The sequence below is a fragment of the Lontra canadensis genome, unplaced genomic scaffold, assembly GCF_010015895.1.
Source record: "Lontra canadensis isolate GAN:19392208 unplaced genomic scaffold, GSC_riverotter_1.0 scaffold51, whole genome shotgun sequence".
NCBI lineage: Eukaryota > Metazoa > Chordata > Mammalia > Carnivora > Mustelidae > Lontra > Lontra canadensis.
In genome coordinates this window covers 8543033-8687211 of record NW_022631045.1, presented here as the reverse complement: position 1 = coordinate 8687211, position 144179 = coordinate 8543033, and the positions used below count along the sequence as shown (strand labels likewise).

The 144179-nt window shown below is 45.7% G+C and overlaps 1 protein-coding gene across 1 annotated transcript; it reads left to right on the top strand.

Annotated features, from left to right (window-relative positions):
• Nucleotides 1–68615: 68615 nt before the first annotated feature.
• SIAH3 (siah E3 ubiquitin protein ligase family member 3) lies at nt 68616–136912 on the top strand. Its single transcript, XM_032874001.1, has 2 exons — nt 68616–68904; nt 133412–136912. The coding sequence occupies exons 1-2, from the start codon at nt 68770–68772 to the stop codon at nt 134078–134080; spliced, it is 804 nt and encodes a 267-aa protein (XP_032729892.1). The 5' UTR covers nt 68616–68769; the 3' UTR covers nt 134081–136912.
• The last annotated feature ends 7267 nt before the right edge of the window (nt 136913–144179 follow it).

Genomic DNA, 144179 nt, shown 5'->3' with positions numbered 1-144179 from the left:
ACTCAGCATCGCCTTGAGCAAAGGAGGACGAGAGAGCTTCACGATGCTTCCCCTCATGGCCTGCCCTCGTTCATCCGAGATCACCACCCCTTCCACATGGAGGAGAGCCCTCTCGTGGACACATGTCCACTCCTCAGACACATGCATACTGAGAAGGGGACAAAGACATCTCAAAAAATAATTAAGGACCACATACTATATAGAGAGTGTCTAATTTAATTAACCTCAATAGCCATAAATATTATTCTTCACATTTGACAGCTTCAGAGAAGGGACTTGGATTTTGGCGAAGTAACTGGTAAACCTCTGTATGGTGACAGTGGGACTCAAATCCGGTTCTGCCTGGTGTCATGGCTCCTGCTCTTCTGTGACCACAGGAGTGCATGGCAAAGCCTGGGGACAGCTTCCCCAGGGAGTCGGCAACATGTCGGCAGGTACAGGAGGCTCCTCTTCCCCCAGCAGAGGGCCTGAGCCAAGCTCCCCACAAGGTCCCCAGATGTGGGCAGCAGACTTCCCCAACCACAGCTATAAACAGCTGGTGCCAAAGCTCAGATCATTCAATGGCCAGATACAGACTTGCTTTCTGCCCTGAGCTTCAAGTCCACTGTCCTACATATTCCACAGGAAAGGAGAGCGCTCTCCCTGGGAGGAGGTTGTTCTGCGGCCCAGCGGGCCCTGCTCACGTGCGCCTGAGCATACCTGTCCAGGGCTGTCCGGGAGCCACAGCTGCACAGTCGCGGGCTCTCTTGTCAAAGGTTCCACTCTGTACCACCGATGTCTACTGGGGTTCACCCAAGCCTGGTGTGTGGCCTCTTATCCCCCCTTACTTTGACATGGCACTTTACAGTCTACTTTCCCACAGATTTCTTATTTCATCTGCTAAATCAGGAGCTGGCAAACGATTGCCAGGGGGCCAAATCCCGCTTACTGCTAGTTTTTCCTATTGGAACATACCCAACCCCATCCTTTCATGGTGTGTCTAGGACCGCTTTTCCTCACAGTGGCGGTAGAGACCATTACGGTCCACAAAGCTTAGAATATTTACTATCTGTCTCTTAAAAAATTTTGCTAGCCTGCTCTAAACAACCCCAGGAGGTAAATGCAATTACTATCATTCCCTAATTATAGGTTAAAAAAAATTAGATAAAACCAAGTTGCTTAGAAAACCTAAATGGTTTCTTAAGGATACAGAACCCATTGGCAAAGTCAAACTGAAAGCCAAAGTCATATTTAAGAGATGGGCGTACAGCAAAGGTTTGCACTAGGAAGGGATTCTCTTAAGATGCTTTCTGGGTCCAGTGAACTTGTCTTGGTGAAAAGAAAAGGAGAGGCAAGTTTCTGTTCTTTAAAATATGGTAGACAGTCAATACCTTCTTAGCCCACGGATCAAGAAAGCCAGCCTTGAGCTTGAGGCTGCAGAGTCTGAAATGCCAGCTGAAAGGGCCTGGAATATTCAAAGTTGATATTTTGTTTACTTTTAGTATCCTATTTCAAACAGCAAACAAAACCCATACAACCCCTAGGTGCACAAGAAATAAATGTGAGAAAGGTGCGTGAGGGGAAGGACAGCATGAGTTCTTCTGATGTGGCCAGGGAAGCAAATTTCTGGGGGTGGCTTTTCTCACACATGATTCTCTCCTTCCTCTGGCCCAGCCCCTCAGCACACACAGAATTTAAATAGCATCCCTGCTCAAAGTCCGCATTTCCCCACACTGTCTAGAACGGAGATGTGTCTCAAGGGCTGTTTTCGTGTTGATTCGTGTTTATCACACAGAGACTTGGAACCTTTTGTCTCTGAAAAGAATTTCTTTTCTAATGACATTTAATAACAGCCACACACCGTCTCCTTATAGCTCCAACCAGGACGGTCTCCTTGTCGCCAGTCATCCTGGTGAGTTTAGAATGGTCTGGGAATGGATGGCAAAGAGCCCACGGGAGACTTTGTTCTCAGTCTTGGACACCAGGGGCCTGCGGAGCTTTAAGCAAGTGGGCCCAACTTGTATAGACAGAGGGGCCCTTGCTGGAGAGCAAGTCCTAGTCTTGCAGCAAACAGATGAAGGAGGAGTGCCTTGGAAGAGAGACCAAAACAAAAACAAAAACAAAACAAACAAACAAACAAAAACAGAAAGCAAGGCCTGGGCTAATGAGCAAAGCTGACCAGGAAGGGAGAAGGGAAGAGGCTGCCCACAGGAGTCAACCCTCCTGGGCTAGGTGAGTGGTTGAATCTGCAAAAGACTCCTTCTGAATGGTGCAGTGTGCAGACTGTGCAACCATACATAGCAACCCTGAGAAGTACCACCTTGGTTCAAAAACTTCCAGAAATAGATTTTGGAAAGATAAGATTGAATCAAGCTTAATCCACATAAATATACATGTCTTTGTGTATAAGAAAGAAGCAGAATAAAAATAAAAGAAGCACCTCTGGGCTCTTTGTGCTTAGCTGCATTATTAAGGATCATGGCCTTGCCTGGGAGACAGCCATCTAATAGGGGTTTTAAGGAGTCATTTTGCACAAGCAGGTCAAAGGTGAAGCGCAGCAGAGGGGATGAATGGAGAGGCAGGTTTCTCCCCGGCGCCGGTGGTTGCTCTCCTCTCAACCAGAACCTGGAAATAGGCCTGTGTTTTCCCAGCCAGCCCCATTCTTTACGTCCACGTCAATATTTTCCAAAAATTTCTTTCTAAGGCCCTTAAAAACCAGCTGTTATTTGCTATAGCCAATTTCTTACAGAATTTAAGGAATTATACATAGGGCTTGCTGGGAGGCAGGAGGGCAATGGTTCTTTTTTTTTTTTTTTTTTTAAAAGATTTTGTTTATTTATCTGACAGAGAGAGAGAGATCACAAGTAGGCAGAGAGAGAGAGGCAGAGAGAGAGGAAGGGAAGCAGGCTCCCCGCCTAGCAGAGAGCCCGATGTAGGGCTCGATCCCAGGACCCTGGGATCATGACCTGAGCCAAAGGCAGAGGCTTTAACCCACTGAGCCACCCAGAAGAGGAGGGCAATTGTTCTTAAGCTTGCTTGTGCTCAGAGTGCCCCAGAGGGCTGGGGAACTCCCAGATGACTGGACCCCAACCCGAGTTTCAGATTCAGTAGTTCTGTGCATGGGGCCAAAAGAATTTGCATTTCTAATACATTCCCAGCTCTTGTTGATGCTGCCAGTCCCAGGAACCACACCCTGAGAAGGAACTGAATGATAAACCAGGAAACTTAAAAGTGAGGGCTTTGGAGGCAGAGTGCCTGGGAATGGGTCCTGGCCCTGTCCTTTATCACCTTTACCTCTGTGACCATGAGCAGATGACTTGAACTCTCTGGGCCTATTTCAGCAGTTATAAAATGGTGTCCTGACAGGGATTAAACTAATCAGTCATACACACGGAGCCCCATCCACAGACTGCAGGAGAAGCCATTGCCTACCTAGCCTCATTCGAAAAGAGAAAAAGTTAAGGAGGCAGCAGCACAATCAAAGGAGGGAAGGGGAAGGGAGGGGAGACAGGCAGACAGGCAGGGCCAGCGACGCCTCTGCCCTGCCTCTTAGGACAGGCACAACCCTCTCACAAAATGCCCACTGAGGGTCATGTTGCTGCCTTCCCCCCACCAAAGGGAACAGGAAGTAGAGGGAGGCGACCGTTAACGTGACTTCCTACCTGCAAGGCACTGCCCCATCTGCTGTCTCCTTTGGTCTTCCCCACACCCCTGTGAGTTAGGTCTTACAGATGCAGAGCCCCAGGGCCCAGAAAGGTCAAGTGACTCCCCTGCCAGCACGGTCAGGAAGCCAAGGCACCCACTGGGTCCAGACCAGACGCACCATCAGGCACCTTATTTGCACAACTGGCCAACAGCTCAGCTAGCTCCTTTTCCCCTTTCTTCTTCTAGAGTTAAGAGTCAGATCCATGTTTGCGGGCGCTTTCTGGGAAAGTGGCCCTAGCAGAAGGTGGCTGAGGGTGACCCCTCTCCATTGAAGAGGTCTAGGGACATTCCAACCCAGAAACTTCTCCAGCATCCTGAAAAGGCCTAAGGGAACCACAGAGCGTGGGCTCCCGTCCATGCACTTGGCCTCGAGTGGCAGGGCTCTGCTCATTGAGAGTTCGTGGAAAAGGGTAGCAGGGCGAGCCCGAAAGCTCTCAGGCACACCCACAGGCCGCTGCGCAGAGGATCAGGGTTGGGTCAGGAGGGATGGGGGTGGAGGGGAGAGATGTGGAGCTGGGGAGGCTGGAGAGACCGTCTCAGGTTCACCTTGTGTTATCCCCTGGCCACCACACATTATGGAAACCTGCCTCTAGAAAGGGGTACTTGCATGTGAGGGACAAGGTGGCAGCATCCAGAACCTTCTCACTCCAGGCCACCCTCACCAGTCTCCTTTCTTCCTGTCTTGCCAGTGCTTGGACTGATGACTACCCTCCACTTGACCGCCCTCCTGTGAACTGCTCCAAGACCTACTGCACAGTGGGCTAGAGGTCTGATAGGCTGGGCCCCTTCCTCCCGGGGACAATCTCCTACCCTCCTCAATTTTGTTTGGTGCATCCAGTGTGGGTAAGACCATCAGAACACTGGGGAAGCCCTGTGGATGTGCCCACATCCATGGGGGCATCCTGCCTGTTCAGGCAAAGTGTCTTCTTGTTCCTGTTTTCCTTCTGATCAGATTTTAAACCAAGTAACATCATCAGAGGGACTTGCAATGCCCGCAGCCCAAAGGCTGTCATCGTGAATTGCTTTCTGCCCCACTCAACACGAAGTGTGATTCCAAGGAACATTGTAAATTGCAGCTGGTGACTAAATACCACACAAACATGTCACAAACCTCATAAACTGTTAGAGTGATGGAAACAAGACTGAAAAATTAATATGTCATATACACATTTCTGGATGGTCTGTTTTTCTGGTTTAACCACATTTATGCTTTTTTATCAGCACGAGATAATCTCCAACCACCACATGGTCCTTCTGGGACTGTAAAGGTCTTTGAAATGAGCGTTTACCCTGCACAAATCCCCCACGTATCAGAAGAGCTGGAAGGTAATTCGTGATGGGATTTGAAAGGTGCTAAAAGGCACTCCCTGTTCCCAAACTTCTTCCTTGCCTGCAATTCCCATCATCATCAGAGAAAGACCATTATCATAGGATCTCATGGACACGCAAAATTTAAGAAACAAAACATAGGGTCCTAGGGGAAGAGAGGAATAACTAAAACAAGACAAAACCAGAGAGGGAGACAAACCATAAGAGACCTAATCATAGGAAACAAACTGATGACTGCTGGAGGGGAGGGAGGTGGGGGGATGGGGTAACTGGGGGATGAGCATCAGGGAGGGCGTGTGAGGCCATGAGCACTGGGTGTTATAGAAGACTGATGAATCACAAACCTGTACCTCTGAAACCAATAATATATGCTAATTAATTGAATTTAAATTAAAAAACTGTTTAAAAATAAAGGCACTTATTTGGGATAGGATATTGAATTTAAAAGGCATCTTCTAAAATAAATTCAATGACACCACTCAAAATAGGGAGCAAGCTGACCGACTAGCACACAGCCCTCCCTGTATCTCCCTTCCCATTCTTCCTTCTTAAATATTGAGTGACCGCCATGGATTACCTTGGACATTCTTAAATGAGGGGCCCAGATATGGGCTTCAGGGGTTCCATGACCTGGGCTGCCAGTTTAGTGCATGTATTACGTGCACACAGATCTCTAGAGAGAAGCCTCTCACTCTCGTTGTTTTCAAGGAGGTCTAGGACTCGCCAAAGGCTGAGTCTCATTAAATTTACTGTATTAATGTGACCAATTTAGAAGGTGAACCCAGGTCCTCCAAAAAGAGACAAGGACCAGGTGACTTGGGAGGAAGAGGCTCTACACGGTTGCCTGGACAAAGGGGCCAAGGTCACATTTGAACTTCTTTGATTACACCTCAGATGACCGCGTCTCACCCCTCATCCTCGTCTTCCCCGCCCCCCAACAACTATTTATACTTTGCAGAGCAATATATAATTATTAAACATTTATTAAACAACCATGCTTGGTACTACATACATTCTCTTATTTAATCCACACAGCGTTCTGAGATCCATTCTATTGTTGCTTCATTTTACAGACAGTAAAACTGAGGCTTGAGTAGTTGGGTAACTTGCCAAGGTTATCAGCAAACAAGCAAACTGCAAAACCAGGCTCAGGCTGCCTTATTCTGGAATCTATGCTTTTAACCATGATGTCAGTGGTTCTTAAATTTAAGTAGGCATCAAAATCACCTGGAGGGCTTGTGAGAACTCTGATTTCTGGACTCCACTGAACAGGTCTGGAGTAAGGCCCAAGAATTGGCATTTCCAACAAACCCCTCCACCCCTGCCATCATACGGCAAAGCCCCTTCCTTGCACAGGTTCTTTGCACAGACTCCTCCCAAGGCCCCTGGAGGGATCCTAAAAATGTATCCATAAGATCGTATAATTTTGAAAAATTTACTTGTATTTTCTTAAGGCAGATCCTTAAAACTGTATTTGCTTTGGGCCCTACCCCCAACTGAAGCCTGGATTTGCCCCAGACCCTGGGGTCTTCCTTCAGTTATATTTCTCTTATTTTTATCTCAGAACCTGGATCAAGTTACAGGCCACAATAAGAGCCACAGTTACCCCAACAGGCTAGGGTTTCATGAAGTTCCTCAGTCCGTAGGGGTATGTCCACAGACACCATCTGAGGGTTTTAGATAGAGACAGATCTAACAAAACTTCATGCATTGAAGGGACGATCTCAGACTTCCACCAGGGTGTCTTGATGGCCACGTTGGGATCTAAGGGATGTCACACACACCCCTGCGGGAAGGGAAGAAAGACAGGGAGGCCCCTTCTGATGCCTGGGCCAGCGGTAGTGAGGGTGCCCCTCTCTTTAGTACAGGATAAGGCCAGAGAGAATGAATGTCCCTCACATCTGTTGCTTCAAATCTTATACCTGGAGAGAACCCAACACCACCTTGAAGGCCTGTGAGCATAGTGTTTGGGAAACAGGAAACAGACAAAGAGATAAAGGCTTGACCAGACCTTTCTATGGGGACTAGAAGATCCTGTAGGAGCTTGGGTTACTCCCTCCCCATTCCCGCCACTTTGAGGCAGGCCAGTGCTATCCAATATAGAAACACACCTGGAACCACAGATGTAAAGGTTTCATTTTCTAGCGGCCACATTAAAAGGGCCAGAGACAGGTAAAATGTTAACATAGTTAATCGAATATAGTCAACATTTTATCACAACACATAATCAATATAAAAACTATTAATGAGATCTTTTATGTTCTTCTCTCCTCCATAGTAAGTTCTAGAAACCTGGTGCATCTTCATACTTTGCATCTCAGTTCAGATGCTGAATTTTCAATGGGGTTCTAACAATACCTTTGTGTTTAATGGAAAAATATTTTCTATTACTTCCATTTTTTAATTTATATGAAATTAAAACTTCAGATCCTCAGTTGATATAACTATTCCAGGGGCTTGGCTGGTGTTGGAAGCACAGCTCAAGGATAAAACAAACTGATTTCCTGGGCCTCCTGGAATGAGAATATCTATGTCGCTAAGACAGTGATAGTCATAGTAGTTGTCTGGAGACATCCCAGGGAAGAGGAGGAGGGATTTAGAATTTGGAGAAAATCAAACTGGTGAGGATTCCTAGAATAATTGCATCTCTCTACAAGAACTCATTTGTTAGTAATTACCATGTTGATATGTTGTATGATTGGTTGTTTAGAATGGGACTCCTCCAGTAAACTGTAAGCTCTGTGAGGACAGGAAACGGGTCTCATATTCAGTATTACAGCTCTTGAGCCCAGCACAGTGCCTGCTGTTATAGCGCTCAACATGTTGAAAGAGTGATTAAATGACACTAAATCTTTGAAAGACACATGGTGTATATAGGGTTGCCTGTGTATAAACAAATCGGCCCCCAAAGAGTTATCATAGCAAGACTGGCAAAACCTGCACACAGCATACAGTTCAGCTAGAAACAGGGAACTACCAAGTTGGGCTGAATATCTCCCTTTTGTAGATTAAGTAATTTGAGTTATTGGTACTAATGGTGACTTTATAAGTCCTAAATACCCACAGAACCTGATGGGTTTCCATTACCTACAACCGTGAGGCCACTTTCCTTCCCTCTCAGGCCCTGTTTTTGGGGTCTTTCTTCTCTTATTTCCTTCAGCTACAGGGAAATCATGGCCAAGCAGGTCAGATTTTTAGTGAACACTGGGAAAGGGCCACTTATCAATGGTAGTTTTTGTCCGCAATTTGGGGGGCAAAGGACAGAAACTGAACCTGACATCGAGGGGGATTCACTTCAAAAGGCAGGCCAGGGAACCCTGGACAAGAATAGAACGAGGGTCATACACAGCCAGAACCCGGTCGGCCATCTTGCCTTGTCTTTCTATCCACACAGACTGGCTTCCTCTCCATTCTGAGCAATGCATTAGTGAATTCCCTGCACCACCATAACTGAGCTTTCGGGCTTCAGTTTTCAACCATCAAAGATCCCTCCCAGAGGCTGGCACAACTTTCCCAGGTCCAAAAATTCCAGAATCCCTCAGTGGGGCCTCTTTGGTCCAGCTTGCCCAGGGGCCTTGCCCCGGATAAATCAATGTGGCCAGGCCTGGAAAAGGATACGATAGTACAAAGGATGTTGAGGAGACTCTCCTCTTGCCCTAGATTTGTTGAGTCCAGCTCTAGGAAAAATACGAGGTATTCATACGCCCACTTGGTCATTTCTAGGGCATATCCAAGGGACTGTGAAGCTGGCCAGCCATCACTCCAGGAGGGCCCTTACCGGCCCATTTAACAAGGGAGAGAGAGAAGAGCAGTCATCTGAGTTTTAGACCTTGAGTAGAGTGAGAGGATTCGGGGGATAAGAGGGGGGCGCTTTCTTACCCTTAAGCCAAGAGAGGAGGAGAAGCACTCTGTAGTAGTACACTGGTTAGGAGGGGAGCTTGGCAGGCAGGACCAGCTTCGTGGGGCTGAGGGCCATGCAGTCATTCAGGAAGATTCCACACTTGGAGACAGGACAAGCTGGGCTATGAAAATGCCTGTGAGACTGGAAGTTTCAAAGGGGGCTGGAATAATCTTTAAGATCTAAAGTGACCTGAAAGTTGTAAGATCTGGCCTAGATGCTCTGAAGACATCTTTGATGCCACTGGGGTGCAGTGAGCATCCCATAGGCCAGCTGGAGCAGGGCTTTCCATATACAGAGGGCTGAGTTGAGGTCATTACTTTGACATTGCAGCACCATGGCATCCACGATGGGGGGGGGGTCCTGGCAGACCCGCCAGACATGCCCACACCAGGAGAGGGTGTACTTCATCCCCATGTCCCACACTTGGGTTCGGGGGCACTCAGGCCAAATTCCAGTCCCCTGCTGCCCTGGGGTCCTAGTGCCACAGGGGAACTGTTCTGAGACCCATCTACCCTCCCCCTAATCACTATTTAGCCTTATATTCTGCACATTGCAGTCTAAAAATATCTTTCTCATTTCTCTGTTTATTCTCTGTCTCCTCCAAACAAATGTGAGGGCAGGTTCAGGTATCCCTGCTTTTTTGAAAGTTTGCACAATATTATGCTTTTACAGAGGATCTATATTACTCCCTGTCTCCACTAACTGATATCCAGAAGATTTTCACTTTTGGGAAAAAAGGCACAAAGTAAAAATAACATTCAGCATTCATTTTGCAGCAAGCCATTATAGAGGCAGCACACACCCTGAGCAGCAAGAGTGGCCCCACCAAACTCCTTCTCCAGGAACTACACTCGAGGAACTACATCTCAGCAGCCAGCCGCCACAGTTTTGAACTGTGTTTGTGAGTACATGTGCTTTATCCCAATTTATTGTGTACGTTCATTGGCAAGACCTGTCCGAAGATTTCAGAAAAGCCTAGGAGAGGTTATTTTTTGGGTCTGGGAATACTCAAAATTTTTTCCATATAAATTAATGACAATTGTTTCTTTATGCCATTGGTTTACAAAAGATTTCATAGGAACACTATGCTTTTGGACAGCAGGGGAATACTGTACCTTTTCTGTCTTAATCACGGCAAACCCACAGTATCTACAACTGTGCCTGGCATGTTGTAAGCACTCAAGTATTTCCACTGAATGAATGAAACATAAATATCTTAATAAAATATATGTATAACTGATATTTGCAAGAGAAATATTCTGAGACATTCACATTTCTCTCAAGTATATACTCTCAAAAAAGACATCCAGTTCAAAAAAAAAAAAAAAAAAGGCAAAACCACACTGAGTTACTCCTCCTAAGTGACTGACTCCAGCTCATCAGTTCTTACAAGGATTCTAGAGCTCAAATGTTAATTCCATAGATGTGAGGTCTCTACTCTTTCCACAGACCTGAGATGGAAGGAAAGGACTAATATTCCATTAGGGAGTCATGGTCTTTGTGATCACACTGATAATTTTCTTTCCATTAAGATGTTGAAGCATCGTGGCTGTTCGAAGGAGGACAGTAACACTTTCCTAAGTAATGGTCTTTCCTAGTATAAAAATGCTTTAGGTAATAAGACTGGGGGGAGGGGGTTGGGGGGTGGGAAAAGGAGAGGGGCTTGGCCTCTCACTCCATCTGTGTATGCAATTATTGTTGCCGTCCCTGGTTCTGAAGTTTTCATAGGACTACCCCATGGATCACAGAATTTCCAGGAATGCAAGATGTTGTTTTATTATTTTTAGATCTACTGACTAGAAACTGAACAGAGTAAGGTGATAACTTGTCCTGAGCCTGAATCAGAGCCAGTTAGGGTGGCCAGGGAGGTGAGACCATGAGCCATAGAACACAGACCACTAGGTTCAAGACAAAATTTCTTATTGTGGTTTGGTGCTTCCCTCCCCTTCCCTGTAGTTCCCATAGTCTATACATGACATGCACTGCCTGGCCTTTCTCTGAGCTGCTTTTCTTCTACCAGACTCCGCTCTCTGCCTTTCCTGTGGTGGCAGTGAGATTAAATGGGAAGAGGAAGGGGCAAGGGACCCAGCCCAGAGGAAGTCAGTAGACAGGACCCAGGTATGGCCTTATAGGAGTCCTACTTAGTGCCACTAGGTCCCACCTATCATACCTCCTTCCTCACTCAGGTCTATCCTCTCAACTCTTCTTCACCAAGCTGAATTCCCCCCTCCTTCTCCTCCTAATGAATCTCTCTACCTGACCTATATCATTATCTTCCCTCTGAGATTTACTGACTTCTGTCAGGGCTCTACAAACTGACATATCCATCTAAGATGGGCCTAACTTCTTTGAGAACATCTTCTGCCTCTAATAAGCCTAAAGCCCTTCCTGTATTTTAATAAAGACAATGGGTGAAGACTAGGGGATGGGGGCCCACGAAGAACAGCATCAGAGGAGCTTAAGGAGGAGAGAAACAACCAGAGAAGTTGGGTGATCAGAGCAATGGGGAGCTAAGGATGTTGGATGGAGAAGGGAAGATGAAACTATGCAGAGACAGGGAAAGAGAGAAGGAGAAGTCACCAAAAGGGAACTTTTGGATTCAAGAATTAAGAGATCACCAGAGAACTTGGAGAAAAGCAATTTCAGCATAGTTGCAAGGAAAGCTAGATTAAAGACACTAAGAAGTAAATGAAGGGTCGTACTCAATGTTGATAAGATGCCCTTTCAAGCACTGCTCAAATATAAATTGATGTGATGGCGTGGTGAGGGCTTTAAAAGTTATTCTAGGCATGGCATATAGACAAATTTTATTTCTAGGCATAGCATATAGACAATATGTAAGCATAAGAATTTTAACAGAACACTACTTATAATCATAAAGTAAAAGAAGAAATTATATGACATTTACAAAGTATAATCAGCTAGGATTACAATATCAGGTTTAATCAAACTTCAGAATATAAAGTGCTATATTCAGTAGGAGTTAAATTTTATAAAATAAAGAATTGGGTTAGATCTATCCATCCATCCATCCATCCATCCACCTACTATTTTTGTATCTAGCCCCAAAAGACTAAAAAGGAAACCTGCTAGAACATTGGTAGTCAGTGGATATATCTGCACTGTGGGCTTATGGCCAATTTTCCTTTTCTTTTTTAATATTTTATGTATTTTCCAAATTTCTGTAGTAAGTATGAGTCATGCTTATAATCAGGGAAACAGAAAAGGTTGCTTTTAAAATAGAATGAGCCTGTGGTGAGGAAGTAGAACCAAGGATTAAAGATGGTCTTTTAAGAAGTTCAGAAGATGCGAGAGGGTTTTGGTTCAAGATAGGAACATAGGAAGCTTCTGAATTCACCTCCTCCCAAGGACACACTGAATCTACAGCTACATATGGGACAATTTCCTCTGAAAGAAATCTAGAAACTAGATGAGAGACTCCTACACATCAGGCAAATGAGGAAAATCCCTTGTCTCAAGGAAACGGGTAGGAGAGGCTGAGAAACAATCTCACTGTAAAGCCCATGTCCAACATGGTAACCAGCAACCAGGAAAGAACTCACAATTCCCAGCTTCTTCCTGAGGAGTAAAGAGTCTAGACACTGGGGTGCCTGGGTGGCTCAGTGGGTTAAAGTCTCTGCCTTCGGCTCAGGTCACGATCCCGGGGTCCTGGGATCGAGCCCCGCATTGTGCTCTCTGCTCAGTGGGGAGCCTGCTTCCCCCTCTCTCTCTGCCTGTCTCTCTGCCTACTTCCGATCTCTCTCTGTCAAACAAATAAATAAAATCTTAAAAAAAAAAAAAAGTCTGGACACCACATCTAGTGTGCAAACTTTTAAGACTCCCACCTGAGAGATGGGTTCCCAAAACTTCTAGCTTTGAAAGTTAATGGGGCTTATCCAGAAGACCCACTAGGCTATCGGGAACTAAGAGACAGCTCTTAAAGGGGTCACATGGGCTCCCACACATTCATCATTGCTAACCCCTCAGGGCCTAGTGGAAAGGCAAGAGACGGAAACAAATCCAGTCTTTCCATGAAAGAGATCTATTGGCTTATCTTAAAAGCTCTGGACTGAGAATAAGGCTACTACTTTAACACATAATTAAGGGATGACTACTACACTTTCCAGAGACCAGGGATGCTAGAAGGCACTATCTTTGGGTTCTCTCTCTGCCTGGCTCTGTGTTATTTTCTTCAAGAAAGGAGTTTATGCACATGTCTAGCATTCTGGGTTTTGCAGCTACTACCCAAGGGACACTGATTGCCTGGCTCTGGTGGCTAATGAGGCTTATGTTCATGGGTCCCATAGGGTTAGAACAGAGAAACAGTACTTAACTAGTGATTCTCCCAGGACACAGCTCAGAGGCAGCAAACAAAAATACCCACCTCACACTCTTCCCTTGAAAGAGGTATATTAGTATACTTTACAAGTTGCTGCCTGAGGATCTAGCTTATAGTCAGCCTGCATCGCTGTGCTGAGTGAGATTCTTCCCTGTAGGAAACTACCAGATCTTGGCATACCCTCAACTACTGGGTCCACTAAGAACAAAGAAGGTTGTTTAGTTAATCACAAAGATTTGAGAGACTACCAGGAGGTTGCCACACTTATGGCTCGAGGAGAGGGGGACTCAAAATCACAAATGAAAGAGGACAAATAACAACCAACAACACAGAGTCATCACCCAGTAATTGCTCTACTGGGTACATAATTCCAAGATGCAAAAATGCTAATTCAAAAGAATACACACACCCCTATGTTTATAGCAGCATTATTTACAATAGCCAAACATGGAAGCAGCCCAAATGTCTATCCATAGATGAATAAAGATGTCACACACACACACACACACTCACACACACACACACACACACACACAGGAATATTATTCAGCCATAAAAAGGAAGGAAATCTTGCCATTTGCAGTGATGTGGGTGGAACTAGAGAGTATTATGCTAAGTGAAATAAGTCAGAGAAAAAGAAATACCATATTTCACTCATGTGGAATTTAAGAAATGAAATGAATCAAAACAAAAAGAGCAAAGGGAGAGAGAAAAAAAAAAAAGAGACAAACCAAGAAATATACCCTTAACTATAGAGAACAAACTGATGGTTACCAGAGGGAGGTGGGTGGCAGAGTGAGTAAAATAGGACATGCGGATGAAGGAGTGCACTTGTTGTGATGAGCACTGGATGATATATGGAATTTTTTAATCACTATATTGTACATCTGAAACTAATATAACCTAAAGAACAGGGGTAATGGAACAGCTATTGAACAACCAAAGACTGAGAGAACAGCAAAAGAACAGGAAGAAACAGACATGGTAACAAAGGGAACCCCCACCCCTGACTCTGAATGGCTGTGGCGAGGAAAAGAAACTAGGAACAGATTCCTTTGTCCCTTTGCACAGGAAAAAATCCAGGTTTAAAAGAGTGACTAACATGTAAAAGAGAATGCTAGAACTCTGCCAAGTGGTGGAGGAGCCATGAGAAAGTGCTCCAGTTCCAAGTGACCAGAGAATGCCATGCTTTATGTTCCTACTCCACCTTAAAAGTTTAAACTGGAGCAGAGCCTAGACACCATAACAAGTGTGTCTGGTTGCTGTTGTTGAGCTTGTGACCCAGGATTAGCAAATCAGACCAGTGCCAGTCATGCTGGAAGACAGAAAAAGCCAGGATTTAAACAGGCTGAGGAATTGTGGTAATGCTCTCCCCCCTTCTACCCTAAAAGCTTAGACTAGTACAAGGTCCTGCTCACAGTGAGTTTGTGACGTCAGTGAGCCCATAGCCCTTAAGTCCATACCAGCCTTTGTAGTGCTAGATCTCAGAAAACAAGCCATGGGTTTTTTAGGTTTGTTTGTTTAACTAAATTTTTAAATTATTTTTATTTCAATCCTTTTTATTTTTCTAATTTGTCTTTTCTTGTTTTGCTTTAATGTTTGCTGTTTTGGGTTTTGATTTTTTAGTTTTATTATTTTTTTTTCCTGTAAAAAGCCATGGTTTAAAAGAGTAACTAGCATGTATAGCCACAGCTTCAGCCAACCAGCAAAAGTCACCAAACACACATAGTCAACACAAAGGACACTAGACACAGATCACTCCTTCAAGTGTAGAAGTAGCCATTCTACCTAATCCATAGAAATAAGCACAGAAAAATCAAGCAAAATGGGGAGACAGAGAAATATGTTCCAAAAGAAAGCATAAGGGGAAAAAACTCAAAAAAAAAAAAAAACTAAACTAAGTGAAATAGAGATAAGTAATATACCTGATAAAGAAATTAAGTAATGATTGTAAAGATGCTCACTGGACTAGAGAGAAGGGTGGAAGATCTAGTGAGACCTTCAATAAGGAGGCAGAAAATATTAAGAGCCAATCAGAATTAAAGAATGCAGTAACAAATAAACACTAGAGGGAATAAACAGTAGATTAGAGGATGCAGAAAAGTTGTATCAATGATTTAGAAGACAGGGAAATGAAAACCCACAAGCTGAACAGCAAAAAGAGAAAAAAAATTAAAAACCTGAGGATACAGTAAGAGTTCTCTTAGACAACATCAAGTGACCAAACATTCTCATTCTAGGGGTTCCAAGAAGAAGAGAGAGAATGGTATAGAAAACTTATTTGCAGAAATAATAACTGAAAACTTCCCTAACCTAGGGAAGGAAATAGACATCCAGATCCAAGAATCACAGAGTTCCAAACAATAAAAATTGCAAGGAGAGCCACACCATGGCATATAATAATTAAAATGTCAAAGGTTTAAGATAAAGAGAATCTTCAAGGCAGCAAGAGAGAAATAAAAAGTTACATACAATGGAAGACCTATAGGCCATCAGCTTATTTTCAACAGAAATATTGCAGACCAGGAGGGAGTGGCATGATATATTCAAAGTGCTGAAAGGAAAAAAAAAATCTATAACCAAGAATACTCTACCCAGCAAGGTAGATTTAAAGTAATATCAAGAGTTTCCTAGACAAACAAAAGAAAAGCAGTTTATCACTATTAAACCAGCCTTACAAGAACTATTAAAGGTACTTACTTAAGTAGAAGAGAAATGGCCATAAATAGCATACAAAAATAATGAATAAAAAGATGGACAACGTACACACAAACATGGACAATATACACACAAACATGGAGAAGGGAATAAAAAGGGAAGAAAAGAGGGAAGTTTCTTTTCCTTTCTTCTTCTTTTTATAAGAGTAGTTTTTACTGTGAGGGTTGTGGGAGAGTGGGCAAAATAGGTGGACAGGAGAGGGGGATATAGGCTTCCAGTTATGGAATGAGTAAGTCCCTGCTCACCAAGGAATGAAAGTCACGGCGTAGGGAAGACAGTCAATGATACTGTAATAACAGTGTAACAGGAGAGAGGAGTGAGGCAATTGTAGTGAGGCAAAGCATAATGTATGAACTTGTCAAATCAGTAAGTTTTACACCTGAAACTAATGTAACATTGTGTGTCAATTATACTATAAGAAAAGCAGTGATAGCTTGAGAGACTTACGGGACAACATAAAGAGATAAATGGTCCCAGAAGGGGAAGTGAGCTTATTTGAAGAAATAATGGCTGAAAACTTTCTTTACAGGGAGAGGAAAACAGACATCCTGATCCAGGAATCCCAGAGAGTTCCAAACAAGATAAATTCAACAAACTCTTATGAAGACACATTATAATTAAGTTGCCAAAATTTAAAGAGGAGAGAATCTTAAAAACAACAAGAGAAAAACTATTTGTTGGATATAAAGAAACTACCATAAGATTATCAGATTTTTTCAACGGAAACTTTGCAGACCAGAAATGAGTGGCATGATGTATTCAAAGTTCTGAAAATACAAGCATAGTCTACCCAGCAAAACTGTCCTTTCAGAATTGGAGACCAAAATTTTCCAAAGAAGCAAAAGGTAAAGGAGCTAACACTGGACCAGCCTTACACAAAACGTTGAAAGGACTTAAAGGGACTTCTTTAAGCTCAAATGAATAGGTGCTAATTAGCAACCAGAAAACATATAAAAGTATATTGGTTTTAAAGGATAGTTAAAATTCTGAATTCTTAAATTCAGAATAACCTAGGTAGAAAAGTCACTTACAAATTTAGTATGAAGGTTAAGACAAAAATAGTAAAAATGACTACAGTAATTTATTAATGGGTACCCATGATAAAATGATGTAAATTGTGACATCAAAGATAAAGGGGGGGGGGAGAGAATAAAAATGTTGAGCTTTGGAATGCATTCAAACTTAAGTTATTATTAAGTTTAAATAGACTGTTATACTTCTAAGATGTTTTATATAAGCCTCATGGTAACCCCAAAACAAAAATCTGTAGCAGATATATGAAAGAGAAAGAAATCTAAGCATACCACTACAGAAAATCAAATTACAAAGGAAGAGAATAGAAGAAAACAAAAGAATTACAAACAAGACAGAAAACAACAAAATGATGATAGTTAAGTCCTTACCTATCAATAATTACTTTAAATGTAAATAGACACAATTCTCCAATTGAAAGACAGCAAGTTGCTTAATGGATAAGAGAATCTTACTATGTGCCATCTATAGGAGACTCATCTCAGCTTTAAAGTACGTGCTGTCTACAAGAGACACACACAGACAGAAAGTGAAGGGATGGAAAAAGCTATTTCAAGCAAATAGAAACCAAAAGAAAGTGAAGACAGCCCTACTTCCATCTGATAAAAGAGACATTTAGACAAAGAAGGTCATTATGTTAGGGTAAGGTGGTTAATCCAACAAGAGAATATAACATTTCTAAATATTTCTGCAACCAACATACAAGCACCTAAATAATAATAGACTTAAAGGAAGAAATGGACAGCAATATAATAATAGAAGGGGACTTTAACACCCCACTTTCATCAATGGATAAATCATCCAGATAGAAAAAAATCAATGAGCAAGCTCTAGAATTAAACAACATGTTAGATGGATTTAATAGACATTTACAGATCTTTCTGTCCAAAGAGAGCAGAACACACATTCTTCTCAAGTACCTATGGAACATTCCTCAGGACAGATCATATATTAGGCCACAAAACAAGTCAATAAATTTAAGAAGACTAGAATCACATCAAGCATCTTCTCCAGACACAATGGTATGAGTCTAGTAATCAATTACAAGAAAAGACTGGAATATTTGCAAATATATAGAGATTAAATAACATTACCAAACAACTAAAGGGTCAAAGAAAAAAAGAAAAAATATCTTGAGACAAATGAAAATAGAAATACAATATTCCGAATCCTACGGGATTCAGAAAAAGCAGTTCTTAAAGGGAAATAAACAACGATAAAAGACTACATTAAGAAACAAGAAGGGGAGCACCTGTGTGACTCAGTAGGTTAAGCATCCAAGTCTTTCAGCTCAGGTCATGATCTTAGGGTCCTGGGCTCCCTGCTCACCAAGGAGTCTGCTGGTCTCCCCTTCCCTTTGTCCCTCCTCCTGCTTGTACTTTTTCTGTCTCAAATAAATGAATCTTTAAAAAAAAAAGAAAGAAACAGGAATGATGTCAAATAAAAAAAAAAAATAACTTTACACCTCTAGGAACTAGAAAAAGGAGAATAAGTCCCAGTTTAGAAGTAGTAGGCAAATAAAGATTAGAGTGGAAATAAATGATATAGAGAGTAAAAAGGCAATAAAAAAGATCAGCAAGACTAAGGGCTGTCTTAAAAGATAAACAAATTAGTCAAAATCTTACCTCAGCTCAAAAAGAACAGAAGATGGAGGACTCAAAATTAGAGATGTTATATCTGATACTACAGAAGTATCATAAGAGACTACTATGAACAGTTATGCCAACAAACTGATAATCTAGAAGAAATGGGTAAATTCCTAGAAACATGTAACCTACCAGGACTGAATCATGAATAGAAAATCTGAACAGAGGGGCGCCTGGGTGGCTCAGTGGGTTAAAGCCTCTGCCTTCGGTTCAGGTCATGGTCCCAGGGTCCTGGGATCGAGCCCCGCCTTGGGCTCTCTGCTCAGCAGGGAGCCTGCTTCCCTTCCTCTCTCTGCCTACTTGTGATCTCTGTCTGTCAAATAAATAAATAAAATCTTTAAAAAAAAAAAAAAAAGGAAAGAAAATCTGAACAGAGCAATAATAGTAAGGAAATTGAAACAGAAAAACAAAAACAAAACAAAACACCCAACGCACACAAGTCCAGGAGCAGATGGTTTCACTGGTGAATTCTACGACACATATAAAGAAGAATTAATACAAACTCAAGTTCTCCCAAAAAAAGAGGATGAAACACTCAAACTCATTTATGAGGCCATCATTAACCTGATACCAAAACCAGACAAAGACACTAACAAAACAAACAAACAAAAACAAAAACTCAAACTTCCCCCCCAAACCAAAAATCATTACAGGTAAATATCCATGATGAACACAGATGCAAAAATTCTCAAAGTATTAGCAAACTGAACCCAATATATTAAAAAGATCATATACTATGATTAATTGGGATTTATTTCAGGGTATAAGGACCATTCAACATCTGTAAATCAATGTGATATATTAACAAAGCAAAGGATAAAAAGCATGTCTTGATAGATGCAGAAAAAGTATTTGGCAAATTTAACACCCATTCAGGATAAAAATCTTTCAAGAAACTGTATAGAGCGGAGGTACTTCAACATAATAAACCCATATATAAGCCAGAGACAACATCGTACTCTACGATAAAAAATTGAAAGCTTTTCCACCATGATCAGGAGTGAGATAATGATGCCCATTTGTGCCATGTTTATTCAACATAGTTTTGGAAGTCCAAACCAGAGCAATTAGGTGAGAAAAAATTTAAATACATCCAACTTTAAACAGAAGTGAAATTATCTCTATTGTAAAGGACATGACATTATACATAGAAAACCTTAAAGATGCCACCAAAAAAACTGTTAGAACAAATAAAGTTGCAGGGTACAAAATCAATATACAAAAATCTGTTGTACTTCTTTACATGGATAATGAATTCTCAGAGATATTAAGAAAATAATTCAATTTATAACTGCATCAAAAAAAGAATGAAATATATAATAAATTTAACAAAGGAGGTGAAAATTTGTACCCTGAAAACTTTAAGACACCAATAAAAAAATTGAAGAGAACACACAAAAATTAAAAGATATTCTGTGCTCATGAATTCAAAAAACATTGTTATAATGTCACTGCTCTCCAAGACTATCTACAGACTCAATGCAATCCTTGTCAAAGCTCCAATGGCATTTTTTCACATAGAGTCAACAATCCTAAAATTTCTTTGGAACAACAAATGACTCAATAGCTAAAGTAATCTTGAGGAAAAAAAGAACAAAGTTGGAGGTGTTGTATTTCCTGATTTCAAAGTATATTACAACACTATGGTAGTTAAAACAGTACGGTATTGGCATAAAAACAGACATAACCATCAATGGAAGAGAACAGAGAACCCAGAAATAAATTCATATATATATATATTTTTTTCAATTAACTTATTACAAAGGAGCCAAGATTATACAATAAGGAAAGGATTTTTTTTTCAATAAATGGTTTTGGGGAAAATAAACAGCCACATAACAAAAACAAAAACAAAAATTGGACCACTATCATATACCATACATAAAAATCAACTCAAAATGAATTACAGACAAACAAACATAAACCCTGAAATCATAAAACTCCTACAATGAAAAATGGAGGTAAGCTCCTTGACATAAGACTTGGTGGTAATTTTTCAGATTTCATACCAAAAGCAAAGGCAACAAAAACGACAACAAATGAGTAGGACTGTATCAAATTAACAAGCTTCTGTATAGCGAAGAAAACTATGAATAAAATGAAAAGCAGCCTACCAATGGAAGGAACTATTTGCAAATCCTCTATCTGATAAAGGGTTAATGTCAAAATATATAAGGAATTCCTAGAACTCAATAGCAAAACAAACAAAAAACCCTGATTTTAAAATGGAGAGAGAACTGAATAGACATTTCTCCAAAGACATCCAAATGGCAAACAGGTACATGAATATGCGCTCAACATCACTCATCATCAGGGAAATGCAAATCAAAGCCACGATGAAATATCACTTCACATCTGTTAGTAAGAAAGAGTATTATCAAAAGCACAAGTGTTAGTAAGAATGTGGAGAAAAGGAATCCTTGCACCCTTTTGGTGGGAATGTAAATTGGTGTAGCCAATATGGAAAACAGTTAGGAAATTCCTCCAAAAATTTATAAGATAGGACTACCAGATTACTCAGCAATTCCACTTCTGGGTATTTATCTGAAGGAAGCGAAATCACTACCTCAAAAAGATAACCCACACTCTCACGTTCATATCAACATTATTCACAACAGCCAAGACATGGAAACAACTTAAGTGTCCACCGATGGGTTGAATGGATTAAGAAAATGTGGTACATTTAGAGAATGAAAGATTATTGGCCATAAAAAGGAAGAAAATACTGCCATTTGTGACTATGTAGATTGCCCTTGAGGGCTAAGTGAAATAAGTCAGACAAAGACAAATAGTGTATGATATTACTTATATGTGGAATCTTAAAACAGCCTGACCCATAAATGCAGGGAACAGATTGGTAGTTACCAGAGGCAGAGGGTGGGTGGTTGAAATGGGTAAAGGTGGTCAAAATGTACAAAGTTTCAGTTAAAAGATGAGTAAGTCCTGGGGATAAAATGTACGGCATGGTGACTTTTGGAAAAAAAAAAAAAATATATATATATATATATAAAATCTTTTAAGATTTTATTTGGGGGCAGTGGGAGGGGGAAAGAAGGAGAAGCAGACTCCCTGATGAGCAGAGAGCCCATCTCGGGACTTGATCCCAGGACTCTGAGATCATGACCTGAGCTGAAGAAGACACCTAAACAAATGAGTCACCCAGGCACCCCTATATTTTTTTCAATTAAAAAAAAAAAAAGTTCACTGGGTGTGGTGCATAAATAATGAATTTTGGAACGTAATTCAAAGGGTAGCAAGGTTTGGGAAGGATTGATTAAATTTTTTCTTAAGGCAAGGTACAACAGAGCATCCTTTTAGGCAAAGAAGAATACAATAGGGACAGTGAAACCAAAGACTCAAAGGGCAAGAGTAGTTAATGAGAATGACCATGGCCACAGGAGCAGATCAGTAGCCGGAGAAGAGACAATCTTAGAAGGATGAGGGACCCTCCACTCCTGAAATGTTCCAAAATCAAGAGGAGGGGAGGGGAGAGGAGCCCAGAGTAGCCTCAGTAAGGACTGTGTTTTTGTTTTTATTTATTTTTTTAAAGATTTTATTCATTTGAGAGTGAGAGAGAGAGAGAAAAAACAAAAACATAAGCAGTGGGAGGGGCAGAGGGAGAAGTCCCAATGTGGGACTCGATCCCAGGACTCTGGGGCCATGACCTGAGCTGAAGACAGCCACTTAACCAACTGAGCCACCCAGGAGCCTCAGGACCTGTTCTCCGGTGCAGAGCATGGCGGCCATGACTGATGTTAGGCTTGGCTTTAGTAGAACAAGAAGCACCTCACTTTGTCCTTGAGTCACACCTGAGATCAGGGTCCTTCTTACCTTATTAAAATACATTCCAGGCACCCAGAGCTGTGTTCCTGCTTTTCTCCCTTCCACAAAATTTTGCATAAGCCACCAACATATGGATGTATTAGGTTACTGCCTGTAGGCATATTGCGTGTGGCAATATGCATCTTGGGGGAACACAGAGGAACGGCATTTCCTCCCGGAAGACACTGCAAACTCAGCTGATCTAAAGCTGAGGCCATCACCACCTGTCCAAGCCACCTCCCCTCACAAATTGCTATTCTTCTGTTAAAAGGCATTGATGACTGGACATGGGGCTGAAAACCAGAGCCATCTTTGACACCTTCCTCCTTAAGGGTCCTTTCAACTCTTCCTTCTGGTGTTTTCTGTGCCAATCTCAGTGATATTCTCACTTCCACTGTTGGCCTCAAGTCCTGATCACCTCTCAAAGGGATGATAAAATTACCTATCACTTGGTCTATCTGCCTCTAACCTAATGCCTTGCTCTCCTTGGCTTGGGGACCTTGGACAATGCTGTTGTCTCCCAGTGAAATGCCCTTGGCCAACTCCTAGTCATCTTCCAGATTCAGCTCTGACCCTCCCACCTTGGGCCCAGCCTCTTCCTGACCCCAAGTGGACTGTTGTTACCATTGACTTCTCTATGTAACCTTCAAAGCGGTGTGAGGACAGGAATGCCGTTCCACTTGTAATCCCTGCATCTAACCTGGTATCTGGCACTTAGCAAGCACTTGGTAACTGTCTGTTGAAGAGTGAGCTAAAGAAACGGGTACTGGTCACAGCTTCATCTACTCAAATGACCAAGGGATGGCAAACAGCATGGCGCTAGGTCTACTCCGGGCATTACACCAAATACAGTATCCTAAGTGCTTTGGATATACAATTTCAGTAAGTCTCAAATTAACACAGGGAAGTAGAGGGTATTATTTCTCCACTGCAGAGGAGGAAGCAGGCTGAGAGGGAAGGAGTTTATTCAAAGGCACCCAGTTTGTCCTACTGGCTCCAGAGTCCCTATGGTCATGGTCTGTGTATCATTACATTCCGTCTCCCTCCTCAATTAGATACTCTCATAATTACAAAGCTTGAGGAACTAGAAAGCTACTCCTTTGCATTGCTTAGGGCTTCTAACAAATAACTTACATCATTTGCATCTTTAGGTATCTATTTCTTAACTTTACATCAAGCTGAGAGGTCCCCACAGGCAGGAACTATGTCTTATTCATCTTTGTACAACCTAGGGTTCTTGGCAACTTGTAGGTATTTTGTAAATATTTACGGACTTGACTATCAATCAAATTATTTGTTGATTTATTAAGTGAAACTATGATGCTGAATTTTCTGGAGTCAGGGCAGGAAGTGGTTTTGAGCAGATGGCCCATTCCAGCACACATCAAATTATACTAGATGGGTCATTTTTGAAACATGGGGCCAGCCCTGGGGATACAGCTAAAACAAATTTAAATTCATGATGAATTCATTAAAATTCCCAGGGCAAGGTATCTTTCAGGAGCACTAATGACATCCACATTCAAGACTACATTAATTCTGTATGGTTTAAATGTTATTAAAATGAAGTGCAAACAAACATAATTGTGACAAGGCCTTGCTTCTGAAAAGGAATCCATCAAGAGACTAAATCACAGTGCTTAGCTATTCTTTACTACTACTTAATGGCTTCTATGTTGCATCATTTTTCTCCATTGAGTTATCCAACGTTCCATTTATGGAACACTTGTTCAAACAACACAGGGGACATGGGGAATGCAACACAAACAAAAGTTGTAGTCCTTCTGCTGTAGGTCTTGGCTATGCCAAGGGTGGTCTGAGAACCAGCATGTGGAGAGTTCAGCCCAACTACTCCAGGATTTACCAGCCTCAGCATCCATCTTGTGTGGCCAAGCAGTCTGCTGGTACCAGGAACAGCCATTAGCTCCTCAGGTGGGCGCATGCCCAGGATAACAGCCCAGAGAGGTAAATTTAAGTACCTGATCGGACTTCTCCAACAGCCCTTGTGATAAAAGTTCTCCCCTGCCTCCCGGGTCTTCCTCTTGGCTACCCTGAAGACAAAATTCCCAAGAAGCTTATCAAAATTCCACTCTTCATTTGAATGGACTCATCTCCTCTTACCCCGGGAAGCCTAAAGCACTCCACCACCAATCCTAAAGTCATGCGCCCAAGCTCCTGCGACTCTCTCTGCCTGCACCCCGCCTTGACCTCCCCAGGTGTCCCCTCAAAGCATGCTGTGTACCTCCTCCAGGACCTGTGAATAATAAACCTAGGTCAGTTTCCTTTGTGGTCTTCTGTTGAACTTCTGTTCACCATCCCACACCCCAGTGTTGTACTAAACAAATATTTACCCGACAAGGGCACAACACAGCAATAGCAGCAATACCTGGGAGCTTATGGGTTCTCTTACTGGCCCCCAGACCTCTGGAAACGGAAACCCTGTGTTAATGAGACCCTTAGGTGATTGGAAGGGGCAAGAAGTTTGAGAAGCAGGGTGGAAATCTCTAGGATTCAGCTAGTCATGTAGGACTGTCAAAAGATATAATTTCTTAATAATGTAAAACTTTCTCAATAAGGTTTACATATATATAATATGTATATTTTATATATGCCATTTTGTTGGACACCTTAAAGTAACTGACATATAATTGACATAATATTGTATAAAGCTGGAAGAAAAAAGGCCTAACCCAACTCTATTTACTTCTACAACTGAAATCCCCAAACCTATCACACTCAGAATCTCCTTATCCTGACCTCTTTTTCCTGCAGGACATTTATCACCTTCTAGTAGGTTCTATGATACATTGATCATATATACAGTTCACTCTGCCTCCTGCTAGAAATGAAATTCATAAGGGAAAGGAACTTGGTCTGCTTTGCTCACTGATCTGCCCCCAAGCATTACAGATTTGAACTCTGCAAGAACAAGGATAGTTTTGATGCTCTTCTAGCCCCCAGCTCAGCCAGAGGCTAAGTACAGAACTGATGTTTCTTAGTAATTAGAGGAAGAAATGGCTGATGCTTCCAGGGCTCAAAGACCCTTTCTTTAGTGTAGGACTTCCAGCCTTTTTGTTCTAAGTCTGGGAAGAGCAACCTAGGGTCTACACACCTCATGTGCAGTGGGACCAGCTCATTCAAACTGGATCGCCTTTGAGATTAACGACAGGATGGGTGGGAGACTTAATTCTGCAGATACAACAGGTGTGCCTGAGGATAGTCTCAAGGAGCTAGGACCTTATTTTGGGGCCCACTTTGTTCCTCTACAGTCCAGTTCCAGGAAGATAGACTAGAAAATTGTCTCCATATGAGTTCTCAAATACACTCAGATATTAATAATTCGGGGCAAAATAGTGCCACATTTCCCACTGACATTCCCCTATGAGATAAAGTAGGTCAGCGAGGTTGTAAACCTCTATTTTTTGTCTATGGAATGCAATAATGCTGGGTTTTTTTATTTGAAAGAGGGAAAATGTAAACACAAGTAATTTTTCCAAAACTGGCTTTTATGCAGAGAGCTCTGTGTATCCCAATTCTAAGAGAATACAGCAAGCACAAAAATGCAAAGGGGTTTGCGGTGGGAGGTGGGACCCCAATTTTCCCTTTTGCTTCTTGCCCAAACACAGCTGGGGCCTCAGTCTCAAAACAAAATCAAAACAAACAATTCTCCCCCCATCACCTTCCTTTCCTCACAACTCCCAAATATATAAATATAGCTTTTCTTTTGAGGGAAGCATATTTTGTCATGAATATTTAACAAACTGCTGTGAAGAAGATACCTGTATTATGTTATGTTCCCTTCAGTAAAACAAAAGGCGCACCAAGAATCCCATCACTGGAATACACCATCTGCCTCAATAAAGGTATTACATAATGCTTTGTGTTGTTAAGGTACTGGGTCCTGGCTCTTTACAGAGTTCTAAGCTCTTGAGGAAGGGAATCAGGTCATAGATTTCTACATCAGTGTGGAATCATTTGGTTCAAAAAAAAAAATCTAATTGAAATGAGGTCAAGTTAAAAAGTGTTTTATTAAGAGTTTATGGGACCATCTCACAGAATCACATATAGGAATTCTAGCCAGGCCTGAGTGCAATGGGAAAGATACAAGGCATGAAGCCATCTTGCCCTCCCTCAGGGCCAGTGGTCCCCTTCATTACTGGGTTTCTGTCTCCTTTCACAACACTGGCTTGCTGTCCATGCCTGTGCCCCCAATACCCTAACCAATTCTTTCTTAGAGATCATGTTTTTCCAGAGGGAACACCACTGGCAGCTCAGGTGGGGCGATTCTTCACTGAGCTAATGGTACAGTGCATAGCTAGAGTTTTAGCATGCCCTGCCCCTGCCCAGTGAATGCTAGTGATGTCTCCTTACAAATTCATTGTAACAACCAAAAATACCTTCATGCCTTTCCCAGCACCCCAAACTCTGTAATAGAGGTAAGCTTTCAACACAGGGTCTTAGCTCCTGTTGCCAGAAGAGAGATTGATTGATCATTCGGAGCCATTAAATCGGACCCAAGTCCACTCTAGCCATGACTGCAAGTATGAATTTGAGTCAAGCACAATCACAGGATACACCCAAGCCTGCCAAGACCTGCCTCTTCCATGGGAGCTAAGGGCAGGGAAGGTCCCAGAGAGGGGACGATGCCTAAGGGACTAAGAGTCTGAACAGACTAAAGCACAGGACTAGTGGGAGGAATGCTCGGGGATCATTTTCATTTGCTCAGCGAGTCCCACCGCAATGTTCAGTATCTCACCATACTTTCAGAATCGATGCCCACAGGTCATCTAATTTCCCTTTCCTTCTCCTTTGAATGCCAACTTTACTCCAACTTTCTATTCTATTTCCACTAGCTCTCATCTTATAATAGCCTAGGTCTCCCCCCAACCTTTAGGTCCATAAACATGGGATCCTAGTGGTCCTGGCTTCCCTTGCATACCAGACAACGTAGCATTCATTTACTGAGACTCGAATGAACTATTCTGTTGTCCTAAGAACATAGGATAATGCCCTAATTTAGCCCCCAAATTAACATAGTTTTTGCTTATGCATTTGCCTTGCACAGCTGTTCACCATTTGAAGAGGCCATCACAGTGCTCAAAAGATAATCAAAGAAGCTACTTAAGAATAACAGGCTGCCTTTCTAAAAAACCAATGCCCATGCTGAACTCGGAATGCTAATGAGCTCAGGCAGGAACCCAACTGAGACCTCCTCGGCCAACCCACCCAGCTGGGATATTTGCATTTTATACAAACCATTTTATGATGCTATAAATTTCCCAATTTTACAGTTACAGGTCTTAATCATCACAAATACCATTTCTGCACGTATCTGTGGTAGATGGAATTAAAATTTCCTCATGATCTGAAAATGCTAAATGGTTAATAGCTTCTCTAGGGCTTTCTGACTTGTTCTGACCTCTTTGATGGTTTCATCATTGTTTATGCATATAAAAAAATCACAATTTAGGATCATGAGCCTAATATAAATCTCCAGGCATTTTTCAGTCCATTTTTGCTGCTTTTTTTATATTCTTCAAGACCGAGAACGGAGGTTTGAAGGGCAGGGAGCGTATTGGTTGAGATTTAGAAATCCCTTTCTCATACCAAGTTATGTTATAAGCAATCAGAGTACAAAATAATGGAGACACCAGTTTTTAACCCCAGCATATATTATGAACACTATCACCTAATGCCACACTTTAAAGCATTTGTTTGTAACATGCATTCACAGGGGTTAATCCTTTTTTGGTCTTCTCGTTCAGTATTTGGCTCTTAAGTAAATCTGCTTTTCCACTTAGAACCTCTTTCCTAGAGACTGCTTTAACTGCACTCATTTGTGATTTTCAAACTGTTCTATCTACATTTGCCTACTTTTTAAGGTCACAAAGCTTTTTGGAACAGACTCAAATTTAACTCTAGATAAGCACTGGATTTAAAGATTATCTTTGAGCTGCTTAATTATTTGTGTGCATTACAGGCTATTTGATGGGAATTCTTCTGAGTTTTTCATTCTCTTGAGTTTTCTTCATCAATTCTGTGTGTTTGGGGAACACGGAGAATATATTCACAAGACAATAAATTTAATAAGCGGTTTTCTATTTAACCATGAAATGAAAGCTTGTGCTTCCTTGAAAAACATCTTTTGCATGAAGTCAATTCTTTGTGTCATTATCACCTGCCAGGGTTGATCAATGAATACTTGGTAAATTCAAAGCGGACTGGCTCAGGAGCCAGACCTTCAGCTATCACGTGATTTTGAGGAGGTGGGGCTTGAAAAGCCATCAGTGTGTTAACTGATGCTTATAAACCCGTTTTCACACAGGTGGGTGTGGATGGTGGAACAATGGGGCAGGGAAGAGTACGACATAGACTCCCATGGGAATAAATGGGAACTGAAGAATCTGGACACATTTGTAAAGGGTCTGAAGAGTCTTGCCTATGCGTCCGACAAAGCCATCTTGTCCTTACAGTACTGGGCCTTTAGAGATGCGGAGTTGGTCTTCTTTTAAGTTAATGGAAGAAGAAGTGAAGAAACCCTAGCTCATCTCGCTGGCTGCAGCCTCCCAACCATGCCCCTAGTTTATGCTTCTCAAATGGAAATGAAATTTTATTACATCCCCTCTGAAACTCTGAAGTTTCCCTATGGCTTTCAGGGAAAACCTGCAAAGGAGTTGGCAAGACCTCTCAAGCTAGGCTACGGCCACCCCATTGGCCACATGTCAAAGCACTTCCCATTGGTCCACTCCACTCCAGCCACGCGGAACCGTGTGGAGCTCCTGCAATGAGCCGTTTTTCCCTTCCAGGGTACATATCCATCCTACCTCCTCCAGCCTTGACTGGTCCCAGTAGCCTCCTAGCAGACTCCTTTTCTACCATTTGAGACCCAGTCCAAAAAAAAATTTTAATTATTTATTTGATACAGAGAGAGAGAGAGAGAGAGAGAGAGAGAGAGAGAACAAGCAGGGGGAGGGGCAGAGGCAGAAGGAGAAGCCAGCTCCCCACTGAGCAGGAAGCCCCATGTGGGGCTTGATCTCAGGACCCCAGGATCATGACCTGAGCCGAAGGCAGCCTCTTAACCGACTAAACCACCCTGGCACCCCGCTTTGAGCCCCAGTTCCAGCATTACCTCGGTTAGGTTTCCCCGACCACCAACCCCCTCCCAGCAACTGAATTCTGAGACCCTTCCCTGCTGACACAGCTCTGTGTTTGGGCCTCTATTCCAGCCCTTACCATGTAGTGTGGCAACTATTTTTTTTTCCCCCCCCAACAGGCCAGTAGTTCTCTCCTTGATTATGTAAACATCAACTGGAAAGATTTCTCCCCACCCCACACCACCTATCGTTAAGCTGTATCCTTGAAGATTCTAATTTAGTAGCTGGAGAAGGCCCAGGAAATTTTTTTAAGGGTTCCAAGTGATTCTGATGTGCACTCCGGTTTGAGAATCACCATACTGAACTAGGCGCTCTGAGCAGGTCAGGACTGGGAACTGGGTCTTTTTTTTTTTTTTTTTTTTTTTTTTTAAAATTTGAGAGAGTGAGAACATGAGTGCCAGCAGGGGGAGAGGCAGAGGAGAGAATCTCAAGCAGATGCCCCATTGAGCATGGAGCCCCCCACAGGGCTCTATCCCAGGACCCGGAGACCATGACCTGAACTGGAACCAAGAGTCAGACAGTCAGCCAACTCACCACCCCCATGTCTTGTTCGTTTTTGACCTGTGGCGAAATGGCACTTAGACTTCCAGTCACTATGCAGTGACAAAAAGAAAAAAGAAGGGGGAGGAGGGGAAAGGCAGGGAGTGTTCTAGGATTATTAGAAGAATGCTACCCTCCGGGGGAAAGTATTGCAAGCTAATACAGGAGATTTGTGAAAAGAAAACTTCCCGGTTTAGTTGTAAGGAGCAGATCTACTCCTCAAGAATTTAGGAGCCAGAAGATAGATCCACTGAGAAAGGCATGCTGGGGTCTGGTGCGTGGGCACAGCCAAACCATGGAAGCTATTCTTGGTCTTCTAAGCACCGATCTAAACCAACCACAGAACACACCTCAACCAGCCTCCAGAACTCGGCGCGCGGTCCCTCACTTCTCCCGTAGTCTGGCATCTCGCTTAAGCATCTTCTACCTCTGTGACACACAAATTATTTCCAGGCCTTGAAGGTGTTCCTAAACTCAAGCCACTATCTTTGGCGACTGGGTCGCCCCCACACCATTCTGCAGAACGCAGGGATCAGCCTCTGGGTTCCACGGACCGCCCCTGCCCTGTCCCCGTCCTAGTCCCCGTCCCCAGGCCCCCAGCCAGGGTGATTTGCTCTGCTGTCAAAGATCTGTACTTGGAGTGAATTGTGTAGGATTAGACAGGCAAGAGGAGACTCTGGAGTGGAATGGGAGAGAAAGCTTCCCCCCTCTTGAGGAGTTTTCCAGCTGCAAGGAATGCCGTCATTATTGCCTCACACCAGGACTGGAGCTAAGGGCCAGGCAAAACCAGCTCCCCCGGGGCTGCCAGACTCGGGCAAAAGCAGAGCTTTCTCAACTTCCAGGACCACTCTGTCTCCTGGTTTTCACAATCATTGGAAAACAGAACCGAGGACTTCAGCAGCCAAGAGGCCCAGCATAGCAAGTCTGGTCAGAGCTGACTAATTGCTAATGACCGCGGGTTTTTTGTTTTTAAATACTCGCCCTGGTTAGGGAAGGAAAGCTCACTGTGCGGGGTGCAGCATTCCAAGCACAGGACGTGATAGGAGGAAGAGTTATGACTGCAGCAAACGCAGTGCAACTCCACTTTGGGGCTCTGCCAGCGTTCCCATAAAACCCTCCTTCTTCTTGAGTCTACACCACGCGCTCTTATGTGATCAATTTAAGAGGCTTTTATGAGATGCCAGAGCACGTTACTTAAAGCAGTCCCATTTATTTTGCTTCACTTTATGTTTTTATTACATAGAATTTGAATTAAATCCATTTGGCAATGTTTTCCCACAGAGGGAAGTGGGGTCCTTCTGGAGAGGAAAAGAAGTGTGTTGTTGAGGGGAGAGCTCCCTTGGACCTCAGTGGAGGGAACAGAGGGAAGGGGCCTCTGGATGGAAGGCACACCCTCCCCAACATAGTGAGATTTGGGGAGTTCCTGATGGGTCACCAGGGCTTCCCTCCCTCCTACGATCTGTGGTCATTTTTCTAAAGTTCCGCCCATGATTGTTCTGTTCAAAAACGTCCAAAGATGTCAAAGATTGTCACCAGAATAAAGCCCAGATTCCATAGGGAAGACAGACCTTCCATGAGGGAAATTACAATCTGCCTCCACAATTTGATTCAGGATTTTCCCTCTCCTCCCTCTTGCTCTCCAGCTAAACATGAGCTACTTCCTGTTGATGCCTCCTACTCAGTCTTCAAATCCTACCGGATGATCAGGGCCCGGACAAAATGTCATCTCAGCCTCCACATTTCATCTAATCCTTCTGGAAGGAAGTAGCTGCTTCCTGCTTGGAATGCCTATGGCATTTCATTTGTACTTCTGCAGGACAATGATCACTTTTTACCTGAGTTCCTATGGTGCTTCATTTTATTTTCCAAAATTGTAAATCTAGAGCAAGAGTTGCCTGAACGTTTTCTCTTTGAAGCATGCTCAGCCCCTAAAACGACTTGAGCATCAGAGGGACCCAGTAAATATTTGTTCAATAGTTATGTAGATGCTGACTCCAAAAAGCAATTTCAGAATTAGGAGGCATTTGCCACTTACCTATAAATGGACTGCAAGTGCTTGTTTTAGAGGCTTCTACCAAGGTCACAGCTACCCACCTACCACCCCAAGGGCAGGCCTGGCAATGACAGAGATTGAGCCCGGCGTTCCACTGACCAGCCCAGAGCCACAGTCAGGCTGACTCGGTTCAACATCGGAGGGCCGCCCTTGGAGGGCATCTTATACAAGAGGACTGATGAGCGGGATTGGGATCATTTGGTTGCAATAAAGAGAATCTTGCTTGGCCAGCATTATTGAAACAGGGCTCACCTTGAGGAGTCACACAGAGCTGTAATTAGGCCAAGCTTTGGAAGACCCTCCTGGAGTCCGGATCTGGGGAAACTTCCCTTTGGCCTTCCACTCTGGTCAGGCCTGGCCACACCCCTCACATCTGCTTCTTCTGGCAGGACCACCAGCAGCCCCTCCATGCAGGCGAGGTCTCCCTGTGTCTGCCTCCACTCCATGACTATCCAGCGGTAGCTCTTAAAACCAGTGGGTGGGGATGCCTGGGTGGCTCAGACGGTTAAGCCTCTGCCTTGGTCCTGGGTTATGATCCCAGGGTCCTGGGATGGAGCCCGTGTCATCAGTCTCCTTGCTAAGCAGGGAGCCTGCTTCTCCCTCTCCCTCTGCTTCCCGCTCTCCCTGCTTGTGTGCTCTGTGTCTGTCAAATAAATAAATAAAATCTTAAAAAAAAAATGGGTAAATGAATGTGCTATCTCTATTTTTCTTTAGTTTGAATTTCTGAACGAAGGAATTTGATTGGTTCAGCCATCCTGAAAGCCAGAGGACTATAGTCCTTAGGTCAGGCACCTCCTTTGGGTATAGGCAGAGGCCAGGGTGCAGGGGACACACGTGCACACACAGGTGTGTGCACTATACACTGATGGGCAGCAACCACTACACCCCTGTGGAGTATTGCTGCCTGCTTTGCACGAGGACCCTTCAGCCAGGGAGACCAGGAGGTGGGCTCTGCTCCCCACGGCAGGAGCAAGAGAAACAGAGTCATCAGAAGGTGGGGTGGCTAGTTCACCCAGGTGTCCAGGCTCTGATGCCCTGCATGAGGGCTGAGGGCAGAAATGAAATGACTGTAGGTGACCCCAGATTTGCTTGAAGCTCAACACTGAAAACACACACAAAGGAGAAAGAAGGGAGAAAACAAAGTACTTTAAGCCCCCTAATTAGCAGCTGAAGTCCGAGGACAGTCTTCTGAACTGAGCGATACACTCAACAGCTTATTAAAATCTTCGAGTTCATTTGGTCCTGGGTATTTTCAACTCATAATCTGCCCTGGGTCCTCATTTTTTAAGACATTTGAGATCTGTTGAGATTTAGCTTTGGCTATTTTAAAAGAAAAAAAAATCATCATAAGCCTTGCCTGATTAATGTCTGAGACAACAGCAGTTCCTGATGTTCATTGCAAGTTTTGCTTCTAGAAGTGGCTAATGCTGGTTCCGTTCTTAACAAGCTCCCTGTGCTCACGTCTCTTGCGACTTCGCGACTTTATAATCACAGATGGAGAGCCATGATTAGCTGCTCAATCTGGTGACCACAAGCACAAGTTATTTCCCTTGGCAGGTTCAGGCAATCGCCCTCCTGTATCTCTGAGGAAAAAAAAAAGAGTCTGCTAAGATCTGATTGCGGGGCACTAACAATCTTGGGGGGTGGGGCGGGCACGGCCCCTCCCCTGTGCTCCAGGAGCTTCCTTCTCTTTCTCCCTTCAGGAATACTCCGGCTGAGAGGACAAATCCAATCATGATCATAAGAGCCCACGTCCACTGAATGCTTAATATGTCCCAGGCACCCTTGTAAGCACTCTCATAATTACCCCGTTGAATCCTCATGACAGCGCTTCAAGGAGGGCACCGTGCGTATCTCTAATTTAGAGGTCTGTTCTATTTTCAGAGGGGGCTTCTGAAGCAGAAAGCAGGTGAGCAGCCTGTTCAAAGTCCCAGCCCTGGCAGGAGGATGCCACCCACGCAGGCCAACTCCAGAGCAACTCCAGGTCCCCAGGAGCTCCTCCACTTAACGTCTGTGCCCCTCTCTGTCTGGGGGCTGGGAATGGAGTCGGGAGAGGGGGGTGGCGGGTACAGAAAAGTAAAGGCAGGGCATGCACCACACACAGCAGACTTGGCAAAACTGACAAGATTCGTGACATGAAGCAAGTTACTTACCCTCTCTGTGCCTCATTTTCCTTGTGTGCAAAAGGAGAAGAGAAACAGGACCTACTTACTTCCTAAGGCTGTTTTGCAGGATTAACTCACACCTGGAACAGACGTTGCCATTTACGGAAGTTTCAAACATTGCCGTGACGTTACCTTGTTCTCGTTCCTCACCCGGGGGCCATCCGTGGCCCATTCCGGGAGGGCCGTGCGTCCTGGGGCAGTGACACCAGCAGGAAGCAATCTACACCGTTGAGTTCCAAAGGGATGCCCGGAAGGGAAGCTTTCTATGGGCGCAACTTCTGGATCTACAACCAAGTGATGGGACAGGATGTGGCAGGGAATATTACTTTATTTAATTTGCGCCACACCTGCCGAGATAACCAATGCTCTTAACTGCCTATAACAGGTGGGGAAAGTGAGACACGGTGAGATTAATCAACTCGTCCAAACTGAGTAAGTGGAAGAGCCGGCATTCCAACCCGGGCGCTGAACCAGTCGCCCCCCCCATCTCAGCTCCCTGGATGTCAGGGACAGAGTGGGGAGCATGGGAATATATCTTAAGGGATCTGCATTTAATCAAAGGGCCCTCTGTCTTTTTGGTTTTGTTTTGGTTTGGTTTGGTTTGGTTTTCCAACAAGCAAATCTGCTGCCTCCTGCTCCTGAAACTGGCCCGTCCTCAGGGTCCTCGGTCAACCATGGTGAAGACCAGCCCAGCTGTGGACACACCTCCTGCTTGGGGGAGGGGGTCCTTTTCTCCTTTCTCCTCCCCCATCATCACCCCCACACCACACACAGGACACAAAATGATAGGGAAAGAAAAATACCCTTTGTGTGGCCTGGAAGATTAGATTCAGGCATTAATCCCACTTTGGCACCAAGAAAACAGAAATACGGGATGATTACAGGATATTTTTGTCAATGGATTTTAACTTCACCTTACTTGTCATTTACGATCTCAGGAAGACTTTTACAATCTCCTCCTCTGTCCCGCGGGTGGATATCTTGAGATATCTCTCCTGTCCCTCCTATTATTTTTACTTTCATCCTCCTTGAAAAAAACATCTTTTCCACTCTGTCATTTCTTGGGGCTTGCACGAAACCCATAGCCCCAGTTAGAACCGCAGCGGCATTAAAATCGACACCTGCGTTGCAAGTCTCACCTGCCACCTGCCAGGCGTTTCTCATCTCCTCACAGCCCAGGCTGGGAACACCTCCCCGTCCTTTTCTTTTCCCAAATCTGCTGACCGAACTCTGCTTCCTTTTGAGGTCCAGCCATAATCTGAGCGCAGAGCGGCGGCTCAGCTGAGATGAGTTCCAACATTTGCTGCCTTTTTGTCAGATAGCTGAGGTGATTTTTGAGCAAAAATTTGACCAGTTATTTCCATCTCCTGAAAAAGAATTAAACTCCGTCAAATTCACAGTTTTTGTTCTTCCAGGAGAATGATCCCTAGGGATATTGTTCCGGGTATTTCAAACTGAGGTGAATTCCATTTCATAAGTAACTCTCTCAAAGATAGGAGAGCCTCAGCCAAATTTGGGGGCTTCACCCACGGCCTGAGACCGTGGGTGTCCTTTGCACTTTTCCTGTCTTGAGGGAGGAAAAGCAGAGGCCTCCTAGCCCAGAATCTTTGGGGAATTCATTGTTTAACATGGAGAGCACCTCCTCTGTCCCAGGCAGTGTGCTAGACACAGGGAGGGAAAACAGACACTCCTATGGCTCTAGGAAAGAAAGAAATTCTACTTCCTTTTCCATCTTCGAAGTCCAGAACCCATGGAGAGACACATTCACACGTGAGACAGATGGAGATGAAAATATTCGCTTTATTATTGGTAAAAGCAGATGGAGGATGCGGTGTGGATCTGCAGCCTTCTATTATCTTCCACACCTGTCCAACCCCCTGCCACAGAGCCAGACTCTTGCAGGCTTCCAAAAGGGGTGGAGCGTGCCCCAGGAGCTCGCTGCTGGGCCCCGAGCAGGCTCCTCCCCAGGGCCGAGACACAGAAGAGAAAGGAAGGGGACAGCCCAGCAGACCAGACACTTTGCGAAGCACCCTGGGTTCCACACACTGCAAAGAAAGAATGAGGATGGCAGTGGGTCAGGAAGGTACAACGTCCGCCTGGAAGCATGGGACAGGGGACTAGAGATGTCCCTTAACACACACACTGCCTCCCCTCATGGTGAGGACACCCCTGCGACAGGGAGACCACAAAGGAACTCTAGAACAATCAGATAATTGCTTTATGGAGCAGGTGGTGCCTGGGCTCAGGCCAGGATGAGCAGGGCCCTTACCAGCTGGACAAGGTTGCACAAGGACGAGGATGGGCCAGAGCTTGGGGCCCGACATAAAGAGGGTGAGCGCAAGGCCAGGGGACATGCAGGAAGCCACCAACGTGGACTTTGTCCCTCTGGCCCTCTGAGGACCAGCTTCTTCCACGTCCATCTCGTTTTCAGTCAAGGAATAAGGAAGTGAGCATAGGAGCCTGGAGGCAGATGCTCCGGGGGCAAAGACTGGTGCCTGTCACACGTGGGCGCACAGCAAATATTTGTTCTTCAGACTTATGTCTTATCCCTCTGCACGCCTGGAATAGACCAAGCTGCCTTTATGCCTCTTGCTCAAACTGCAGAGACACCACTCCAAGTCACCTTCTCACTTCCCTGAGCCTCTGCAATGATCCTTCCAGAAGTTATGTTTGCACAAGCCTGATGCTCTCGGAAGCACGGTTCTCTGTAAATACAGAGTCTTATTATTAGAAGATGATGAATTTTTAAAATGCCAGTTCTGGCCTTTTCACCATGACAGAGTGTAACTCAAGTCTGCATACAATTCGCTCCTTCTTTGAAGAAACCTCACAGGTCTCCACTCCAGGCTAAGGACATGACTTTGTGTACCAGTCCAGGCTACAACGCCCAGGGGAATCAGGGACATCTTGTGAGTGATGGAGCCCATCCAGCCACCCAGCTCCTGGGAATACCTGGGAATATTTGTTTTCCTTTTTTAAGGAAAAACAGAAAACTCTATAGTGTATGTAACATTTCCTGAATGTTAGTGACCTCAAGTCAAAAATTTAAAAAGAACACTGTGAGGCCCTAACACAACACATCTGAGGGCCGGGTTTCCTCCCCTCCTCAACCCCTTACCCCCATCCCACCCCACATCCCATACCTCCCATCCTCCTTGCCAGCTGGCTTCTGATCTACACAACCTTGTCCTAATGTACAGTTCAGTCGTTGGAACCCGTGGCTGGAAGGTCTTGAGGTAGTGAGCCTTGGTCACCAGAGGAGGGCAAGGTCTGTGCCATGCATATTTTAAACAACTAGTTCTTAATATTTACAGCTTTCTGCTAATGTTCCCTTTAATGTTTTCAGTTGGAGGGCTTGTCCTAATTCAGCTTTAGGCTCTGTAGCACTGATTCTTAGCCAGACAGGAAGGGTGTGGGATGAAGCCCACACAAAGAGCCTGTGCAGGGCCCCAGGTCTTGGGTCGAATCCTGACTCCATCACTTCTTGACTTTGTGATTTAGGCAAATCTCTTCATCTTTCTGGGCCTCGTCGGCAAAAGAGGGATGGTTACGATGCCCATTTCAAAGGACAACTCTGAGGAATACCTACAGGGAAAGCACCAAGCCCCCTCTTGGGCAGAGTGAAACCCCAGCTGGAGGATCTCCTTCTCCTCAACACCTCATGCCCCTAACCGACCACCCCAGGGCCTGTGGAAAGCCAGGCAGGCAACTTCTAGAGAGAAAAAAGTAAGAAACCAGAATCAGCCCGCAGTTGGAGCACATCCCTCATTCTCAGCAGGTTGCTGATCTAACCTGGACACAACATGCCAGGTGCCTAACTGGCCTCTTCTACTCATGGAATCAAATACAAAGACAAAGTTTGAGGCATGGTGTCCTCATAACCATGGGGCCCTGCGTGGGTATAAAATGAGTCCTTCTCCTGGATGGAGATTCTATCCTTTCCACCTCCTGGGCTTGCACCAGAGAGTTCAGCGGGACCCTCTCCCAGGGCACACACTGTTCTAGCTCATTCTACAGTTGTCCGCGGGCATTAGAATGTAAGCTGGCTGGATGGTGGGCAGAGTCCTCATCTCATTCATCCTTGTACCTCCTTCCTCCTCAGCTTGCCTGGCTGCCAAGTGGTTGTGCTAAAAAAACAAAACAAAACAAAACAAAAACCCAAACAATTCTATTAAGGATGGGGCCATGGAGCATTAACACCAAAGGAACTAAATTCTCTACAGGTCCACTCTAGTTCTTGTCCATTGATGGTTTCCTCCTCCTTCTCCACTTTAAAGCTCTCGTTGATATAAATTATTGCTTCTACCATAAGATTATTGCCTGTCTCCCTCATTACATGATAGATTCTTTGGATGCCCATAAAACTGTTTTTAAAAATTTCAGTTATTTATTTAGAGAGAGAGAGAATGGCAGGGAGAGGCAGTGGAAGGGGGAGAGAGAAAGAATCTCAAGTAGACTCCCCACTGAATGTGGAGCCCAACGCAGGAGTCCATCGCAGGACCCTGAGATCGTGACCTGAGTCAAAACAAAGAGTCAGCCACTTAACTGAAGGAGCCACCCAGGCATCCCATGGGTGCCGATAAAGCTTGAAACATGAAACTCTGGAAATAATGGACTGTGAGGAATAGGAACTGGTTCTTTAAAAAAAAAAAAAAACAACTCCTTTACTGAAGCAAAATTCACATAAAATTAACCATTTTAAAGTACACATTTCAGGGCCGTTAGTACATTCACATTGTTATGCAACCTAACCTGCCTCTAGTTCCAAAGCATTTTCATCATCCCAGAGTAAATCCTGTACCCATTCAGTGGTCACTTCCTGCAGCCCTCCCCCAGCCCCTGGCAACCACCCAACTGGGTTTGGTCTTCTTAGATTTTCCTGAATATTTCATGTAAATGGTATCATATTATATATGGCCCTTTGCATCCGGCTTCTCTCATTTAGCATCAATGTTTTTAAGGTTCAACCATGTCGTTGTATGCATCACTACTTCATTCCTTTTTATGGCCGAGTAATATTCTATCTTCTATGTCATCTCTTAGTTATCCATTTCCTGTTGAAGGGCATTTTAGATGTTTCCACCTTTGGGGATGATGAATAACGTTGCTCTAAACATTTTTGAGGAACTAGGTCTTTTCCACCACCGTACTCTCAGTGCAGTAAGCTTGCCATAAATATTTGTGGATGTTCAAAAACTGGTTGTGAAAAAAAAACTGGTTGTGAAAAAACTGGTTGTGAAAAAAAAAAAAATATGCCAGTGTCATAGACGTACGTTTCCTTATAAGCTTAAAGGGTCCTGCTACCTCATCTCCAGCTCCAAAGAAAACTGCTCCCAGTGTTCGGGGCTTGGCAGGTGTTATGGATACTGACCATGGGGACAATCATTGCAATCATAACGAAGAAGAATGACATAGCACTGGGCTTCACACAATCATAGATGATGGCAAGATTGGGTCACTTCTTTTATTTGCTGTCTTTTTAAAAAAAGATTTATTTATTTATGGAGGGGGAGGGGCAGAGGGAGAGAATCCCAAGCAGACTCCGCACTGAGCAGGGAGCCCGAGGAAGTCTCCATCTCAGGACCCTGAGAACATGACGTGAGCTGAAACCAAGAGTCAGCTGCTTAACCGACTGTGTAACCCAAGATTGGGTCATTTAAAGATAGGCTCCCTGTGTTGTAGATGTTCCTCGGCTCCTGCAGAAGTCCAGAAAAAGAAAACAAAAGGCCTGAGATAGGAAAGGACCTTCCTGTTTGCCCCACAGCTGCACCAAGAGCCCAGAGAGAGGAGCTGGAACATGGTGGGATGTGAGCCCGGTGGAGTCAGGCCTCTGGAAGTGACAGGTGGTGGGCACTGGGCTATCTGGGGGCTGACAACAAGCTGACCTTCAAAGAAAAGAAGCTGTGGACAGAACCCCAACAGGCCCTAGGACAAGAGCAGCGTAGCTGTGAACCAAAGAACAGTCACCGCAGGGAGAAAAGCGTGGCATGCGTTGGTCTTTTTGGTGGAACCTGAACAAATGGTCAGTAACTATTTTCAAGGTATCTGTGGGAATATAAAGTGTGTCCTGGTTTATGTCATATTTCGAAGTGCAACGAATTGCACAGTTCTGTTGTTAGCCTGCCCTTTTCCAGTGGGGAGAGCTTGAAACAACCAATGATCCCACGTTCATGTATTCACTCATCAAACATTTATGGGACAACAATGATGTGTGAGGCACTGTGCTCCATAGTATGGGATGACTAAGAGGATCTCCAAGCCTAGGGAGGCAGAAAGTTTATTCTCAAAGACTGAATCAGAATTTACCAGATGGACGTGAGTTGAGGAGAGGCAGGTGCAGAACTGAAAGTCAAACCTTGAAGAGGTGGGAAGATAGGACATATGCACAAGGTTTTTTGAAGTTTAGATAATACAGTGATTAATTTTAAAACCTTTGAGATCATCTGTAATTGGACAATATTTGAAGAAAGTGGTTTTGGAGTAAAATATCTTTCTTACTTGTAATTTATTATATACTAGTTATCTGCCAATGTTCAAAAAATAACTGAAGTGATTTATAGTAAGAATTCTCTGTTCTCAGTGTAAGAGAAGACTCCATGACCTGAAGTTATAGCAAAGGCTGCTGACAGTCAACCTATGGCCCTCACCATCCCTGCACTCAGCTGTTTCCAACTGCCACGACTATGGCTCTGCCAGAGGGCTCTCAGCCCGTGAAAGAAGACAGGGGAGAAATCCTCCAACTTCCCCAGGTGTGACAACTCTGAGATGCATTTGACACTGTCTTCTGGAGAACCCCCAAAGAGGACTGAGCCCCAACTGCACACAAAAGCATCTTGCTCATTAATGCACTCCATATTGGCTTTCTTCCCTTCTCTTTCTCACTTCTCCACTGACTCACCAGTACTTCCTGGGGTCCCCTCAAAAATACACCATTTGGGGGCACCTGGGTGGCTCAGTGGGTTAAGGCCTCTGCCTTCAGCTCAGGTCATGATCCCAGCGTCCTGGGATCGAGCCCCGCATCGGGCTCTCCCCTCAGCGGGGAGCCTGCTTCCCTTCCTTTCTCTCTGCCTGCCTCTGCCTACTTGTGATCTCTGTCTGTCAAGTAAATAAATAAAATCTTAAAAAAAAAAAATACACCATTTGCATCCAAATCTTTGTCTCAGGGTCTGTTTCAGGAGGGACTCAGCTGTTGTGGATTGAAAAGTGTCTCCCAAAAAGATAGGTTGAAGTTCCAATCTCTGCTCCCCCATCTGTGCACGAGATCTTATTTGGAAATAGGATCTTTGCAAACAAAACCAAATTAGGATGAAGTCACCCTGGATGAGGGTAGGCCCTAATGACTGGCATAAGAAGAGGAGAAGGGACATAGACACACACAGGGAGAAGGTCATGGGAAGATGGAAAAAGGGACGGGAGTAAGGCATCTGTGTGCCCAGGAAGGCCAAAGATTGCCAGCAGCCATCTGAAGCTACAAGAGCACATGCAAAGGATTCTGAGAATTTCCCCAAGGAACCAATTCTGCCAATACCCAGAGTTTGGGCTTCTGGCCTCAACAACTATGAGAAAATCAATTCCTATTCCTTTAATACATCCAGTTTGGGGTCTTTTGTTATCATTTCCCTAGGAAACTAATACACTGATCTATGATAAAAGTGAATGCTTCATTCTTCTGGATTTTCTGAATCTGGGGCTCTTTGGTTATTCGCTTCACAGTCCCCTTTTAGCAAGAGTCCCCCCTTGTTCCTGCATGGGGGGTCAGACTGTGATATCAAGAGGGATCAGGCAGATAGAAATGGGAGAAAGTGGTGAATGGACACTTCTGGGGTCTTCCTGGGTGATTACAGCCATGAAAATAACAATGTGACCATACTTTACAAACAGATAGGACTGGAAGTGGCTGATGTTTTTATAATATTTGTAGATCTCTTCTATGCACTCACATGCCTCAACTTCATAAAATCCATCTATGAAAAGCCCACAGCAAATATCATTCTCAATGAGGAAAAGCTGAGAGCCTTTCCCTTGAGATCAAGAACACGACAAGGATGCCCACTCTTGCCACTCTTATTCAACACAGTAATCCAAGTCCTACCAACAGCAATCAGACAACAAAAAGAAATAAAAGGTATTCAAATTGGCAAAAAAGAAGTCAAACTCTCTCTCTTCACAGATGACATGATACTCTATGTGGAAAACCCAAAAGTCTCCACGCCTAAATTACTAGAGCTCATACAGCAATTCAATAATGTGGCAGGATACAAAATCAATGCATGAATTACATATTTCAAATATTTTGGCTATGTGTATTTCTATTTCATCTCAAGAAGGAAGGAAGGAAGGGAGGAAGGAAGGGAGGGAAGGAGGGAGGGAGGGAGGGAAGAGAGAGAGAGAGAGAAAGAAAGAAAGGAAGAAAGAGTCATTGAGCTCTGTTGAAAATTATCTTAATCTTTTATCAAAACCCAATTCCAGTTTTCAAACCTTCAAATGTTTCTGTCTTCTTTTTTCTCCCTTTATTGAGCCGGCTACCTCTTCCCTAACTTGCATGTCAGTGTTTTTCTATAAGAAATACATCTACTTTTAAGTGTTTGACCTTGAGTCTGGAAGATGAAGGAAGGACAGAGGAAAAGAAGCACAGCCCGACAGAGACATTGCAGGAGGAGGGCAGTGCGTGGGGAGAAGTAGGGGAAGTGCGCATCCTATGTTGTGGTAGCACTGACTTTTCCTCCCGGACTCTCCTCCTCCCCTAGACCAGAGTCATCAGCTAGGGACCCAAAGCAAAATGCTGCGTGGGCCTGTGGCTGAAAGTGGCCACACCAATTTGGAAGTCTCTTTTTAAAGATCTGATCCTGTCGTCCTGGAGGCAAGGGTTGCCATGGTAACTCTCCAGGGGCATTTTCAACTAGACAGAGACATTCCAACAGGCAGAGATGGGTGGTTAAGACAATCCATCTTGACATAGAGTTGGCGTTTTAATTTGAGGCCAAGTCAGAAACTCTACCTGCAGCTTTGAATGACCCTTGGAGCAGGAGAACGCAAGTGATCAAAGTCATCCATAACGTTGATAACGAGACTCCAAAGCGGGGAGAGCACGGTCCCCGATCCGTTTTGGGGGGCCTCTCCCTAAGAAAGCAGCTCGGCGGGCTACACAATCTGTAAGTGCTGGGCAGAGCAGGTGTTGCTTCCACCTGGACCGGGAGATGGGCACCGCCTGTCTTTTACTCTCCGACTCACTCACCCTTGCCATCTCCCTCCCAGAATCTTCCTGCCTTTGCAGGTTCTCTCTCTCTGCAGTGATATGCCATATCGGACTTTGGATTCATTTGACAGCGGGGTTCAGTCCTAGCCGTGTGACCCTGTTCCTTCACCTCTTTGGGGCCACAATTTCCTCACCAGTGACATGAAACTAGCCCAGTGGAGGAGGCTTGTAAATAGTAAAGGAAAGGCCATCTATAAATGTCACGCAAAAGGGGCACAGAGCTACCCAGCAAACGTTGGTTCCTTCTCCTCTTATAACTTTTCTTTTCCTTTGTAGTCTTTGTGTAAAGAAGAGTGACTATAAATTAGAGAAGAAATCTGTCCCTCTACTTCTGTGGGCGCTCCACTAAAGTAGATGAACTTGCTGGTAATGACTATCCAGTTGGAGGGCAAACTCTCACAGGAGAAAGGCACGACATCCCAAGAGAGTTGGAAAGGGACAAGCAGAGATACCACTGAACAAAATCTTGCTCTGACCACTTCTAGTGAGTTGGGACCACGAAGTGTGCAGGTAGGAGGAAGCACAAGTGTCCCCAGCAGCATGACAAAGTGAAATGTCCCAGATGCCACTGGATAGCTCACTTAAAAATGCACAAGATTGGGGCACCTAGGTGGCTCAGTGGGTTAAAGCCTCTGCCTTTGGCTCAGGTCATGATCCCAGGGTCCTGGGATCAAGCCCCGTATCGGACTCTCTCCTCAGGAGAGAACTTGGTTCCCCACTCCTCTCTCTCTGCCTGACTCTCTGCCTACTTGTGATCTCTGTCTGTCAAATAAATTTTAAAAAATTAAAAAATAAGAAAAAATGCGGAAGATGGGGAATTTCATGTCATGCATGTCTTACCACAATTTAAAAAAAGATGTGTCACAAGTGATTGCCTGGGGGTTTCATTCCAGATTTTTCTTAGAGTCATGCAATTAACTCATTAAGTTAAGGGGAAAAAAATCCCTTTAGATTTCTTCATTAATGACAACAGTGGCATCCTTAATACAGGTGAACTCACAAAGGAAAAAAGGCACCGCAAATTTGGAAAAGCCGGTGAGAGACTGAAAAGTTGTTAAATCCCCCAAATCACGAACCTCTTCTCAGATCTCTTTGAACTAGGATCTTAGGCACACACAACCCCGGTTCATCTTCAGGCTACCTTTAAAACGTGGTTTTTGGTTTTCTTTCTGAATGTGTCCTTAGTTCACCCCCGAAGGTAAATTAACCTTCACGAAATCGCAAAGTTATTCAGCAACTGCTTCTCTGATGTCGGGGCTGGAAAACATCAGAGGGCTTCTGGGTTCTCTTGCTACCCAGGCACCCAGACCCGGGGAACACAGCCTCCTTCCCAAAGAAGGCGGCTTCTCACCTGCCTGAGGGGCTCTGGTGAGGCACTGGTAAAATTTCTGTAATAAAGGTGGCTCAAAGGCTGGTTTATTCAATTACTGCTTAAAATGGCAGGTGCAGTAAATTATTTAATGAATCTTCTGCTACAGCATGTGGGCCTTTGTTTTCTTCAAATTAAAAATGAAGGGGAAAAAAAGCAATTTCAGTGACTCTGCTCAACGCTTTTCAAGCCTGTGGAGTTTCATTACCACCTCTATTCCCAGAAAAAAAGCACGTCACTCACAGATCCAGGAGCTGAAAGGGGGACGAGCTTTCCAGAGTTCTGGCTCAAGCATGGGGACAGGCTCCGGCAGTCGCGAAAAGGTTTTTGCTGGTGCTGGGAGTAAATGAGGCCAGACATTTGAGGCCACTCATCGGCACAGAAAGGGACAGTAAGAACTGCCCAGGAAGAACCTGTTCCTGCCACTGGCTCACAGGCCCCCTGGAAGGGGGAAGGGAAGAGCATTTCTGGAGATCCTGAACATGACGAGCTCTCTGCACCTTTCTCTGAGACTTCACATTCACTTTGCACAGTAGGTACAACTCAGCCTCTGGTGCAGGTGGAAAATGGCTCAGAGTGAGCATACAACTTACCGAAGTGAATCCAGATGGTAACATTTGGGACTGGAGGACTCGAGAGCTCTCCCTCCTTCCATCAAACTACCAGCCCCATTCTGTAACCTGGGGAGGAGGTAGTTTTCAGTTCAGGGGGACTGCATGAGGTAGAAAGCAGCAATGCAGTGCAATGCTGCTAAAACAAAATAAAACAAAACAGCAAGAACCCCCTCAAGGCCAAGTGCTTACTGCTTGAGTAATTAATGGAGAGCCATTGAGGGTGTATGAGGAAGGGTGTGCCCATGCCAGATCTTGAGTCTGGAGGGGCAGACTCAAATGGAAGGATTTCAGAAGAATGCCAATGGTGTGGCAGTGAGTTGGCTGCCGGGTTTAGACTTTCTGTTTTCTGAGCAGTTAGAACTTCTTCTTTCTGCACATATCCCTTCGTAGGAAGAGGCAGCATGGACAGCTGGTCACTAGCTCTGCCAAGCTCTGCCTCCCTGTAGCTGTGTGATTTGGGGCAAATTACTTACCTTCTCTGAGTTTACTTTCCTCTTCTATAAAATGGGGAAAATAATATGCACCTCCTAGGGTTATTGTGAAAGATACGGGAGGAAAAATCCATGTAACACTTGGCAGAGTGCTGCATATTTCTAAGTGACAGGAGCTATTATCACTGTTAGGAATGGACAGTAGTCTTTGCTCTTTCAGTACACCTTGGTGAGCAGGTCTGACCAGAATCGAAACTGCAAAGTAAGTGAAATTAACCTCTGGTCTCCCTCTATCGCTCCCCTCTATATCCCCAAGCTCCAAAAACTCACTTGGCTGCAAAATGTGACCTGAAGTCAAGGGAGCATAGCAACAGACTTCATGTTAGTGTGAAATGCATTCATTCTGCTGCTGGGACTTCGTGTGTTTGATGACGGGGCCTAGGCTATGGTGCTCAGGTGTTCGGTCAGCCACTAGTCTAGAAGTTGCTGTAAAGGTATTTTGAGGATGAAATTAATCCCTGTAATCAGCTGCCCTTTATTTTTATTGATTTGAATTTTTCCTTTTAAGTAAACTCCACACCACACGTGGGGCTCGAACTCACAACCAGAGATCAAGAGTCACATGCTCTACCGACTGAGCTAGCCAGGTGCTCCTCAGCTGACTTGAAATGAAGATTACTCTCAATAATGTGGGTGGGCTGACATTTAAAAAAAAAAAAAAATAGCCCGGGGGGCCTAAACGACAGAAATTTATTTCTCACGGTTCTGGAGGCTGGAAACCCAAGATCAAGGTGCCCATAGCTTTGATCCCCCCTGAAGCCCCTCTCCTTGATTCGTAGATGCCTCCCGCTTCCTGGGGCCGCGTGAGACCACGTGTATTCCCACCCCCCAACCCACCATGTTACTTCCTTTTCCTATAAGGTCACCAGTCCTGTTGGATTAGGGCTCCAACTTTGTGATTAACAAATCTCGTTTAACCTGAATGATGTCTTTAGAGACCCTATTTCCAAATACAGTTAGGCCTTAAACATATGTATTTGGGGAGGACACAAATCAGTCTAGATCAGCCCCACCCAATCCACCAAAAGTCTTAAGAGCAAATATTGAGGATTCTTGAAGAAGATGGAATTGTTGCCTCAAAACTATAACATAGAAATTCTGCCTGCGTTTCCAGCCTCCTGTTGCCAATTTTTGACTCACCAGCCCCCGACAATCACATAAACCAATTCCTTAAATCACATCCCTACCTATCTCATATGTATGTGGTATAGAACATAAAATATATACTAAGGGGCAGGGCTGTGCACACCTCCCTTCTGGCCCCCTCAGGCTCTCCAGACTGTGCTGTCGAGCAGCTGAAGGCCCAGCACCTAAGGACTCGGGGTGGAGTGCTCTGGGACCAGAAAGAATGTGAGGGAATGTTGGTTCTCCAGAGAAGCTCACTGAATAGAAGTCCTTAATCAGTAGGGACGGGTCCTTTGAAAGTGAGTTCCATTTGAGTCCATGGAAACTCTGTCATGTTATTTCCCTAGATAACACATTTTCTCAGTCTTCGATGATCAGTCCTTCCCGCCACCTTCTCTTGCCCACTGGACTTACAAATGATCTCAGTTGTAACTCTGAGCTACTAATTAAGTCCGTGGAACACAGTGAGTTTCCTGCTTCCAGCAGTGCTATAGAAATCGAGGCTTTTGCTGGTGACTAATCTGTCTGAATATATTTATTATTGCGTGAAATGTTAAAGCTTTGAGAACATTCTAAAAACATCCTAAGAATACCTTGATAATGAAACATCTCCCCCGTGATGGGCCTTTTCATGGTCAGGAGAATGTCTCATACCAAAAGAAAGCTTCCGTCTGTGTTAGGCACATCAAAACAAGCCCTCAAAACCAGAATGCACGAATGTGCTTCCATATTTGCATCTGTGGGGACTGGCTGGGTTGTGCCGTAGCAGCAATCTCCCGCATTTCCTGAGGGTGCCCAGTAAATGTCTGGTGAATGAACAAAGATCGTCCTCTCGCCCCTCTCCCTTCCATGCTGGATTTTGTTTGAATGAAGGGGAATCATTCCTTGCCTACAGGGAGCCCCCTTAGGTCTTGTGAGAAAAGTGTGGCGACCTGTTTAGGATAGCGTCCAAAAGAACTCTCACTGGGATGACCACTCAGGCACTGAATTTGCCAATGGAAGAGCCAGCCCTGCTCTACTCTGGCAATCTGTGGCCAAGGTGGGAAAAGATTTCTTCTGTGCAAACATCTCTCTCTGCCAGCAGTTCAAGAGGCTGAAATTTCACCATTAGGAGCAATATGGGGTGGGGGACTGACACTCACCTCTCCGTGCGTGGGAGTGGACACGTGAAAACGTTCAGAGGGGATGGCTGATCCAGTCCTCGCGGGAGAGGGCACTGCATAAAGAGCAGAGATGGTGAGCAACTCGAGGAGCTGGGGAATGGGAGGAGAGTTCTAAGCACAGGGCGGGAGAGGCGGGGTGTGAGGGTCCGAGCGTCCGGAGGACAGGTGTGAGCTTGTGCCTGGGAGAGAGATAATGGGCACTCTCCGGAAGACATGAGGTTTCCTGATTAATAGTGCATCTCCCCCATGAAGCCAGTGCAGCCCTTGGCCAAGCCCATGGGCCAGTGAGGCAAGGAAGCGCAGCCTGGAGAGGCAGAGGCCTTGGGAAGAGCGCCTAAGGTGGGAAAAGTAGTCAGGCTTTGGAGACTGACCGGCCTAGGTTCAAATTCCAGCTCCAGCATAGCCCTTGCTACACACGTGTTCTCTGCTGTCTTTGAACCTCAGTCCTTCTCTAAGTGGGATTTACCACATCTCACAAGGCTGATGTGATGACAAGAGAAAGAGGGGCAGCTGGGTGGCTCTGCCGGTCAAGCATCTGCCTTCGACTTAGGTCATGGTCTCAGGGTCCTGGGGTTGAGTCCCGCATTGGGCTCCCAGCTCAGTGGGGAGCCTGCTTCTCCCTCTGCCTGTGTTCCTCCCCCTGCCTGTGCTCTCTTGCTTTCTCTCTCTCTCTATCAAATAAATAAATAAAATCTTTTTTAAAAAAGGATTTAGGAGAGAGTACTTCTAACGTGGTAAAGTGCTGCGCTCTAGGCATGGCAGGTGACAAGTGCTCAGTGATTTGAGCATCCTTTTATCCCTTTTCCTGCCCCAATTTCCTCCAGGCTCACCTACACACACACACACACACACACACACAGAGAGAGAGAGAGAGCGTGCACAATAGAAAATTCTTAGTCTTATAAAAGGACCATTCTTACCTTAGGGTCTTCAGACATGTTTTCCAATTTTGTGGGTCATGGTCCACAGTTAGAGATAGATCTGAACAGAAACACATGTGGGCTGGTGGGGGAGGGGAGGACGGGTGGAAACACGGACATCCGCCCCATCACGTAGATCACGCAGGAATCACAAACCCAACAGCCCTCTCCCATGTGCCAAGCGAGACTCCTCCACGAAATGTGCCAACGAAATGAAGGAGAAGGTTCATAGCGGCACTGTTTGTAAACACCCAATCTGGAACCATCCCCTGGTCCACCAGCCCCAGGCTGGTGCACACATTGTGACGCAATCACAGGAAGAAATGCACACACCAGCAGGACAAAATCTCAGGAACACAGCCTTGAGGGGAAGAAGCAAATCCCCAGAGAACTGTTAGGAAGAGCTCAGAGGCAGACTACGCTACACTTTATTTTTCCTGATGGGTACATAGAGGGTAAAATTCTAACCAAAGTCAGGGGATGATTATCATACAAGTCAGGATAGCCTATGCATCTAGGGAGAGGGGAGGATGAAGTGAGGAGGGTCAGACAGCAGGTTTCTAAGGTCTCAGCTCTGTCCTAGCTCCCAACCATAGTATTGGAAATTCAGGGTTTTTTTTTGTTTTGTTTTGTTTTGTTTTTTTAAGATTTTATTTATTTATTTGACAGAGAGATCACAAGTAGGCAGGCAGAGAGAGAGGAGGAAGCAGGCTTCCCGCTGAGCAGAGAGCCCGATGCGGGGCTCGATCCCAGGACCCTGGGATCATGACCTGAGCTGAAGGCAGAGGATTAACCCACTGAGCCACCCAGGCGCCCCGAAAATTCAGGGGTTTTCTTAGTCTTTAAAATAGAAATGGTATACATGTTGCTAGGAGTTTAACAGTATTTACAATTAAAATAAAGGTTAAAAAATAAACAGAAATACATTAACGCCACACACCAGTACACACATTTACATATCTGTGTGTGTCTGTGTGTGTTTATACTAAAATGAAAATTTCACAAAGAAACCAACCTTTATTACATGAGCTGTACCCCTGTATGTCTCTTGCAGTCTATTTGGTTCAATTCCATTTTTTAATGCAGTTGTAACCTACTAAACTGATTTCAGAAGCCCCTAGCGGATCACGACCCATAATTTAAGAACACTGCCTCAGACCGATGATAAATACCAACATTCCCCCTTGCCTAGATGAGCAAAGCTATTTGAAATATTTGGCAAAGCCTAATGTGGCAAAGACAGAGCTTGTTCTCAGAAGGGATTTACTGCTTTTGATCAGCCATTTGCATGTCAATGGCAGAGCTCTTCCTCTGGGAAGCCTGTCTGGTAAGTGATTGCGGGTTATGGTAGAGGAATGGGGCACCCTTGTCATCTGATTCAAACAGCCCAGGAAGAGGACCACTGAATGCAACAGTTTGGGGGCTGCGTCTCTGGAGTGCAATAACAGTGTTTCCAGGAGACAAACCGAAGTGTATCATCAGGAAATATACAAGGGAAGCTACTTACTGATGCAGCCGGGAGTGAGAATTGCTGCAGGCGCACCTAAAGGACAGGAACGCTGAGATGAAAATGGAGCATAACAGGGCATCCCATGGAAGACCATTTTGTCCTGTCGCGGTTGGCAAATGATGTGGAGGGAGCAGCTTGTGGATGAGAGAGCTGCTCGCTGGCCAGATCACAGAGCAGCAGTAGGAACAATCAACAGACAACCAGTGAACACTCCTTTAGTGTCCAAATTACTCAGAATGTTCCTCTCCAGTGCTACAGTGTTAGCGCTGCTTTTAAGATTCAGCATGACCCTGGGCAGAGCCAACTCTCATAACTCAGGTCCCTGTGAATCATACATTTGCTCTGAGAGACCACACACCTGCTTGGATGGCCTCACGCTCTTCAGGACCCCTGAAAGGGATCTGGCCTCTGGCTTTCTTGCAGTCTCCTAAGTTCAGCAGATGGTGACTCTCTCACAGGCTCTAGAACCCAAACTGGAGTGGGAGCCAATGGGATGCTGCCTCCAAGGCTCCCAGCCCCGTCTAGCAAAACCTCATATGGCTATTTCCGATATCTCTACCATGAGCTAGTCTCAGGTCCTTCTCCAGGGAGTGACCAGAGTTGGGTAGACTCTGGGTGCTCATAAGTTCTCTGGGACATTCTGTTCCAGCCTTGAAAAGGCAAATGGATGGAACATCCAGGTGCCACCATGGGAGAAGTCAGTGTTAACTGATGCCCTGTCCCTGCCCTGAATCAAAGAAAGCCGAGCAGGCAGGCTGGGAGACAGGCTCAGAATTTTCGACGTCAGCTGCCAAGAGGCAAGGGAACCATCTGGGCTGTAGAAGGTCTCTGTCATGGTGATGTCAGGGTGGTCGGAGTCCTGCCTAATCACAGGGGCAGTTTGCAGTAAGACAAGGCAGGAATGAGAGAAAATGAGAAAGGAGAAATGACCGAACTCTAATGCTCCTCTCTTTTCTTGACAATCACTGAAAATTTAGAGCCAGAACAATAAATCTTAAGTTCCTAGACCCTTTTCATCCCAGTGCTTCTCTTCCTAGGTAGGAGGGAGAGATGTTCTGCAACATTATCGGCACTCTGTGAACCTCATATTCTCTTATGTGCGGAGGAGACCATCCCCGGGTGCAGCTGGCCCATAGGCACTCAGAGCCTTCCTTTGGCATCAGGGTATATGGCAAGGCAAGGAATTCTTTCAAATTCTGTCATTTGAAAGAATCCATGAGGGAGGTCTGCTGAGATGACTTGAAAGGTGTCTCCTTCATCCCCAGAAAACTTTTTTTTCATCCCCGGAAATCTATTAATGCTTCTTGGTTTGCATTGTGGATAGAAGGTTGCAATGTTGCAGGTGTGTGTGTGTGTGTGTGTGTGTGTGTGTCTACATACATTTGTGTGCACATGTGTCCACAAACTGGAGACAGAATAAGCTTCTGCGAAAGACCAGAAAGGAATGGAAACACAGTCCGTTAAGCAAATATTGACACAATCAGGAGCCAGGTACCACCATGGATTTTAGATCACGGGGCTCTCTCTCCCTAACAGCAGGGGCTCTTGGTTCTTAGCCCAGTTTCTTGGTCAGTAATGCCTGCTTCTAACCTACTTTCTATAAAAGACTTATATATACATTTTAGGTAGCTCCTCAAAGGAAAATCAAGGTTTGAGAAGCTTTCTGAAACAAAGACAATGATTCACAGGAATTTCACTGTACTTGATGATACCAGAAATTAAGCTGCGGTAGATTTTTCGTATCCTACTTGTAAATGCGTCCAGAGGGTAATTAGCCATGAGCACATCCAATAACTCTAATAATTGAATAATAAATAAGCATCGAGTCAGCACAGACTGTGTGTGAGGGAGCGAGGCCAACAGGCTGAGCAGCACCTCGCCGAGTGGCACTGAAGCAGGCTGATCCCGATCGAAGAGGAAATATTAGCACAACCCTCTGTAGATTTCCTGACCTTGGCACTGGTCCAGGACAATGCAGCTGCACACAAACTCCTAAAGGAGCACCTAGCACATGCCACTGACCTCCTTGACACTCTAAAGGAGCCTGCTGAGCATGTGGCGGTTTTAGCGGGGGCTGAGGACAGCCGCTGGCAGGTGCGGGCCAGTTGCCTGGAGTACTTAGACCATCACAAAATTGGATGGATTCTGACTTCAGCATCAATCAGCCTCTTCCTTGGGTTTAAAAAAAAAGTGCATGTGTGAGTCTGTGTGTGTGTGTGTGTGTGTGTGTGTGGCAGGGGAGTGGAATTAGGGTACTGAGTTAGAAGAATTAACATAATGGAAGGAAATGAGGAGCTATATGGAGTGCACGAATTCATTGCCATATATAACTCATTCCTGGAAAATTGTTTTTTCCTTTATGATTCCTGGCAGTGATTTGGGGCATGTCTGAGGCTCCATTTAAACCCGAAGTAAGTAAGGGAGAGGAGAGTGGAGCTCCTTCAGTAAAGAGAGATCTACAGGCAGCCCCAGAGTTGGGAAGGCAGGGCTGGTACGTGCGTGTGCTGGAACGCGTCATTCACACGTGTCAGGGGAGCTCAAGGAGGCGACACTACCTAATTACAGTGCCAGCCTCCCTCTCCCAGGAGCTTCCATCAGGGACACCATGGCCCCTTTAATAGAAACACCTGGAGCTTGCCTGTGCCCACACTCCTTTGGAGCCTACGAGAGGGAAAGAGGCACAGGGTCAGCAAATTGTTGTACATTCTATTAATGTTGTTATCATGTCCTTCAAAGTAGTGACAAAGCACCAGGCGATCATTAGAAATGGAAGATGTCATCTCTGTTTCAGTCCACAATGTAAAACTAAACCAGGAAAACGGTTCTTTGGACAGGCATATATTGACCTAACACTTTCCTGTATTCATTTTATACACTTAGCATAGTACTCTGTACACAGGGCTTTTGGTAAAGGTTGTGGCTGATGATTGGAGGAGGAAGGAGAGAAGGGGGAAGGGAAGAAGGAGATAACGATGATGATGTCTTGGAATGGCTTGATGCAATCTTCTGTAAAAGGGATGGATTACATTATCTATGTTGTGTCTTGTCATCTATGAAAAAACACCTTACTGGTCAGTCCCAAAATTCCGTGAGTATTGTGCCTCTCAGTGTTGTGCAAGTAAAACTGGGCTGGTTTTATGAACCCATATAATAGGTTTTAGATTAGACTAAGCCTGTTTCACCATTAGACAGCTTGTTAACAGTGGAGGGAGCATGGTGGGCAGAGAAAAACTGACTAGGCAGAGCCTCTGGTGGAGAACAGGTCCTTGAATAACAAGTCCACTGGCTTCATTGCTAAATTCACCTTTTCTACTGAGAGGCGAAGAGTAAGAAAGCATCAAAACAGTGACATCAGAGATAGAAGAATCCACTCCTTCCTTGAGAAGGGAGAATCACACACCCTTAAACCATCAGGAGATTGGAAATCAGCTTTCTCCCTCCCCCCTCGCAAGAGGTACAACTTCTTGTTCTCTCTGCCAGTGGAAATGAGCAAGTTTTGAGTGTCTATGGTTTATTCATCTCTTCATTTATTTGTTCATTCAACCAACTTTCTTTCTTTTTTTTTTTACTGAATCTGCTAGGTACTGTACATGATTGATGCCAAGCCAACGAGAAACCATCAGGGCCTTCAAGGAGCCTGCAACCTAGAAGAGTCTAAGAAGTATCCATATGTTACTATAGCACAAGGCTGGGTGAGGGGAATGTCTTGAGAGAGATGCAATGAGGGCTAGTAGGTGGTCTGAGGTGGTAGAGATATGGCAAGAGGATAGTCTACCATCTCCATCGTTGCAGGAGAGTGGAGACAGGAGAGGGGCCCATCAGAAGAGGTTAGGCACATTTAGGGTGGTATGGCCATAGACGAGAGTGGCCCATCAGTAAGCAGAATCCTGTCTGCCATGGCAGGTATAAGGGCAGTATGTTGGCCTTCCCTACCTACAACCCCCTTGTCCCCTCATCTGGACTCACTATTTGTACCCTCTTAAAGAAACAAGAGTGACTTTGGGCCTTCGGCTTTGTGTTTCAGGATCTAGAAGCGTGAGACTACTCCAAGTGGTCTTAACATTTGTGTAGTCAGAAGACAAAAATCTCTGATGACAGGCCAAAGGCCCAAAGGAAGGACAGGGTAACCCGACTCCATGCTGACATTTCTGCATTGTCCAACCTGAAAAGTGTTTTCTAGGTTACCTACACTATGGCATTCAGGGCTAAATGTCCCAGTGTTATCAAGAAATAGCAGCATTTCAAGCCCTGTCATTACAAACACTAAAAATATCGGATCTCATGATCTGCCAAAAGGAAGAAAAATATCAACCTTCCTTACAGGAATACACACCCACCTGTTAAGGTTTCTCAGTGTTACCTTTGTTTATCTTCCTCACTTCAGGTTTTTACATTAACCCCAGAATCTTCTTGATGAATTCATGTCAGCAAACCTCAAAGAATCACAGTCTTTATAATAATATGAGGACCAGGGTCTCTTTATGGGCACCAGATACATGGCTCTTCACCTTGGAATGGCTCATGATCTGGACTCTTCAGAAAGAGCTGTCTGGGGGTGCTTGGGTGGCTCAGTGGGTTAAGCCTCTGCCTTCAGCTCAGGTCATGATCCCAAGGTCCTTGGATCGAGTCCCGCATCAGGCTCTCTGCTCAGCAGGGAGCCCACTTCCCCCTCTCTCTGCCTGCCTCTCTGCCTACTTGTGATCTCCGTTTGTCAAATAAAAAAATAAAATCTTAAAAAAAAAAAAGAAAGAAAGAAAGAAAGAAAGAAAGAAAGAGCTGTCCGGTGTTAGTGTCTGCTAAGAGTTTCTATTTTACGGAAGAAAGGAAATCAATCTGTGGGGTTACCATCAACGCTGATGTCAAAATGCCAATTGGAAGTTGAGAAATAACAGAAAAAATGCCAAGAACAATTTTCCTTCCCAGATGTCCTGATGGTTCTCAAGAATACACAGAACTCCCCTTTCCAATTAAAAGCATGGGCCGGCCGCAGAGAGGTAAATAATCTGAGGAAGGCATTTTCCCCTTTATTTTTTCAGGTATACAAGTAATCACATGTTCAGTGTAGAAAAAAATAGAAAACACAGATTCATAGAAAGAAAAACAGTCAACCAAATTCCTACTGCCCAGTGAAAATCACTGTAAATATTCTGGTGTATATTTATCACTATAGATTGAATGTTTGTGTCCCTCTGACCCCTACCCAAACTCATTTGTTGAAATCCTGACCTCCAGTGTGATGAGGAGGTAGGGCCTTTGGGAAATGATAAGGCCATGAGACTGGAACCCTTATGAATGGGATGAGTGCCCTTGGAAGAGAGACCCCAGAGAGCTCTCTCCTCCCTTCCTCCCTATGAGGACAGAGGGGAAAGACTGCCATCCAGAAGTCGGAGAGTGGATCCTTACTAGATACTGAATGTACTCTTGCCTTGATCTTGGACTTCCCAGGTTTCAGAACCAGGAGAAATATATATATGTTGTTTATACATCACTTTTTCTATGGAATTCTATATAGCAACCGAAACTATTAAGACAGCCACCAAAACTTGTTCATTTCAAAACTTTGTGTGTGTGTGTTTATTTTTTAACACAACTAATCCTATATTTAATATTAGTGACCTACTTGTCTCTTAATAGGTCATGAATATCTTCAGATGGTTATGTGTGCGTGCACACACATCGTTTTATTATCTTTAACGGTTCAGTAACTCTATTCTCAAGATGAACTGTAATTCAGTCCTGTATACTACTGGACATTTAAGTTACTGGCAACTTTTTGCTCTCAAAAGACCATGATGCGTATGTCTGTATGTACATTTTGCATACTTATCTGTTACTTTCTTAGAATAAACTCATTAGAGTAGAATTGCTAGGTACCCTTACTGAAAACACGTTACTACGTATTTTCAAACGGTCCTCCAGGATACTGTACTGACTTACACTTCTAGCCACAGTGTCTAAGAGAGCCTCTTCCCCTAGACCCATGAAAGGCACCTCTGAAAATCCTGTGTGCCCTCTTTGCCCTTGGACTCCCACCCCGGATACACTCCTTTCCCAATAGCAGCTGATAGAAAGGGCTCTGTACCATGCGTGTGCGCCAGACAAAGAAAGACGGGCAGGAAGCCATGAACTGGAAGGATAATGGAGAGGCGCTGTCAAGACATAGTGAAACTTTGCTCTGGAGAAAGCAAGAAAGAAAGCAAGAAAGCAAGAAGGAAGGAAGGAAGGGAGGGAGGGAGGGAGGGAGAGAGGGAGGAAGGGGAGAAAGAAAGAAAGAAAGAAAGAAAGAAAGAAAGAAAGAAAGAAAGAAAGAAAGAAAGAAAGAAAGAAAAGAAAAGAGCAAGATGTCAGCCTTAGAGTTATGTGGTTCGGTTCTTTCCTTCCTTTCTATTTTAAAAGAAGCAATGCTTTCTGTTTAGATGGCACGGCTCTTCTGAAAAAGTTAGATTACCCCAGCAAGGTTCTAGCTTCCAACACTTTTCCCAGATTTGAGGACAGTTAACATCTGTGTGCTTTTTCATAGATGATCATAGCAAATCCTCCCCGCTACTGCATGATTTAGGGCAGGTACCATCATCCCCTTCACTGTGGTTTAGGACTGTTGAACCTCTGGTCCCTCAGGATCCCCTGGCTCCCTAAATATTCTCTTTCACTTAACATGTAAGACACTGGAATAAATACATATGAGCCCCAGGATGTGCAGTAAAAATTGCCTTTTTTTACAGGATTCCTGCTATCAACTTTTGTCACACTTTGACCTTCTCCTAATGAAGGGGACAGCCCAAATAAACACTGAGATCTGGTCCCAGCTCTCCGGCAGATGCCATGACATTGACTGCGTTAATGGGACCCTATTCATTGTATGAGTGACTCTCTGGGTCATGGTTACTCATTTCTGAGGAGATACCAAAGTTTGGACAGTGCTCTAAGGGCCCTGTGGTGGCTGATTTTTCTGTTAACTTGACTAGACCATGATACTCAGCTATTTTGAAAGTGGTTTTGTTTTTTGTTTTTTGTTTTTTCCAAGGAGTTAACATTTAGTATCAGCAGAGCTGGAGGGAAGAAAATTACTCTCCGTAAGGGAGGCAGGCATCATCCAGTCATTTGAAGGGCTTCATTAGAAAAAACTGACCTCCCCGAAGATGAGGAAATTCTGCCTCCAGACTGCCTTTGGACTTGAACTGCAGCATCAAATCTTCCCCGTACCCGCACAGGCTGCTCATGTGCCCTGCAGATTCTGAACTTACCAGTCTCCAAAACTGTGTGAGCCAATTGCTTCAAATAAACTCACTCCAATTCTCTCTCATAGACAGATAGACCAACATATTGATGATATAGATATAGTTACAGACCCCCATTGGTTCTCTTTCTTTGGATAATCTTAACAGAGGCCCATTATAAACTTGGGACAGAGCCTTCTGGTCAGGGTTTTTCCCTTATCTACTGTCACTTCCAAATCCAAGAAGCAAGCATAGGTGAACTCCATACTTTCCCACTTTTCTAAGACAAGTTGAAATGACAAGGATAAGAATAGTAATGTCCTAGGTGCTGTGCCAAATTCACAGCCCAACCCTAGGAGGTTGGCCTATGAGTCCACGTTGGCAGAAGAGGAAGATGAGTCCTGGGGAGGGGAGGCTGAGCTACCAGCTGCTAACCTTGTAAATGTGACCCCGCTAAGGAGTCTGAGCAGCCCCAGGTGGCAAGCCTGGGTCCTGATCCAGGTTCACCTGACTTGCCTGACTTCCAAGTTTAGGCTTTGACCTATCTAAGCCACGTTGCCTTGTTACATAAGTGGTTTGGTATTTGAAAAAAGGTTCAGTCCCCAATGGCCATGAGCAGGACTCTAAACTCAATTCTCTTTACTTCTGAGCATGTGAAAAACCACCCAAAGACTGTTCTAGGTTCTGAACACACAAAATGTGGTTCGGGCAGGAGAGAGAGCCTTTGCCCGAGCCGTGGGTCAGAGCTGTCAGTTTCTTCACCTGGAGAAGGACTGAGTTGCTCAACGTCTCCCACCGACTGTTTCTGAACCTCTGTCTTCATGACCAGCTCTGATCTCACTTGAAGGCTCATTATATGCAGAGCTGGGCTCCTGACTCAGCTCTTCCCCGGGCTCCCAGTGTCCCTATGGGGGCCGCCTTCTGGCAAGGTAGCCTGTTGGCTGCACAACCCGTTGGCTGAAAATATCTCTAGCACATTCCCCAGACCTGCTGTTCTCTCTCTGCTCACTGCCACACTCTCCTTCCTTCATCCTCTTCCTTGGCAGCTAAAATGAACTAGAGTCAAGAGCCAAGGGGAGGAAAAGAAGAGGAGGAAAACCAAGGCTACTCCTTCCCTCTCTTCTCCCCTCTCAAGTCCAGACACAGTAAAAACATAATAAGCATCTTTCAGCTTCCTGAATAGACGCTACAGTAACTGTCACAAGAAAACGTCAATGTGTTTTCACACTCAAGGGGATAGAGCTGTAAGAAAGCCCTGTCTACCGCTGTTTGGAGCCATGGAAGGGAAGATGACAATATGACAACAGATGCTGGACTGCTGTTTGAGTCTAGCCAGATTATAATATGAAAAACACCATTTGCCTTTCACTGGTGACGTTTCACGTGTTATGGAAGTATGTTCACCCTGAAAATATTCAATATTTTATAGCATTCTCTCCTCTTTTCCTAGGAAGGATTTACGGAATCATTCTGCTTCTTCATTTCTACGGTTTTCCCCCTCCCCCACCGTCCGCCACGACAGAAGCAGCTGCTGTTGCCTTGGCAACATTACAGAATAAACTTGTTGCTTTTGGACCATCTGCACCCAACCTGAGCTCCGCTGAAGCGGTTTGTTTCCTTTCCCTGTTTGTCATCCGCCAAAAGTCAGGCTTCGTGTTTAGATGCTGCCCTTCCTGAGCAGTTCTGTGAGAGCTGACTGAACTTCTCAGATGTTCTAGGAGAACTAGCTCAAAGTTTAAAAGGCTGATTCATTCCTTTGGATTCAGATCTTTCCATAGGACCCTTGGTAAATATATGCCTGCAACCAGGGACACAGGACCCACCAATACATTACAGTCCAATGGGATCAGTGCACGTTCTTGTAAACAGAATCTCAATGGACAGAATCACAGGACCACCATGGGAAAAAACAAATACTTCATAATGATACGCACTTTTTCCTGACTATAGACATATTTTCACTAATTCATCTATTTGTCCTCTTCCAAAAAAGCGATAATGTAGTGATTGTAAAATAGTATCTGGATCTTAAACCAGATTGGGCAAATACAGAACAAGACTGAAATATTACCAACAATCCTGCTGCCCACAGACACCATTACTATTTTTTACATTTTTTTTCTTTTGTACTGTATGTTCCTTTAAAAATAATAATAGATTTATTTTATAAATACAATTTTATATCCTGATTTTCCCAATTCAACATACATTGGGTATTTTCACATGTTATAAAAATTAATTGAAACCTGATTTCTCTCTCCCTCCCTCCTCTCTCTCTCTCTCTGACTTTGCAATATACTTATTATTTGTTAAAGAACCCAGTCATTTTTCCTACAACATGGATATTGCTAATTAGGCCCCCATGATGTCATTTATCCTGTACCTCTGTCCCCCGTATTTCCTAATAATTGGTAGCTAAGTCTAGAAGTTCGGTCAGACGCACATTTGTTACTTGGCCAGAATGCTCTGCGGGCAGTGCTGTAGACCTCCCAGGTGACGCCCAGGACCTGGCTGTCTTTCTGTGATGTGAGCAGAGATACTCACTGCCCAGATCCATTACGTCATTAGGAATTTCAAAAAAGTATATTCTCACTTTACCATTATTTCTTCATTTGTGAACTAGAGTACTTTTAAGGTATCATTCATAGAAGAAAGGCAGGATAAAGGTCTAATTTATTCCTTTTATGCACTGGTTATCAAAATAAATGAATTACGTGCCAAGCATGATCCTAAGGGAATGTATTAGTTTTTCTAGTATCACTATGAATGCATGGATTTAAACATATTTGTTGTGATTTAATCCTTTACAGTTATTATTCTTAATCATGCCTCAATTGTCCCATCTTTAGCCAGCAGGGGCCTCTTTGAATTGTTTTCTGAATCCTTAGGAAGACCCTAGCATTTTTTTCTAGTATTTTTTTTTTCATTACATCCTTACTTTCTGGTGTGATAAGATGTTCCAGGCTCATCTTAAACATTCTCTGCTCCAGATCTGGAATTAGACATTTCTTCAAAAAGATCTAGTTTGTTTTTAAGTGGGAAAATTTATATGGAAGCTGTGATCTGGGTTTTAAAGTACTCATTTTTCAAAGCCTTCTCTGTGGACAGAATTAAGAAACTTTGCCTTTGCTCTCCTTTTGCTCCTCCTCTTCCTGCTTTCCTCTGCCTGCTCCTTAACATAAAATATACCATTGCAATTATTGGCATTTGAATTCAAGACTATAGTATTTTTTTGACCTCATCAATGTTTTTTTTTTTTTAAGGTTTTATTTAAACAGAAGAAATCACAAGTAGGCAGAGAGGCAGGCAGAGAAAGAGGAGGAAGCAGGCTCCCTGCCAAGCAGAGAGCCCGATGTGGGACTCGATCCCACACCCTGAGATCATGACCTGAGCCGAAGGCAGAGGCTTAACTCACTGAGCCACCCAGGCGCCCAACCTCATCAATCTTAAACCCATGGCTCCTGTCTCTTACCCCATCAACCCCAACATAATTACTCATTTGCTTTGTCAACAATACACACACTTCAAATTACCCCAAACGTAATGGTGCAAAGCCACCACACACACTGAGTGATGTCATAGTGTCTACGAAGTGGCAAATCAGAAGCAGGTTGGCTGCATGGTTCTTGAGTCAGAGTCTCTCATGAGATTGCAGACAAAATGTTAGCCAGGGCTGCCATCATCTGAAGGCATGACTGGGTCTGGGAGATCTGTTTCCAAGGGGGTCTACATAAATGGCTACTAAAAGACTGGACATTGGCAGAAGACTTGGTTGCTCTCAGAGGGCTATTAGAGGGTCCTCATGATATGATTTCTAGCTTCCCCCAAAGTGAGTATTCAAGATGGCAATGCCTTTGATGATCTAGTCTCAAAAATCACACTCTATCTTGTCTATCATATTCTGTTATTACAAGTGAATTACCATGTCTGCTCATATTCAAGGGGAGGGCAATTAATCTCCATGCATTGAAAGGGCAGTGTCAAAAAATGTGCTGGCATATTTCTTTCTACTCTCTGGCTTACTGATTTGCATTGTAAGTGAAAAATACACATACCTTTCCAAAGATGCCCCGAAATTCATTCTTGTACAGCATGAGCTTGAATTCAGGATCTTATTAACTAAATCAGGTCTTGGTGTGGAGATGCCTCAGGATTCCTAGAGTAGAGCTCCTTGAGTGTGGTTTCTCAAAACCTAAAGACCTAGGATCTAAAAAGAAAAGTTATTTGCTACCTTATCATACATACTCACACTTAACATACAATACATACAACATACAATAGTGGGACAGGCATAGGATAACTACTTGGGACCACCCTCCCAAAAGACACACACATTTTATTTACTTTTAAAGTTTTTTTTTTTTTTTAAGATTTTATTTATTTATTTGAGAGAGAGAAAGAGGGTAGGGGAGGGGCAGAGGAGAGGGATACGCAGGCTCCCTACTTGGGAGCCTGATGTGGGGCTCAATCCCAGGACCTTGGGACAATGACCTGAGCCAAAGGCAGACCCTTAACCAACTGAGCCACCAAGGAACCCTATTCTTTCACTTTTAAAGCATAAATAACAAATATAACCCCCCCCCCCCAAGATAAACACTTGCATGTTAGGCACAAAATTCTTCACTTTTTTTTTTTAAAGATTTTATTATTTATTTTGACAGAGAGAGATCACAAGTAGGCAGAGAGGCAGGCAGAGAGAAAGGGGGAAGCAGGCTCCCTGCTGAGCAGAGAGCCCAACGCGGGGCTTGATCCCAGGACCCTGAGACCATGACCTGAGCCAAAGGCAGAGGCTTAACCCACTGAGCCACCCAGGCGCCCCTCTTCACATTTTTTTAATCTATTAATACCACCTGAATTCACTCCATAACAGTATTTGGAGATAACTGTCATTTCCTTTTAAGGCTAATGGCCACTATTATATAGAGAAATAGATTTTATGCAACCAATCCCCTACAGAGGGATAATGTGGAAGTTTCTAGACTTTTAGTATTATAAATAGTGCTGCAATGAATAGCTTTATGCATATGTCTTTCTAAATTTTTTCCAGAAACTTATTTTTATAGCCATAATTTATTCCATGTTTTGAATAGATGTATCTTAAAATATTTAAGGATACTTGCATTGTGGACACATAGGTTTTCTCTATTGATTCCACTGGTATAAGCAGTACAACAATGAATATCCTTGGAATGAAGTCATTGTTGACATTTCTGCTTATAGCACAAGAACAGACTCCCACAAATTTAGTTAGTAGGTCAAAGTTTATGAATCTCTTCAGGCATCGATACATATTGTCAAATTGTTTTCAAAGAAAGGACACAACAAGTTTACCCTCTCTGAGTTGGTAAGTCCCAGTATCTGGCATTGGAGAAGTCTAGGCTTAAAGTCCTACCTTTACCATTTACTAGTTGAATAACCCTGGACAAGTTCATTTTCCTGAGTCATGGCTTCCTTGTCTGGAAATAAAGAAAATAATGCTTATCTCATGGGTTTGCCATGAAGAGCAAAATAAGACATAAGGTTATGGATACACTTGCATACAGAAGCTGAGTATTTAGCATAGGGCTCGACATACTCCAAAGCATGTATATGTTTGTTACTATTGGTCTTATCACCAGTAGGTAAGAATGTCCGTCTCACAGAAGATTCATTAACACTGCATAGTATTGTTTAAAAATAAGAAGTGCCAATTTGATAAGAAAATGACGCTATCTTGTTTTAATTGATGTTTCTTAGAATTCTACTTCTAGTAAACATTTTTCATTTATTAATATTTTTATTTCTGGGGTGCCTGGGTGGCTCAGTCAGTTAAGCATCTGGGTCTTGATTTTGGCTCAGTCATGATCTCTGGGTTGTGGGATCAAGCCCTGTGTTGGGCTCCACACACAGTGTGGCATCTACCTGAGATTTTCTCCCTTTCCCTCTCCCTCCCCATCTGCTCCTCTCCTGCTTCACACCCTCTCCATCTAAAATAAATAAATGAAATCATTTAAAAAATATTTGTATTTCTTCTCATGTGTAATCTGTTTATATCCTTCATTTTTTTTTTCCATAGAATTTTAGTTCTTTAAAATGCATATACAACAGTTCTTTATCAGGAACACAACTCTTTTCTTGTCATAATTCCTACAAATATATCCCCCAACATGTTAGGTGTTTGTTTGTTTTTAATTTCAGTTGTTAGACATTATTTGACAGAATTTAACATTTTATGTAATCAAGTATTTCCCTTTTTCTTTCAACAAACTTTTTAAATCTTAATGAAGGACTTCACTATTTCAAAACGCAATTATGTCCTCATCTTCATGTTACTTTAGTGTTATTTGGGGCATGTATCTCTGCTTTGATGGTTAAGTTCATAGCCTAAAGAATTTTCACAAAATAGATGTTTCCATGGTATTAGTTTGTTAGGACTACTACAACAAGTACCATAAACTGGGTGGCTTAAACAATAGAAATCTACTGTGTCCCAGTTCTGGAAATAAGACATCTGAGATTAAGATGTTAGCATGACTGGTTCCTTCTGGAGGCTGTGAGGGAGAATCTGTCCCACACCTTTCCCCTAACTTCTCGTGATTTGCTGGTCATACTGTGTGTTCTTTCACTTACAGATGTATTCCGCCAATCTCTGCCTTCATGTTCACGGGTGATTCTCCCTGTGTGTATGTCTCTGGATCCAAATGCTCCCTTTTTATAAGAACGCTAGTTGTATTGGATTAGAACTTGTACCAATGACCTAATCTTAACTCAACTACCTCTGGAATGACCCTATTTCCAACTAAGGTCACATTCTGAGGTCCTGGCAATTAGAGCTTCAGCATATCTGTTTTTAGGGAAACAATTTCAACCCACAACATTCACAAAATTAGAACACAGACCAAGAAACAGAATATACTTAGCTTTCCAAAACCAACCTTGTGTCTACTTCAGCCATAACCCTTTGACAAGATTACCACTGCCCCCTGTCTCCCACATCATAGATTACCTTGTCTATGTCTTGAACTTCATATAAATAGAATCACACATCATGTATTCTTTCACACCTGGCTTCTCAACCTCAGAATTACATCTGTGGGATCCACCCATGTTACTGCATTGTTGCATGCAGCAAATAATTCACATTTTCATTTGTATGTAGTATTTAGCAAACAGAGGACAATAAGGTAGTTTACCCATTTTTTTATTGTTGATACTTGTGTCCAGTTTGTAACCACTGTGGATATAGCAGCAATGCTGCAATGAAAATCCTAGTGAAAATCTCCTGGTGAGCACATGCTCACACTGCTGTTGGGCACATGGAGTGGACTTCCTGGGTCATAGATAGGGTATGGACATGTTTACCTTCAGCAGATATTCCCAAACAGTTTTCCAAAGTGGTCTGCATATTGAACAAAATTTTTGGTTATTCCACTACTTTACCAACACTTTGGGTTGACTGGACCGAGATATTTTTGATGAAAAGATGATGATGATGGTGATGGTGATGATGATAGGAGCTTCTCATTAAAGTTCGTACAAAAACCAAGCACTGGGCTGGTCACTTTGCCTATATTATCTCATGTCATCTTTAAGGTACTTTTCAAGAGCACTATTAGCTTCATTCTGTAGACAACAAAACTAGGCATCAGTGAAATAAAATACTTCGTAACAGTTAGTAGCAATACAGGGTTTGAATTACAATTTGTCTGGTAACCAACCTCAGCGACTCTCTAGTCCAGATAAAATGTAAATCGTCCCTCCAGAGGTGAAGGGGAAGCCCTGAGCATCACGGTTAGCACAAGGGCATTGGTTTGATGACTGCAGAAGGGCAGCTGAGTGGGACCCAGCTCTATATCTCTATTTGAAAGCTGGATTATGTCACCCTATTTTGGAATCATGAAGCATAAGCATCTGCTGTTAGGGTTAATTCCAAACATTTCTCAATGGGTGATTATTTTGAGGACTGATTCTGAAGACAGACGATGTAGTTAATATTCTAAAATAGAAGGATGTAAACCAGTGTTTGGGTAGAGAGTTAGAGCAAGGGCTCAAGTCTGGGACCACAGAAGAGCAACCACAAGAGCAGGTCAATGGCATTGTCCTCACTTCTGATGTCAACATGCACTCCTCGGTCCCTCAGCCCTCACTCCCAGGCCCAGTCTCCAGGCCATATGAGGAATACCTACCCTTGAGAACACAGCAGGAGCCAAGTCCACTGTTTTCATGCCTGCGTGCCCCTCGAGGGTTACATGAATATCCATGGGGAAAAATATTTCATGGAGCAGGAAGAAAAAAACATGCCACCAAGTAATTACCCTTCCACCAGAGATAAGAGGCAGATTCAAGTACTGAGGGGCTGCTTTAAATCAGGCACTGTGCTGGGCACTTCCAGATACATCATCTTAGACTTCACAATGACCTTGAGAGACAAATATCTATAACCCCCAGGTGACCTGTGTGGGAACCAAGCCTCAGTGAGGTTAAGAAACATTCTGAGGTCTTACAATGAGAGAAACAAATAGCATAATAGTTCCATTCCAACAGAGGATGTAGAAAAGGGAAATCTGGGCTTTTCCAAGTTGTACATTGTGTCTTTAAGGAGTCTATGGGAGCATAGGCTTACATTCATTCATTTGTTTATTTATTTATTAAGATTTTATTTATTTATTTGACAGACAAAGATCACAAGTAGGCAAAGAGCAGGCGGGGGATGGGGTGGACAGGCTCCCCACTGAGCAGATAGTCCGTGCGGAGCTCCATCCCAGGACCATGAGATCATGACCTGAGCCAAAGGTAGAGGCTTAACCCACTGAGCCACCCAGGCACCCCCATTTATTCATTTATTTATTTATTTATTTATTTATTTTTAAGTGAGGCAATGAAAGAACACTGAATGCTTTACCGCTGAACTGCTGAAAGCTTGTTCTGGAAAATGAAAACTTCAGAAAGCAAATTCAGGTATCATGGTCCAGCAACCCTTATTTATGAACCATGTAATGAGAGGTTCTAGGGACTCATCTCCTGTAACATTGTATCACATTATATGAGTTTCTAATCAGTTCAAATGCTGTTACCTTCTAGTTTTGTGTCACTGCAATTATTTTCAGAAAGTACACAGTTTCCATTAATTAAAATGGAAGTACCAGTTAGATGCAAACATTGGTTTGGTTTTAAGTTCAAGTTAAAACTAACACCCGCCTTTGTCTTGGTTTTAGTAAACCTATACATTTTTCTGCCCTATATTTTCATCTGTTGCTGTTTTAATTGCCTGACCAGGTCATAGATGTGGGTGTCCTAGGTGTGGGCATACTTTGCATACATTACAACCCAAGCATTAGGAGTCATTCAGGATGGGACAATGGGCTCATAGTCTAGGTGTAACACACACACACACACAAGGCTGACCCACCCCACCCAGGTGATGGGTGACCTCTCAATAGAGAAACAGCTAAAGACAAGGGGACACAACACTTTCAACTCTCCTGTGTTCGTGGCGAAGACTGACTAAGCCATCAGAACTAGTTCCCTGGATACCCTGGGACACTTTGTGTGCTGCTCAGGAGCCTTTCTTCCAGAACCAGAGAGTGGGCTTAGTGCCAACCCCCCCCCCCCAGCTCCATTCTGGAGAGGGAGGGCAGTCAGGAGACTGGAATGCCCCCTGCCTGCTAGAGCCCAGAAATGTGCTGCTGGCTTTCACGGAGACAAGCAAATGATGTGGTGTATGTGCTCCTAGTCCCTATTCTAATGTCTCCAACAATCTAGTGGTTAATCAGCAATTTGCTGCCCACCAATATGCAAATGAATGACAAGCAAAGGCCCTCCACATCTGTAATTATTTTGCTGATTTACAAGCCACTTTCCTCTCTGTGTAGGTTTTTCTGTATGTGTGCATTCATGCATCAGGGATTTCATTATTTTTAGAAGCATACTCTGTGTGTTTCTATGCTTTAATATTTTCCGGCTTCAGTAATTACTGCATATATATATATATATATATATATATATATATTTTCCCCCCCCTCCCACTACCACCTCCAAATGCTTTTGTTAGGGATTCTTTCCTTTGATAAAGATTGGAAAGTAAGATTTATCAAGGAGCTGAAATCCAAATTGCAGAGAGCACAAGATTGAAAGATGCACATTTCTATGCTGCCAAATCCTTATCTGGAATCGGGAGTCTTGCAATATTTGATTTTCTCCCAACCAGCTCTGGTGAGCCGAGCCACGATCTGCGTTATCCATCTGCCTACTTTGGAGCAGGGTGTTTTACTATTTGGCGGTTTAAATGCTTTACGTTTTTGCCAGCGCATTAAGAAAGGCTCTCATGTTAAATTAAGTCAATTAATAAATGGAGACACATTAAGCAATCAATTTTGTCAGCCTATCTCCCCAGCATTATGTATGGTTGGCTGTAATCACAAGATAAATGCAACGAGCTGATCTATGGTAATGTTCAATAATACATTCTCCGCCAGGCTCAATTCATCAGGGAGTTTCGGTAGGGGAGGCATTTGTTATTGGCTGTCTCTGCACCTCAAGGATAACATTTCTGTCCTTTTGATTGGCCGCCTCACTGCTGCAAGGTTCTAACCGTCTTATTTTGATGATGAATATGAAGGCACGCTAAGCCGGGCTGGAGCGGAGCGTCTCAGAGGCTGCGCTCCTTCCAGAGCCCAAGGACTTACAGCTTCTTCCGCTGCCTCCCTGTGCCAACAACCACCCCCCCCCCCCCAAAAGTTGTGATGCTTTTCTTTACCCAGTGCTTTGGGGCTGTGTTAGATCTCATTCACCTCCGCTTTCAGCACTACAAGGCTAAACGGGTTTTCTCCGCTGCGGGGCAACTTGTCTGCGTTGTAAACCCCACGCACAACCTAAAGGTGAGTTGCTGTCTATCATTTTATATTCGCGCAGCTCGGGTTCCAGTCTTTTCTCCGTTGTCGGGGACTCCCACATGAGCCTGGATCTCCCAGCAAAGGCTCCCTGGCTAGGGCTCGGACGCACCGGGTACCCGGTGGGGTAGCCCGGCTCATTCTGGCTTTCTAGGCGTCTTGTGCTCTTGGCGACAGCGTGTTGTTCCCCGATTTGCCAGGAGCACCTGGAGGGGTGGACTGGCCTCTTCTCCCTCTCCAGCACCCCCCGCCCCCGCCGCTGTCAGCCCAGGAGTGGGGTCAGGGTCACAAGTGAAGGTGGTGGAGGGAGTAGGGGGCGTCCTCTCCTTGCTCCCAAATATTCATGGCCAAGTGTTCAGGAGACAGGATTTGAAAAGTTACCCAAATTGCAGACTGTCCCATGTGTTTGGAAAAGCAGGCGAGCACATGGATTTTGGAAGCCCCTTCTGGCGGCCTCTGAAGTAGCTATGGGGGGCGGGGCAGGAACCCCCAAGAACGGAAGTGGGGACTGGGTGAGAGAGCTCCTTCTGCGAAGGGTTTATCGTGCTCAGCCTCGGTGTGACTGTGTGTGTGTGTGTGTGTGTGTGAGAGAGAGAGAGAGAGAGAGAGAGAGAGCGAGCGAGCGAGCTGGGAAGATCGGGAGGAGTTTGCTTGCGGGGAGCTGGCTGCGCCCCTCGCTCCGGGGACAGGAGGGGGCAGGATTTGCTTCAGTTGTGTAATAATGAAACCGGCTGGGAGCCGCTGCTGTCTGAATCACCGCAGGCCGCCGGCTGCGGCCGCTCCGGCGCCGCCGCCTCTGCATGTGTGCCTCCAGGCCAATGCCCTTTCGCCAAATAGCCCAAATCAGAGATCTGGAGAGACGGCCCCCCATCACAGCCAGGTCAGGGAGACGAATGAAGAGCTGTTGGCTTGGGGCGGTGGGGAAGAGAGGAAGACAGTGCCGGGGTGGGGGTGGCGCGGATGAACTCCCCAAAGAGGAAACTCTGAGCCCACCGTGGCTCTGTTTGAAATTCAACGATGGCCCCGATGGGAGTTGCTTTCCTGTCCTCCCCGCTGCGCGCAGGGCTGAGTGACAGGGAGGAGCGCGGGTCTGCAGCAGGAGCCACGGAACGGTCTCCGTGAGGACAGATCTGTCATTCTGACCCTGCTCTCCGGTAGGAAAAGTGTTGCTTGTTGCTCATCACTTTATAGACTCCTACAAAGCGTCAGACTCTCCTCAACCGGAGCCCCGCAGGTCAGCCCTGATGGGTGCCCATCCCTTCCCCTCACCCAAGTTCCTGGAAGTCCCTAGGAGGGACGGCTGCTCGAGGCGGTAGAGGTGGCCAGTCCTGGGTGCAGGAGTGAGGAGCCGCCTTGGGACTGGGGCAGTGCCCAGATCCAGGAACTGGCCCTCTGAGGTACCCAGTCTGTGACCAGCACCAGTCACTCTGTGACTCGGCTCTGGGGCTCATGCTCTCTCCTTCTTATGCACTTGCTCGCTCGCGCTCTCTCTCTCTCTCCTTCCCCTCAATCCACTGTCTCTTTTTGCCATCATGGCTTAGTTTTATAAATGAGAATTCACTGCCAGTCACCCTTAGCAAAGCAAGTGTATGGCGTACATACTAAAATATGATTCTGAATTCCATTTTATGGCCACTTTTGAGACCGCATTCAAACTCCCATTATTTTGTCACTTTACATTAGTTACTTCCCTGTGGCAAGAAATTTTGTTTACTCCTATTTTGCATTTTAACACCCTTAAAAATTGTTTATGAAACTTAGCCTTTTCCAAGTTTGGATTTATATGTTTCATTGACTGCGGCTGATGATGGAGGAGAGGGGTGCTGAGATCTTGGGGTGCGGTGGGGTGAGGTGAAGTGCATCTATGAATATCTTGCAGGGATGTCTGCTTGGATATTGGTAAGTTGTTCTGCTGCCTGAATCCCAGGAGTTCAGAGTCAGGGTGGAGGTTAGGGTTGGCTCACCAGCTGTGTGCCCTTGAAAGATTCGATCTCTCTGAGCCTTCCCTGCCTCACCTTTAAAATGGACATAGGAATGAATAACTCCATAGCTCTGGCTCACGGCTAAAAAGGATTACTAGAGGTGAACGTGCTTTCCAGCACTCTCTTCCAGAAAAAAAAAAAAAAAATCATGTTGGGACGCCTGGGTGGAGAGGTCAGCTAAGTGTCTGCCTTCAGCCCAGGTCATGATCCTGGAGTCCTGGGATCGAGTCCCACATCAGGCTCCCTGCTCAGCCAGAAGCCTGCTTCTCCCTCTGCCTGCTGCTCCCCCTGCTTGTGATCTCTCTCAAATAAATAAATAAAATATTTTTTAAAAATTATGTTATTGTGCATAACTTGTGGGGTTCCATGAGGAACTTGAGAAGTAGCCACTTAAAGCCTTGAGCCCACTTAGAAACCATATAAGCAGCAACATAAAAATAGGTGACATATGCTTTGGGAGGCTATTTCTGTGGCTCACTTTTTCAAATACATATTCATTTGGCTCTTGATTTCCCGTAAAAAACCACTTAGAGGTTTTGCTCAGACAAGCGTCAGCAAGGTAAACAAAGCAAGGTGAGAGTGTCTGATGCTTCGGGGGGTCTGATTCCCGTGCATCCTGCCAGGCAGACACAGAGAGCTCTGCAACCCAGAGCACCTTGATGGTGTCTCCATAAGCACATTGTGTGTTTCCAGGGTCCAGGAGGCCCATCAGGTAAGTCCTACCTGCTTTGCAAACCTGGGCATTGACACCCATTTGCAGAGATTTTAGAGCAACAATTCTATAGGTGCGTGGCTGGTCCTATCACTTACGTTAAAAAGCAAATAAAACCTCAAAGGAAAAGTGCACCTTCTAAGCATTAATTTCCATAGACAGACCACAGAAATATGCCTTGGATATAACAAGCTATGATCTACATGGGGGAAAAATTCTTTTTCTGAAAAAAACAGTTGTGGCGATGTTAGCCCTGAATAGCTTTTGATCTGTGGTGCCTCCCTACACTTGGTATGACAGGCTGGTACACGAAATGGTGACCAAGGACAGAGACGGCAACCTTGCTTTCAGTTTTTTAGGTTGTGTGCAGCTGCAGTTAGGGCTGGGAAGCCTGTGTTGTTCTTTGTGGAAGCATATCTCCACTTTGTCCTTTCCCGGTCTTTTTCCGAGAATGCTAACTGTATTCAAGGACCGGAGGCAAGTGCTGAGTTATAATCAAAATTCACTTACTGAGCAGAGAAAATCGTGTATTTACCATGCTTCTATAGGTCACCTTCATTCTCAATCTTATTATGGCGATTACTCAGTAAGCGATTACTTCAAGCAAGCTGATGCCTTTCCTTCTAAGTGGAAAGCAGAAGCCTTCCTTCAAAGGCAGACACTCTGGTTCAAACCATTACACCCCTTAAGCCCACCCCTAATTAAAAGGGCCATTTAGAGCAGCTGGACTGGAACACGAGGGATCAGAACTCCGGGGACCTCTGCTTTAAGCAAGGGGTAGGCAGAGGGAGAATGAGTAGCATAGCCCTCTCCACGGAGTACAAATGACACTCTGTGTTGTCCTGTGTCTCTTTCTATCTCTACCGGTATGGATGGCTCCTTGCACAGATAGGATTCCAAATGATCCCCCCCATTTCTCCTTCCCACTTCATGAAATGTGACCACCGAGAAGCCAGTGTCCCTGGCTTGCTGCCCTCTGCTTCATTCACAGAGGTTACAGAAATGTAGCTAGCAGGCTGCAGGCTGGCACTAGGGAGGGCTCCAGCTCCTGGTCCTGATTCAGCATTCCTTTCTCCCTTGTGTTTTCTGCTTATTTCCAAATCAAGAAAGCCTTTCTCTCCTGGCTCCTCTCCTATCTGCACTAGCCACTTCTACAATGCCCTGTCCAGGCAGGTCACCCTTCTCCCAACCCATCTCTAGGATGTCCTTCAAAGGGTGGGATGGCCGGTCCCCACACCCAGGCCTTTCCAGGGAAGGATCTGTAGCAGTAGCCAGAGCCCCTCAAGGGTCAGTCCTTAGTACTTCCCGAGCAGACTGTACCCGTGCTGAGACTGGCTGGACAACTTCCCCCTCTTAACCACAGCCCTTGATAAACAGGTTTCTAAAAGCCTAGCAAAAAGCATTCTGGCAAACTTCTGAAGGCCCCTGCCAGTACCATAGTCATTGCTAAGATCCCCCAGTGCCCTTCCCAGCAGCTAGAACCAAGGGTATAACTGCCCCACTTGTCCTGGAAGGCTACTCACACCTCCGCCCTGCTGGTCCTAGACCTCTTCTTTTTTCTTTTCTTTTTAAAGGCTTATTTGAGAGAAAGAGTACACCGCATGTGTCCGGGGAGGGAGGGGGGAAGCAGAACCAGAGGGAGAGGGAAAGGAGAAGAATCTCAAGCAGACTTTCCACTGGGTGCAGAGCCTGTCCTGGGGCTTGATCCCACCACCCTGAGATCATTAGCCAAAACCAAGAGTCTGATGCCCAACCGGCTGAGCCACTTGCCGCCCCCCAACCCAGACCTCTTCTTTATTGTACCTGTTAACCTTGGGCTTATGGACAGAAACACGCAGATACACACACACCCACACATAGGCACACAGGAGATGGGAGGGGCCTGTGGGACAACAATGGCTTTCATTTCAGTGCCTGCCTGACACTAAAGCTAAAATCCGGGCATTTTAGTACCATTACTTGAAGCATACACGTGTTTCATTCTAAGACCCGCCCAGCCAGTGTGGATGAATGTGTGTTGAGTGACGGGTGAAGGGGGGTGTTCTGCATGGAGGAGGTGGGGGATCACCCCAGGAGGGAACCGAGGAGAAGAGCTGTGTGGCAAAGCCCAACATCGCCTCTGCTGTTGGTGGGATCATCTTGGGAAATCCCGTTCTCGCCCTGGGGCTTCCACTAACTCTGCTCGACACATGCGAGGCAGGCGGGCTGAATGAGAGCTAAAGACCTGAACATTGTTTTTAGAGATTTAGAGGTGTTCAGCCTCGATACCTGTTTTAAAGCTGTTTAACGTTTCCGACAAGATCGTTTAATAGCTAGTGTGTGGCTTACTCAGCCTTTGTTGACATAACCCACCTCTGAGGATCCCACTGCTGTGGCCTGGAAATGTCACCATCTTCCTTCTGCTGCCCCGTCTTGAGTCTCTTCGCGGTTCATTAGCACCTTGGAGGGGCCGGGAAAGGACGGAGGGGGGCTGAAACATGGTGGTGGTGGTGGTGGTGGTGGTGGTTGCTCCCTGGGCTTTCTTCTGAAAGCTTCCCTGAGCAGCCTCTTCCAGCCCTCGGGTTCCTGTGACTAGTGTAGGATGCCCAGCTCTGTGGGCACGGAGCAGTTATGTAGCTTTTCTGGTTAATGATGATTGCAAATGAGGCTCCCGACTCCCATAACTAACAACCCCGAGCCCCGGGCAGTCATTTGGCTAGCTGGGAGCTAGTGATGGAGTTGCAGGAAGGCTGAAGCTGGCGCGGAGGGGAGGGGAGGCAAGGCGATTACCTCTGTACTCCATTTATCCAGCAGCCCCAAAGCAAATTCCATGCAACTCCCTTAACCACACAGCCCCTCAGAGTGCAGAAACTATGACGGAAAGGAGGGAACAGGTTCTGAAAGCGTTTCTTGAAATCCACAGAGGTCAGAGCTATTTGGATCACTACCGTGGGGTAAGGCAGAGTATTTTTCTAGCAATTAACAACAGGGGAAAAAGAATAAAATAAAATAACTGCCCGTGAAGGGATTTTACCCTTCACAAAGTCATTCTGACCCCAATAGCTCTGTTTCTCAGAGGCGAAACAGGTCTGTTTCGACGCTATGTGTCACCTGGAAGGGATTGATGTGGAGGACGGAGACCTGTCCTCCCACAGGGGCCTGGGGCTCGGGGAATGACAGGGAGCATGTCAGAGCTGGGAGGTCACACTTTCTTATTGGATAGTCTAGGAAACTGAGGCCAGAGAGGGGGAGCGATGTATATTTTTCCCCGAGGGCTGCTGTAACGAACTGGCACACTTCTGGGCGGCTTACAGCAATAGAAGCAAATGCCCTCCCAGCTCAGGAGGCCAGAAGTCCAAAATCAAGGTGACATCAGGGTGGTGCTCCCTCAAAGGCTCTCCAGGGAGGAATCTGGTCTTTGCCTCATCCAGCTTCTGGGGGCTCCATGTGTTCCTTGGCTTGTGGTCACATCACCCCAATCTCTGCCTCTGTGGTCCCATGGCCTTCTTCTGGTCCCTGTGCATCCTCTCCTCTCTGTGGCTATCCTACAAAGTGACATGGGACTGCATTCAAGTCAATCCAGGATAAGATTCTCCTCTCAAGATCTTTAATTTAAACCTACCTTTGGTCACATCATACTCACTCGTTTGCTCTATAAACTAATAGTCACAGGTTCCAGGCATCAGGATGTGAACATATCAGCTTGTAGGCCCCCCTTCAACCCACTGCGGGACTTTTGCAGAGTCAACCAACTGAGTGACAGAAATGGAACCATGAGTTGGGTCTCCTATTGCCAGGCCAATATCCCCTACACTGTCCCAGGCTGCCTCCAAATCAATCCAAACTAAATATCCCTTGCTTGCGTGCATGCCGTCAGAGCAGAAACTTGCAGCGACCCCCTTCCTGTGCCCCATCAGCCCTGGGACAGCAGTCTGACCTTGGGGTTGTATCACATACCCTACCATCCCCCCTTCACCAAACCCACATTTCAGTAGCAAATCGAAACCTCTGCATCCTCCTCCCCAATTCCCTGACCCCCACCCCCCACCACAAATCTCTTTCCTTTTTTTTTTGAATTATTTAAAAAATAATATGATTAACAGGAATGTATGCACATTGTATTTTTTAAAATCAAAGAAGGAGACGCATAGTCAAAAGCATAGACCTTTAAATCTGGCAGATCAATACGGATAGAAGAAGTGGGTGTAGGGAAAAACAAAAAACAAAAAACATGGTCTTTGGGGCAGACAGACCTGAATTCAAATCCAGACTGTGCCACTTGTAGATGTGTGTGACTTTAAACAAATGACTTAGGCTCCCAGATGCTCCATTTGCTCTTGTTTAAAAGGGAGAAAATAATATCCCCCTGCTATGGCCACGTAAGGCTGAAATGAGCTCACGTGAGGAGAGTGTCTGCCGGAGAGAGTCTGTAAACAGCAGTGGTTATTGTCAACATGGTCATTACGAGGAAAACAACTGCTTGGAAGCTGTTGGCAACTCCCCACCGACCGACCTGGCTGTCTTTCTCTGCCCTCCCTCCCTCTCTGCAAGCCTCCTGCTCGCTGTTTCTTGATATTTGTGAATTGCCCTTGGCCTTGAAGAGAACAATTATTGTTCATGCCTTATATAAAAGTAAGATTTGTCCCTACTGCATAGCTTCAGATAGAGCCCTTGAAATAGAGCATGGCTTGGGTTCTGAGCCCATCCGTCCCACAGGAGAGGGGTTGGGTCTCAGGAGGACAGAGGTGCCTGCGTCGGGATGGGATGAAGAGCTGGGTCCCCCCCCTGTCATTCACAGAGCCAGGAGCCATGCAGAACAGTCCCCATCTCCACCCATCCTGAAACTTGCCCCTCATGACTTATGCATGACTTCATTAGTGGCAGCTGAGTAGGCCCACGGGCAAGTGGCTCTGTGAGGGGCATTTGATCTGGAGGGTGGGGACCTGAGCGGAGTGACACCACAGAGAGATTCAGCGGGGTGGGGAGATGGAGGTGGGCAGAAACCGCACACGCCCGGGGAGACGGGACCTTTTCTCTTTGCACTTTAGTCCGTCCTGCCTTGAGAAGCAGCTTGCCTCTGTGCGGGGCAGGGATGAAGGGAGAACGGTCCTCCATCAAGGTTGACGCCTCTACAATCGAGGGAGGGCAAGAGAGATGCTCTCCCCTTTTGAGCCAAGGAAGAGTTCCTGGATCCCACTGTCGTAGGGGAGTTTTTAACAGTACTGAGCTCGGCCATTGACCTGGGTCCCCTGCACTCCAGCCTGAGTTTCCACCCATGCACAGACACTCACACAGTCAACGGCGAGTCTGAGGTTGCCAACCTCTTTGGACCCTGCATGGTGTCCAGTGGATGCAAAGGCCAGTGGATGGGGAAATGAGACCCCCAGCATGGCGGAAGAAAGAATAAGAAGGAGGTGAATGAGACCCTTCTGCCCTATCCAGTCTGTAAGTGGCCACTCCAGTCTTAGGAGAGAGGCAAATGGAGAAAGCAGTGTTGGGAAAGAAGAGAGTGCTATTCTAGCTGAGACCTTAAACTCTGACTTTTGGAGTCAGATGGATCTGGGGTCGCGTCCAATGAGGCTGCTTTCCTTGAGCCATCACTCTGACCTCCTCTAGCCAGCATTTCCTCACTTGTAAAATGACTGCTTTGAGGACCAAGTCATGTGACGGGCATCAGGTCTTGAGTGCAGCCGCTAGCACATAATAAATACTCCACTCAGGGGGGCCACCATTACTATGAAGCTGGTTCCGGTACTGATGTTATCTGGTGCGCAAGGGCTGACTGAGCTTCTTTTGCCCAATATGTATGCATGACCAAACTTCTCCTACTCCAACTGGACAGAGGGAAGGGGCAGCACTGAGATGACCTGTGTTGAGTGACTAAGATTTCAAAGCACAGTCTGTTCAGGGAAAGAGAGCTAGAGCGACACCCAAGTTCCAGGTCCTGGTCTGAAAAACAAGGACCAAAAGAATGAAATGACTTGCCCAAGGTCACAGCTGATGAGGGGCACAGTCAGCTGCTCTGTGACACCACACTGCTTGGGGATGAGGACGCTGGTCAAGGACACTGCCTCTCTAATATGACTTGGTGGCAATGTTGGACATCTTCCCAGGGGGTCCTTGTCCCCAGGCACGTGTCTGGATGGAAACCAGCCAGGCAGGGGTGGGGCATCAAAAGGTAAATATTCCTTGGGTCTCTCGTACTAGCACAAGTACACAGCGAGCACAGGGGTGAGGCTCCAAATGAAGTCACCAAAGCCATGAAGCCCTAGCCCAAGACTTTCAAATAGCAGATGGATCAAGTTCTACTATAAAAAAGCTACATTTTCATCTTACCCATGGGCCCCAGGTGAAAACACGCTCGGAAAACAGATCTGAAACCAGCCTAATGTTTTTAGCCTTAGAACAAGGTCCTTGTGGATCATTTAGAATTGTGGTCTAACTGGAAATGTCAGTTTTACTTGCAAGATGCTGTATCTCTTAATAATTCCTCTGTCCTTTAATGTATTTTTAATCAGGAATTTCTGATTAGGAGGGAGCTATGTGCTGCAGGGCTGTCTCCAGCCGAGGTACCAAGAACTCCAGCAAGGAGAGAGTAGCCTGTGGAAGGGGCAAGGCTGGGCTCCCCAGGATGAGACTGGAAAATGTCCTCTAGTGGAGGAGAGAGGCCATTGCAGACCCCATTTGAAGGGGAAGATGAGCTTCACTTGGCATCAGGAAGGCCCACATAGAGAGAACCATATAGAGATCAATAACAGATTTTGTAAGACTGGCCAGCAAGTCTGACTACCTGTCGCGCTTGGCAGCCAGACATCAAGGCCCCTGAGATCTAACTCCTACAACCTCACCAAAGATGTGCCAGGAAACCTAGAACCTCAGGGATCCTTTCTATAAATCAGGGTATATTGCGACTTACAGTAAGCTAAGCCAACTATACATCCCGAAACCTTTAGACAATCATTTTCTGCTATCGCAGGTATGCACACAATCACAACAATAATGACATTAAGAGCCCCCAAAGGGCCACCATTCACCGAAGGCAGGCTATGTCCAAGACCAGTGTTAAATCCTGTGCATTTAATTCGCACCAGAAGTGCTGTGTTATTACTGTTCTCCATTATACAGAACACCGAAGCGGAAAAAGGTGGAAGAGCTTGTTCATGGTGGCGGAGCCTTCTTAAATTAAAACGTTGTACTTTTAAGCACTTATTGCTAAGTCACCTGTTAGTATCTTCTTTTCACAATGAACAAGAGAGCCCGCTTGCTTGGCTGGAGGACTAGTATCAAATACATTATGTATAATTTAAAAACACTGAGGTGGGATCCTGACTTACTCACCCCTGTGTATGTTCATCAAGTCCACACGTAGATGCTTCAGCTCCTGGAGCCTGGACTGGAGGACGGTCCTGGGAGGCATTCTCCAGGCTTCTCTACGCTGCCAGGTGGAACCAAGCCCCTGCAGCCTACAGCAGTGACGTGACTCCCTCCTCCTGCTTCCTGGAATTGCCCTCCAAATAAACTACTGCACCCAAGTCCTTATCTTGGGCTCGATTTTTGGAGAACCCAAGTTAAGACTAGTTATGTGTGTGTGCTTCTATTATCATTATCATTATTATTATTATTATTATTAGCTAAGGTTTACTGAGCACTTATAAACTGCCAACTGCTATGCTAAGTGATTTCCCAGAATTGCCTTTTTTAACATCCTCAGAACAATGCCATCAGCCTATCCCCAGTTTGCACAGGAGGAAGCTGAGGCACACACAGATTAAGTAACTTGTCCAAGGAGTTGAGTTTAGCTGGTGCTTTTAACCTCTGTCTTTTTTTTTTTTTTAAGATTTTATTTATTTATCTGATAGAGAGAGAGAGATCACAAGTAGGCTGAGAGGCAGGCAGAGGGGGAGGGAGAAGCAGGTTCCCTGCTGAGCAGACAGCCCAATGCAGGGCTCCATCAGGGCCTGATCCCAGGACCCTGAAATCATGACCTGAGCCAAAGGCAGAGGCTTAACCCACTGAGCCACCCAGTCACCCCAATTTTAACCTCTGTCTTAAGCTGTCTCTCCCTCTTGATGAAACAATTGCTTGTCCTGGAATTTCCACAAAGAGCACAGTCTTCCAAATTCAGGCTCAATAAAAATGATGATTTGCATTAAGTACTTCAGGGAAAACTTTCCAACAACTTTATCTGCATTCCCAACTCCAAATTATTCTGCATAAAATAAATTTGTCCTCTATGACCATTTTTTTTTTTTAAATGGGTGCACAGCAAAGGAAACTGGCAACAAAATGAAGGCAACCTCCTGAAGGGGAGAAAATATTTGCAAATCATATATCTGATGAGGGATGAATATCCAAAATGTATAAAGAACTCAACTCAATAGCAAAAATAACAACAACAACAAAAAAGTAAAGATGGGCAGAGAATCTAAACACAGTTTTCCAAAGAAGACATAGAGATGCCAACAGACTCACGAATAAGTGTTCAGCATCACTCATTATCAGGGAAATGCAAACCAAAACCACAGTGAGGTATCACCTCACACCTGTTACAGCAGCTATTATATCAAACAACAACAACAACAATAAACAAGCAGTAACAAGTGTTGGCAAGGATATGGAGACAAATGAATCTTCGTGCACTATTGATGGGAATGCACATTGGTACGGCCACTATGGAAAAGAGTGTGGAAGTTTCTCAAAAAATTAAAAGTAGATCTGCTACCTGACCTAGCTATTACACTCCTGGGTATTTATCCAAAGGAAATGAAAACGCTAATTCAAAAAGCTATATGGACCGCTCTGTTCATTGCAGCATTGTTTACAGTAGCCAAGATAAGGAAACAACCTAAGTGTCCATCAGTGGACGAGCAGATAAAGAACATATGATATCTGTCTGTACCTCTCTATCTGTCTCTCTGTGTGTATACACACACACACACACACACACACACACACACACACATCTATAGATATCTATATCTATAGATACATATCACACAATGAACTACTATTCAGTCATAAAAAAAGAAGGAAATCTTATCATTTACAAAAACATGGATGGACCCTGAGGGTATTATGCTAAATGAAATAAGTCAGACAGAGGACACAGATACTGTATGATCTGACTTATAAGTAGAATCTAAAAAAAAAAAAAAAAACCAAAAACAAAATGAAACAAAGCAAAACTCACAGATACAAAGAACAGACTGGTGCTTACCAGAGGGAAGGGGTTTGGGGGTGGGTGAAAAGGGGAAAGGGGTTCAATTGTCCGGTGACAGACAGACCTATACTCATTGTGGCAATCATGCTACAGTGTATACAAAAATAAAATTACTATGTTGCACACCTGAATATAACATTATATACAGGTTTACCTCAATATAAGTAAAATAGATAAATGGTTACATGTTTTAACAGAGAGACAGATGTCTGAAACTAGCACTGACCCCCAAATCTGGGGCATGTGATTATCTTGTCCATACCTCACTTGCTTCTCAATGACAATGGGAGCTGGTTGACCACATCACAAAAGCAAATTGCTCTCTAAACATGGGGATAACATCCAACAGGCCACTTTTTCTCCAAGAAGAAAAAGAAACAAAGGAAATTTTTTTTTATACAAAAGCGAACATGTCCTTTAAGAGAGCCTCTTACTATGTCACACCCATTCTTTAAGAAGATCCGCAGGCCTTTGAAATTTCCCGTCTCGTTGGCCGCCATATTTATTACTATCTTTTTTTTCCAGAACCAAAGAGAAAGGAAATTTTGATGACCAATTTATATCTAATCTAAACTCAGCCTCCATCTTGATTCCTGGTAAACCTTTCCCCGAATTCCTAGCGAACACTGTCTCTTTCCAAAACTCCTGTGAGACAAACTGAGGGAGGGAGGCATCAGTCTGAGAGGTGAGCTTATCAGAGAGAAATGGAAAAATGTTTGATGTTTGTGAGCTTTGCTTCCAGGGTGCAAGCTGGAGAAATGCAGAGGAATGTTTATACTGACTTTGGAGAGCAGAAGAAAAACACTCAGCCAGACACTGCCAAGTGGAAATCACCAGAGTGAACCCCAGTCCCCTCTTCCAGCAGCCTGACATCTGGGGAGAGGCCTGGAGGGCTGCCATGGGGTTCGCAGGGGACGTGGATGTGGAAGGAATGACAGGAATTGTGAGGAAAATGCCCCCATTATGAGTGAAGTGTCATGGCACCCCATCCCCTATGACCCCTGCCCATTCCTGCGCCCCCCACGGGGATGGGATGGAAGACAGCGGGGCGCATACTGGCACCTTAGGAACCCTTGCCGCCTGCCATGCCTGGCCAGGCCTCCCCATAAACAGGCGGGCTGATGAGCACAATAAGAACCAGCCTCATTGAAGCCAAAGTGATACATCTGTTTGTGGTAATTAAATAAATGCCAGTTGGACCCTTCTCGGCGTGCTTACTGAAGCAAGTGCCAGATACATGCGGCTCTCCAAGAATCCGAGAGAAATTAGAGGCGAGAAGGCGAGCTCCCAGGCACTTCCACCCACTTCTTGAAAATACTTGGCTGAGGAGCTTTTCTCAGAACCAAGAGGCTGAGCTTTTCTCTGCAGTCTGGCTCGGTTCCTGCTGGGTCTTGAGCAAGTCATTTAACCTTGGCTTCTCCATCTGTCAGGTGAGAAGGTGACACTTGCTCTGTGCCTCCGTGCAAGGTGACCTTGGTGTGCAGAGATGGATCTCTATCATTGACCCTAACTCCAGGCTGCCTCTTTTCCGAAAAGGTTTGAGGCAATTTGCACCAAATGGCATAGTGGCGAGGGAAGTCGAATGGTGAATGCAAGTGGGTCTGTTGTAGGAGCCTAACCCGTTTATAGTGAGTGACAACAATTTGGTAGCAAAGGGAAATTCCATGGATGTATTTTAAACACCTCTCAATATACTGGAAAGATCATGGCCTCTGGACTCAAGACATGGTTTCAGATTTAGCTCCAAAGTTCCTGTGTGACCCTTGGCAAGTGCCTTAACCACTCTGAGCTTCATTTTCCTTGTCTATAAGAAGGCATGCAGTGTGAAGCAAAGAGAGGACTAAATGTGGCAAATAAATGGAAATGCATCTAGACCAGGCACCAAGCACATAGTAGTGTCGTCATAAACACTGGCTTCTTTTTCCTGCCTGCTTTCTTTCCTTCCTTCCTCTCTTCCTTTCCTCCCTTCCTTTCTGCCTTTCCCCTTCCTTGTTTTTTCTTTTCATTTGTCTTTCCTCGTTAAATAAGAAAGTCTCCAGGAAACGCTTCTGCCATAATTTGATTAGTGGGTTAAAAGGGCCTCTCTGGGGATGAGAAAGACTTTGGGATGATGAAAGGAAGAAATTCTTGTCATGCAGGGAAGAGAAAATTTTAAAGATGGGGAATGACGGAATTAACTTCTCCAAAGTCACCAGGTGAGTCTTAATTGGTAAGATGGGTCCCCTCGTACACCTCAGCTCTCTCAAAGGGATCTAGAGGATCTAGATCTAGAGGATTCTAGAAGGAACACCGGGAGAATGTGCGTTCCACATGACACTGGGAATACCAGGGATGGGCTGGGCTGCTGTTAGGGAGGCCAGGGCACAACTCCAGACACACAGGATGGCTGGGCAGTCTAGCGGGCACTAGAAGCCTCCATTCCCCCTGCCTGAAGCAGGTGTTAGGACCGCAGATGCCTGCACCATTTCCACTAACCAATTAGAAAACAGAGGTGACAAATGCAATTCTTTCTGACTCTCTGAGGTCACCTGGGCACGTCCAGGCAGGCAGGCTGAGATGTCTGCAAAGAGACAGCCAGCAAGAATTCCCAGCCACTGGCCAGCATTAAAGGAGCGTGGCGGCAGGAAGGAGCCTGTGCAACCCGCTCGGTGAAGTCCTCCCTGCCAATCTCTTTCCCCGGGGAGAATCAGACCTGCCTCATCTACCTCACGGATCCCGCGCTGGTTTTAACTACAGCCCTTGGACTCGTTCACTCCATGCGGTCATCTGCATATCCGTGTCCCTATCAGACCATGAGCCCCATGAACGTGCCATGTCCTCAGCCTGAGCATAAATGAATGACACATAGTAGGTGCTTAGTAAATGTAGGTCTAATGAATAAACAGGAGGCTTGGGACTGTAAGAACAAGGCAAGGAAGCCAGAGAACAGAGAGGGTTATCGAGACAGAGGCTCAAAAGACAGAGCCCTTGTCCAGAAGCCTGCTCTAAGCTATGAACTCAGTATGAAGAGGGTGGTCGGGTTATACAGCTAGAGCTAGACAAACAGTGAGACTTGGTCCCAACCCCCACCAGATCCTTCCTGCCTGAGGATAGGGTTGATTTTCTGAGCCTGGACTGGATCTGTGCTCATGGCCGAGGTCAATGATACAGGAAAACGTAATGTGGTGCTAAGTGACGGACTCTGGAGCCACACTGTCTGGGTTCAGCCACTGCCTCAGCAGCCATCGGCCCTGTGACTTTGGACTTGTAACTTGGCTTATTTTATGCCTCAGTTTTCCTACCTGTAACATGGGAATGATACTAGTACCTACAAGACTAAGTGAGCTGATGTGGTAAAGAGCTTGGCACGGTGCTTGGCACGGAATGAACGCCATACAGGTGTTATCTCCTAGTATTGCCGCTGATGGTGGTGTCATCATTACCAGAAGCAAGGGGGGCACACAGCCCGTCCCTCGGTCCTGCCAGTGACACCGCAAATGGAGAGAGGAAGCCAGTGGGTTCTGGCGTCCAACCACTGTGGTACTGTTGCTCCAACTTTAACTGGTTAGGAGTTGACCATCTGAAGATTAGTTCTCTACATGCTGTTGGCAAATGTTTTAGAATCCACTTTTGGAGAGCTGGGGCTAGTCACGACCCCAGGGGTGCTGCAGGTTGACTTTGAAAAGAACAGGAATTTAAGATTTGTCTGTGGGTACATTCAAATGAATCAGGGGGCTTTGCAGTTTAGGGGATGGGGGATTAAGCTTACTGTCCTTATAGGCTCTCTTGTGGGCTCCCGGACCTAAAGGGGACAAAAGAACATTAAAAATCCCTTCGATTGTTAATCGAAAGGAAAGTTCTTCTTTGTTCTAAACATATCCTTATAAAGCACTTACTACATGCCAGGCACACTATTCTAGTTATAAATATTAACTCAACCTTCAAAATAACCCTGTGAAATAAAGCTCTCTGTAGGTGAGGAATGAGGCACAGAGAGGGTAAGCAATATGCTCACAGCTACACAGCCGTTAAGGTGAAGCCAGGCTCATAGATTCTGGAGTCTGGTCCCAGAACTGCTCCTGTGTCTCCTGCCAAGCCACTTCTCTGGAAGTCCTAAGTTTGGGGAAATGCACAAAAGGGAAGCTGGCCTTGTCCAGTCCGGGGTGAGGTGAGCGGCCCATTAGTCCTATCTCCCAATCAGAGCAGCCCTGTCTTCCCTACTGGAAGGAGAAATACCACAGACTCCATCAGATTCGTACATTCCTGCTGACTCTGGTGCCCAGCTTTGGAAGGAAGGTTTTGTACCCCACAGACACTGAGCTGAGAACCAAGAAGAGAGCCCCTATAAGGACAAGGACACTGTCTAGCAAACACAGGCTCCGAGCTCCCAGCTAGCCCTACCCTGGGACCTGAGACCCCCTCCGCTGCTTCTTCCGCTTGGAAGTCTATCTTCTTAGTCCCCGTGGGAGAACAGGTAGGGTTTGGTGCCTGGGGGACTTCCTCCCTCTTCTCCAAGCAAAGCGGAGGAAGCCCAGGGAGTCTGCTGATGTCAGTAAACAGGGCGGTGTGGTTGTGGGCCTTCACAACTGGACAGCCTTTTCTTTCCCCGATAGAGATAAATGTTGATAACTCAATGATGATGAAAACATTGTAAAGTGCCAAGCACAGCATGTTTAGTTACAAAAGCCAGGAATAATTGCTTCAGCCTTGCTGCTAAGAAAGCCAGTTGTTGAGTCCAGGATAATTCTAGTAAGAAATTGGCATTCGGGGATTAATTGTTTAGAATGTAATGACTGCTACAACCCAAACTAATGGGAACAGAAGGCAGTTTCCAATGTGAATTTCGGGAATGAAATAGGCTCTGCTAGGCTAGCTGGTGCAGAAAAAAAGAGAATGGAGGGGCTTTTTTTTTTTTTTTTTTTTTTTTACCTCAGTTCTGATTGGGTGAAAAATAAGAAAGCATTTTGCAAGAACAGCTTCTGAGAAGACTAGCCAAAAGTCTGTGCAAACGCTCAGGAAAACCCAACTGATTATTAAAAACCTGGCTGAGTTCTTTCTCATGGCCCAGAGCAGGTGTGGGGACAGCAAGGCAGGGGTGAGTCATGATTGCTGTGGAAAGGTGAGCAGGCACTGGTCACAGAGTCAGACCCGTCCCTGACACTTCCCCTCTGTCCTTCAGTGGGTCACCTCTCCTCTCTGAATCGGTCCCCCTGCAAATAGTCCTCATCCTGCCAACCTCAGTGGCTTATGGTGAGGCTCCAATGAGAGAGAGCACAGTGCTCTGCCATCTTTAAACCACAATGTGGCTGGAGAGCAGTATTTGGATAAATGACCCCTTTCCTCATCCTTTTATGAGTGTACTTAGCCCTGCCTTATTCTAAAAAGGAATCAAGGCAACTTGCCTATGTTTTTCGAATTTCTTGCAGAGCTGTGAGTACCATGTAGGACAACTGTCAAAGCAAGCACTGGTTCGGTACCAGAAAAGACCAGAAAAGACCAAAGTAGACCCAGGATGGTTGGCGGGGTCCACTAGACAAGAGCCTGAGGGCTCCTGAGGGAGTAGAACCTTGCCAGGTCTTCAGAAGGGGTACAGATAATAGGTGAGGAAGAAGAGAAGATGGAGTAGTCCCCTCATTCATGTGTCTATTTATTGGGCTCCAACTATGAAGATATATTTATTTGTTGGGGGGGGGGCTGTTATGGGAAGCAGCCCTATAATAGAGAGATTAAAAGGACCCTCACAAGACCTACTTAACAGATACTTCATGGGACAGGCCCCAAATTCTTTCCCAGTTTCCCAATTCTTTTTTTTTTTTTTAAGATTTTATTTATTTATTTGATAGAGATCACAAGTAGGCAGAGAAACAGGCAGAGAGAGAAGGGGGGAAGCAGGCTCCCTGCTGAGCAAAGAGCCCGATGTAGGCCTTGATCCCAGGACCCTGAGATCATGACCCGAGCCAAAGGCAGAGGCTTAACCCACTGAGCCACCCAGGTGCCCCCTAGTTTCCCAGTTTTTATGTGGTTTCCTCCCATCCCCATCCCTGCCTTCTAGCTGATGTTGGTAATAGAGACACTGACCAGTGTTCCCCTGAAATATTTCAACTGGAACGCACCCTCATCAAAGTCCCACCACAGGTGAGGACTCCCCAAATTGCCTGCCAGACTTGAGGTCAGAGAAGGTTCTGAGGGACGATTTAGATGTGACACTCTTAGGATAAAGGCAAAGTCATTGGAAAGTCACAAGTGCTGGCCAAGGATTCAAGGAACTGGAAACCTCATATGCTCTCAGTGAGAGTATGAAATGGGGCAGCTCCTTTAAAAAACAAGAGGTGCCTGGATGAAGGTTCCTCAAAACATTTAACATAGAATTACCACGTGACCCTGCAATTCTACTTTGGAATATATACCACAAAGAATTGGAAACGGGCTCAAACATGTATTAGTACACCAACATTCAGAGCAACATTCTTCATGATAGCGGAAAGGTAGAAACCACTCAAGAGTCCATCAGTAGACGAATGGATAAGCAAACTATGGTCTACACATACAATGGAATATTAAGCAGCTATAAAAAGGAATAAAATTCTTTCACACATCCACAACATGGATGAACCTTGAAAATATGATGCTAAGTGAAATAATAAATATCATTGTTATATTGATAATATTATATGATTCCACTTACACGAAATACCTCAAATAGGCAAGTTTATAGAGATAAAAGGTAGATTCAAAGTTACCAGGGGCTGAGGGGAAGGGGCAGTGGAGAATTATTCTTGCCTAATGGTCACAATTTCTGTTTGGGGTGATAAAAAAGTTCTGGAAAGAGACAGTGGTAGTGGTCACACAATGTTATGAGTGCAATTAATGCCATGGAATTGTACAGTTAGAAAGAGTAAAACTGATGAAGAAAGGAAGGAAGGAAGGAAGGAAGGAAGGAAGGAAGGAAGGAAGGCTGGTCAAAGTACCTGAACAGAGGTGGGCACGGCAGGATCCTTGCTTGCCTGGGTGGCTTCCCTCCAAGCCTCTCTCCCCCTACCCGTCCAGGCACTTGAGGCTGGTTCAGCCTCAGTGCTCACCTTGCTCCCTGCCATCCCCGGGCCTTTGGGATGCTCCTCCACCCACCAGAACAAGCCCTTCCAGACCACTCAGGGTGGGCGGTTCCTCGTTCCATACTCTCAGGGACCCGTGCTCTGTCTTCAAAGTACGAGCTCCAGGGATGGAATATTTGAACGATGTCTGGTGCTCCCATGAGACATCAATGCTGAAATCACAGGGACAGTGTCTGTGGAGTCTCTCTATTGTAGTGCTCCCACCCACATGGTAAGCCCTCAGTAAATAAATATATTCTGGATAAAAAAACACATGAACAAATGAGTCACTCCGTCCTTTTTCCCCAACTCCCCTCCATCATCTCTATCCTGTTATTCATTATCCATCACACTTAACATCTGTTGAAATAATGTGAAGTATTTATTTCTTTACGTATCTATGGTGCCCTTGCCTTTTCATCAGGATGCAAATCCCTTGAGAATAGGGTCTTTTTTCTGCCCTGACCCCCAGCAATACCCCCAATATCCAACAATGCCTGGCATGTAGGGCTTAGTAGGCATCTGTCAAATCAATGAATAAACAGATCTTCATTAATTCCCACCTGGATTATCTTCTACTCAATTTCATTGTCTCCATTCGTGTGACAGAGTCACATGTCTACAAATGTCAGTGTGTCCTTATCTCACTTTTGCTCTAAGTCTCCACTGCTCCCCCAGGGCCTGGAGGTAAGGTCCACGTTCCCAGTAGAGTGCACGATGGTCTCTCTCCACACTACTCAGGTCACCCCTGAAACCCTTCCATGCTCTTTATGTAGACCATTCTTAACTCATGCTGTTCTCTCTCCCTGCTTCTTTGTCTGGTTAGTACCTTCTTACTCTTCAAGACTGCTCAGAGGTCATCTCCTTCCAGAAGTCTTTCCTTGAACATGTGTCTTTCTATCATGACATGAAACTCTTAACTGATGGGCTCTCCCACTAGACTTGAGGTCCTGGAGAGCTGGGAACAAGTTCCAACCATCTCCACACATGGCTCGTTGCCTGACAAGCACTCAATGAAGAGGGCTTTAACCACTCTTCAGAGTGACTCTGAAAATAAAGAGGATTATCTCTTGGCTGAGACAAGTGATCTCTGTTCTGTGGAATCACCCTTGGACTGGACAAGAGGGCATCCTAAACCCATGCTCTGTGGGCCTTACCTGGCCCTCCTCAGGCTGTGGCCAACCATGTGAGGGGAGGAATCTGTAGCCCCAAGTGAATGTTCCTACCTGGACCTCACACCTTCCCTTCCAGGCATTTCTCTGGGTATCCAGAGCTTGTCTTCTGTAGATCTAGCCCCCCAAGCATACACCATGCCTCTGGCATGCATGCCCCTAGGCCTGGAAGGTGGTCAAGGCTTCCTTTCTATGGGTACTGTGGCAGAATCTAGATGAACAGGCCAGGGTGGCCACATATGTTCATCAGATGTGGGACAGAGCCAGAGACCAGAAGAAAAGGGAGGTGGGCTGCCCATGGCTGACTCTCTCTCCATTTCCATGTTCCGGAACTCTGAGGAATTTGAGTCCTCTAAATTTACGGCTGACTATCTGATGCGCTGTGAAGATGTTTATTCATTAAGATAGGAAGAAAGGATGTATTTTATTTAATGGTCTCATGGCTTGGTATATAACTCTGAAACATCTAGACGAATGGTCTGTGAGCCTCCATTATTATTAGTCCATTATTATCAGTCGCGCTAATGTTGGGGGTGGGGCTGCACCTGAGGCAGGAGGAAGGATGTCCTCACCACCAGGAGAAGGAAGGCGTCCTCACCATGAGATATGGTTCTCATGTCCTAAACAAAAAGCCTCTAAAAACACAAGGAAATTGCTACACCCATAGGTCTTTTTCAACAAGTTAGATTCAACGGCATGCTCTAGTTTCCCTTAGGAAATTCCCTTAGGATTGAATTTGGTTGCCTTAGAATGCCTGACAGTGAAGGGAAAATCTTCACTTCATAAACCTTTACATAGAGGTGCCTGGGTGGCTCAGTGGGTTAAGCCTCTGCCTTCAGCTCAGGCTTTAGCGTCGGGCTCTCTGTTCTGCGGGGAGCCTGCATCCCCCTTCTCTCTGCCTGCCTCTCTGCCTACCTGTGATCTCTTTCTCTAATAAGTAAATAAAATCTTAAAAAAACAAAATTTACCTCTTTAACAAAAAAACCTTTACATATGTCTGTGCATACATATATACATACATGTGCATGTGTGTACGCACACACATATGTACGATCTATTGGCCGACCCGAGAGAAAGAAGCACCTCTTGGTCTTCTCTGAAGAAAAAAATGCAGGAAGGGCTGCAAGCAAGACTGATTTGCCTCAAACTACTTGCCGGAGACAGGAGTCAGAAGAGGGGTCACTTGGAGGTGGGGGTAGGGCAGGGGGACTGACTGAGAAGAGGGCTCGAGAGACACTCCCAGGATGCCAGCAGCGTTCTGTGTCTTGATCTGAGTGGCGGAGACTGGGTCACACACACTGAAAATCCACCAAGCTGCACCTGAGATTAATGCACTTTACACACCAGCAGTTTCTGGAGTCAGTCACCTTGGGCTGGCCAGCTCAATGCCCTTGAGTGAGTTACTTATCTTCTGAAACCTCAATTGACTTAATCCACAGTGGGTAAGATCAGCACGTCTACCTCGAGGCTCCGCGGGAGAGGTGGAAGGAGTCCGTGCTCGGTCAGTGGTGGTCCTTTATTCGGTCAACTGTGTGAACGACTACCGAATTAGCTATGGGAGCTGCTGCTTACTAAAACGCTTGAAACTTCGAGACCTATGGATTTTTTAAGGTAGCTTTTCTTAGAAAAACAACAACAAGATGAGTTAGCTCTATCCAAAACTCTCCTCCCTTCTAAGTAGTCTGTCAATACCACTCATTCTCAGGGACTGGTTTCTTTTAAACCACACTTGGTCTAGGTGTCGAGGTTTCTGCCTGGTAAGCAGGTTTCTGCTTCACCATCAGGCATGACGATGTGACAGAATTCTATCCTGAGGGGAACTAGAGCACTCTGTTGCTGCGGAGACCGGCTTATTGAAAAAGACCTCTATTCCTCTCACGGGGGACTTCACCTTGGCCCCTAAAGAGCCTTGGTCCTGGCTACCTCTGATTCCTATGGTAATGCCCCACTCTTATCTCATTCCACACTGGAAGCTCAGCGTGGGTAGAGAGGAGATTTTGACTGTTTTTTTTATAAGGTAAACTGGAATGGCCATTTTCAAGTCTCCAAAACATTGGATATGCCTTCCTTATTACTTCGCTGTTAAATTATGCTGTTCTCTAAATCAACCTCAAAACGAGAAGTGGGCTTTGACAGAGTTCTAGAAGCCTCAAGAATAGTATTCATATGTTCATCAGACCTTTCTCGGCACCTGTGAAGGACCAGAGACCGTCCCAGGCATGTGGGAGGAAATAAAGAGGCTCTTGGCCGTCAAAGAGCTTAACTAGTCCTCCTCTAGATGAGGCGTTGTGACTGTGAACTTCAGCCGTGCAGCTGGACGTGTGGTCAATGTCATCATTATGAGTCAGGCAGAAATATATACTTGAGAGAAGGAAGCTGCATAGGGCGCTTTGGCTGGCTGGGCCCCTTAGGGCTGCTTTGCTCATGATGTCTCATTCGGACCTCAGAGTCTGACAACCATGCAAAGCAGTTTTCATTATTCTCATTTTGCAGGTGAGTAAACAGGCTCAGAGGAGCCACGTCATGGCCCAACTTCACAAAGTTCCTAAGTGGAGGACTGGTTACTGTTAGGTCCGTGGTCAAAGGAGTGAGACTGATACAAAGCGAAGGTGAAGCAAAGCTTTATTTCACGCCAAGTGTAGAGAATCAAACCGACTGTTTGGGACTCTCACAGACTAACTTTTATAGAGCAAAGGCCATGTGGTTGGGCCACATGCAGGTGGCCAATGAGACTGCAATACACAGAGAAAACTGCACAGTCCTGCTAGGTCACACACAGGTGGCCAATTGAATTACAATTCACCCCATAGTAGATATTTGAACTAGCCTATCACCTTGGTCAGAATTGGAGCCCAAAAGGCACCCAAAAGGCGGGGCCCACACTCCTTGGTAGCTAGGGAGACAGTAGGCGCGCTCCACAGATTGGATGTCTCCACCTGGCCTGACTCATCCCTGCATCCGGGCTCTGTTATCTCCACCTGACCTGACCCGCCCTTGTATTTGGGCTCTGTTATTAGGGGCTGGTCAACCATATTTTACTGGTTTCCTGGACTTGCTTCTATGTAAGTTCCTTGGTGGGGAGTAAGTTTTACTGCATAAACAACAAAATCGCTGTTTAACGGAGATGAAATTGCTCTGGCTAAATAGACCCTTACAGTTACCTAATTTGTAGGGTTTTGGTGCAATGTGAAAATACAAGACCTTGGTTAAAAAATTAAGAATTTCCCGGTAGTGACAGTGGTACATTAAATCAAGCCTGGGGCCCTTCTAGCTGGGGGCCCAATGCAGCTGTGCACGTAGGATGCTCATGAAGCCTACCGCGAGTAGGGGAGCTACAAAGACTTATGGGAGCACAGAGGAAGGAGGGAGGGACTAATCTTCCTGTTCCTTCCCATGCAATGGAAAGCCTTCTCGATAGAGGCAGCAGTGAACTGGGCACAGAATGTTACTTTGGTTTCACAGAGACGGACATGAAGCTGCCCTGGTGACCCTTTTTTTTTTTTTTTTAAAGATTTTATTTATTTATTTGAGAGCGAGAGAGAGCATGAGAGGGGGAAGGTCAGAGGGAGAAGCAGACTCCCCGCAGAGCCAGGAGCCCGATGTGGGACTCGACCCCAGGACTCTGGGATCATGACCTGAGCAGAAGACAGTTGCTTAACCAACTGAGCCACCCAGGCGCCCCCTGGTGACCCTTTTTAACCAGAGCTCAGGTGTCTCCTGAAACCTCTGGGGCTGAAGCGTCTGTCCTAGGAGCAAGCTGCCTGTGTGAAGGTAGGAAGGAATCCAGTTCCTTGCTTTGTTCTCTGCTGTCTGGAACTTTCTCAGTCCCTCTATGAACTCTGTGGCCTCTGGACGAGCTCTGGGCCTGGACTGGCCCTGTTTGCATAGTTCCCCATCTGTAAGGAATAAGATCCATTGCAAATAACGGAAGGATCCAGCACCAGTGGCTTGACAAAGAGAGGTTTATTCTTCACACAGAACAAAGACTCGGACCAGAGAGCTTCTAGCATTAGCTCAGGTGCTCCAAATACCAACACTGGCCTCTCTGTGATCTTCTTGCTCTTTCCCTGGGGGTGTCAACAGTGTAGTTACAAGATGCTCACTGTGGCTCTGGCCATCTTGACTGTATTCAAGAACAATACAAGGGGAAAGGATGACGCTGTGCCCGAAAGGGAAAACAAAAGCTTTCTCAGAGCCCCCACCTCCAAAGGATGCCCCGTCGGTTTCACCGACCAGAACAGGGTCACACGGCCACCCAGAACTGCCAAGAAGGGCTGGGAAAACAGAGAACAGAGTGACTGGCTAAGACAGGCCATGAATGAAACTGAAGTACTATTAGCCATGGGTGGGGAGGGGGAAAGCTGGGATTGAGAAGGCACTGTTGGTTACTCTGTGCACCGACCTTATACCCCGAGCTCATCCCAGTCCACTCGTATGTCTCCCAGAAATAGTTCTAGGGATCCCGAGGTCACGGCAGGCCTGAGCGTGCCTATGACCCCAGAAGTATGGGAAGCTGGCAGCCCATGGTCTGCAGTCCTGCGGTACTTCCTCTCTTCCCATTGGGGCACTTACAACTCACATAGAGGGCAAAGGTCCTTCTGAGTGTGCCATCCTCTCTTGTGGGATTATAGACACAAAGCAGGCAAATCCATGTCCAGTTTGAAGAAATGTGCTTAAGGATGCGAACAGTGTTAGGAGTTGTGAAGGTGCTACAGTTCATGAATGCGTAGTAAAGGCGACAACACAGACCTGAGGTGGGTGAGAGGAGAAAGGGCAGAGTGCCTGTAGTAACATAGCTTGGAGAGTCTAGGAGGGCTTGCCCAGAAGGCAACTGATCCATCCATCCTACCCACCCATCCAACCACCCACCCACCCACCCATCCATCCATCTACCCATCCACCCATCTAACCACCCATTCATCTATCCATCCATCCGTCCACCCATCCACCCATCTTCCCCTTCGTTCACTCAAATACTTATTTATTTAGCACCTACTATAGGCTAAGCACTGGCCTAGGCACTGGGGATGCATTTGTGAATGAGATAAACAGGTCCCCGATCTTATGGGGTTGATCTCAGTCTAGTCCAGGGAGGAAGACAAAAACCCAAAATAAAGTATTTAACATTACAGAGACTTAAAACAAGCTTCTGTGGACTGGGTCATCTAGGAGAGCCTTCTCTAAAAAAAAGTGACATGAGACCTAGAATCTGAAGGAAAAGAATGCTCCTAGGATGAACCCTGTAAGGCTCAAGGGAAAACACTTTCTGGGCAGAGGTTAAGGAGAAACAGGAGAAACCAAGAAACAAAGCTGCAGGGCTAGGGTACTGAGGGCCAGAGGGAGGAAGGCAGGGGCCCCTGAGAGCTGAGGTTCCTGGCCTTCATCTATAAGTGCAGGAGCCTCTGGAAGAAGAACAATTCTTAGAGCATGAATCCAGGTAGCAAGGAGGGAGGAAGAAATGCCATCCTGCAGCCAAAGAGAGATAATGACAAAGGCCCAGAGGCTGTGTGTGGCTGCAGCAGGTGTGACATGGGGGAAGGAGAAGGTCCCTGCCCTCAATCCTCGGAAGCTCCCCCGTGGGGGAGTGTGTAGGAGAGATACCTTCAGTGTGTTGGCAGCCGGGACCACGTTGGGGAAGGGTTGGATGGGAGACCCGTGAGAGGGTCACAATATCCAGAAATTACCAGGGCTTGCACTGTGGAGGGGGCTAGGTGGTGGGAAACAAAGAGATGACCAGGCTTCCATCTTTGGTCACTCTGCAGGGCCCCCCATCCAGCAGGGCCTTACCCATGGCAGGTGCATACTTATGTCTGTGGAAGGAACAATAGACAAGGCAACTGGGAAGCCGGGGAGAGCAGAGACAGCGACAGAAAGGGCTGCCTTCTGTGTCACCTCCTGCTCACCAAGACGGTTCATGACAGATCTGGGCTTTCTGACTCCAGCTTGGGTGACAAGGGGTTTCCCTTGCCATGTGTTGTGGTGAGAAGTGTAGGGGGAAGGAAACTCTAGTGTGGAGGCTGTAGTCCCTTCCCTGCCTTCGCTCTAGCCTCTTCATTCCCGTTTATTAGTGCGATGCTCCCGGAGTCGAGATAATGATTTAAAAGCTCTAATTTTGTTACATTCTGAAGCCTGTCTGCCATCAAGGCTGATTGTAATGAGATCTGGGAAGGAGCTGGGCTCTTAGCTGGGGTCAATTCATCTCTGGGAGAAAGTGCTACTATCAAAACGCCCAGGAATTATTAGCACTTAGAGGACAGCTGAAGAGGCCTATTAACCTGAGATGCTAGGAGGGGGGAGACCTGAATGTGTGGTGCAATTATATTTCTTCTTTATTTCCCCCGGCTTCATATTTAAGGGTGAAGAAAAGATGGGTAAGAGCTCGTGAAAATCAATAAGTATTTATTAGGCGCCTATCATGGCGTCATAGCGCCTTACGTCTGCACGACGGGCCGGCGTTCACCAGCGTGAACACGATAGCTCTCTTCCTCGCTTCTCTGCCCAGCCCTGACCCAGTACAGGTCAACCTGTTTTTCTATGTTTGTTTTTCTTTCTTTCTTTTTTATTCATTTGACAGAGACAGAGAGGGATACAGAGCACAAGTACTCCAAGCATCAGGCAGAGGGAGAGGGAGAAGCAGGCTCCCCACAGAGCAGGGAGCCCGATGCAGGACTCGATCCCATGACCCTGGGATCATGACCTGAGCCGAAGGCAGACGCTTAACCAACCGAGTCACCCAGGTGCCCCTCTATGTTTGTTTCTTAATGAAGGAGGAATTCAAGGCACAGAAAAAATACATTCCTATCTCTAATCAGTGGACTTAAGTCTGGGTCTTCCAATCCCATCACAGAACTTTCTTTAGGTGCCAGGTTGTGTGTGGCATGGTCAGGTGGAGCCAAGTGGGTCTCAACTCTGCCTACATGAGAAGCTCATTTGGGAAGCTTTTAAAAAAGCCAAAAATGCCGAGCCTGGGTGCCTCTCCCAGAGATTCTGCTTTGATTGGATGAGGGCAGGCCCAGACCCTCTGAGTTTTCAGAGTATGGGAGAGTGCTGTGTGCCCATCTCAGGCTCGCAACAACCAAAGCTGGGATCCAGCAGGTCTTTGCAGGCTTACCATGACTGCAAGATGCCCGCAACCATAACCATCAGGAAACTGAGAAACTAAAGGGTTATCACTTACAGGGCCTGGAAATTACTCCAGGTGGGCTCAGTGACCACACAGCAGGTCCCATGTAAGGGAGGGAGGGAGGAGCCGGGACAGTGAGCGAGAGAGAGACACCCACCAGGCCAATGGCCTGGGTTCTGCTTTTATCGAGGTTGAGGACCTCCCTCTTTATCGGTGATTTTAAAACATAAAAGCAGGAATTGAAAGCAAGGGAAGAGAAAAAACAAGTGCCCCAAATGGTCAGTCATCCACATCAACCAAGATTTCTAAAACGAAGAGGCCTCAGAGGGGGAGGTGGCCTGGCTCTTTACCCAAGCTGTTTTGGAAGGGTCTGGCAGGGCGGTGGGCGGGAGGGCGGGGGGGATCTGAAACAGGCATCTTTGAAGTGGATGCTTAGGCCCTCAAAGCTTAAGTCAGGTGCTTACATTACAAAATACAAAAACAAAACAAAATAAAACAAAAACTGTCAAAATTTACACGACAGAGAAAGGAAGAGGAATATGGTAAGACACTGCTGGGAGGGGGGTTTGCTGGAGTGATTCTGTGTTTAATCATCCAACAGATTATTGACAAAAGTGACCAGCGCCAGGCCTCACCACCTTCAGTCCTACTCATGACCTTTTGACCCAGGGGACATTTATTGACACTTTTAAGGAACTTAATACGGCCCTAGGGAGACAAGCAAAGGGTTTGGAACCAAGAAGAACTGACTTCAAAACCAAGTTCTGTCAGTTGCCATTTGTGTGATTTTAAACAAGTCACTTAAACCCCTTTTCTTCCTGGTTCGTAAAACAGGATGTAAAAATTTGCCATAAGTTAGGGTGTGTAAAGATCAAATGGAAGAAAGTCTATCTTTGAACTTTGCAAGCTCTGCTCTGTGGACCCATAAAACATCATCCCAGTGACACAATGGGGAAGAATACTGAAGCTCAAAGCCAGCAAGCTATTTGCCCAAGGTCAGGTCTTTGGTGGGGCAGACCCTCCTTCGGATGGGATTCACCCCACTCACTGCACCGTAGGGTCTGTAATAGGATGAACGCACCAGATGGACAATTTCACAGCTACTTGCTTGCCCAGGAGGCATTCACGTCTTTTGGCCTCTGCCTAAAAAGGAAGGTAAGACAATTTCTGGGTGGAAAGAGCCTGGAAAGGCTTTCTGTTGTTTTTGGATCACTGTAGTTTCGAGACCAAAATGTTTCCGGAACTTGGGAAATCACAGAATAGACCAGGCTCTCAAGAGTTGAGAGTTTACATTCAGATAATTGAAGAATTTTAAAAGCTGGAAGGCATATCAATTGTAGCTTTCACAGAAAAAAGGGAGAGATAGAGAGAGAAAATTGGAGAAACTCCAGAGGTAGAGTGAGATTTAAGGTTTCTAAAGTAGTGCCTATAAAAAGACTTGCCAGGGAAACTAGGGCAGACTCGCCTCACGCGACAGCAGCCCTAAGCATGGGCTGAAAAGGTGGACAAGAGCTTTAAAAGAAAAGTCAGAAGCAGCAGTTCTCAGCTCTGGCTACATATTAGCGTCACCAAGGGAGCTTGGACAAGACCCTAGGAGCGGGACCCCACCCCAGACCAATGAAGTGGTGCTCTGGGGGGAAGGTGGGCAGTAAATTCTCCTGGGCCAATTCATCCAGGCAGTTGGAGCTAAGAACCTGCGGTTGGGAGCATCATGCAAATATGAGTTACAGCTCTGTTATGCAAGTGGATCCAGGACTATCACGGAATAAGGTTCCCACCTTCTGCTGAGGTTCAAATAAGAACTAAGAGCTTTAATCGATAGCAGTAGGGACCAGCCTAAGGAGCTGACATCCAGAGGGGTATTAAGAGAATTCCTAGTGCTCGCCTCTCTCCAGGCTGACCCAAGTGTAGACTGCCACGGAGAGCCATGACCTCTAGTCTTCATCTGTTCTTTAATAAAAGAAATAATAAATAGAACTGCACGCAGGTAATAGTTAAGGCTGGGGCTGGAGACGATGTGGGCAGGAGGTGGAGTGTGGGAACACAGCAGCTTTAAAACCAGCTCCCACTTCAAAATCTCTTCTAGAGTGAGGATGAGCGTCTATCTTCCAGGCCTGCCGCACGCCTGACTCACACTATAAATATCTGTCACCTGTGCTGCAGATTCTGACTCTTTTAAAAGTATGATTTTTCTGTGCATTAAAAATACATGTTTGTTTTCAAAATTTGGGAATGAAAACTTTAAATCATCCATAATCTCACTGTCCAGGGGCAGTCATTATTAATATTAATGCTATTTTTGCCTTTTGTCCCAGTTCTCATACGGGTCTTGGGTAATGAAAATTGAAGCCCACTTTCTGATAGCACTGAACCCTCTTGAGTGATAATCCAGAGCAGAGGCTTCCAACAAAAAAGATTCCAATTCAAATGCAGTTTATTTGACTATGAGGTAATTCCTTTTAGCGCAGTGTTTTCACATGATCCAATATGCTGCTTGCTACACTTTTTAAAAAATCATGAATTATTGGGAAATATATTCACCTCTTAGAAAGTTATCTTGGAGCCCAAGAACAAGTCCCCAGATCACATCCCTGAAAGATTGCAGTGTGCCTGCTCATTGCCCCCAGGTCGTGAGAGTGGGCTAGTTACAGGTCTGAGGCCCCAGTGTCCTCAGAGAGGGCGGCCGCTCCTCGGACTGGTAGCTCCGGGAGCTGGACTTCTTTCTCTGAGACGTCCTGGGTCCCACTAGTCACTTACAGCACGGAACACGCGCCCCAAGAGCCAAGGCCTGTAGTCTGAGCCAGGAACACGCAGGGATGATGAATTCCCTGTAACCGCTGCTGAGGGCCCCATAAATCACTCCTGGCTGGTCCCCACGCCCTCAACCCCACTTCCTGGAGGGTGGTGCAGAGAGACAAGGGAAATCCATTCGGTGCAGGAGAATCTTGAGGTATCTCACTGGGGAATGGGGGCTCTCTCTGCCCCACCCTCATGGATTAGCAAACCAATAACCAAGAACAGGTATTTGCTCAGGGCCATCACTAGGTGGTGAGACAGGAGGGCCACAGAGTCATTTAAATAACAATTGCTCATAATTTGCATCTACATTATGATAAATGAGGATGACAGTTAAATTTGCACTCTGCAGTCTAATTATTCTTATGGTACCAACCTTTTTTTGGTGGGCTACTATATACGTACTAGGTCCTGGGGCAATATGGTGTGCCTCCCCCAACCCCCACCCCAAGCCGAGAAACTGACCTTTTAGGTGGAGAGACAAGAAACCACTTCAGTGTGACCCACTGTGCTTGGGCTAACCTGTGCTTGCTTCCTGGCGCCGCCACTACAAAGTACAACAAAGTGGGCAGCTTGAGCCTCAGAAATCTGTTGTCACACAGTTCTGGAGGCTAGACGTCCTAGATCAAAATGGCTACAGGGTTGGTTTCCCCTCAGGGCTGAGAGGGAATCTGTCCCGTGCCTCTTTCCTAGTTTCTGGGGGCTCGGGAGTTCCTTGGCTTGTTGATGGAGTTCTCCCTGTGTCTTCACATCATCTTTCTCCTGTAATAGGTCTGTCTCTGGGTCCAAAATTCCCCTTTTTATAAGGACAGCAGTCCTACTGGACTAGGGCACCCCTTCATGACCTCACTTAGCTTGATCACCTGCTAGGAGCCTGTTTCCAAATAAGGTCCCCTTCACAGGTACTGGGAGTTAGGATTTCAATATCTTTTTCAGGGACACAATTCAATCCATGATGGCACCCGTCCATATTTACAAAGCAGAGAGGCGACCACAGAGGTGGGGCAACAGAGCTGGTGGGAGAGTTTCAGGAGGAAAGGAAGAAGGCCCGGAGGGAGGGCTCGGTCGCCTGGAAAACTAGACCCTCTGTCCCCACAAACGGAGCCTCTTGACCACCCTTTGGCTTTGGGCACGTCCCATGCTGGCTTGGTCTATCCATCCTCAGGAGGAGGCCGTGCCTGGCACAGGCACTGCGGATTTTTTGCCCCGTGTACCGGCACAGCCAAGCAGGTCAGAGGGGCAGGTTCAAGGGCTCCGCTGACTGAACCAAAGGCCTATTTTACCCCTGAACACAGAACAGCTAATTGTGTGGCTCCCTAAGAAATCAATCACTTTTTTGAATACCAATTTCTGAGAAAGTCTCTTTTCAAATTTTCCTCAGTCCTCCCCTCCAAAGTCTGACTTCCTCTTTGCTATATTTTTTTTTAAATTTAGAATTGCTGATTTCTTATAGAGGCCCTTGGTGATCTGATTCTTCCTCAATGACCCCTGCTCCTTGCAAACACCCGCAGTCCAGCCATGCCTGATGCTGGGTGGCCCTCGGATGCACCCACATCCTCCTGCCTCTGTGAACTGGGGCCCACTTCCCTTCCTTCCTTCCTCACATGCTCTTCCCATCTTGTATCTGCTAGAAATAAAGTTCCACAGCAAATAATAACAACAAAACAGTGGCTCACGTGGGATTTACTGTGTTGCTACATGAAAGCAGGCTGGAGGCAGATAGGCAGCCCTATGGGGGTTGGTGACCACACAGGCCATTAGGGCCCTGGGCTCTTGGCCTGTCTACACTGGCCTCTCTCGCTTCCTCTCTCCGTGTTGCAAATGGGCAACAGCTGTCCCTGGCCATCTGGGCCATCACATCCTCCTGGCCATAAGGAGGAGAAAGGACAAGGGTTAAGGGCACACTCACTAAGGCTGCTTTCCCTTCAGGAGCTTTCCAGAAAGTCCAACCAGTAGCTTCCACATACATTTCTATGGCCACCCCCATCTATATGGCAGGCAGGAAAAATGTACCACCTGGCCAAGCCCATTTTGACCCCCAATAAAACTCAGGCCCACTTCTAGGGGAAGACAGGGACACTGGATGCTGAGTGGTCACTGGCAGTTTCTGTTCTGCTAGCGCCAGTCTTCAGGTTTGACTCAAGGGGCACCTCCTCCAAAAAGCCCTCCACGCCTTGCACAGGCTCAGATATGTGCCCTTCTCTTTGATCTCTCAGTGCCCTCTTCATGACTCTGGTTCAGCAGTTAGTTGGTAACTTGAAAAGGTAGGGTTTCTTGTCCATCTCTCCTCAGCAAATGAGCACTTAGGGGACAAAGACTGCTTTATTCATTATTCATCCCTGTGTCCCCAGCTTTCCAGCACCTAACAGGGCTAAGAGTAAAGTTCCTTTGCATGAATTACTATTTCATTGTGGTAGACTAATAGTGGACCCCAGAGATGTTCACATCCTAATCCCCAGATTCTGTGAATGCTGCCTTATATGGCAAAGTCTCTGCCCATGTGATTGAGTTAAGGATCTTAAGATGGAGAGGTTGTCCTGCATTACCTGGCCCTAACTGCAATGGCATGTATCTTCATAAGACAGAGGCAGGGAGAGATTTGGCACAGGTGCACAGAGGAGAAGTCATACAAAGGCAAAGTGGGAGAGAATTGAGCACACTGGCTTTGAAGATCGAACCTGAGAGACACAGGTGGCCCCCAGAAGCCAGGACAGGGGAGGAAGGATTATCCCCCAGAGCCTCTAGACAGACACATGCCCTCCTGACACCTGGATTTTGGCCCAGTGCTTCAAATCTCAGATTTCTGACCTCCAGAACGGTGAAAGAATATCGAGTTTATGGTGGTTTAAATCTGTCACAGCAGCCCTAGGAAAATACTACATTTATTTACCATTAAAGCATCCATAAATACATGGATGTGTGTATATGCATCTTAGTTTGGGCTCTCCAGGAGCAAACTCTGGGACAAGAACATGAACATAAGTGGCTTATTTGGCAGGTAAACTGAGGAAATGCCAGTAGGGGAGTAAGACACAAATGGAAGACAGCCATGTGAGATGCGTGTGTGAGCTCACTACCACCATGGGCACCTGGGACACAGTTGCCCTGGGGACCCATTGGGAGATGTGGGACACACCTCAGAGTTCTCCCCTTAAGAAGGAGGAATCTGGGTATTTTCCCCCAACTTCTGGTCATCGTGTGGCAATGGCTGCCCCTTGGGGCTGAGTCGCAGACACTTGCAGGATGAGGCATTGGCATATTAGGGACGGGTGGGTGGCCTGGGGATGTGGGGGTGGGTAACAAACAGGCGGTCCCCCCCACACACGGGCAGGAGGTGGCCACTGGGCACAGCGTGTGACCGCAGGGTCTCGGGGCCCAGGCAGACCTCACTTCACAGTCTCATCTGTAAAATGGGAATAGCAATGCTGCCCAACTCATGAGGTACTTGGGAGGAGTGAAAAACACATATAAATATAAAACTATGTATAAAATATGAATACACACAATATTTATTAACACACTTACAGTGATCCAGACGCTATCCTAAGTATCTTATACAAACGACTCATTTAATCCTCAGTAACACTAACAGGCTTGTGGTCTTCTTATTCCTAATTGCCTATGAGGAATTGAGGCACCAGCTAGCAAGTCGAAGAGAGGGGATTTGGTTGGTCTAGTGCAAATTCCTAATCATGATGTAGGATCGCTTGCTTTCAATGAAATAATATTACCTGATTTGGGGTAATAACTACCTGGTTGGTAATAAGCTCTCAAAATAGTATTATTACTGCAGTCGTTGCTGTCATTATTGTTGATGGCTGCGACCGAGAGGCACATGTGGTGACCACAGACGTTCTCTGAGGGCTCTTTTCCAGCCACGTTGGATTGTTTGAGCCCCCTGCTGAACCCATGTGACATCAGAGCGGTCCCATGGACCTTCACGGCCTTGGAGGCCAGGCAGGTGAAGGTGATCAGAGCGCCCCCTTGAGGCTCTGCCTGGAGCAATGGTCCATATGGCGTTTGGCCGGGAAGTGCCGCTGTCATGAGGGCTGTGTTGATATTGACACTCAGATAATGCTAGCCCTCCTGGCTTTTAAAATTCAAGGTTCTAATGCCTAACGAGACTTGTAAAGATAGATGCATCTGCAGAGTTTTCCAGTCCCCAGGTCAGTGGGAATAAGAGGCTAGAGATGCATCTCTTCTCCATCTGGGGCAGTAACGGGTCTCACTGGCTCAAGCCGGCTGCGCCGTGTTTATTCAGTCTAGCCGTCAGGATCCTGACGCCAAGAGGCCTGCAGAAGCCTGGCCCCCAGTCTGACTGACTGCAGGGCACTAGTCCCTGTGGGTTTGTGAAAGGAGGAGGGGAGGGCCCCCGGCAGTGGTGCAGTGTCACCGCACAGAACAGAAACACACATGGGATGGAGCTCCAGCTTGGGCTCCTTCTGATATCAGCCCAGGTCTAGCAGAGCGGGGAAGCAGAAGGGCTGCCTCAGCTTCCTAAGAACCCGGGCAGGAAGGTTCTGTGAGCGGAGCTGCTCCGTGCCTCAGTTTTTTTTATCTCTAGAGTGGGATTGATGATAATTCCTAACACATGGCTTTGCTGTGCGATGATGCATGTAACGTGCTTGATGTGACTTTTGGTTTTTAGAAAATGTTGTGTAAATAGTATCTGTTGTCATTTTTATTATAACCATCCCCCATATGGCCATGTCACCATAGCAGTCTCTGTGGGCCTTGTGACAAATGCAGAAAAGACGCCTAGGAAGTTAATCAACTTGTCTAAGTCTCACCTCAGACTGGGGCAAGAATGGAATTCAGGGGTGTTTCTTCTACATCCTTTGAGATCATAGTGTCAATACCTGTAATCAGTGGGAAGAGCCGGAAAGGCTAGTCTTTCCTGGTGGATAAGATGGAATGCTTTGAAATGAATCAGGCAACCTAAAGGTGCCAGGCCTTGACCAGTGGGTTAGTCAGAGTTCTCTGGAGAACAGAACCAATAGTATCTATTTACCAAAAGAGAGAGTGAGAGAGAGAATGATTTATTATGAGCACTTGGCTCATGTGACTGTGAGAGCTGTCAAGTCCAAAGTCTGAAAGGCAGGTAGAAGGCTGAGACCCAGGAAAGAGTTGATGCTGTGGTTGGAATATGAAGACAGTCTGCAGGCAGAATTCCCTCCTCTTCACGGGGAGGTCAGTCTGCTCTCATTTAAGGCCTTCAACTGACTGGATGAGGCCCACCCATGTTATCAAGTGTAATCTGCTCTACTCAAGGTCTACTGATTTAAATGTTAATCGTACGCAGAGGCCCCTGGGTGGCTCAGTCAGTTAAGCATCAGACTCTTGATTTCAACTTGGGTCATGATCTCAGGATTGTGAGATTGAGCCCGGTGTCCAGCTGCACAATGAGCATGGAGCCTGCTTAAGATTCTCTCTCTTTCTCCCCCTCCCCTCTCTCTCAAATAAATAAATAAATGTTCATCTTAACTGCCCCACCCCCAAAAATACTTTCCCAGCAATATCTGGACTGGTGTTTGACCAAATATCTGAGTACTTGGGACTAGCCGAGTTGACACCTACAATCAACTATCATATCCAAAAAGATGAAATCCCTCAATGTGACCGCTCCCCAGCAAGCACCCACTTCTGCTAGATCTTTATGAACAAATAAACGTAAAACTTCCTCCAGTTGTCTAGAGCAATCTGAGCAGCCTGGTGCTGTGGGGCAAGCCGAGATCTGGGTAGGTGAGAGAGAAGGAAGCCCACAGACTAAAGCACTACCGTTGTAGCGCTTTTCCCCACACCAGCAAGTCTGCTCCCCTGTTTCTTCCTGCTTGTCCACTTCCTGGTCCTTCTCTTCCCAGAGGTCATTTCCTCCGGTAAGCCTTCCCCAATGCCCGATGCCTGGAGAATACATTGGTTTTCCTGTTAAATATCCTCTGGCCCCCAGCACTTCCCCCAGGCCAGGGCACCTTGCTGTGTACATAATTGCTTAACAACTTGTCAGTTTCTCCTTCTGAATTCTTTCTGTTGTTGTTTTCAGAGTGAGTGAGTGAGCCAGTAAGTGTGTACCCGTGCACCCGTGCATTTGCAGAGAGGGGAGAGGGAAAGGGAGAGAGAGAATCTTAAGAATCTTAAGCAGGTTCTATACTCAGCACAGAGCCCAACACTGGGCTCGCTCTCACGACCTGGGCCAAAATCAAGTCAGACACTTAACCCCCTGAGCCACCCAGGGGCCCTACTCCGACTGAATTCTCAGTGTCTTGGGGACTATGCTCCTAAAACACTTCTTGCATGGATGGATGTGTGTTATGGACTGCATGGTTGTACCCAACCTCCGAAACTTACACACTGAAACCTAACCTCCAGTGGGGTGACATCAGAAGGTGTAATCTTTAGGGCGGTAATTACATTTCGGTGAGGCTGTCAGGGTGGAGCCCCCATGATGGGATTCGTGTCCTCACAAGAAGCGGGAATCTAGCGCGCCCTCTGCCGTGTGAGGATACAACAAGAAGATGGCCATCTGCAAACCAGCAGGAGGGCTCCCACCAGACACCAGTCCTGCTGCACCTTGATCTTGAATCTTGATCCGCAGCCAGTGGGAAGGGACCCTGGACTCTCCCAGAACTGTGAGAAACAAATTGTTTAAGCTGCCAGTTTCCTGCATTCTGTCACAGCTGCCTGAACTAACCAAGAGAGAAAAGCAAATGGGAGAAGGAATGACTTGTCAGGCTGAGTAGAAAGGCTTGTTGTTACAGAGCTGGCTGGAGGGGTCTCGGAAGCAAGACCGCAGGAATGATGTTCTCCATGCCTTTGTCTATTCGGACTTTGATGACAAAGGACCACAGACTGGGCATGTCATAAGCAGCAGGAATTTATTACTCCTAGATCTGGAGGCTGGAGGCCAAGTCAGGGTGCCAGTGTGATCGGATGTGTCCGCACATGGCAGAAGGGGCCGGGAAGCTCCTCAGAGCCTCTTGAATAAGGCAGTAATCCCACACCCGATGGTTCCACTCTCACGACTTAAACACCTCCCAAACACTCCACCTCCTAATATCACCATGTCGGGCATTGCGATTTCAACATATGAATTTGGAGGGAATGAAAACATGCAGACGAAAACATCTGCATTCCCTGGCCCCAGGTCTGGGGCTTTTTTCTTGCTCCCTACACCATGGGACCCCACACTCGACCTCTCCCCTCCTCAGCTGCACGACAGTATCACCATGTGGAGCTGAGGCCAGCAGTGTGCCAGGACCTGGTCCCGGGGCGGGCTCACGGGCTCCATCTGGGACCAGCCCATCGGCTTTAGCATGGACGGTGCCCATACAAGGGCCAGGGGCTCTTCTCACTTCCCAGCAGCCCCCTCGGGAGCCTAGAAGGCATGGGGGGGGGGGGGGCTCCGCCCACAAGCTTGCTTCTGCACCTGAGAACAGACAGTAGCTTCACCTTTCTAGCCCAGGAGAGGCTCAGCACCTTCATTTGCTGCCTGTGCTTCAGCCTGTGAAAACACCCCAGACTTGCTCTAATTGTGTTCACACCCTGTGTGTTTGTGTGTCACCTGCAAAGGCTTTTGTGTCACTTGAGCCTCAGAAAATCCTAGGGCATGCCTGTTTCTAGTCCTGGGCCCTCAGACCGTGTTCTTAGCACTCAGCTGCCTCACCACGTTGCTCCTTGGTGCGGGTGTGTGTGTGTGTGTGTGTGTGTGTGTATCTGTTTGTGTATACACACCCATGTGTGTCACAAAGAAGCATGACATTAAGGAAGGCGTACCCTGGGCCGCTAGTGATTCTGTGTCATGATAACAATCATTATAATCATTATAGTGTTAGCCACCCGCTGCTCCAGAGCGCCTGTCAGGATTAATGGAACGCTTAGTAAAGTGCCACGAGCCCTTGGGGAGAGCTCTTTAGCAGGCACTGGGAACTTCTTTCAGATGGGGAAGAAAATATCAACTAGGAACGGAGCTCCGTCCTGCCCACTGCCCCACCATGCCTTAGCGGTGGGGCCTTAGGCCAGTTAGACCCTCTCTGACTGTTTCCTCATCCATAAAATGGGTGCACAGGGCTTGTCTGTCCTTTCTCTGGGGATTGGGGAGGACAAAAACATCAAGTGAGTGAACAGCCTATGAAAACTAGCATTACCAACTCTCGGGCCAAGTTTTTGCATCAGCCAGCTTGAGGATCCACTGACAGCTCTTTCTCAGAAATCCCTATGTTTGTTCAAAGGTGATGTACTTTCTTTCCACCTCCATGGGTGCTGGGAGGTGTCCTTTGGATGAGTGACTTTGGCCAAAAAGGAGCACATGGGGATAGTCTAGCTCTATTCACTGATATGTCCTCAGTCCCCATGCCCAGGTGATGTGTTCCTCCCCAGTCGATAGCTAAGGACCCTGAAAACCCATGGAGTACCTTTCCACAGGGTTCCAGTGTGGCGTAGTGCTCAGGCCCTGAAGATTTTCTCAGCAGGACCAGGCTACACCTTCTCTGGTTTCCCAGAGGCAGAACCGCCTTCCCTTTGGAAGACTTTCTCCACAGTGACTTCTGAGCCCTAGGTCAGTAGAGGCTGATACATGTGAGAAACAGACGTGAAACCCCAAAGCAGCCAGCTCCCAGAGAGGATGGGCTTGGGAACTCCCGGAAAGAAAAACTGGAGCAGGAGACAACAAAAGCAGTCATCTCCTGTCCCACACCAGAGCCTCACAACCCTGAGATCCAGAAGTGGTCTCCTGACACACAAAGAAAACATCAGCCATAAGGTTTCACTTAGAGGACATGAAAGGTACTTTTCCAGAATATCTATTTTTCCTATCAACAAAGCCTGGTTGCCAGTTTTTAAAATCTAGTTAGGCTAAAAACATTCATTTCCCTTAAGAAATGTCCATTTCTGGGCGTCTGGGTGGCTCAGTTGGTTAAGTAACTGCCTTTGGCTCAGGTCATGATCCTGGAGTTCTGGAATTGAGTCCCACATCAGGCTCCCTGCTCAGTGAGGAGTCTGCTTCTCCCTCTGATGCTCCCCCTTCTCATGCTCTCTCTCTCTCTCTCATTCACTCTCTCTCAAATAAGTAAAATCTTAAAAAAAAAATTAAAAAGACTAAAAAAAAGAAAGAGAAAGAAACGTCCATTTCTGCCACCATGGCCAGAGTACCAGCTGCTAGCGTCCTTCATCCCCTCCCACTGGTCCTGCTTCACTAGGTTCAGAGAATCATCGTCATCACCATCACGGCACTGAGCAGTCACTACTCTGTACCAGACAATGTACCAAGGTACATGACTCTCCCTTTTAATTCTTGAAATTACCCTAGGACAGAAATTCTATCACTGTCCTAATTTTACAGGTGAAGCTCAGAGAGGTTAAGTAACTTTCCCCAGATGGCACAGCATATGAGCAGCTGCCCTGGGACTCAAACCCAGGTCCCCAAAACTTATGATATTAGCTTCTTCCCTACTTGACTTCTCTTGGGCAGAAGAGAGTAGTTCCTTGACCATGTTCTCCTGGAAGCCAACCAGAAAGATACGGGCATGCAAGCTGTATATTGTCTTTTTTTCTGACTCTGTGCCTGATTTCTGGAAATGGGCCAGGCCTGTCCCAGGCCCTTTTAGGTCCCGAATGTGTGGACCCTCATTTTAACTAAAAGTTCCATGGAGACAATGAACCAGTGGGCCCCGAGGAAATTTGTTGCCTCTTATCTCCAGAGCTGCCTGCAACCGAGTCAGTAGATAACTCACAAACAAATTTTAGCAGGAGAATTTGTTCCAAGGTATCGTTCTCACAGAGTATCAGTTTTAGACTCCCAACAGTGGCAGAGTGTAGCAACATAGTATTTCTCTAAGGGGGTTGCCTCTGACTTCAAACTTAAGACTGTTGAAATCAACCAGCTGCAGGCACCTGCCGGGCTAAAATTCCAATCCTTCGTTGGCCCAGTCCGTCGTCGTTGGCCGGTGTCTGAGCATTTTTCTATTTCCAGAGGGTGATTTGCTCTGATTCCAGGACACATCAATACCCCATGTCTAAGCCACTAAACACCAGCTGCTGGTAGCAGCATTTGAAAAATGCCTCCCAGATTTTAAGTATCCAGAGTGGTTTGTGGCAGCACTACATCAGCTCCATAACGCACGCAAGAGTCGAGATATATGTGAGCTCCTGGTGCAAACCATTCCTCACCCAGGCACCGTGCAAAGGCTCACTCTGGTGCCAAGCAGTTCATCCATCCATTCAGCCGACTAGCCATTATAGAGCAACCCTGATGCACATGAGACAAGACTGGGCCTGCTTGCCCCCCACCTTCACCGAGAGGTGCAGGCTGGGCTGAGCAGGTGGAGGACCCTGGCATCTCCTAGGAGAAGGTGCAGAGCTCCGTTTCCTGGGAAGGTCCAGAACAGAACACTGGCCGCTGTGGGCTAAGCTGAAGGCTGCTGTGCTCCCCTGGCCACGGCCCCCGCCCTGGCTTAGGAGCTTTGGGTGCCCTGGGTCTGGACGAGCTCAAGGAGGGAACCAGGGGCAGCTCTGAGCTTGCACTGTGGATAGAAGTTCTAAATGGAAGGGTTTACGGTTTTGTTTATGCTCTGTTTCCTCTCCTTCCTACTCTCTCCCTGTCCCCCAGCACGTTTTTTAAAAATAACATTTTTCTAATTACAAAACCAGTACATATAGGGGCGCCTGGGTGGCTCAGTGGGTTGAGCGTCGAATTTTTGGTTTCAGCTCAGGTCACGCACGCTCAGCAGGGAGTCGGCTTGGGATTCTGTCCCTCTGCCCCTCCCACTCAAGCTCATGTGTGGGCACATTCTCTCCCTCTCTCTCTCTCTAATAAATAAACAAATAAATCTTAAAAGAAAAAAAAAAAAGAACATATAGAAAACCACTAATAAACCACTGCCTGTACTCCCACCCAGAGAGAGCCACAATTAACATTTCGGTAATTTGGGGCACCCAGGTGGCTCAGTTCATTGAGCCTTTGGCTCAGGTCATGAGCCCAGGGTCCTGGGTTCCCCGCTCAGTGGGGAGCCTGCTTCTCCCTCTCTCTGCCCTTCCCTGCACTTGGTGTGCACTCTCTCTCAAATAAACAAAATCTTAAAAAAAAAAATCTGGTATTTGTACTTCCGGCACCATTTTTAATGCAATATATTTGATTGTATTTTTCTATAAGAAGAGAATTAAATAGTGATATGCCTATACAGTCTTACCTGGTTTTTAAAAAATAATATATCATAAACACTTTACAAGGTCAGAATGAAGGTAGGACCTTCTGGGGTAAGCACTTTGGGCTCTTTTTAGCCCTATATTTCCTGATTGGAGTCTCTGCCAGGCCAGGGGAACATGGGCCAAATCACTGACACTCCAAGCTGAGTGTCCCCTTGCAGTCAGGAAGCCGCTGACCCTGCCCGTGGTCCAGAGCCCCACCCGGCCATCTGTATGCGAAGCCCAGCTCTCCACCTCCAGTGGGCACACACCACTTACCCGGAGTGTTTGTCACCACGTCCAGAGATACTCATTTCCCAGATCTACACACGCAAAAATCATGTCCAGTACTTGCAATGATTTCCAAACAACAGTCTATGAATTTCCACCGTAGCCTTAAGCGTTGAATGAAAATGATGGAGTCCATTTAAAGGTCTTGGTTCCATGGAGCCCCCAACACACCCATTCCCCACCTTAACTCCTAGCAGCTCAGCCAATTACCTTAAGGCAACAACTGCTGAAAGGTCAAAGGTCATCCAGGGTCTCCTCTGGATTTATGTCCACTTCAGGATTCATTGACCCTCATCGACTTCTTTTATGAGTCAGGACCAGGAAGGAACCATCAATATTGTTACAACTGGGTTGGACGCCCACTCATTTCCCACCGAAGCCAGAAACAGGGCCCTCTGGCTTCAGACGAGGAATGGGTATAAATCTTAAACATTGATAATTTGAGGTATGCATTAACTGTAACTGAATTTAATGCGTATTTTAGGTTCCTGTTCCATCCAGAGTGGGAAGTTTATCTTAGCCAAATTGAAGATTCCCCGCTTTTGCGCAGAGTTGTATCCAAGTTTGGAGGGCCCAATGAAGCGATATTCTGGTAGATGTTTGACAATCAGCTTTGGGGGCGGGGGGCAGGGGTGGCAAGGAGGTATGCTTACGTAGACATATATAGGTTTATTTTAGATTTTACTGACATAAAGGATGTGTGACACAATTTTTTTTTTTTAAAGATTTTATTTATTTATTTGACAGACAGAGATTACAAGTAGGCAGAGAAACAGTCAGAGAGAGGAGGAAGCAGGCTCCCTGCTGAGCAGAGAGCCCGATGTGGGGCTCGATCCCAGGACCCTGGGATCATGACCTGAGCCGAAAGCAGAGGCTTTAACCCACTGAGCCACCCAGGCGCCACCAATGTGACACAATTTTAAAGTAATAATAAAGACTATACTTTCAGGGATCATTTCTATAGTTTGTTCAAATAATAAAATATGCAACGTCTTTCATTTTGAATTCCACACAGCCCCACAGAATGCCTTCACTGGTTTTGCTGAATTCTTATGCCCCTAGGCAACCAATAGTTGTAATTCAGCCATTATTTAACAGAATCAGATTACAACAAGACATCACTGATGAATGTGTGTGATTTCCATATGAATGTTGGTTGATACTTTCTTTTATGTTAACAAGATACAGATGAAACAACAAAGGTAAATACCAGAATATCACTCACTCATCAATGATGTGAATAACATCTTGGCTGAACAGGGTAATAACTGTCAAATACTAAAAGAATATTCCATCAATACTGTGTGCTATCTAACACAAAGTAACAGCTACCCACACGACACCCTTTTTTTTTTTTTTTTTTTTTGAAATTTTCCTTGAGAGACAGAGCGTGTGCACGAAAGAGCTTCAGGAGAGGACAGGGAGAGGGAGAAGCAGGCACCCCATTGAGCAGGTAGTCCACCCTGGGGCCCAATCCCAGGACCCCAGCAGAGGGCAAATGCTTAACCCATCAAGCTACTCAGATGCCCACATACAACACACTTTTAATTGCCTTACTAGCATTTTCTCCATTGCTTTTTCAGTCTACTCTAGATAGTAAAAAAAAAAAAAAAACCAAAAAACAAAAAACAAGAAATTAAGCCCTGATTCCCAGCATTTGTCAGTTTCCATGGTGTAAATGCTCTCCCCATAGCCAATAATGTCAAGCTACCAACATCACATTGCTCTTGAAGTTGGGAGGAGATGCTTACCATTATTTAGTACTTCCACCATACAGATACAAATACAGATTTATAGATATGTAAATAACCTCAAGAATATATGTAATAGTAAAATAATTAGGAAGTGATGAGTTTGGGGTATTTATTACCTTTGTTCTTAATATAATTTACCTAATTGTCAATTTACATAATTTTCACAATAGCTGTATTTAACAATCAGCTCACAAAATTCCTGAAACTTTCATAATTAGCTCTTGTGAGCTGATACATACAGGTCCTGTGCACTGTCAAGTGGTTGGACCTGGTGGGCATTCTTTCTAGCTATTGTCATCTCTCCATAATGACACCTACTAAGAATTCTCGCTGCCATCTGGCCTCCGGTCATTGCTCTAAGCAGGTCATGGCTATGTCCTGATTTCTCTACACACACTGTCTTCTCCAAGTCCATAAGCTCCCTCTCCGTTCACTTCTATGGATAAATGGAGATGCAGATTTTAAAAGTTATTAGGATGGCTGGAGAATCTTCTAATGAGATGCAAAGCTTTCTGATGCACTAAAAGTACTAAACAGACCCATACCTATTTAAATTTACTTTTAGACTCTCTGTGCTGTTCCATTGGTCTGATTGCCTTTTCACAAGGCAGAATTGTACTTTCTGTGTTTTATAAGTTGGTCGACTAGTCTCTTTAACTGCTACTCACTTTTCAGGAATATCCTAACTATACTTGCATGGGTTTTGTTTTTTTTTAATATAAACTTTTTAAATCAACTTGCTTGGTTGTGTTCTTTGACCTATGGGCATATTTGTGATGATCTTGTTAAATTTATGGCATGTCAACATATTTATAATATTGAACCACTTTATTCGTGAATAGATTATACTTTTTACTTATTCAATTCTTTGTGTTCTTTGGTAAAATTTTAAACTTTTTTTTCTTATAGCTTGTGAATATTTCTAGTAAAATTTATTCCTAGGCATTGTTTTTAATGTGTATAACTAGTTTGTGTTTGAATATAATTATTAACTTATATTTATTAAACCTAGGCTTTACTGAGTTCTTTAATATTTATAATAATTTTCCAGTTATGCCTCTTCTTTTCCAAATCTTTCACCTCTTATTTCTTTCTCCTATCAAATTGCATTGGCTACTTCCTGTGGAATCTTAAATAATAACAGTACAATGAGTGTTCTTGATTTGTTCTTGGTTTTGGTGATGCTTCCAAAGTTTACCCGTTATAAATAATGCCTGCCTACTTGTTCAGAAAGTTTCTACCTTGTCCTATTGTTAGTAAGTCTTATTGAAAGATAATTCATATACCTTCTAATGTATATAATTCAGTTGGTTTTTGTACCTTCACAGAGTTGCACAAAAATTTTACCACTAGATAATTATAGAAAATTCTCATCACCCCCAAAAGAAACCCATACTCATCCAAAACCAATCCTATTCTCTCCTTCCCCCAGCCCCTGGCAGCCGGAATCTACTTTATAGGACTTTGCCTGTTCTGGATATTTCATAAATATGGAATCACACAAGTTATGTCTTTTGGGAACACAATCTTTCACTTAGGATAATGTTTTCAAGGTTTATCTATGTTGTAATGTGTATTAATACTTCATTCCTTTTGTTGTCAAGCAATATTCCTTGAGTGGATATATATATTTCATTTATTCATTTGTCATTTGATAGGCATTTGCTTTTTTCCAGGTTTTGGCTATTATAAGTAATACCGCTATAAGCGTTTTTATAAATTTTTTTGTGTGAACATCGGTTTTTACTTCTCTTGGGTATGTACTTGGAGGGGATTATATGGCAACTCGATGTCTGAACCTTCTGAGGACCTGCTAGAATGTTATCCAGAGCCATTGTACCATTTTATATCTCCACCAGCAGTGTATGAGGGTTCCAATTTCTCCAGACTCTCACCAACACTTGTTATCTGTCTTTTTTTTTTTTTTTTTTTTTTTTTTTAGTCATCCTGTGGGTGGGGGTGGTTTCTTACTGGGGCTTTGAATTGCATTTCCCTAAGAACTAGTGATACAGAGCATTTTTTTATGATCTTATTGGCCATTTACATAGCTTCTTTTGAGAAATACATTCTCAAATCCTTGTCCCTTTTTATTTTTTTTTAAGTTTTCATTTAAATTCTGCTTAGTTAACATTCTGGGTAATACTAGTTTCAGGTGTACAATATAGTGATTCAACACTCCTCCTTTAACCCATTTTTAAATTGGGTTACTTGTCTTTTTGTTGATGAGTTGTACGAGTTCTTTATATATTCTGGATATAAGTCCCTTACCAGATGGATATTTTCTCTCACTTTTCACTTTATCAAATGTTTTTCGACACCAAGGAAGATCTTTTTGATCTATTTAAATGGTGAATCTTATTAATAGCTTTCTAAATACTGAAACATTCTTAGATTTCTGATATGAACCCTTTCTAGCCAAGGGATATAAATCTTTCCATATGTTGCTGCTGTACTCCATTTGCTACCATTTTGTTTAGAATTTTACAATGATATTCATAAATTAGATTAATCTATAGCTTTCTTTTTCATTAAACTTTATTATTTTATTTAAGTAGATCATTTATTTGGTAAAGAACCCCTCTGAAACCATCTGGTCTGGTGGTTGCATCTTGGAAGAGCTATGGGAGAGGAGCGCCGACTGTCTCTTGCTTCTTAGCAACTGATGTGTTTAGATTTTCTATCTTTCCTGAGAGTACTTTTGTTCATCCTTTTTTTTAGAGAAAGTATACATATATTCATATAGACTGAAGTAAAATTCCGTTTTATAATTTCTACAAATTTCCTCTCTGTGCTGATTCTCATTCCATATTTTCACATTGTCCTTTAATAATGGCCCAAGTTGTTCTTTGGGATGGCCCCATGCTGAATGCAGAACTTAGAGTACCCGGGTGCTTTCATGAGTTTCACCAAGGCCTCTGATCTCTGATTTAGAATATTGCGTTATCCCTCAGCATCCCCCCCACCTATTGCAAGACATGAACTGTGGCTCCTAGTAACAGCAAACGTGGTTTCCCTGGCTAGTGTGTGAATACATTTGTTGAGAATTATCATAATGATCCAGAAGCTTTCTCCCTGTTCTTTTTGCCCGGGGGCTACACTCCAAGGTCCAAAAGAAGGATTAATTCAATAGCTCTTTCCCTGCCTCACCCTACCTAACCCTAGGACCCTGCCATCATCAGTTCAGGACCCAATGGCTAGAAAAAAATATACTCCTGTCACCCTGACACTTTATTGAATTTTCTTACACTTTGTACTTATTTTCTGGTGGATTCTCCTGCGTAATATCCCAGTCCCTAGACAAAGCATTTTCCCCTCCTGCTCCCTGTATCTCCCAGAGTCAGCACGGACAGGCACCATCTCTACCAACACTCAGCCTCACTGCCTCTTAATGTTTTCATCTACTGGCCAAGACCAATGCCTGGAATGTAGGGAACACCCACAGCAAATGTTATCAACTGGGTGGCTGGGTGACCTTACCTATATTCAGGATTACCTGAAACACTAGATATGAAAATGCTTTTTAAAATGCTAGTGATGGTTCAAGACAATAGTTCTTGACTGGAAAGATGGCAGAAGAATGAATAATGTAACATGTTATTAAATATCTGTGGAGCCCCTGCTGTGTGAAAGGCTCTATACACACCCATGTAACAATGATGACAATTTGTCATAATTTTTAGTCACTCCTATTAGGAAGCATCAACAGAGCCTTTGTGTCATAGTCATAGATCCAGGATATGGAACAGATCAGAAGTGTTTTGAAGCCCTCTCCTACCACTCCTCTCCCCAGCACCCGGTCCTGTTTTCAAAGCTCTCAGTAATCAGGGTGTCCTGTTCCCACCCAGCCTCGGTTCTTGGTCCTGGGCTGAGGCCTCACCAGTCAGGTAAGCCCAGCTCCTGTCTGTTCAAGTGGGTCCCCATCCTCCAGCAGTGCTCTCCTCTCATCCTTCTACCACCCAGTCCTCATCTATTGCTTCTGGCCCATTTCTAGAGTCTCCGCCTGCACAAGCCTTTTCCTACAGCTCAAGCCATACGATATTGAAGAGAGCACAGCCTGCTTAACTCCATGAACTTACACACTGCAGAAACATATGGCTTCACATATGGCAGGCGCTGGTGAGCTCCCTGATGGCCAAAATAGCAATGTCAATGGCCATGTCTCCTCAAAACATCACACAGCATCCAGTATATTCTAATTGCTCCACAGGCATATGCTAATTGTTAGAGACTTTGAGAGAAAATGGCTCTGAACCTATAATCAAAAGTGGACACAGCAGAATCTGCCCTTATCATGGGATAGGGGAATAGTCATGGGAGTGGGGCCCTCTCCCTCTGTCTGCCAGGAACATGGCGTCAGGAGAGGTCACCCACAAAGACGATGTTTGATCTCATTTCCAATTCAGTCCCCGTGGAAACCCTCACCAGGGCCCTTAATTTCTTGTGTTAAAACAACAAACGAGGTGACCCCAGCACAATCTCTAATAGGTAGCATGGGTCAACAATTATTCATTTGTACTAGTGCTTTTCGCATGACGGGCTGAGATGAAAATTTGTCCTCTTCCTGGCAAGAGCTATAAATTAGTTTTATGCTACTGTTAAACCCAGAGGCAAAAAAGGGGAAGGGATTGGGAGTGGGGGAGGGGCAGCAAATAAGGCCTGACCACTTCCAGCAATGAAGCTACTTCTTGGACTGTGTAGACAAGGGGGAGGGGAGAGCCAAAGATGATGAAATTGGGCCAGTGAAAAACACTGATGCAGAGTCTCTGACACAAGACAATGAACTCTTCAAGGATCTGAACGGAATCTTATTTTTCTTTTTAGCCCAATATTTGGCAGATTTGCTGAATAAACAAACTAGTAAATGAGGGGACATATGCAGCAAATGGGTCTCTCTTAGCCAGATCCAAAGAAAACCAGTTAGGTCACATCCCTACGAGTTTGTGAGTTCTCTAGGGCCAAATGGAGTCACTTAAAATGGTGGTGTTTAGCAACATTTTTTACATGTATTGTTCCATAAGACATTAAGTGGAAAAAAAACAGCTTATAAGAATTTGCATGTAGTGTTTAGTTATTGATGTTTAAAAGGCCTTGAAAAAAGGTCACAACAAAATGTTAATAGTGACATTTGTCAGGACGGTGGCATTCTGAGTTTTCTATTCTCTTCTTCATACTATGCAGAATTTTCTAAAATTTGTGTGATGAGAATACTTGCCCTTCTAATCAGAAAAAAAAAAAAGTTTTGTGTGCGTGTGTTATTTTTTTAAATCTACCATCCTCCCTTAGTTATCTGCTACAAAAAGAGAACAGCGGTGTAGATCATCTAGAAGATGGGAAAAATCACCCATGCTTGACTTTGAATCTGTTACATACATTTTTTCCCCCAGAAGATTTATCTTCCTAATTATGCTTTGCTCTTTACTTAATATTAGGATTAGTTCTAAGTCCCTGAGCTCCCTTGCCAACTAATGAGCTGAACTATATGGCCGGAAAAGTCAGCTTGGAATGAAAAGAAATATGAGCTGCAGATAATCCACAGGCACTTAAGTGAGCGTTGGCTGCAGACACAGAGAGGGGTGGGATGCTCTGGGGGGCTCAGCTCCCATGGTCGAAAGCCAGACTCCTGAGGCTCAAAACTGAGTTCTGCTACTATGAACCTCAAGGTCTTAGGAAAGCCCCTTAGCCTTTCTGTGCTCTTGTTTCTTGTTTCTTCATTGCAAACTGCTAGTGATGACAGTCTCCACCTCCCAGAGCCCAGAGGAGAATTAAATGAGAGGAGGCGTGTAATGCATTTAGCATGGGCCCTCGGCAGGTGTCAGCTAGATTGACAGTGTGTTGGGCACACCCTGCCATGATTTGTGTCCATACGGTACCTCCTTCCAAATGAATTTCACTGTTTATAACACATTTTAACATATTCCTTGTATCCTCTAGGAAGGGAGGCAGATTTCATCATTCTCATTTTACAGTTATAAAAACGAAGTCCTAGAAAAGTGAAAAGAGTTGCTCTTGGTTTTGTAAGGAGTGGAAGGACGGAGACCACATCTCAATTCTCTGCAAGCTGGCTTTGCCCTGTCCTGCCATTGCCCATAATCTATGCCTCTCCTCCCTTTCTTAGCCAACACACGGAGATGTAGGTTTCATCAAGACACGGGAAGATGAGCCAGGCAATTACTGTTAAGTGCTTGGCCAAGATCAAATGCAATGCAAATGCCCAAGTCTAGTAATGCAGAGAAATTGAAGAGACTTCTGTTCATTCTGGCTCCTGGACATGAGGCTTATACGTTAGAAGGGCTAGGATTGAGGACTTGTCATTTCTGTGTTTTATGGAGGAAGGCTTCAGTGCCATTAGCAATTTATCTTTCTTCTGAAATATTCTCCAATATTGGTTTCATGGAAGAATTTTTTGGCAGTGGTGGAGTGGGGGAAAGCATGGGGAGGAAGATAACATCCTTCCAAACTCCCCTTCCTTTACAGGTAGTTCATAAAGAAATCAATAACTTTCCAGACCCTTAAAGTCCATCCTAGCTCCTTTGTCGCCTCCCATCCAACACTTTCTTCTTTCCTCTCTTACCTTCCCTCTCCTCCCATTAGGTTCAGCATTAAGAGAAGAGAAAGTGAAAAAAGACGGGGCAACTTGCATTCAACCCTCTGAACGAAACTGGGCAGGATGCCGCCCCAACCATTCTCCTAGAAACCCCTCCCTGACCTCTGACCGCCTCTGCCACCCTCACCAGAAAACCCCACTTTGTGACAATAGGGACCATATTTGCTTCGTCCGCCAGTTTGTGCCCTGCACCTAGTAACTGCTCAACATACATTTGTTAAATGAATGAATGAGTGGACAAATGAATGAATGAATTCACTATATAATAGCAGAACAGTGTGGAAATCATTGGATGCTGTTGAGGAAAGTGCTGTTTGTTTATGCGGTACTACTGAAAACGGAGAGGAGGGGGCGCCTGGGGGTCAGTGGGTTTGGCTCAGGTCATGATCTCACGGTCCTGGGATTGAGCCCTGCGCTGGGCTCTGTGTTTGGCAGGGAGTCTGCCCCCCGCCCAACACACATACTCTCACTTGCACGCCCAGGCTCTCTCTCTCTCTCTTTGAAACACATAAATAAATCTTTAAAACACACACACACACACACACACACACACACACCCGAAAAACCACCAAGAGAAGGAGGCTGCTTCTAACTTCTGAACATGAAAATCCAATTAAACTAAATAGTAGGAAATTGCAGGCAGTCATAAAAATGAAGAATTTATTGGGGCACCTGGGTGGCTCTGTGGGTTAAAGCCTCTGCCTTCGGCTCAGGTACTGATCCCAGGGTCATGGGATTGAGCCCCGCATCAGGCTCTCTGCTCAGCGGAGAGCCTGCGTCCCCCTCTCTCTCTGTCTGCCTCTGCCTACTTGTGATCTCTGTCTGTCAAATAAATAAATAAAATCTTTAAAAAAAAATGAAGAATTTATTAATTAAAGCTAAGCTCTCTGAAAGAGTGAATTTCAATACTTTGAAAAGAATTCAGAAGCTAAAGCAACTTGCCATTCTGTGCTTAAAAAAATTCCCTCAGAGTTAAGCTTCCCTCCTGCCCCTCCTGTGAAGTCAAGTTTATGTTCCAAGTTCTGTCTCGCCATGGGGGCTCTGAGGACTGACAAATTACGGGGTGTCTTGTGGATCAGGCAGCCCTACTGCCTGTGTTACAGAGGTACTTTGGAACCTGCAAGGAGCGGGGGTTGTTAAAGAACCAGAAAGTGAAGAGGAATGTCTGAGATCTCTAAGAATCCTCTATCTTATTGCAAAACAACTGTAAGTAGGCCGGAGGAGGACCAGCCGGTATAGCTCCTCCTCCTCCTCCTCTAAGTGCAGTCAGTGATCCCACAGCTCTGATGCTGAGAGGTTGGTGAGGGATACAGAGCCTCAGCCCCAGCCCAGCCCCGCTGACCCAGAGTCTGCACTTGCCCCAGATGTCCGGGGCACTCATGGGCACAATGCCGTATTTGTGGCACGCCTGGCTGACCCGCTTTCTGTCCAGCAGTAAGAGGAGTTTTGCAGCTTGTGATATACTACAGGGGACATTATAGGATTTACGCAAGTGCAAGGCACAAAACCAGGTGCTTTGGATTATTCTGAGCTTTACATATGCCTTTCCTTCTAAATATTCCCCAGGGCATGGGGAAAAGCAGATAGACAGGAGGCAAGCCAAGCCCCTGGGGTGATCCTCGAAGTCAGGCAGCAGGCGTGGTAGGTGCACGCTGCAGCAATGCTGGCTTGCAGATGGGGACCCAATCTGCTTCCCCTTGGGCCGGCTGGAGGGCCCGGAATGCCAGTAGAAAGTGAGAACCCTCCGCTGGGGCACGGGGGATATGTGAACAAAACAGGCCCAACACTGAAAGGTAGCCATGGTGAATTCTGGAAGGAAATGCACTTATGGGAACAATTTCAATTGCCTTGAAGTACATTGGGCTAATTATCTTAGCGGACACTAATAAACGCTGTTCCTTAGAGACACACGGTGACTGTAATAACTCAAAGATGAATATTGGATGAATGAGTTATTAGGGACTGGCCAGACCGCTAACCTCCCAAGCCCAGGGGGGCAGATCTTCTCCCTTCTGCCTTCCTAGGCCTTCCCCTGAAGCCCAAGATTTTTTATTAAATATGTGCCCAGCTACTGGGAGAGCTTTAGAGTCAATAAAACACCTGCCCCTACTTCGCTTATGGGGATTTACTTGGAGCCGGCCACTTCCCATGGTGGTACTGGTCCTCAGTCCTTGACTGGGGCTGGGGAGGCCGGCCCACTGCAGAGAAGGAGGGAGCTTTTATGCAGCCAGGAACTCAGCCCAAAGTTACAGTTAGCCTCCTCTAACCCGCTGACATGCACTGGTATTAGTTTCAGTCCTCAGCCGCTAATCTCATCTCAGAGAGTGACTGCCACCCCTAGAACCAATGGGCTGGCTACCCCACTCCACGCATGACTGGGAATTCCCTCCCTCTACTGCCTTTCCACCTGGTTCCAGGCCCCGCATCTCCCTGGGAGTGTCAGCCCACAGGACTTTTATGTACCCAGAGTTTGTCCCTGCTGTGACTCTCCTCCCCAAACTCCAGTCCCCTAGGTATTAGCATCACAAGCAACCAGATCTTTGCACAATGTGCCCATTTAATAGTGACCTAGAGACAATGGCCACATATGCCACTCCCCTTCTTTCCTTTGTTCATATAGAGCTGGCAGGAACATAGAGCATAACAATATCTCTATGGACTTACACATGTGTGTGTGTGTCCATAAAACCACTACCTAGATCAAGAGTTAAAATATGTCCAGCCCCCAAAGTGTCCCTCAGGTCCGTTCCCAGTCAATATGCCTCCCCCCACAAAGTCTCTTTCAGCATAGATCAGTTTCACAAGTTTTTGAACTTCATAGAAATAGAATTAGTAAGTATATACTCCTCTGTGTCTAGCTTTTCTTTTTTCAACACATTTTTGAAGTTGAGCACATTGCTGTGTGTAGGAGGGTTCATTCTCTGTTACAGCTATGTAGCATTGCATTGTGGGAATTTACCACAATGCATCCATTTAAAGGACATTTCAGTGGTTTTTAGATTTGGAGCTATTACGAATTGATCCTTCTATAAATATTCATGTGTATGTTTTTTCCTCACATAACATTCATTTCTGTCAAGTGTTGAATATCGCCATTAAGGGTCTGAGGTTTTATTCTACTTGTAGGCTCACAAAGCAGCTGCCCCAGTTTCACAGATGCTGGTGGAAGACACAAGACTCTTGGGTCAGAGATGCAGGGCAGTTTCTTAGCCCCAGCAATAGAACCGCTAAGGTATTTGCCTTTTGGCTCAAGTTCCTTGAAACCCAATTTCCACAGGGTAGTGTAGAGAGGGTGGATGATGTCTGCACACACAGTAGGTTGCATTACAAAAGCTTAGACACTCAAATCTCTTCTAATGTACAGTAAGCGTGCCTGCCCTTCACTCCAAAGGAAGATACGGTGTCTGTGTCCCAAGGCTATAAGCAAACCTGTCCTTTGCTCCAGAGAAACTCTCTCTCTATTCAAGGCTGTTCATTACAAAAACATCCTTGAAAACATGGTCTGGAATAAAGGACATTTGAGGGCCATGCTTGCAAGATGTGCAAAAAAGTGCAAGAGATCAATGAGATTTGCTTCCCAACAACAGTATGCCCAGGAGTGGAACTGCTAAGTCAAAGGGGCTGGCGAATATGTAGCTTCCATAGATACTGCCAAAAAAAAAGATTTCCCAAAGTGATTGTATCAATGTGCACTCTGAAGAGCAGTGTATGAGAGTTTCAGTCACTCCACCTCCTTACCCACATTTGGTGTTGCTGATCTGTTTCATTTAAGTCATCCAGATGTGACCATACTTCCCATTTTTTGTTGTTGTTGTTGTTTTTCTGCTTCCACAAAGCAGGGCTGCTAACAAGTTATTGACAATGATGGTTCAAATCATTATGAAAACCAATGCTGTGGGCAGTGTAGATCAGAGGCTCTGGGGAAGCAGACAGACACACAGGGCAAACTTCTCTCAGGAAACATGCCTTTAAAGGTATAGAAAGTACAAGGTAGTTCCTAAGCAGGGCGGCTGGTCTCAAGGGAAGGTACTACCTATGCAATGCTCTCCAGGCTCGCCACCATGGCTGAGGGACCTCAAAGAGGAAAAAGGGGTGTGCAGGTGGGGAACGTGGGAGGGCCAATGACCTGACCTGATAGAGGATTGCTTAAACTTTCTAGTCGCACCACGCTGGCCAAAATGCGGGGGAAGGATGCTGAAAATGAATGATGATGAAGGTGATAGTCATCACTTACTGAGTACTAACTATGTTCTGAGCCCTAAGCTAGGCTCTTTACCTATATTAAACCACTCTGTACATTGCAACCACTCTCCATTGGCCAGGGACGAGATGGAACCAGTCCATAAAAGCCTTTTGCTAATGAAAACATTGGTCTTGAGTGAGACTTGTCAGGGTGCTTTAAGGGAGATTTGGAAAGGCTTTGGTGTTTTTATGATTTCATCTAATTCCAGTATGAGCCTAGAAATTATACTGGGTAATTGCCTTAGCCTACTTCTTAATCAACTAGCTGGTCAACAAGAAAGACAATAGTAGTGAACACAACATTAATGGTAATAATATCTTCTTACTCTGGGCAAGGTACCACACGACGTGCTTTATATCTCATTCAGTCCTCACTTCCACCCTATGATATAAAGTAATTCCCACTTTATAAGGAAACGAAAGCTTCAACAAGTTAATTAGTGAATCCACAGTCTCACAGTTTTTAGCAGCAAAGCCAGGATTCATTTCCAAGTTTGTGTGACTTCAAATAGGTTTTCTGTCTACTCTGTAGCCCTCTCTTTCCATCTACGCTTCATCAAATGACACGGTTTCTATTTTAAGGACAAGCTTATAGGAAGGCTTAATTTGCTGAAGAAAATTATTTGGGAATTTAGCTTGCTGTTGAAAGATGGTCTTTTGTGCGAAATGACCTTGTCCTCTGCTAGAGATTTGGGCCTTTCTCGTGTTAGTATCGGGATGTGAATTGATAACCATCCTGGATGGACTAGAGGCCACATCCGTGCCTGTGTGCAGACATGGTGTTTGCTGACAGTGACGCCATCGCCAGTCTTAATCATCCAGGAAAGAGGCAAGTCCTCAGGTAGGAGACCAGGATCCTAACAGGGGGCCCAAGGGGATTCTCTCAGAGCCTGGCCATGAAGGAGGAGGACAGTGTGCGAGCATGAATTCATCAGTGTGGAAAACTTGGAGACTGGGAGCCAGGACGGACAGACTGTAAAGTCCTAGAGGACAGGCCTAATATTATATACAGTAAGCGAGTCCTGACCCTAAGCCCTGGTCCGCTTTGAAAGTGTAGTCAGAGTGAACTCAGGAATGCTTCTACTACATTCGATTCTGAATCAGCAAATAAAGAGTTCAAAGATACAGCCAGGATCAGAGACACCCATGAATGAATACCTCTTGGCATTGCTTCCCCAGGTCCCTAAAGATACTAGAAATTCCACAGTCCCAGCAGTCACAGGCCAGGTACCAAAGGCTACTCTAGGGGTCGGGGATGGGAAAGGTACAGAACTCTGGCAGAGAGGGCGGAATTTGTAGTTCCTGGTCATGATGTCTTAAAAAAACAAAAAACATGGATGGCATGTGGCCTTGGAGCAGTCTGGCCGTCAGAATATCTCACCCAGGACACACCTCTGCCCCCTCACAGCTTCCAAGTTTCCATTTGTAAATGTAGCCAATTGTAACCACCTGAGCACTCTCCAGGGTGATGGCACTGACTCCTCGAAGGGCTCCTAGCGCGCATGAGCACCCCCGCCACCCCAACCTGCACTTGTCCACGCCACCAGAAGTGGTGCTCCCAGCAGGCTAGGCACACCCCCCTCACGTCCCTCCCTCGGTCTTAGAGTCATCCAGTGGATATGCTCACGGCACCGGGGCTCCAATTCATTTATTTTTCACCTTTAAACTGCTCACACGAGCACCAGGTTTCACTCACCAGTTGCAGATAGAAAAATCTGATGACACAAAAAGTTGCTTTTAAGAAAAACGTCTTTCATCTAGAAGACTTGTAACACTCATTAGCAGGCTCAAAATCTCACAAATGAAAGGCAGAGTCCAAGAATCAATGAAGACTGGAGTAGCACTCCTCTGACTCTGTTTTTGGACCACAGTCCTGCCCCTGACATTTGTAGGGTACAAGGCAAAAATGCAAATGGAGGTCCACATCCTGACAAGTCCAGGTACTTACAAGTAAAAATCGAGGTAAGAGACTCTTCAAATATGTTCCACCCTCCCACTGTAATAATTGTGCCTTCATAGCGATCTGCATGGCCACAGTCCCCAGCCAATGACCTGTCTCACTTTCTTCCTAATGAGGCTTAATCCTGCACTGTGAGAGGTCTCAGGCAAAAGCATGGGAGGCCCCACTGGCCACACATCCAAGGTCTGTGTATATCCCCCCAAAATAATCACCCATTGGCCACATCTCATGTTTAATGGTCCACCTTCTGGATGTTGGATCCCAGGAATAACTTAGCTGTAGGAAGCTGACCTAGAGCTATTGGGTAGAGAATTCCAGGATTCCAGATATCTGGAGTGTGGGTTACAAGGCCCAGTTCAGAGGCTCTGGGTAGGCACAACCCATTAGTGTCTCATCTCATGAGCAGGGGTACAGCTGGAGGAGGACCAATAAGCTTTGGCTGGACTGAAGTTACTTCCTGGTGACTGCAAGCAGAAAATAACTAATAAGGAAGTATGGGTGCATTCAGCCTTTTGTTAAGTCAGCAGTCCCACCGAGGCATGGGAGGGGAAAGTGGGTCTAGATCTGTCTAGCAGGTAGGCAGATTTCCTGGGTTGATCCAGCAGACTGTTCCTCCAAACAACTTGTAAAAAGCAATCTGCTGTCGATCAAAGGAATGCCTGGAGCTCAGAGTAATCTTCATAAAGAGTAAATGCAAATAAAGTACCTCTCTGACGTGAAGAGTATGTTCAACGCTTTCATTTTACTTCCTATGATGACAGCTAAGCACACCTCATTGCCTTCCTCCTAGCCAGAGCCCAGTGCACACTCTATGTCCCATCGCTGTCGGTTTCTGGGCGAGGAGCCCCCAGGAGACCTTTCTGACATGCACACAGCTGTGGACACACATGGACACACACACCCACACTCACCCCCGCCATTTCTGTAGGACCTGAGAATAGAAAGTAGAGGACAAAGCCTCCAATTGAAAACAAACAGCTTTCCCATGGATAGGGTCCAGAACAGGGTTCCATTTATAAGTCATGCACTCCAGCAACAAGAATTTATTGAGAGTCTACTAGATGCCACACATGGCAAAGTGCCAGATTTGCCCATTGCTGGACTAGGTGTGGGGGAAACTAAACACTGAGTTGAAGAGAGAAGGCCATGAGCTAGTGATTTTTAGTGTAAGCTTCAGGAAGTCTTTGCTGCTGCTTGAATTCACTGGGCGGGGAGAATGATGGCATCCATCTCACAGAAGCTGATGGGTCTCCCACAGACAGCACCTGTTGGGACTGTGGCTGACCCATGTAAAGGATATAAAGGACAAGGACCAGCACGATCCTTATATGTGAAGCTATCACTAAGGCACCGATGGGCATGACAAATATGTAGCCAGACCCGTTGCATGTCAGGTGCTGTGTTAGCAGCGAGGACATGTGAACAGTAAGTCCCCACCCTGAAGGCTCTCAAAAGGCAGGAAACTATTCAGCAGCAAATCACCGGACCCTGGGCAGCCAAAGGCCGGGATCTAGGAACTAAAAAATGTCCCTGAGAGCTCAAGGACTGAGTCATATCTTTTGTGTTCAAAATGTCACCCCCATAGCCCTTCCCAGCCCCTCACAGAGTGATACTGTACTGTATTTATACGATGACCAGGTTGGTCAAGAGGTTTTTGAAGTCATAGCAATGGTATCTGTGTAGACATCCATATGGACCCCTCTCGTTGCTCTCTGCCCTTGGACCTTGGTTTTAAACAATTTTGTCCACCAAAATTGTCACGTTACTCTTTTCTGACTGGTGAATGTCATACATATCCCAAGACCTGAGGCTTCTGTGCACTTGATATCTCCTTGCTCAACTTAAACATAATGTTGATCATCAGTCAAGAAACTGCGGGGCACCCGGGTGGCCCAGTGAGTCAAAGCCTCTGCCTGCGGCTCAGGTCATGATCCCGGAGTCCTGGGATTGAGCCCTGCATCGGGCTCTCTGCTCAGAGGGGAGCCTGCTTCCTCCTCTCTCTGCCTGCCTCTCTGCCTACTTGTGATCTTAGTCTGTCAAGTAAATAAATAAAATATTTAAAAAAGAAAAAAGAAAGAAACTGTATGCAGCAGTATAACAGAGGCAAGTAATTAGAATCTCTCAGAGACAGTCCTTGAGGCTTGGCAGCCAAATACAGGAAAATTTAGGGAATAAGCTTCCAGGCCCATCCCTAAAGTAAAGAATCCCTCTGAAGCATTTAAACCCATCTTCATGGCTTGAAAACCACAAATTTCATCAAGGCGAGTCCATTTCTAGCATTTATTATTCTGATTAACTCACTACTAATTTTGCCAATGAAAACCTCTGTGAAATGTTAATTAGCAGCATCTGGTGTAGATCAGAAATATGGATACTAATTGAGGCAGTTGGAGTCATTATCTCTGGAGTGTGGCCTTCCTGATAAAATGCTGGATGATCCCCTCAAAGTGTGAATTCCTGATTAGGGAATTGACAGCCCCTAGAGTTCGGGTTAAAAAAGGTATACATTCATATCACATTCCCTCCTCTAAAGTACTTTAGAGAAGATTACAGACATCATCATGTTGTCCCTAGGAAGATCCCATCCATCTGTGGACGAAGTATAACTAAGTCTGGGGGAAACAGAGCATGACACACATTTGCTAATGAAGATGTCCCCACCCAGGTGACAAAAGCCCCACCATTGTTTTCTATCTCAGCTGAACTTATTTTTTTTTTTTTTTTTTAACAGTTTGGAAGGCATTCCAGAGTCCTCCTGTCTTTTGTGGGCATGTGTACAATCAGTCTAGGTTTTGAGGAAAAGAGGTGAAGAGCCAGGGCATCCCAGGAAAATGGAGTAGGCAACACTCAGCCTTCCACATAGACCGTCCTTCCCGGAAACAATGGAAATTTGTAAGCACTACAGAGTGGGACGTGGGAGTAGTTATAATCATTCTCTCATCTTAGCAGACCTGATTCTGGACTTGATTTGGGTCTTGATCTTATCCCCAAACTCTGATGGAAATGTTACGCCCTCCCCCATCTGCTCTTCCTGTGTATGAAATGCTCCTCTAGGGATAACCTCACTGCCTTTGCCCCTTCACTAAGCACCAGAGGCCCCGGTTAAGGCATTCTCACAAATGGGGGCACGAGCAAACACAGAGCAAACGCCTGTCATTTGAAACTGGGTACAAACCCTCCTTCAGCTGAAACGCCATAGCAAGCCTTGCTGCTCAGAGAGAGCAGATGCTAGGGAAAGGGTCACGTGAATTTCCAGGGGCAGCTTTCCTCTTTGGAGGCCAGAATTTGGAGGGATAGCCATTACCAACCATGGAAGTGTGGCTGATCAAATTAAGGCAGGCGTTTTTTAAATTCAATTACACCCTCAGTGGAAATGGCCTCACTAATGCTTGGGGAAAGAATTATACCCAGTCCATAAAGCCTAACACTTCTAAACCCAATTTTGTACATTATTCTAAAGGTTAATTCAAGATCTCTCTTCCAAACGGGAAGTTAAATACAGCCAATGGGAGGAAGGCGTCCACTGACTGACTGAGGAGTTTATCAGTCTGTAAGAGTTCATTAGTTTTAATTAGTGTAATCACTAATGTTGCATTAACAGTTTAGTGAAGAAAAGTAATTACTCACACATCCACTGTATTAGATGGGAAGATTAGAATTCATTTTCCAAAACCATTAGCATTTTGCCAATTAAAAGAATCCTTTTCTCCCTGCCAGGAGCCCTGTGACCTCAGTCACCCCAGGATCATTTCAATGAAATATATTTTACATCAGAAAATGGAGCAGGACAAAGTGAAGAATTAAGGCGATGTTTATTCTCAGAGCCTTCTGAGGGCACAGCAAGTGCCCGGGCTCACTGAGTTTATAATGTCGTGCTCTATTTGCACAGTCATTCACTTTGGATGATGCCCCCGGCTTTGTCTGCCTGCAGCAATTAAAAAATGAAAATAGGCTAGTGGAAGATGAGGCCAAAAGGAAGCAACAGAGAGTCCATGTGGAACGGCCATTGCTAAGGTCCTGTGCTTGGACAAGTGTGGGGTTTTGCCACCAGCCCCATCCTGAGCGCACAAGAGAGCTCTGAGGCATGAAGCTGTGTCTCCCAGGCCCTCCTAATGCCTTCCCCTGAGCACTGGTGCCATCTTGGTTTCTCAACTGCTCTCCAGCACTCGGGCCGCCTCTGCTCCGTCTCTACCAGCCCCCATCTACCCAGCCCCTTGGGACTTGTCATCTCTGTTGATTGCCTCATCAGCAAACCTTTGGCCTATTTTGTTAGGGCATCCACTCCACGCCTTGCCCATCGTAAATGTCATTTCTCCCTGACTGGAACAACTACCTCCCCTACTTTGTACTCAGAGCCCCACCCCCACCCCCACCCCCACCCCCGTGTCCTGCAGCTTTGCATTCCACATTACACAAACTCAGAGTGAGCTACTGAGGCAGGAACATGGGTCTTACTCCGTCAGGAATTCTCAGCCCCTTGTCCATATTATGGGCTGCGTACATTTTTATCAAATGCCTAAATAAATTGTAGGCACGCAACCATCTCCCCCCTCTATCAGCCTCATCAAATTTCAGCCCAGGAGGCCCAGCCTGGTCAGATCAGCAAATACCACAGAGGAGGGAACAGAGACATTCACGTACAGGTGGGCATTCCCTCTTCACCTGTGCGTCTCACCCAGCACCCTTTTTAAAGGGAGCCGGTCCTTGTTGAGTGCATCTCTGGGCTCCCTTCTGATAGGTCTCTGATTGGCTTTGGCCAATGGGAGGTGCTGGCAGGAGTTTGGAGGGAGGGAAGAAAGGGACACCAGGGTCTTTCTTCCCTACCCTCTCCCTACTCTGAGTTCATGTGTCTGATATTACCTGTACAGAGCAGGATACAGGAAATGGAAAACAGATGAGGAGAAGGGTTTATAGAGAATAATGAGCTCAGAGACCCATTTCTGAGAGAGGAATTTCCGGATGGTCTGTTGTCATGGGTCGGTGTTGTGACAGGAGACCTCAGGGCAAGCTGATGATGGGGTCTCTGAGCCCTTATGTTGGCCTGTGCTCAGCCCAGAGTGCTCCGCAAGTGCAAGGATCAGTGGACCAGGGCAGACAGAGGCAGGCACAGACCAAGGCAGAAGGCCACCAGAGTAATCACCCCAAATCACATCTAAATGGAAATGCCATCTTGATGTAATCCTTGATGTCCTTATTAAAGCTGTGTCACAGGCATGATTTCATTTGATCCCCAAACCACCCTTGGAGAGAAATATTTTGTTGATAGGGAAACTGACTTAATCGGGCCTGCTGGACAAGTAAATAGCAAAAGAGACCGAAGTCGGCTGACATCCAGCCTGTGATCTTTCCAGTCTGTGATCTGTGTCACCTTTGACTGATATGGGCTATATTCCTGGCTGCTCCCCTTATGAGTCCTGTGACTTTGGGCAAGTGATTTAACCTCTGTGTTTCTTCATTGGTAAGACAAATGTAGTGTTTCTCTAGTGATTGTTGTAAAGACAAAGTAAGAAAGAGGAGCTTTTTAGAGGCTGGAAGAGGGGACAGAGCTTGGGGCTTTCCCTGGGAGGCTGAGACCAGGCTGCCTTGAGCCTAGCTGCCAGGCCTGAGTCCTCTAGAAGGATCTGGGCAGGGGCTGGCCCCTGGCTGACAGAGTATGTCAGCCCTGGGCTTTGTACAACCCCAAGGGATGGGAGGAACTCCTCCTCACCCACAGATTAAATGGTACATGCCACCAGCAGGCAGGTAGGAACTAAGACAGATTTAATTTTATTTTTTTAAAGGAAATTAAAAATTAAATGAAACAATTATTTTAAAAAACACCAATTTTTTGTTGCCTAATTCTTAGTAGTGGCTATATCCTAGTTAGTTCCCTTCCTACATTTAACCCTAAAGGTAAGTCAGATTCATCACTAGCAGGATTCTAGAACACAGCCTCGTCCTCCATGGTCCTGGTAGGCATGCAGGATGGGTGACAGCAGGCTGCCCATTAGCTTCTGTCCAGAAACTGGGAGAGGACTCCTGAAAGGGCCCCAGGAGCTCCCAGTACAGGTCTACTGCATTCCCTGGGGGCAGAGCATGGAAGCAGAGCCGGAGCTAACCACTCCAGGAGCAGAGCTAGCTTCACCCCCACCTACCTCCAGATCACCTCGCCCCCACGGGGACCAGCCTGGTGCACCATGTGGGTGTGTGACTGCCATGGACTGGGGGAGTCCCTGATGCCCTAAAGAAAGAGAAGCTAGCCAGGCCTCCACCATCAGCCATGCCTGGAGCCCAGGCAACTATAAACCCGGGCAGACCTTCACCCTCACCCTCTACATGCTGGAGAGGGAAGGAAATGAGGGGAGGAGGCAGGGGCCCAAAGGTACCTGTCGTCCTTCTGAAAAGTGCATGGAGCGCTAGAGCAGAAGGGAACTGGGGCTGGAGGCAGGGATAACCACAGGGAGGGGAAGCGGGGACAGAGCTGCTGTGTGCCGAGTCAGGAGGTGTGCAAATGGACACCAGTCTTTCACTTATGAGCCTTGTGACCTTGGGACTGTTACTACGGGAACGTGTTTCTTCAGCTGAAATCTATGAATCATAGTCCTCCCGTCACAGGGAGGACCCTCATGAAAATCACAGTTAATGATATGCACCCTAATGTCTGTGCCCCCCACAGCCAGAAACGTGGTTTGTTTTGCTCACAGCTGTACCCCTAGCACCCTCTGGTCTGGCCATAGAAGGTATTCCATAAATGTCTACCGATGCCCAATCAGAAGGAGCCCTCTCAGCTCCTCATGTTTATGAGGGCATTCGTGGACACACCGCCATGAGGAGCAGGTCAGGAGAGTCTGAGGGTGGAGGGCTCCTTGCGTTGAGCCCCCAGGAAGCTGCTCTGGGGCTGTGAGCTTGAAACAGGGCAGAATGTGGTGGTGAGGTGAAGTCCCAGGAATCAGAGTGAGGCTCCCTCCCTGGGAACGGCTGCCCCGTTGTACCTAATCAGCTCTGCACCCCACCTCAGGGCCTGGGAGAAGGGCACCCAAGATAGCACAGCCCCTGGCCGCACGGGAAGGACAAACGGGCACTTACCAAAATTTTGTTCTAAAAATAATAACAATGATGGGGCACCTGGGTGGCTCAGTGGGTTAAAGCCTCTGCCTTCAGTTCAGGTCATGATCCCAGTGTCCTGGGATGGAGCCCCTGAATCGGGCTCCCTGCTCAGTGGGGAGCCTGCTTCCTCCTTGCTCTCTGCCTGCCTCTCTGCCTACTTGTGATCTCTGTCTGTCAAATAAATAAATAAAATCTTTTAAAAAATATAAAAAATAAAAATAATAACAATGACAAGAAAGGGAGGCAGAAATTCCCCTGACCTCGAATGCCTGTGCAAAAATATTAACAGTATCAAAAATGAAAAAAAAAAATATTTTTTTGCTTTTTTTTGTTGTTGTTCTTTATGACTAGTGACCATCATAATGTCTGTTGAGGGGGACATTGCCTATTTCTTTCCATATCTTGTTAAAGAATCACCAAGACATAAATATTGTATTTTCTTGGACTGAATATTTAGAATCGCAGCCACCCAGGGCACCTACCTCAATTTTTTTTTTAATGTACTATTATATTTGGAAAATCTCTTTTTTTCAGGAGGAATCTTCTATAGGAGCTTCTATTTTTTTTTTTAATTGGAAAAAAAATCTAGATTCTATACCAAAATGAAATAGCATGGAGAAGACTTTACAATGTCTCAGCATCTAAATCTGGAAAAACACTCAAAACAATTAATTTTGTCTCATAAAAGCACTTGTCAAATCAGATAATCACGAGTGTTGGCAAGGACGTAGAGAAACTGGAGTCCTCTTACATGGCTGACAAGAACATGGAATGGTGCCGTCGCTTTGGAAACCACTCTGGCAGTCCCCTCCTTTTTTAATAAATAAAGCTTTCTCTGGGCACCTGGGGGGCTCAGTTGACTAAGCATCGGACTCTTGATCTCTACTCAGGTCATGATCTCAGGATTGTAAGACTGAGCCCCAGGTCAGCCTCTACATTCAGCATGGAGGGTGCTTGAGATTCACTTTCTCCCTCTCCCTTTGCCCTCCCCTTTCTATAGAAGGAAGGAAGGGAGGGGGGGAGGAAAGAAGGGTGGTAAGGAAGGAAAGATGGGGGAGGAAGAAAAGAAGGAAGGGAGGGAGGAGGAGGGAGGGAGGGAAGGATGGAGGAAGGGGGGAGGAAGGGAGGCAGGTGGGGCATGAAGGGGGGAAGGAAGAGGGGAGGAAGGAAGGAAGGGAGGGAGGGAGGGAGGGTGAGAGGGAGGGAAAGCAAGCCAGCTTTCTCTACCTGCCCTGGGATGTCCGTTTTTAACCCTTGGCATACCTGGGGAGCCTCCGTGATGCCAAAAGACTGGCCTCAGCCGCTAACCCTCTGCTCTCTCTCTCACAGTATGTGTCCAGCCGCCGTGCCATCGCTCAGAGCGCACCAGAGCAAGGCAGCTTCCCCCCCCACCACCTCACCCACCACCACCGCCATCACCGTCCCCACCATCACCTCCGCCACCACGCTCGCCCGCACCACCTCCACCACCAGGAGGCAGGGCTGCACGCTGCCCAGGTGACGCCCTGCATGTGCCCCCTGTTCTCCTGCCAGTGGGAAGGCCACCTGGAGGTGGTGGTGCCCCATCTACGGCAGATGCACAGGGTCGACATCCTCCAGGGAGCAGAGATCGTCTTCCTGGCCACGGACATGCACCTGCCCGCACCGGCCGACTGGATCATCATGCACTCCTGCCTGGGCCACCACTTTCTGCTGGTGCTTAGGAAGCAGGAGAGGCACGCAGGGCACCCCCAGTTCTTTGCCACCATGATGCTGATCGGGACCCCCACCCAGGCCGACTGCTTCACCTATCGCCTGGAGCTCAACAGAAACCATCGGCGTCTGAAATGGGAGGCCACCCCCCGGTCTGTTCTCGAGTGCGTGGACTCAGTGATCACTGACGGGGACTGCCTTGTCCTCAACACCTCGCTGGCCCAGCTCTTCACCGACAACGGCAGCCTGGCCATCGGGATCGCCATCATGGCTGCGGAGGTCTGCCCGTCAGAAGCCGAGACGTGAAGCCGGAGGCCACTGGACGTTTGGGCACAGCCACCTGCCCCCAGACGCTCTACCTGTGTCCCTGGGAATCTCCGGAGGCCGGGACCCCAGGCTTCTTTTTATTCTTCTCCCTCCTTCCCGCCTTCCTTCCTTTCTTTTTTTGTCTCAGGTACTTTGTGGTATTTAGTATTTGTCTGCCGTGGGCATTAGAGTAGGTAAACAGCCTGTGATTCATGATCTTGGTGCGAGGCTCGTCCTGATTTGTCCGTATAGCTTCACAGAGCATTTGTAACCCGATGCAGTCAGAATGGTGAGTTCCCGCACCCCCAGTGCCCTTCTCCACTGCTTCCCACATAAGCAAAAGTCACTGAGACCACGAAGCGGGCTGTTGGGGTTGAGAGGAGGTTTAGCGTCTGAATCCTTTTTTCCTTCTCTCTTCGCCTATTTCCAACCGAGCTACCTCTGAGATGTGAGGACAGCAGGTTGGGGAAGGCGACCTGGCCAGCTCAGAGTTATGTTTCAGACCAGCCAGACACAACTCTGACATCTTCCCAGGAACCTTAAGGTCAGAGCTAAGCTGCCTGGATGTGACGAGACGGGATCTCCTCTGAAGGCCAGGGCACCGGGCTGCCGGGGTCATCCCATCATGAGGTTGCCAGGGGGACCTCTGTTGGCGGGCTGCCAGGGGCTTGCCATCAGCCTGGGCTGTCCTTCCCTGTGCTGGGTCAAAGCCCTCATGTTTATGGTGCTCTCCTGAAAACCTCTTTGCCCTCTGTTGAGCAAGTCGGAGAAAAGAACAGGCAAGATGCGGGGGAAGAGAAGCCACTGAGAAAAAAAGATAAATTAATCTCCCACCTCTGGGAGGGCATTCTTTCCTCGGAGAGTTTTATTATCAAATTGTAAAATCCATCAATCCTTTCACTGGGGCGGAACTCTTCCGTAACACGCGAAGAAACCCACTTTACTCTTGATATCCCGTAAAGCAGAATCATAACTCGGCATCAGACCCAAGGAATTGGGAGGGTGTGCCAGGACCTCTGACCTCTGGAGTTCAGAGGTGACTCACACACCTGGGGCAGGGGAGAGGAGGTCCTCTTTCTTTTTCTTACAGCATACAAACATTGTCACTGGTCAGCTATTGCCAGCTCCCTGTTGCAGTGCGAATGGAAAGGTGACAAAAATCCATCTTGCCTCTACATAGACTGCTTCCTCATGTTTGCTTGTCAGAATAATTCAACACCTTCTTGTAGAAGTTTCTCTCGTATATTTGAAGAGAGTAAGCATGTTTAAATGGACTTTGTCTCTTCTGTTCAAAGGTGAACACCGTTCAGCCTTCCCAGTATACCCTCTTCTCCCTCCTAATGTTTGTGTTTTCTTTGGCTACGCTTTGGTCGCTGAAGAGCCTGGCACCAAACCCCACACAACACTCAGCAGAATTGAGTGAGCCTTCTGCCATGCAGATGTGGCTCTGGCCCGTTCCCTCACCCCAGCTATCTCGGCTGCGTCTGGGCAGCCCTCCAAGTGAGTACTTAGTTTCAGGCAACTTGCCCTGGTTCACCATCAGCAGTCTTTTCCCCACTAAAAATAATTGATCCCGAAACACAACACCCTTCCCCCCAATATTAGATCATCCTCCAGTCACCTCTGCTGCCAATCCACACCCCAAGCACCAGAAGGGTGGTGCCAGTCAGTAGAAGATTCCCTAAACCAGCCCCTTCTAGTCACACAGCAATCACTGAGACCAAATTGTGGGGCCAAACTTTGGTCAGGTTAGAGCCCCGAGGGGGCCCATAAACATCGTATCACTAACTGAGGCAAACATCAGGTCATGGTCCCAAGGAAACGGTTGGAGTCTGCTCACTCTGTCAGAACATCCTACCAGGGCACCAGCTCTGCCCTTGAACCACACAGACGCCCGGGAACAAGTTGAGGCTGGCCGGCCAGCACAGGAGAGACGGGCTCACTTATTTCCTTCCTTTATCCACAGGCCCTTCCCCAAAACCTCAGATCTCCTTGCCTGTAAGTCATACTTCAAGAAGCCACAGCTCCTCCCCTGGTTCCTGATACTCAGCTACTCTGAAACATTTCTGTAGCATCACAGGTGCCCCAGACAAACCAACAGACAAAACCTCAATGAGAATATAATTACAGTCCACAGGGCCTTAGAATTCCTATAGACATCACCTCTGCCTTCTTCTTGTGCTGTTACCTGAGCCAAACTGGGAATAACTTCAGGTTATTATTGCACAGAAGACTGGATTATGAATGGGGGACCCCAGACAGGAACTTGTATTTTGGGTACTTAGGAATGTCTAGAATAAAGGGTAGGAATGTTTCCTTTTCATCCATCTATGGTGCTCCCCAGAAGGCCTCCCTCTTCGTAGCCACACATGAGGAATTAAAGAAAAAAGAGCAAACCAAAAACAATGACGAGAGAAGAGAAAACAGCACCAACAGCGTGCTGTGGTGAGCTTTACCGCTACAAATGGCTCCCACATTCCAGTCTCGGGTTAAGTAAATCCTTGACGACATCCTCAGTTTACTAGAAAAAAATAGAGATTCAGAGACACGAAATGACCTTCCCAAGGTCACACACCAAGTGGTTAGGACCATGATTAGAACCCGACCAAATGACTACAAATTTGGTGTTCTTGGAAAAGGAAGACTGACCCCAAATATTCAGCAGTGTTCCCTCCCACCTCTTCAGTGGACTAATGGTCCCAAGGTTCAACCCGGTCTTTGTTCTGGGATATCTGAGGGATCAGGGAGAGAGAGAGAGACTGGAGTGCATTTGCTCTTAAAGGCAGCTCAGCTGGAAGAACTGGTCAACCTAGAAGCAGAGGGTGGGGTGGTGGGAGCGGGAACTGGCTGTGGAGTCGTCCACATCCTCGGGCTCCAGGATCCTCATTCTTAGATTTCCCAGAGTCTGGAGTCTATTGGTGAAGAGCTCTGGGATCTCATGACCTCATTCATACCCAGGTGCTGACTTAATGACTCACCCTCTGAGGGGTATATGGATTTTAAAAGTAGGCCTAGGACGAGAGCCCCACTTAGAGCGAGAGAGGAGTCACCAGTGCTTAAACTCCAGGCATCTGTGAGAATGATTCTTTTCAGGGGGTGTGGACAGTCCTCCTTGGAGGCTGTGTCTACATAAACAGTCGTTGCTGAGATGGAGGTCGGCCTGTACAAAGAAGGTTGTCTTGAACAGTCTTGGCATGAACCTGCATCTGAAATAGATCCCATTACTCTCCGTGGCTACTTTGGACATTTTAGAAATGGGCCAGGTTAATAATAGTAACAGTACTCGTGGCTCCCATTTATTGAAAGTTTAATGTGTAACACAGTAGGTTGAATGCTTTGAATATATTATCCTCATTTCATCCCCATAACAATCTTATGAAACAGGTACTTTTATTGTACCAGTGAGAAATTTGAGCTGAGAGAGTTTGGACCTTGTTTAAGGTCACACTGCCAGCAAAGAGCAGAGCTGGGTCTGGAACCCACATGTCTAACCCCGTAGTCCCAGGCTCCTGACCGATACCACCTTGCACTATTTCTATGAATTCGTGGACACTGAATGGCATAGAGGCCTTTTGGGGTTAACTGTGCCCTTTTGTTTCTCCTGTTTCCCCACTCTTCTCCCAGCCCAAGACCAGGCTGCTGGGCTAGAGCTGGTTTTTATACCAGTTGTCAAACATTTTAGGAATTCTACAAGCTGACTAAGCACAGCCATCACTAAAAATTAAGTTATATAAATGTACAGTTATAATGAAAACAAAGGTAACAACTATTCAAAACTCCTCACTTCCTGATTGTCTCACTACTCCCTTATTTTCTGTGCTCTTGAGACTACTTACATTTACCATAACTGTATGGCAAACATACCACACAGTGATGCCCCACGGACTCCATATTGGATGATGTCACAGCAAAAGCTTAAAACTGGCTGTGGTGGTAGTGTTTACACTCCTGGAAGTAGGCAAACGTGATAAGCCAGGGCTTTTCCTCTTTGGAGAACTAGCTGTTAAATGTTTACCAAGACATCTCTTTTATACACAGAGTGTGGAGGACAGAGGACTTTGGGAGGAGAAGTAAAATTCTGTTGGCCACACTGACAGGGACACAGATTACAGCCAAGCTAGTGGAACAGCAAATTACGGGGAAATCACAGTCTGTTCTGTAGAAAGGAGTCTGGGGCCTCTAGGCAGCTTCAAGGGCATTCCTTGCCCTACCCCGTACCCAGCTCGATTGCTGTTAGTGCAAGAAATTCTATCTGATGACTTTCATGCAAAAGTCACAGCTCAACAAAACCAATCTATTGGCCATCCCAGTCCAGAAAGTAAAATGAAGTTCTACAGGAGTGGATGATACTGTTACTTGTTCTTACAGGTCAACTTTCTTATTTCTACATGTAGACCAAAACCCCATCTAAAGAAATATTTCACTTTGGAAAGAAGAAAAGAAAAAGAAAGAAATATTTAACTTGGAAATTAGTGATTGGAAGTATCCCACATCTGGAAAGGGCACCATGAACAGTGGTGTCAAGCATCACAGAAAATGTGTTACCACTGAAGTAGGACCCTTACACCGCACAAAGCTGAGGGATAGAAAAGGTAATGAATCAAGGGACATCATGTAAAGAACAGAGCCCAGTACCTCATTTTCCTACTCTGGCTCCTTCACTCCACTGCAACCCAACAAACGATCCTGTTCACAATCTATAGCTAAGTCTCACCAATACTCTTTCTAAATGAAGGGCATGGTTCCCACTAGGGTAAAAGTCACGGGAAACTCTGGGCTGTGTTTGGAAGTAGGCAGAATCTCAAGATCAACAGCAAAATCAGTTACTCTGACCCCAGTGGTTTCACTGTGAGGGATGGAAGGAGTGAGGCTTGCTGAAGGTTCCACTTAGATCTCATTTCTGGTGGAAGGAGAAGGGACTGTGGACTGGACATCACAGAACTACACTTTGATTGAAAGTTTTAGCTACAAATGACATTGAAAATAGCATCTCCCAGTAGATTGTTAGACCTTCAAATTATTTGTTCTGAAAATTTCCTTCAAGAACTAGTGAGTTCTCTGTTGGGCTAACCTGGGGAATGGCCACCCAAGAAAAACCTCACCGAAAAGAGATCCAAGAGATCTATTGTAGATAAGCATTGATCCTTTTCCCCAAAATCAGGCTATCAAGTGGGTTACCTACATGAGTTAGAGTTTGTCTTTTCCAGTATTGTATGAAAATATTTTACCTTGAGTACTGTAAACACCCCCCTTTTTTTTTAACCTTTTTTTAGGGTATTGACATAAGAAAGAGAAAGGAAATTGAGAATCATTTTATTTACCCTGAATTGATGTATATATACTTTTCTAGGCTTTCTTATGATGTTAAAGACAGCAAGAAGCAAACGTAGAATGCTACTTTACCTCTATTCTGTCTCCCATGAAGAGTGTTATTAAAGTGCAATTGATATTGTTTTCCTGAACACTTTGGAGTTGTTTTTTGGTGGTGGTAGTGTTTTTTTTGTTTGTTTGTTTGTTTGTTTGTTTGTTTTATTGTCTCCCTACAGGCTACTGTACAACATGCAGGAACAGAAATGAAATGCTACAAGGGAAAGCAATTATCAGAAATTCGCCAGCTGCCATATTTGACTTATGTTTCATTATCTTCCTCCTCTTTTCATTTTTGCCTCTATTTTAAAGTCGTAATTGGATGTAAGGAAGAGAGTGCTATAGAGGTGAATAAAAGCCTTGGCAACTCTAGCTCAGTGCATGGTTCAGCCCCAGGGGCACCAAAGCCGCTCTCACTGGATTGCAAAGAAAGGGAGAGGTGTTTGCTCCCCTTCCCTTCTCTTCCTTCCTTCCTTCCTGGACCTCTTATCTCGGCTCTCCCCTCCTTTTGCCTGACAACAGTGTCCCTGAAATTTACTTCTGGGCCTATCAGATCAGTTGTCAAGGGAGCCTTCATGGTTTAATTCTTTAATTTCAGGCCACTGTTAGTTACTCGCAAGATCGGGATTGAGCGAGAGTGCTAATCCTATTGCCTGTCAATTCACGTTAACCTCTATCTTCTTCCCTACCTCCTTATTCCCAGAACCTGTTTCCCGCTCTCACAAAGCCTTACAGACATGGCCTTGAATTGATCTGCGTGATCACACGACAACATGGCTGGCATGAATATTCATGAGCTAGGTGACTTCTCAGGCCGTGGCCTCTCTCGGGATGATTCTGCATCCCGTGCTGTTCCAGGTAGCTGCCCCTTCCCTCCAAAGACCTTCAAAGCCATGCACGAAGGTTGTTCAGTGCTAGAAGGAGACTCCACTGAAAGGAGGGAGAAGCTGACCTGCCTGAGTGTGACCAGAGAGGGAAGCCCTGCCCCGGCCCCACTCTGGGATCTGGGGTTTTCATTCCCAGACTTTAGCATGCTTAAGAAATATCAGAGCTTAATTTGGGGGCCCCAGAGCCAAAGATCTTTGATTAAAGAGGTCCAGAGTGAGACCCAGGATTCTGATTTTTAACTCTCTCTTCTCTGGAATTTTGCTAAGGGTCCGGCTGACCATTAAATTCTCAGATCCAGAGCTGAGCTTGCTGGCGACAAAACCACAGAAAACCAAGGAGCCGATAAAGCTTCCCGAGGAAAAGAGCTGGTCCTTCCATAAGAGCGAGGAAGGCAAGAAAAGAGGTGATGGCAAGAAAAGGCAAAAAGAGGTGAAGTGGCCAACATTTCATTCTGGTGGAGAAGCAGTAACCACTTAAATAGAGATCAGAAAGGATCTAAGAAGGGAATTCAGTAGGGGTTCCCTATAACCAAATAGTAGAAGGGACTATTCTTGCATCATTCAGGGATGGACACAGAGGGCTGTGGGGACCGACATGGAGGGCCGAGGGACCGAGGAGCAGGAGAAGTGTCTGTGTGGGCAGGATGCCAGAGCTCATCAGCCACAACCCGTGACCCAGGGCTAGCTGAGGGAGGCCAGCCCAGGACAATTCCCAGTACCGAGTGTCACCCAGCAACCACCCCTGCAGCCTGGCACCCACGAGAAAGGGCTGTGTAAATCTTCCCAGGAGCACAGAAGGGGCTCATCTCTAAGTCCCTGCCAAGTTGGAATGATAATTTATATTTAAATCTCTGCCCCCAGCGCTGACAGGGAGTTACCTAGCAAATCCCCAGCGAGGCATTTATTTATCCTGCAAATCTCGCCAGGATGCCTGAGCAGGGTCACCGTCTCAAGGCCCTCCTTGGGGAATGTAGAATTATCAGCACACTTTCTGAGGCAGCTCAGACATAAGCTCCATGTAAGCCCTGCCTACAGGGTGAGAGAAAAGGAAATCACTGAACTGCTTTCTTATTAGCCTGGAGGAAGACAAGATATCCTCTGCACCCCCTCTGCAAGAGGGCCAATGGGAAACACATCTCTTAAGGATCCAAACCGGGGGCATGGATTACCAACCGTGTGGGAGGCAACTATCTCTTCCATTCTCTCCTCCTCCTGGGCTCCGGGTCCACTTTCTCTAACACACAGGAGATAGACATTTTTTAATTTTTTACACTGGACCTAACAGACAATTCTGAGAATTACAGATATTTAAAAAAAAAAAAAATAGAACAGAGACGCCTGTGTGGCTCAGTTGGTAAAGCGTCTGCCTTTGGCTCAGGTCATGATCCCAGGGTCCTGGGATCGAGTCCCACATCAGGATCCCTGCTCAGTGTGGAGCCTGCTTCTCCCTCTGCCCGCGACTCCCACCCCCCACCTGCTTGTGATCTTCCTCTAACAAACCAATAAATAAAATCTTTAAAAATAATGAAACACTCAAACAGGAAATCAAGCACCCCCAAAACATCAAAATGCTTCTAGATCCTTCAAAAGGCCAACTCAGTTTGCCACCTCATGGTCCTGCTTTCAGCATACAACGACAGAAGGTCTAGACTGCTGGGCAAAACTCAAGGAAATTCCCCTCAAAGGCTCGAGCTTTCCCTAAACACCCAGCTTTGCTTCTATAGCCAAGGAGAATTGGAAAAACCCTTATCGTGGGGCAGGTTTAGAGTAGGAGTTACGCCTGGAGGAGGAGGCTCAGTTGCAGAATGGGCTCCAGTGGGGAGACAGCAGCGAACAGGGCTGTGTAACAAAGCAGAGGACACCCAGTTAAATTTGAATTTCAGATAAACAGCAGCAACAAAAAAAAAATTAGTATATCTTTTGCAATACCTACAATACATAATATACATACTTATACTAAAAAAGTATTCATTATTTATCTGAAATGTGAATTTAACTGGGTGTCCTGTATTTTTATTTGCTAAATCTGGCAAACCTAGGAGGGAAAGAGTCCATAAAGGACCTTCATTTTACTGAGAGTACAGGTTACTATCCAGAGCAGGCCCTCAGGGAGGGAGGGTTCCCCCCACCCCTTACAACTTTGCCCCTAATCTGGGGAGCCAAGGATGTGGACAGCTCTCTCTGGCTGCAGGGCTGCAGGCTGTGCTTCTAAGACCCTGCTGCCGCATCCGTGGTGGGTTTGCTCTCTAGGGGCACACTGGTGGAGGGAAACTGGAATCTGCTTCTTAACAAGACCAGTTGGATTCAGATCCCCGAGTCTCAGACACCCCCAAGCAGAGGGAAGCCATGGCAATTTAGCAATAGTTCCCAGCCTTTGTGTCCCACTAAGAAGAGTGTGTCAGGACGCAAAGTAGAAGTATCTTTAGCTTGAACAACAAAATCCTGTTGAATGCCTACTGTATGCAGGCCTTGCTGGAGGATACCAAGGGAAGAGAAGATGTGGGCTTTGCCCTTGAGGAACTTCTCAGTGCACTTGAAGCAACAAAACAAATGCACTTATGCTTGCATCAAACAACGGTGCAGCGGTCCTGCAGCTCCCAGGCAGCTGGGGAGGAGGAGCGGCGGAGGGGCTGGTGTGCGGCCCTCCATAGATTCGGCCATAAGGAGGCAGTGAGCCCAAATGGGCTTAGACAGTTTATTATCTGCAGCAAGAAGAACATTTTGGCCCTAATACTCACAGAATGGTATGGTGAGGGTCAGGTGTTGCCTGCAAAGTTGGGGGTACATTATATAAACCCTGAGATTAGGAGACTCTAATCTTATATGGGGTTGCCAGCAAACCTGCCTGTTCTCCCTTCTGGAGAGAGAGATTATTGTTATTAGCCTGGAATGTAAGCAAATCGCTCTGAGAAGGGAATGCATCCCTCTTCACTATCCAGGAATGTAAATAAATTTGCTCTAGGAGTTAGTGCCTCCCAGCTTCTATTGACATTCCCCAAAAGAGTTCTGGAGCAAATTGGCTGTTCATGCCTCAACTTGTAAAAACATGAGATATTCATGAACAGTTGTCTGCCAACAACAACACAGAGCCTTATATAATGAAGAGTCAATCAGATGATTAAAACTTTAGAATGTGGTTTGAGCAGGAGCTTGACGGCAACTAATATGATTAAAAATGCTTCAGGAAGTGGTGTTTGGGGGCTGGTTGGGTAGCTCAGTTGTTAGGCAGCTGCCTTCGGCTTGGGTCATGATCCCAGAGGCCTGGCATTGAGCCCCACATCGGGCTCCCTGCTCAGCAGGAAGCCTGCTTCTCCCTCTCCTACACCCCTTGCTTCTGTTCTCCCTCTCGCTGTGTCTCTCTCTGTCAAGTTAAAAAACAAAAACAAAAACAAACTTCAAAAAAAAAAAAATGGTACTTGGGTGGCTCTGTTCATTAAGCATCCAACTCTCAGTTTCGGCTCAGGTCACCGCACTCAGTACAGAGCTTGCTTGGGAGTCTCTCCTTCTCCCTCTGCCCCTCCCATGAGTCGTATGTGCTCGCTCTCTCTCTTTCTCTCTCACTTGCTCTCTCTCTCTCTCAAATAAATAAAACCTTAAGGGGGCGGGAAGGAATGCTTCACGGAAAAAGAGGAACTTGAAATTGTCCTTGAAGAACTTACAAATAATATCCAAGACTGCAAGCCTCTTTCATCCATTAGAAAAATGGTTGGCAAACTCTTTATATAAAGAGCCAAACGATAAATATTCCAGGTTTTGCAGACCGTATACCCTATATTACAACTATCCAACTCTGTCATTGTGATGTGAAAGCAGCTGCAGACAGTACCTAAATAAATGTGGCTGTG

Coding starts and splice junctions, on each gene's coding strand:
- SIAH3 (XM_032874001.1), top strand. CDS start 68,770: ATGCTTTTCTTTACCCAGTGCTTTGGGGCTGTGTTAGATCTCATTCAC. Junction 68,905..133,411: donor ACCCCACGCACAACCTAAAG/GTGAGTTGCTGT, acceptor TCTCTCTCACAG/TATGTGTCCAGCCGCCGTGC.